General features: G+C 45.0%; 1 protein-coding gene and 1 long non-coding RNA gene across 2 annotated transcripts in view; both read left to right on the top strand.

Annotated features, from left to right (window-relative positions):
- The window catches only part of LOC143939947 (uncharacterized), a 12,617-nt gene extending 2,710 nt beyond the window's left edge, over positions 1–9,907 (top strand). The window contains exon 2 of the long non-coding RNA XR_013263763.1: positions 9,478–9,907. This is a non-coding gene — a long non-coding RNA (uncharacterized LOC143939947). The remainder of the gene's footprint in view (positions 1–9,477) is intronic.
- Positions 9,908–60,735: 50,828 nt separating this feature from the next.
- On the top strand, positions 60,736–129,116 carry LOC143940069 (olfactory receptor 10AG1-like). Its single transcript, XM_077461111.1, has 2 exons — positions 60,736–60,831; positions 128,169–129,116. Exons 1-2 carry the CDS (start codon positions 60,736–60,738, stop codon positions 129,114–129,116), a joined length of 1,044 nt encoding a protein of 347 aa, XP_077317237.1.
- Positions 129,117–144,179: the final 15,063 nt, after the last annotated feature.

Below are 144,179 nucleotides of genomic sequence, written 5' to 3'. Positions count from 1 at the left end.
GCAGATGATATTGAGCTAAAAATAACAATTCCATCAGATCTGGATGGGGAATGGGAACACTATATGTCTGTTTTTAGTTGACTGGATCGAATACCGGATGGCAGCGGGTGTCGGTGGACATGTGTCTACTGCTCCATAGAAGAGACTGGAGGATCCGATCAGGTCTGCCTGAAAAACGGACATGTGGGCCTGATTGGACAGACCATGTGAAAGGGGTCCTAACTGAACAAGCTGAAGATGGAAGCTGATTGGTTACTATGTGCAGCTGCACCAGATTCTGTACGCACCAGTTTTAGTAGGTCATCCCTACGGTGCGTTAACAACAAATACTGACAGAGATAAAAAAAAAAGCCATGGTTAATGTTTTTTGTAAACATATTTTGTGTTTTATCAATATTCAGCAGAGTAAAGCATAAATTGCTGAAGGTACAACAAATTAACAGACAGTACACCTGCCAGGGACAATTCCATATTCTGTATAGTATTAGGCAATGTATACAATCCTGCATAAAGCCCAGGGCCGGCGGCAGCATATAGGTGGTTTAGGCAGATGCCTTAGAGCACTGAGATGGGGGAGGGGGGGTTAATATCCCAATCCCCTGTCCCTGGGAAAGTGTAGAGTAGTTGATCACACATCTCAGCAAGGAATGGGCTACCAGCGGTGCTAGGTGGTTCCCCCCTCCCCTTTAAAAACAACCCCCCTCCTCCTTCTCCTGGGCCACCTTTGCTGTTTCTCCTGTGCTCTGTTCTGCTCCTTGTGAGGCTGCCCCTGGCTTCTCTAGTGGAGGACAGCAAGCATGTAGCGCTCTGTGCTGCAGCCCAGCCAGCAGAAGCTGGCTGACAAACTCACCATACTCCTGGTGACTGCTGTCATAGATAGACCTGTCCCTCACACACTGGACCCTTGCGGTTCATAGTGTGAACTAGGGATGAGCTTCGTGTTCGAGTCGAACATACGTTCGACTCGAACATCGGCTGTTCGCCCGTTCGGCGAATTCCAAACGTTATGGGCCGTTCGCGCCAAATTCGTGTGGCGCTCACGGCCCACAATGTACTGCGTCATCGCAGTGCATTGCTGGCTCATGATTGGCCAAGCATGCACTGTGACCCCGCATGCTTGGCCAATCACAGCGCCAGCAGCGAGGAGAGCCATGATTGGCCACAGGCAGGATGCCTGTGGCCAATCATAGCTCAGGCTGTGTAGTACACGCCCCACACTATATAAGTCTGAAGCAGTTAGTGGGTGTTCTGTGTACCTTCAACACAGTACACACCGATCGTTATCGGCCGATTTTCGATCTTGCTCTTCTGTAGTGGTTGTTGTCTGCTTGCCCTGACCGCAGTATACACTGCTATATTCACCTCACCTATATAGCTAGTGATCTATCTTTTATAATAGAGCTTGCAGTCAGTAGTGTTAGGAGCTTGTGTGTGCTGTCTGCGTGCTCTGTACCCAGTACACACCGCTATATCCACCTACATAGCTCTTCTCTATTTGAGCCCACTTGCCATCTGCAGGAGTTATTGGAAGTTGTGTGTGCCTCCAGCACAGCACAGTATACATCTGTATATACCCCTTTATCTCTGGTGTTCTATAATAAAGGCATCTGCAGGAGTTAGTGGGTTTTTTGTGCCTCCAGCAAAATATACACCTGTATCTACCCTTTATTGCTGTTCTCTAATAGAGCCATCTGCAGGGCTTAGTCGGTGTTGTGTGACTCCATTACAGTATACCCCTTTATCTCTGGTGTTCTATAATAAAGGCATCTGCAGGAGTTAGTGGGTGTTGTGTGCCTCCAGCACAATATACACTACCCAACTGCTGTTTTACCCAACTCCCTTCAGGCCATTACCATGTTTGGAAGGCCAGCAAGGAGAGGCAGACAGGCGCGAGCCGATAAAAGAGGGCAAGCAGGCTCTGTGTCTAGAGACAACAGTGCTGGTCGTGGACCAGGTGCATTGTCATCAGCACGTGGCCATGGGACACGCTTGTCCTTCTTTTCGGCAGCTGGACATGTTGAACCGCAACATGCCAACGACTTGGTAGAGTGGATGACCAAGCCCTCTTCATCCTCCTCATCCTCTCTCACCCAGTCTCAGGGTACTAGCAAAGTAGCTGCCAACGCATCGTCTTCCCTCCTCTCAATGTCATCATCAGTGACTCCTTCCCTAGACCCACCACGTCCTCCTGAGGAGTCTCCTGAACTCTTTGAGCACAGTGTTGGGTACATGCTCCAGGAGGATGCCCAGTGTTTTGTAGGCTCTGATGATGACACTCAGCTAGAGGAAGGCAGTAGCGTGAGCGCAGAGAGAGGGCATGCTCAAGAAGGACAGCAATCTGGCAGTCATGTTCCACAAGCTGCAGCATACTGCCAGGTTTGCTACAGCGATGAAGAGGGAGGGGATGATGAGGGCACTGACTCCACGTGGATGCCTGGTAGGAGAGAGGAGGAGGAGGAGGCACATGTCCAACGAGGCAGGATGCCCTCTGGGGGCCAGCTTAGGGGCAGCACACCGACTGAATCACACCGCAGAGCTCCGCCTGTGCAGGGCGCTGCCTCTGCGCGTTATTCTAAAAGTTCTTTGGTGTGGGCCTTTTTTGAGACGAGTGCATCAGATCGCACCGCTGCTATTTGCAACATATGTCTCAAGCGTATCTCGCGTGGCCAAAACATCAGCCGCTTGGGCACCACATGCTTGACCAGACATATGTTGACCTGCCATGCAGCTCGTTGGCAAGCGTACCTCAAAGACCCACACCAAAGAACAAAGCGGACCTCTCCTTGCTCCTCATCAGCTGGCATCTCCAACCCCACTAGACCTTCAGTCCTCTCTGAAACCTGCTCTGAGAGGAATGAAGGTGTAGAATTAGGTGTGTCACAGCCAAGTGCTTCTGGGCACTCTGCTAGCAGTACACCCACGTCCGATTATAGCAGGCAAATGTCCCTGCCCCAGCTGCTGGACCGGCGAAAGAAGTTCACTCCCAGCCATCCACATGCCCAGCGGTTGAATGCTAGCTTGGCTAAATTGCTAGCACTTCAACTGCTGCCTTTTCAGTTGGTAGACTCGGCCCCCTTCCATGAGTTTGTACAATGTGCGGTTCCCCAGTGGCAGGTCCCCAAACGCCACTTTTTCTCACGGAAGGCGATTCCGGCTCTCTACCGGCATGTGGAAGGCAATGTCCTTGCCTCGCTGGACAGGGCGGTCAGCGGTAAGGTGCATATTACCGCTGACTCATGGTCCAGCAGGCATGGACAGGGACGTTACCTGTCTTTCACCGGCCCATTGGGTCACTTTTCTGGCAGCTGGGAAGGATGCAGGACAAGGTGCAGTAGTGTTGGAGGTTGTTCCGCCACCACGCCTCCAAAATGCTAATATTGGTTGTGACACACCTCTCTCCTCCACCCCCTCCTCTTCTTCTTCCTCCATGGCCTCTTCTAGTGCTCTGTCCTCAGAACCAGCGGTGCTCCGTATGCGTTCCAGGGGCTACGCAAGTACACAGGCAAAACGATGCCATGCCGTGCTTGCGCTGGTTTGTTTGGGGGACAGGAGCCACACTGGGGTGGATGTTTTGTCAGTTCTGCAGGGGCAGGCCGAGAGGTGGTTGACGCCACGCCAGCTTAAGCCAGGAATGGTGGTTTGAGACAATGGCACAAAACTCCTCTCCGTCCTCCGACAGGGACAACTGACCCATGTGCCCTGTGTAGCTCACGTCCTTAACCTGGTGGTGCAGCGGTTCTTGGGCAGGTACCCCGGCTTACAGGATGTCCTGAAGCAGGCCAGGAAAGTCTGTGCGCATTTCCGTCGATCATTTAATGCCTGTGCTCGGCTGGATGAGCTCCAAAAGGAGTTGAACTTGCCCAAGAACCGCCTTATATGTGACATGCCCACCAGGTGGAACTCAACGTTGGCCATGCTGCAGCGGCTGCACACGCAGCAGAGGGCCATCAATGAGTACCTGTGCGACTACGGCACCAGGACAGGGTCAGGGGAGCTTGTTTTTTTCTCACCACGCCAGTAGGGCATGATCAGGGATGCATGCCCTGTCCTGTCACCGTTTGAGGAGGCCACAAGGATGGTGAGCAGTGACAGTGCATGCATCAGTGACACTGTACCTCTTGTCCACCTCTTGGAGCATACGCTGCATGGAATAATGGACAGGGCACTTGAGGCAGAACAGAGGCAGGAAGAGGAGGACTTCCTTGCCTCTCAAGGCCCCCTTTATCCAGACAGTGTTCCTGCTGTGCCACCCATCACACAGGAAGAGGATGAGGAGGAGGAAGAGGAGGAGGAGGATGATTGTGTCAGCATGGAGGTGGAGGCTGGCACTCAGCATCAGCAGCAGCAGCAGCAGTCTTGTAGGGATGATTTACAGTCCCAAGAAACACGTGGACTTGTACGTGGCTGGGAGGAGGTAGCTGCGGATCATGTTGTCCTTAGTGACCCAGAGGACTCCGGACCGAATGCCTCAGCTAACCTACGCTGCATGGCCTCCCTGATCCTGCAAAGCCTGCGGAAGGATCCTCGTATTCTTCGGATCAAGGAGAGGGACCATTACTGGCTGGCCACTCTCCTTGATCCACGGTACAAGGGTAAGGTTGCCGACCTTACCTTGCCATCGCAGAGGGAGCAGAGGATGAGACATCTCCGGGAGGCCTTGCAGAAAGGTCTGTGCAACGCGTTCCCAGAGACTGGGAGGTTACAAACTCCTGGTCCTGGACAAAAATTTTTGCTGAGGCATCGGTCAGAAGGGGCAGTGGAGAAGGTGGCCGTCTGACTGATGCTTTCAGACAGTTTTTTAGTCCGCAGCCCCAAGGTATGATCGGTTCCAGCAACCATCGCCAGCGTCTGATTTACATGGTGCAGGAATACCTAGGGGCAAGGTCAGACTTGGACACCTTTCCCACCGAAAATCCTCTGGCTTACTGGGTCTTGAGGATGGATCACTGGCCAGAGCTTGCACAGTATGCAATTGAGCTACTGGCCTGTCCTGCATCCAGCGTTCTTTCGGAATGCACCTGCTGGTGGCTTTGTTACCGATCACAGGGTGCGCCTGTCCACCGAATCAGTTGATCGACTGACCTTCATCAAGATGAATCAGTCTTGGATCGCCCACAGCTACCAAGCACCTGAAGCTGATGTAACCGAATAATTCTTTTTGAAATATCACATCCCTTCAAGACTGCCTATGCTGATGCTGAGTGACTGTCCTGTTATGTTGATTGTCTATACTCTTCCTCCTCCGCTGATATGTTGGAAGAACATTTCTGGCTCTGGGTGATGCCATCAGCCCAATTTTTCTGCCCCTGTTTAACAGGGGCGTTTAATTACAATTTTTGATGCAATGCTTTGCAGCAGGGCTAATTCCTGCAATAAAACAAGAGTATATGGGAGAGGTTGCAGTGTCGTGGCACCAGCACCAGTGCCTAAGGCCCAATTTTTCTGCCCCTGTTTAACAGGGGCGTTTAAGTACAATTTTTGATGCAATGCTTTGCAGCAGGGCTAATTCCTGCAATAAAACTAGAGTATATGGGAGAGGTTGCAGTGTGGTGGCACCAGCACCAGTGCCTAAGGCCCAATTTTTCTGCCCCTGTTTAACAGGGGCATTTAATTACAATTTTTGATGCAATGCTTTGCAGCAGGGCTAATTCCTGCAATAAAACTAGAGTGTATGGAAGAGGTTGCAGTGTTGTGGCACCAGCACCAGTGCCTAAGGCCCAATTTTTCTGCCCCTGTTTAACAGGGGCATTTAATTACAATTTTTGATGCAATGCTTTGCAGCAGGGTTAATTCCTGCAATAAAACAAGAGTATATGGGAGAGGTTGCAGTGTCGTGGCACCAGCACCAGTGCCTACGCCCCAATTTTTCTGCCCCTGTTTAACAGGGACTAGTAATTACAATTCTTGATATAATATTTGACAGGAGGGCCCGTTCCTGTGCCCACCCATAGTAACTGTGAGGACTTATAGTGTTGTGGCACCAGCACCACAACCACCAAAGGTCAATTTTTTTACCACTGTTCAACAATGGCATGTAATTACAATTCTTGATATAATCGTTCACAGCAGGGCACTCCAGCGCCCACCAAGAGTCACTTTGAGGGCTTACAATGTTGTGGCAAAACCAACACCTTGTTCCGCCATTTCTGCAGAGCATATAGGGCAGGCCCCTACTTTCAAACATCCAACTTACAAACATCTCCTACTTGCAAACGGAAGGAGACAACAGCAAGTGAGATGAAAAAAGATGGACGACAAAACAAATTATACAGGGGTGATAACCCTTCCCTATGTTTTCCAAAAAGCTTAAAAATAGTTTTTTTGACTGGAGCTACACTTTAAAAATGTACCAGTTGAAAATTACAAACAGATTCAACTTAACACAACAAACCTACACAGTCCCTGTCTTGTTTGCACCGCCTGTATACTGCTGTTCTGAGTATATAGGGCCTGGGGGCCACACGCATTTCCTTTTTTTAATATGGGTACTGGGTTCCCCTTAATATGCGTACAAGACCCAAAGGGGCTGGTAATGGGCAGGGAGGGCTACCCATGCCATTTTTCTCAATGATTTTCAACCATATTGCAGGAACCAGATATAACATTAAAACCGCAAGCAGTTTTAAATGGTGTTATTTCCGTTTAATGTCATTTTGTGCAGGGACTGTTCTAAACACGGGAAACACGTGGCACTTCACAGGCATACTACAGACACCCCCCAGGCACCATATTTAAAGGAATATTTCATTTTTTTTTCACTTTAATCGTCATTAAAATCAGTGCTCCCGCCAAAACGGCCATTTTTAAAGACATTTTAGGCATTGACCCATGTCCCCTGGGGCAGGAGCCAGGTCCCCAAACCCTTTTTAGGACAGTATCTTGCATATTAGCCGTTAAAATGAGCACTTTTAATTTCAAACGTTCGAGTCCCATAGACTTCAATGGGGTTCTAACGTTCGCACGAATTTGGGGTCCGTTCGAAAGTTCTGGTGCGAACCGAACCGGGGGGTGTTCGGCTCATCCCTAGTGTGAACCGAGGCTAAGTGTACCTCAGTGTCTGTGTAGTGATGACTATCACAGATCTGGAAGTGTCAGTGGTGACAGGAGACTGCACTGCATGATTAGAAATCTGAACTTCAGGATAGACTGCTCTAGGCTTCATTCACACTAGGTATAGTGGAAACGCACATTGACACGTTTTTACTTTTTTTTGCTTCACATGCATAGGGCAGCCCTTACGTATGAGCTGCCCTACGTTTGATAAACACACCAAAGAATCTCCCACACCTTTTTGGGTGGTGAGCTTTGTGCGTTTTGACACTCAACAACGCGTACATCTGCTAGCTGAATTTTTGATGCAATTAGGATTTATTGGCACCGCAAGCACAACATACATTTTTTTGCCACCTTCACCTGAGTAGACAAAAATCATTGCACCGGTCCTGATTGAGCCCTATATGAAATGTGGATTATGGCCTCTCCTGTATACTTACCAACTGTCCCAAATTTCCTGGGTCATTCCCGGGAATTAGACCATTTTCCTGGTTTTCGCAATTCCCAGGAAATGTCCAAGGAAATCCTTGTTTACCCGATTTTTTGCCGAAAATTTCTCCACCGGCCGCCATTTTCTTGAAGACTAGAACAAACAAGAAGTCGGGTGGCCACCAATTGAAATTGAGCTGCGGCACCTCCCGCCCTGCTGCCAGTCTGTCTGTGACCTGATGTGGGAAGGGGCGGGGGTGGGCGGTACCGCAGCTCAATTTCTATTGGCAGCCACCCGGCCGGCTCTGCCTATTTTGTTCCACTGACTCTGCCTGTTCGATCCGGTGTTCTGTAATGGCGGCAGAGAGAGTCTCCACTGCTGGGGGATACCTGATGAGAGGGGGGCTCCACCGGGGGATACCTGATGAGAGGGGGGCTCCACTGGGGGATACCTGATGAGAAGGGGCTCCACTGGGGGATACCTGATGAGAGGGGGGCTCCACTGGGTGATACCTGATGAGGGGGGCTCCACTGGGGGATACCTGATGAGAGGGGGGCTCCACTGGGGGATACCTGATGAGAGGGGGGCTTCATTGGGAGGTATCTGATGTAAGGGGGACTCCGCTGGGATTGCTTGGTGTAAAGAGGGACTCCGCTGGGGACATCTGATGTAAGGGGGACCCCGCTGGGAATACCTGATGTAAAGTTCGACTCTACTGGGGATACCTGGTTTTAGAGGGACTGCCTGGTGTAAAGAGGGACTCCACTGGGACTGCCTGATGTAAGGAGGGACTCCACTGGGAATGCCTGATGTAAGGAGGGACTCCGCTGGGGACGCCTGATGTAAGGAGGGATTCCGATGGGGACACCTGATGTAAGGAGGGACTCTACTGGGATTGCCTGATGTAAAGAGGGACTCTACTGGGATTGCCTGGTGTAAGGAGGGACTCCGCTGGGGACATCTGATGTAAGGGGGACTCTGCTGGGAATGCCTGATGTAAAGAGGGACTCTACTGGGGATACCTGGTGTAAGAGGGATTCTGTTGGGATTGCCTGGTGTATGGAGAGACTCTACTGGGATTGCCTGGTGTAAGGAGGGACTCTACTGGGATTGCCTGGTGTATGGAGGGACACCTGATAACAGGTGATGTGGCAAGTGGCATACTCGGGGCTTCCACTGATTTTACGTGATGGTGACTTTAACTATTTCTTTTTATATTACAATGTAATACTATAAATAATGTGCTTCAATCATCCTGTCACCATAACAACCATGGTGCCGAGATGATTGAAGTGCCAACAACAGGTGTTTGGAGTATCTTTATCTGCTGATTGTTAAACTTTCTGAAATACACATATTTCTATTGTGGTGTAGGATCTGGGCCTGCTGTCCCTCCATTCCTCTTTCTTTCTTTTGCTCTCTTTCTTTGTTTCTCCCCCCATCCCTAGTTTATCTCAGACTCTAACCACACCCCTTTGGGTCACGCCCTTTTAAGCCACGCACAATGGTTCCTTTAAACCATGCCTATTTTTGCTAAACGCGCCACATTTTTACCCCCCTCCATGTCAGATTAATGCCCCACCCCCTAATTATAAGACTCCACCCACATGCCAAAATGTGTCCCTATAACTTTTTTTACAATGTTGGCAACTATGCTCCTGCTGTGATCAAGATACAGCAGAGTTTAAATGTGTCTGCTCTCTCTCTCTCTCTCTCTCTCTCTATATGTTTTAAACTCTACATTTAATAAAACAAGGCAGTTGGGTCTCTGCATGTGCATGCAAGCAATGGTCATTTTCATGTTCAGAGCAGAACAATCTAAAATAATTGCTGGGTGTTTTTTATGTACTGTAAGTAACATACAACTTTTTTGAATGAGCAGAAGTTATCAAAATAGGCTTCACAAAAACATTGTGCTTGCTTTGCAAACTTCTGCACAGCTCATTTGTTCAAAGGCAATAATGTAACACAAATGTGATTTATCCATCTTGCAGATTATGGCAACAAGCAACCGTACTGTGGTATCAGAATTCTTGATTATTGGATTTTATAACCTTTATGGCTTCAAAATTCCAATTTTTATTCTACTGCTGATCCTTTTCTTTATTACATGCTTACAGAACTTCCTAATTATTCTGTTGGTGTCTACCAGTATTCATCTCCAAACCCCAATGTACTTTATACTCAGAAGCATGTCTATATGTGATTTTCTGTATGCTGCTATTTATATTCCAAAAATGCTACAGGACATTCTCTCTGAAAAGGCAAGCATCTCTGTCATTGGCTGCTTAATACAAATACATATACTTGGCATTGTGGGAAATGTGCTGTCTTTCCTCTATGCACTAATGTCCTATGATAGATACATAGCTATTGCTTTCCCACTGAGGTATTCTTACTTTATAAATAACAGATTGTGCCACATTCTGCTATTTGTATTCTGCCTGATATCATTTTCATGTATGTTAAGTATGTCTATATTGCAAGGGCAGTTGGAGTTCTGTGGTCCAAATATAATTGATCATTTTTATTGTGATTTCATCCCTGTTGCAGAACTTGCTTGCTCTAAAGCCACCCTGGTAAAATTGGTAGTTATCATTCTCAGCGGAGTAATTATTTTGCTGCCTTTAACTTTTGGTATAATATCCTATATTTTTATAATATATACAATAATCCGAATTCAGTCATCCTCTGGAAAAAAGAAAGCCTTTTCTACCTGTGCTTCCCACCTTCTTGTTTCTACAATTAGTTACAGCTCTTTGATCATCATATATGTGTTGCCCAATGGACCAAACTCTTTATACAGTAAAAAGCTCTCACTGGTTCATATTATAATGATTCCTTTGGTTATCCCTGCTATATACACTCTGAGAAATCAGGGATTCCACAAGGCTATGAAGGACAAAATAGTAGAAATTCAAAGATTCTTTTACACATAAAAAGTCTGAAACAATAACTCAAAAGTTCAGCATCAGCAAAACAGAACAAGGGCCTTCATATATAACCCGTGTTTTTTTCCGAAGAATGTTGGCTCAAACTTGTCTTGCTTACATACGGTCATACAAATGTTATCGGAAATGCCGAACGTCAAGAACGCAGTGACGTACGACTAGCCGAGAAAAATTAAGTTCAATAGCCAGTGCAGCTCTTCTGCTTGATTCCGAGCATGCGTAGGTTCTTATGCATCGTTCTTGTGTAAACACGCTCGGAATTTCTGAAAATTTGAGAACTTGCTCTCAAACATTTGTTGGCGGAAAGTCCGACAGCAAATGTTTGATGGCGCATACACAGGGTTGGAATTTCTGACAACAAGCTCACATCCAACATTTGTTTTCGGAAATTACGACCGTGTGTACACGGCATTAGAGCCATTGAAAATTGACCACTTGCCGACCAGCTGCCGCAGTTATACTGATTATATACAGTGGTGTGAAAAAGTGTTTGCCCCCTTCCTCATTTCCTGTTCCTTTGCATGTTTGTCACACTTAAGTGTTTCGGAACATCAAACCAATTTAAACAATAGTCAAGGACAACACAAGTAAACACAAAATGCAATTTGTAAATGAAGGTGTTTATTATTTAAGGTGAAAAAAAATCCAAACCATCATGGCCCTGTGTGAAAAAGTGATTGCCCCCTTTGTTAAAACATACTATAACTGTGGTTGTCCACACCTGAGTTCAATTTCTCTAGCCACACCCAGGCCTGATTATTGCCACACCTGTTCACAATCAAGGCATCACTTAAATAGGAGCTGCTTGACACAGTAAGGTCCACCAGAAGATCCTTAAAAGCTACACATCATGCCGAGACCCAAAGAAATTCAGGAACAATTGAGAAAGAAAGTAATTGAGATCTATCAGTCTGGAAAGGGTTATAAAGCCATTTCCAAAGCTTTGGGAATCCAGCGAACCACAGTGAGAGCCATTATCCACAAATGGCGAAGACATGGAACAGTGGTGAACCTTCCCAGGAGTGGCCGGCCGCCCAAAATTACCACAAGAGCGCAGCGATGACTCATCCAAGAGGTCACAAAAGACCCCACAACAACGTCCAAGGAACTGCAGGCCTCACTTGCCTCAGTTAAGGTCAGCGTTCATGCCTCCACCATCAGGAAAAGACTGGGCAAAAATGGCCTGCATGGCAGAGTTCCAAGGAGAAAACCACTGCTGAGCAAAAAGAACATCAAAGCCCGTCTCAATTTCTCCACAACACATCTTGATGATCCCCAAGACTTTTGGGACAACATTCTGTGGACCGATGAGACAAAAGTGGAACTCTTTGGAAGGTGTGTGTCCAAGTATATCTGGCGTAGAAGGAACACTGCATTTCATAAAAAGAACATTATACCAACAGTAAAATATGGTGGTGGTAGTGTGATGGTCTGGGGCTGTTTTGCTGCTTCAGGACCTGGAAGACTTGCCGTGATAAAAGGTACTATGAATTCTGCTGTCTACCAAGAGATCCTGAAGGAGAATGTCTGACCATCTGTTCGTGTACTCAAGCTGAAACGAACTTGGGTTCTGCAGCAGGACAATGATCCTAAGCACACCAGCAAGTCCACCACCAAATGGCTGAAGAAAAACAAAATGAAGACTTTGGAGTGGCCTAGCCAAAGTCCTGACCTGAATCCTATTGAGATGTTGTGGTATAACCTTAAAAAGGCCGTTCATGCTCGAAAACCCTCTAATGTAACTGAATTAGGACAATTCTGCAAAGATGAGTGGGCCAAAATTCCTCCAGGACGCTGTAAAAGCCTCATTGCACGTTATCGCAAGCGCTTGGTTGCAGTTGTTGCTGCTAGGGGTGGCCCAACCAGTTATTAGGTTTAGGGGGCAATCACTTTTTCACACAGGGCCATGATGGTTTGGATTTTTTCTCACCTTTAATAATAAACACCTTCATTTACAAATTGCATTTTGTGTTTACTTGTGTTGTCCTTGACTATTGTTTAAATTGGTTTTTATTTTCCGAAAAAACTTAAGTGTGACAAACATGCAAAGGAACAGGAAATGAGGAAGGGGCAAACACTTTTTCACACCACTGTATAAGTATAGTGATTCGTGCACAAGCTTCTGTGGGTGCCAGTGGGGAAGCCAATCAGCGGGTCCAGCAGACTCGAAGTCTGCCGACCACCCGTGATCGTTCCCCCTCAGAGACAGAATGGGGAGGGAAGATCTCACTTCTGACAGGGGATGACACAAAGATCTTGTCTTTCTCCTATGGAGGAAGCCATATCTCTGTGTTATCAGTTAGTAAACACACCCAGGGAACACAGTTAACCCCTTGATCACCCCTGACGTTAACCCCTTCCCTACCAGTGTCATTAGTACAATGCCAGTGCATATTTTTTGCACTGATCACTGTAATAATGTCACTGGTTCCCAAAAAGGTATCAGTTAGGTGTCCGATCTGTCCGCCACAATGTCACTAAAAATCACTAGTAAAAAATAAAAACAAAAAATAATAGAAATGCCATAAATCTATACCCTATTTGTAGCAGAATACATATTGGCCTAAACTGATGAAGAATTTCGATTTTTCTTTTCTTTTCTTTTCTTTTTTTTTTATTGGGTATGTTTTATAGCAGAAAATAAAAAATATATATTTTTTTCTAAATAGACGGTCTTTCTTTGTTTATAGCACAAAAAAATAAACCACAGAGGTGATTAAATATCACCAAAAGAAAGCTCAATTAATGGGAAAAAAAGGACATCAAAATTATTTGGGTACATCGTCGCATGGCTGCGCAATTGTCAGCTAAAGTAACGCGGCACTGTATTGCAAAAAATGGCCTGGTCATTAAAGTGATTGTAAAGGCTCATTTAAAAAAAAAAATAACAAACATGTTATACTTACCTCCTCTGTGCAGTTGGTTTTGCACAGAGCAGCCCAGACCTCTTTTCGGGCCCCTCTTTGCTGCTCCTAGAACCTCCCTCCTTTGACTGCTCTTCAGCCTGCTACAGGTGTCACCCAAGCTAAGTCAAAGCTCCATGTATCCATTCAGACAAGTAGCCCTGACATGGCCCCACCCCCTCTCTCCTCTGAGTGGCTGACTGACTTTGATTGACAGCAACGGGAGCCAATAGCACCTTGCTGTCTAAGCCAATCAGGAGGAGTGTACTGGATGGCTGAGGAGATTATGGACATCGCTGGAGAGAGAAGGAGCTCAGGTAGGTAATTAGGGGGTGCTGGGGGGGGGGGGGGCTGCTACACACAGACGTTTTTTTTATCTTAATACATAGAATGCATTAAGATAAAAAAAACCTTCTGCCTTTACAACTCCTTTAAGGGGTTAAAACCTTCCGGGACTTGAATTGGTTAAAGCATGCATAAAACGACTAGACGATCCTAATACTTTCAAGACTGCCTTGATACAGCAGCATAAGGATATTGATGTTGTATGTCTGTAAAGACATAATCTTCCTTTGAGGCTGGAGAAATACAGAGTACATTTCAAAAGAGGAAGGGGTTATATACGTTCCCAGCAACTAGCATCAGGTGGAGCTTGATTACTGGGATCTGCTGGGAGACACCCTTGGTGGCCATCAAAACTGTGCCATTTAGCTCTTTAAGCACACTGCCACCAGCAGGTGATCCAGGTCCTGATAGTCGCACCCTCTTTAACCAGTTCCCGATGTACGTCGTCAGAATGGCACGGGCAGGCATATTGGGGACAGGTAAGTCCAATCTTCAATGCCGCCCTGCCATCACGAGTGCGCCGCCGCCGGCGTGCTCGCGTGCCAGTCGGGACCCCCGTGAGTCCGGTCGCGGGTCCCGCGGACCCGCGATCGTCTCACGTGACGGCTGAATGGAGGAAATGCCGTGTAAACAGCATTTCCCCATTCTGCCTAGCAACTAGTGACGCTGATCTCTGCTCCATGTGATTGGAGCAGAGATCAGTGTTCACTAAATGAAAGCCCAGCCCCCACACAGTTAGTAACACACCCCTAGGAACACTTAACCCCTACACTGCCACCCACTGGTTAACCCCTTCACTGCCAGTGTCATTTACACAGGAATCACTGCATTTATATAGCAGTGATTACTGTATAACTGACAATGGTCCCAAAAATGTGTCAAAAATGTCCGATGTGTCTGCCACAATGTCGCAGTCACAATAAAAATCACTGATCGCCGCCATTACTAGTAAAAAAAGAATAATAAAAAATTATTAATAAAAATGCCATAAAACTATCCCTATTTTGTAAACACTATAACTTTTGCGCAAACCAATCAATAATTGCTTATTGCGATTTTTTTTACCAAACATATGTAGAAGAATACGTATCGGCCTAAACTGAGGGAAAAAAAATGTTTTTTTATATATTTTTGGGGGATATTTATTATGACAAAAAGTAAAAAATAATGCTTTTTTTTCAAAATTGTCCCTCTATTTTTGTTTATAGCGCAAAAAAAAAACAAAAAACGCTGGGGTGATCAAATATCACCAAAAGAAAGCTCTATTTGTGGGAAAAAAAGGACGTCAATTTTGTTTGGGAGCCACGTCACACGACCGCGCAATTGTCAGTTAAAGCGACGCAGTGCCGAATTGCAAAAAGTGGTCTGGTCTTTGACCAGCAAAATGGTCCGGTCTGTAAGTGGTTAAGCAGTAGCCTCTGGGCTTGAACATAATAGTCTGTTTCTTTTGCCCTGGATAAATCTAAAAGAAAAAAATCTCCCGTCTGAAGAATCTCCCAATTTCCTTAAGCAATAGTCCTTGAACCTGCAGCGTTTGAAAACTGGCTAGGTTCCCTACTGTTGGTGTCTGGAAGCTGACTGGGTGTCCTAACACCGGGGTCTCGGAGCTGGCTGAATGCCTGCAGGTCAGATCATTTAGAAGGTGCAGCACTGGAAATTGGCAATACCACGAGGCAACACATATCCCAATACTGAGATCCCATGGGCCATCTGAATGCTTAACATTGGAATCCTAAACCCATATAGGTGTCCTAATGCCAGTGAGGTCTTTCGTCACTGGACATTTCACATCTGAGTCACTACTCTGGTTACTTGAAACTAGGGATGAGCTTCGTGTTCGAGTCGAACATACGTTCGACTCGAACATCGGCTGTTCGCCCGTTCGGCGAATTCCGAATGTTATGGGCCGTTCGCGCCAAATTCGTGTAGCGCTCACGGCCCACAATGCACTGCATCATCGCAGTGCATTGCTGGCTCATGATTGGCCAAGCATGCACTGTGACTCCGCATGCTTGGCCAATCACAGCGCCAGCAGCAAGGAGAGCCATGATTGGCCACAGGCAGGATGCCTGTGGCCAATCATAGCTCAGGCTGTGTAGTACATGCCCCACACTATATAAGGCCGCCAGCGCGGCAGCCTAGTGTAGTGTGTTGGCATCTGAAGCAGTTAGTGGGTGTTCTGTGTACCTTCAACACAGTACACACCGATCGTTATCGGCCGATTTTCAATCTTGCTCTTCTGTAGTGGTTGTTGTCTGCTTGCCCTGACCGCAGTATACACCGCTATATTCACCTCACCTATATAGCTAGTGATCTATCTTTTATAATAGAGCTTGCAGTCAGTAGTGTTAGGAGCTTGTGCGTGCTGTCTGCGTATTCTGTACCCAGTACACACCGCTATATCCACCTACATAGCTCTTCTCTATTTGAGCCCACTTGCAATCTGCAGGAGTTATTGGAAGTTGTGTGTGCCTCCAGCACAGCACAGTATACATCTGTATATACCCCTTTATCTCTGGTGTTCTATAAAAAAGGCATCTGCAGGAGTTAGTGGGTTTTTTGTGCCTCCAGCACAATATACACCTGTATCTACCCTTTATTGCTGTTCTCTAATAGCGGCATCTGCAGAGCTTAGTGGGTGTTGTGTGACTCAATTACAGTATACCCCTTTATCTCTGGTGTTCTATAATAAAGGCATCTGCAGGAGTTAGTGGGTGTTGTGTGACTCCAGCACAATATACACCTGTATCTACCATTTATTGCTGTTCTCTAATAGAGCCATCTGCAGGGCTTAGTGGGTGTTGTGTGACTCCATTACACTGCTGTTTTACCCAACTCCCTTCAGGCCATTACCATGTCTGGAAGGCCAGCAAGGAGAGGCAGACAGGCGCGAGCCGATAAAAGAGGGCAAGCAGGCTCTGTGTCTAGAGACAACAGTGCTGGTCGTGGACGCGGTGCATTGTCATCAGCACATGGCCATGGGACACGCTTGTCCTTCTTTTCGGCAGCTGGACATGTTGAACCGCAACATGCCAACGACTTGGTAGAGTGGATGACCAAGCCCTCTTCATCCTCCTCATCCTCTCTCACCCAGTCTCAGGGTACTAGCAAAGTAGCTGCCAACGCATCGTCTTCCCTCCTCTCAATGTCATCATCAGTGACTCCTTCCCTAGACCCACCACGTCCTCCTGAGGAGTCTCCTGAACTCTTTGAGCACAGTGTTGGGTACATGCTTCAGGAGGATGCCCAGTGTTTTGTAGGCTCTGATGATGACACTCAGCTAGAGGAAGGCAGTAGTGTGAGCGCAGAGAGAGGGGATGCTCAAGTAGGACAGCAATCTGGCAGTCATGTTCCACAAGCTGCAGCATACTGCCAGGTTTGCTACAGCGATGAAGAGGGAGGGGATGATGAGGGCACTGACTCCACGTGGGTGCCTGGTAGGAGAGAGGAGGAGGAGGAGGCACATGTCCAACGAGGCAGGATGCCCTCCGGGGGCCAGCTTAGGGGCAGCACACCGACTGAATCACACCGCAGAGCTCCTCCTGTGCAGGGCGCTGCCTCTGCGCGTTATTCTAAAAGTTCTTTGGTGTGGGCCTTTTTTGAGACGAGTGCGTCAGATCGCACCGCTGCTATTTGCAACATATGTCTCAAGCGTATCTCGCGTGGCCAAAACATCAGCCGCTTGGGCACCACATGCTTGACCAGACATATGTTGACCTGCCATGCAGCTCGTTGGCAAGCGTACCTCAAAGACCCACACCAAAGAACAAAGCGGACCTCTCCTTGCTCCTCATCAGCTGGCATCTCCAACCCCACTAGACCTTTAGTCCTCTCTGAAACCTGCTCTGAGAGGAATGAAGGTGTAGAATTAGGTGTGTCACAGCCAAGTGCTTCCGGGCACTCTGCTAGCAGTACACCCACGTCCGATTATAGCAGGCAAATGTCCCTGCCCCAGCTGCTGGACCGGCGAAAGAAGTTCACTCCCAGCCATCCAAATGCCCAGCGGTTGAATGCTAGCTTGGATAAATTGCTAGCACTTCAACTGCTGCCTTTTCAGTTGGTAGACTCGGCCCCCTTCCGTGAGTTTGTACAATATGCGGTTCCTCAGTGGCAGGTCCCCAAACGCCACTTTTTCTCACGGAAGGCAATTCCGGCTCTCTACCGGCATGTGGAAGGCAATGTCCTTGCCTCGCTGGACAGGGCGGTCAGCGGTAAGGTGCATATTACCGCTGACTCATGGTCCAGCAGGCATGGACAGGGACGTTACCTGTCTTTCACCGGCCCATTGGGTCACTTTTCTGGCAGCTGGGAAGGATGCAGGACAAGGTGCAGTAGTGTTGGAGGTTGTTCCGCCACCACGCCTCCAAAATGCTAATATTGGTTGTGACACACCTCTCTCCTCCACCCCCTCCTCTTCTTCTTCCTCCATGGCCTCTTCTAGTGCTCTGTCCTCAGAACCAGCGGTGCTCCGTAGGCGTTCCAGGGGCTACGCAAGTACACAGGCAAAACGATGCCATGCCGTGCTTGCGCTGGTTTGTTTGGGGGACAGGAGCCACACTGGGGCGGATGTTTTGTCAGCTCTGCAGGGGCAGGCCGAGAGGCGATTGACGCCACGCCAGCTTAAGCCAGGAATGGTGGTTTGTGACAATGGCACCAACCTCCTCTCCGCCCTCCGACAGGGACAACTGACCCATGTGCCCTGTGTAGCTCACGTCCTTAACCTGGTGGTGCAGCGGTTCTTGGGCAGGTACCCCGGCTTACAGGATGTCCTGAAGCAGGCCAGGAAAGTCTGTGTGCATTTCCGCCGATCATTTAATGCCTGTGCTCGGCTGGCTGAGCTCCAAAAGGAGTTGAACCTGCCCAAGAACCACCTTATATGTGACATGCCCACCAGGTGGAACTCAACGTTGGCCATGCTGCAGCGGCTGCACACGCAGCAGAGGGCCATCAATGAGTACCTGTGCGACTACGGCACCAGGACAGGGTCAGGGGAGCTCGGTTTTTTCTCACCACGCCAGTGAGGCATGATCAGGGATGCATGCACTGTCCTGTCACCGTTTGAGGAGGCCACAAGGATGGTGAGCAGTGACAGTGCATGCATCAGTGACACTGTACCTCTTGTCCACCTCTTGGAGCATTCGCTGCGTGGAATAATGGACAGGGCACTTGAGGCAGAACAGAGGCAGGAAGAGGAGGACTTCCTTGCCTCTCAAGGCCCCCTTTATCCAGACAGTGTTCCTCCTGTGCCATCCATCACACAGGAAGAGGATGAGGAGGATGATTGTGTCAGCATGGAGGTGGAGGCTGGCACTCAGCATCAGCAGCAGCAGTCTTGTAGGGATGATTTACAGTCCCAAGAAACACGTGGACTTGTACGTGGCTGGGAGGAGGTACCTGCGGATCATGTTGTCCTTAGTGACCCAGAGGACTCCGGACCGAATGCCTCAGCTAACCTACGCTGCATGGCCTCCCTGATCCTGCAAAGCCTGTGGAAGGATCCTCGTATTCTTCGGATCAAGGAGAGGGACCATTACTGGCTGGCCACTCTCCTTGATCCACGGTACAAGGGTAAGGTTGCCGACCTTATCTTGCCATCTCAGAGGGAGCAGAGGATGAGACATCTCCGGGAGGCTTTGCAGAAAGGTCTGTGCAACGCGTTCCCAGAGACTGGGAGGTTACAAACTCCTGGTCCTGGACAACGTGTTGCTGAGGCATCGGTCAGAAGGAGCGGTGGAGAAGGTGGCCGTCTGACTGATGCTTTCAGACAATTTATTAGTCCACAGCCCCAAGGTATGATCGGTTCCAGCAACCATTGCCAGCGTCTGATTTACATGGTGCAGGAATACCTAGGGGCAAGGTCAGACTTGGACACCTTTCCCACCGAAAATCCTCTGGCTTACTGGGTCTTGAGGATGGATCACTGGCCAGAGCTTGCACAGTATGCAATTGAGCTACTGGCCTGTCCTGCATCCAGCGTTCTTTCGGAACGCACCTTCAGTGCTGATGGTGGCTTTGTTACCGATCACAGGGTGCGCCTGTCCACCGAATCAGTTGATCGACTGACCTTCATCAAGATGAATCAGTCTTGGATCACCCACAGCTACCAAGCACCAGAAGCTGATGTAACCGAATAATTTTTTTTGAAATATCACATCCCTTCAAGACTGCCTATGCTGATGCTGAGTGACTGTCCTGTTATGTTGATTGTCTATCCTCTTCCTCCTCCGCTGATATGTTGGAAGAACATTTCTGGTTCTGGGTGATGCCATCAGCCCAATTTTTCTGCCCCTGTTTAACAGGGGCGTTTAAGTACAATTTTTGATGCAATGCTTTGCAGCAGGGCTAATTCCTGCAATAAAACTAGAGTATATGGGAGAGGTTGCAGTGTGGTGGCACCAGCACCAGTGCCTAAGGCCCAATTTTTCTGCCCCTGTTTAACAGGGGCGTTTAAGTACAATTTTTGATGCAATGCTTTGCAGCAGGGCTAATTCCTGCAATAAAACTAGAGTATATGGGAGAGGTTGCAGTGTGGTGGCACCAGCACCAGTGCCTAAGGCCCAATTTTTCTGCCCCTGTTTAACAGGGGCGTTTAAGTACAATTTTTGATGCAATGCTTTGCAGCAGGGCTAATTCCTGCAATAAAACTAGAGTATATGGGAGAGGTTGCAGTGTGGTGGCACCAGCACCAGTGCCTAAGGCCCAATTTTTCTGCCCCTGTTTAACAGGGGCGTTTAAGTACAATTTTTGATGCAATGCTTTGCAGCAGGGCTAATTCCTGCAATAAAACTAGAGTATATGGGAGAGGTTGCAGTGTGGTGGCACCAGCACCAATGCCTAAGGCCCAATTTTTCTGCCCCTGTTTAACAGGGGCGTTTAAGTACAATTTTTGATGCAATGCTTTGCAGCAGGGCTAATTCCTGCAATAAAACTAGAGTATATGGGAGAGGTTGCAGTGTGGTGGCACCAGCACCAGTGCCTAAGGCCCAATTGTTCTGCCCCTGTTTAACAGGGGCGTTTAAGTACAATTTTTGATGCAATGCTTTGCAGCAGGGCTAATTCCTGCAATAAAACAAGAGTATATGGGAGAGGTTGCAGTGTGGTGGCACCAGCACCAGTGCCTAAGGCCCAATTTTTCTGCCCCTGTTTAACAGGGACATGTAATTACAATTCTTGATATAATATTTCACAGGAGGGCCCGTTCCTGTGCCCACCCAGAGTAACTGTGAGGACTTATAGTGTTGTGGCACCAGCACCACAACCACCAAAGGTCAATTTTTCTACCACTGTTCAACAATGGCATGTAATTACAATTCTTGATATAATCGTTCACAGCAGGGCGCTCCAGCGCCCAGCAAGAGTCACTTTGAGGGTTTACAATGTTGTGGCAAAACCAACACCTTGTTCCGCCATTTCTGCAGAGCATATAGGGCAGGCCCCTACTTTCAAACATCCAACTTACAAACATCTCCTACTTGCAAACGGAAGGAGACAACAGCAAGTGAGATGAAAAAAGATGTACGACAAAACAAATTATACAGGGGTGATAACCCTTCCCTATGTTTTCCAAAAAGCTTAAAAATAGTTTTTTTGACTGGAGCTACACTTTAAAAATTTACCAGTTGAAAATTACAAACAGATTCAACTTAACACAACAAACCTACACAGTCCCTGTCTTGTTTGCACCGCCTGTATACTGCTGTTCTGAGTATATAGGGCCTGGGGGCCACACGCATTTCCTTTTTTTAATATGGGTACAGGGTTCCCCTTGATATGCGTACAAGACCCAAAGGGGCTGGTAATGGGCAGGGAGGGCTACCCATGCCATTTTTCTCAATGGTTTTCAACCATATTGCAGGAACCAGATATAACATTAAAACCGCAAGCAGTTTTCAATGATGTTATTTCTGTTTAATGTCATTTTGTGCAGGGACTGTTCTAAACACGGGAAACACGTGGCACTTCACAGGCATACTACAGACACCCCCCAGGCACCATATTTAAAGGAATATTTCACTTTTTTTTCACTTTAATCGTCATTAAAATCAGTGCTCCTGCCAAAACGGCCATTTTTAAAAACATTTTAGGCATTGACCCATGTCCCCTGGGGCAGGAGCCAGGTCCCCAAACCCTTTTTAGGACAGTATCTTGCATATTAGCCGTTAAAATTAGCACTTTTAATTTCAAACGTTCGAGTCCCATAGACTTCAATGGGGTTCTAAAGTTCGTTCGAATTTGGGGTCCATTCGAAAGTTCTGGTGCGAACCGAACCGGGGGGTGTTCGGCTCATCCCTACTAGAAACCAATTTTCGATTTTAACACCCACACAGGTCTTTTCTAAGCACTGGTTACCCAACCCAGGTCCCCTAATGCACCTGGAGTTGCAGAGATTAAGCCTAGGTCAGAACAAAGTTCAACTAAAACTCTGCCCTTCCCCTGAAGACCTCTACTACTGGAGCTGTTTTAGCGAATGCAGTTATTGAATTCACAGTAAATGTCTGGACCACTAGGCTTTGACACAGCAGAAGCAAATGGCTGCAAAAGGAACTCAAACAAGAGGCGTGTAAGAACCTTGGACCGGACGGGTAATACAATACGCAACAAATGTGGAGACTCACATGTGTCATATTCTACAGCCTAACCCTAGTACCGGAGGCTGGCTGGGTAGCAGGCACCAGATCAGCGGTGGGAGAGTAGTGACAGTATTGAGAATTAGAGCAGAAAAAGTAGCAGTAGCATGGGATGATTTCTGAGGTGTTGCCAAGGGGAATTTAGGGGGAAGTACAGCTGTAGGAAGCAGGGTACTGATATAAATGAAGTAAGGAGTCCTTAGTAGCAGCTGTGGTTGCTAAGGTTAACGAAGGCAGAGATTCTTGGTGTCTAGAGGAAGAACTAAATTGGTGTGAATCAACTGAGACTGTGGATAGTATCTCTGACCATGCTTGGAGTAGGGGCTGAACATATTTCAGTTTGCATTTCCCTTGTCTGACTAGATATTGCACAGCAGTGATACAATCTAGCAGAGCCTTTTGTGAATAAGTGGAGTGGTGCTCAAGAAAGTAAGATTTGTCTGGAAATTCCTGTCCTTAATAATTGCTGAAGCTAAAAATAGAGTCAATCAAGCAATGATCCATGCCAAAACAGAGGCTATAACTCAAGATATTTTTTCTCCTACCTAAGATTACTTTTTCTTTTATCCACTTTCTCTCTTCTACTTTTTTCCCCCTATTCTCTCTCTCCTCTTTCAATTTACTATTTTATAGTTCTGGCAGCAGAACTTTTATTTCCTTAGTTATCATTATACCAATTGTACATAGTTCCAATATGTAGTATAAGATTTTAGATTATATAATTTTTTCATTTTTTTATTTTTATTTAAAAACTATACTCTTGATAATACCGTATGTATCGGTGTATAACACACACTTTTTTCCCCTTAAAATTAGGCGAAAATCGTGGGTGCATGTTATACGCCAGTCCCCCACCGTTCCTAAACTTCTCTGCCACTCTCATCGGCTTTCGGTATTTTCAGCCGTTCTCGGCTATTTTTGGGCATTCTCTGCTATATTCGGCCACACTCGGCCGTTCTCTGCAGCTTTCGGAAAGCTGAAAGCCGCTGAAAACGGCCGAGTGTGGCCAAAAATATGCGAGAGCGGCCGAAAATAGGCGAGAAGGGCCGAGTGCGACCGAAAATGCCCGAATGCCGAGATACACAGGATATCCGCTCTGTATCTCGGCGGCGCCATTTTTAAACAGCAAAGACACTGACAAGCCTGCAATGGAAGGCTGCAAACGACTGACAAGGCTGCAATGGAAGGCTGCAAACGACTGACAAGGCTGCAATGGAAGGCTGCAAATGACTGACAAGGCTGCAAATGCAAGGCTGCAAATGCAAGGCTGCAATGGAAGGCTGCAAATGACTGACAAGGCTGTAATGCAAGGCTGCAAATGACTGACAAGGCTGCAAATGCAAGGCTGCAAATGACTGACAAGGCTGTAATGCAAGGCTGCAAATGACTGACAAGGCTGCAAATGACTGAAAGGGCTGCAATGCAAAGCTGCAAATGACACGGATAAGGCTGCATTGATGGGCATTCAAATGTAAGTTTTTTTCCTTAACTGGTTGCTGACCGCCGGCTGTCAAATGACGGCCAGGCGACGCACCTATTGTGGCGGGAGGCCGTCATATGACGGCCTCCCGTTTAAACAGGGAATGCGCGCGATCGTGCGCGCGCATCCCTGTTTCTTCGGTGGCGGCGTGTCACGGAGACACCGCTCGCCACCGAAGGGGGTGAACAGCCATTCGTTATGGCTTATTACCACGTGATCGGCCGTGATGAAGTCACGGCCGATCACAGATGGTCACACCCCGAACGTGCACGGCGCATGCGCGCGATCGCGAGCGCGCTGCGCGTGCACGTCGGTGGCGGCGTGTTCCCCGGGAACACTGCTCGTCACCGACGCTGGTAAACAGCCATTGGCCGGCTGTTTACCCACGTGATCGGCTGTGATCCTTTCACAGCCGATCACAAAAATGTAAACAAACTGCGGTTACGGGATGTTACCGGGTTCTCCTCCTCACACACCGATCGTGTGTGAGGAGGAGATTGCGCTAACATCTCGTTACCGCATACAGTGTACACCAATCATACTGATTGCCCCCCCCTCAATAAAGAGGACCTGTCACCACCCCTCATAGTACCTGTCAATCACAGTCCATCAGAGTACCTGTCACAGTCCATCAGAGTATTTGAGTACCTGTCCCAGCCCATCAGAGTACCCGAGTACCTGTCCCAGTCCATCTGAGTACCCGTGTACCTGTCCCAGTCCATCAGAGTACCCGAGTACCTGTCCCAGTCCATCTGAGTACCCGAGTACCTGTCACAGCCCATCAGAGTACCCGAGTACCTGTCCCAGCCCATCAGAGTACCCGAGTACCTGTCACAGCCCATCTGAGTACCCGAGTACCTGTCACAGTTCATCTGAGTACCCGAGTACCTGTCACGGCACATCAGAGTACCCGAGTACCTGTCACGGCACATCAGAGTACCCGAGTACCTGTCACGGCACATCAGAGTACCCAAGTACCTGTCACGGCACATCAGAGTACCCGAGTACCTGTCACAGCCCATCTGAGTACCCGAGTACCTGTCACAGTTCATCTGAGTACCCGAGTACCTGTCACGGCACATCAGAGTACCCGAGTACCTGTCACGGCACATCAGAGTACCCGAGTACCTGTCACGGCACATCAGAGTACCCGAGTACCTGTCACGGCACATCAGGGTACCCGAGTACCTGTCACGGCACATCAGGGTACCCGAGTACCTGTCACGGCCCATCAGGGTACCCAAGTACCTGTCACGGCCCATCAGGGTACCCGAGTACCTGTCACAGTCCATTAGAGTACCTGTCACAGTCCATTAGAGTACCGAGTACCTGTCACAGTCCATCAGGGTACCCAAGTACCTGTCACAGTCCATCAGGGTACCCGAGTACCTGTCACAGTCCATTAGAGTACCGAGTACCTGTCACAGTCCATTAGAGTACCGAGTACCTGTCACAGTCCATCAGGGTACCCGAGTACCTGTCACAGTCCATTAGAGTACCGAGTACCTGTCACAGTCCATTAGAGTACCGAGTACCTGTCACAGTCCATCAGGGTACCCGAGTACCTGTCACAGCCCATCTGAGTACCCGAGTACCTGTTCCTGTCAATCTGTGTACCAGATTACCTGTCACAGTCCATCTGAGTACCCGAGTACCTGTCACAGTTCATCTGAGTACCCGAGTACCTGTCACAGTCCATATGAGTACCTGTCACCGCCCTTCAGAGTACCCAAATACCAGTCACCAAACCATCAGAGTACCTGTCACCAGGCCATCAGAGTACCTGAGTACTTGTCACCAGGCCATCAGAGTACCTGAGTACCTGTCACCAGGCCATCAGAGTACCCGAGTACCTGTCACCAGGCCATCCCATCAGAGTACCCGAGTGCCTGTCACCAGGCCATCAGAGTACCCGAGTACCTGTCACCAGGCCATCAGAGTACCCGAGTACCTGTCACCAGGCCATCAGAGTACTCGAGTACCTGTCACCAGGCCATCAGAGTACTCGAGGACCTGTCACCAGGCCATCAGAGTATCCGAGTACCTGTCACCAGGCCATCAGAGTACCCGAGTACCTGTCACCAGGCCATCAGAGTACCCGAGTGCCTGTCACCAGGCCATCAGAGTACCCGAGTACCTGTCACCAGGCCATCAGAGTACCCGAGTACCTGTCACCAGGCCATCAGAGTACTCGAGTACCTGTCACCAGGCCATCAGAGTATCCGAGTACCTGTCACCAGGCCATCAGAGTACCCGAGTACCTGTCACCAGGCCATCAGAGTACCCGAGTACCTGTCACCAGGCCATCAGAGTACCCGAGTACCTATCTCCAGCCCATCAGAGTACCCGAGTAACTATTTGCAGCCCATGTCTCATAGAATATACGTTGGGGTGTTTGCTTTACAAAATGGGGTCATTTTGTGGGTAATTTCACTGTCCTGGTGGTCCAGGACCTTCAAAAGTGTGATTGGTAGGAATGAAATGAGATGTGTCATTTATGCTCCTAGAACGCCTGAACGTACTACTTCAATGTTCGGCCTCTCTTTGTGGCCAGGCTGTGTAAAAGTCCTACACATGTGGTATCGCCATACTCGGGAGGAGTAGCAGAATGTATTTTGGGGTGTAATTTTTGCTATATACATGCTATGTGTTAGAAATATCTTATAAATTGACAATTTTGTGTAAAAAAAAAATGCGTTTAAATTTTTTTCCACATATTCCAAAAACTTCTGGAAAAAAATGAACCGTTCAAAAGACTCATTATGCCTCACAGATTATACGTTGGGGTGTTTGCTTTCCAAAATGGGGTAATTTTATGGGAAATTCCATCGTCCTGGTACTCCAGGGCCTTCAAAAGTGTAATAGGTGGTTGAGAAATGAGATGCGTAATTTTTGCTCGTAGAACGTCTGAAGGTACTACATCAATGTTAGTGCTCTGTATGTGGCCATGCTGTGTAAAAGTCTCACACACGTGGTATCGCCGTACTCGGGAAGAGTAGCAGAATGTATTTTGGGGTGTAATTTTTGCTATATACATGCTATGTGTTAGAAATATCTTATAAATTGACAATTTTGTGTAAAAAAAAAATGCGTTTTAATTTTTTTCCACATATTCCAAAAACTTCTGGAAAAAAATTAACCATTCAAAAGACTCATTATGCCTCACAGATTATACGTTGGGGTGTTTGCTTTCCAAAATGGGGTCATTTTATGGGAAATTCCATTGTCCTGGTACTTTAGGGACTTCAAAAGTGTAATAGGTGGTTGAGAAATGAGATACGTCATTTTTGCTCGTAGAACGTCTGAAGGTACTACATCAATGTTGGTGCTCTGTATGTGGCCAGGCTGTGTAAAAGTCTCACACATGTGGTATCGCCGTACTCGGGAAGAGTAGCAGAATGTATTTTGGGGTGTAATTTGTTGTATGCATATGCTGTGTGTGAGAAATAACCTGATAATATGACAATTTAGTAAAAAAAAAAAAAAAAAAAAATCTTCATTTTGCAAAGAATTGTGGGAAAAAATGACAACTTAAAAAAACTCACCATGCTACTTACTTAATACCTTGGGATGTCTACTTTGTAAAAAGGGGTCATTTGGGGGGTATTTGTACTTTCCTGACTTGTTAGTGTCTCAAGAAATGAGGTACACCTGATGTACTGAAGGCCTGATCAGAAGTGATCAATTTTCAGTGATTGGCACCATAGTTTGTAGACTCTATAACTTTCACAAAACCCAAATAATATACACTAATGTGGGTTATTTTTACCAAAGATAGGTAGCAGTATAAATTTTGGCCAAAATTTATGAAGAAAAATTACTAATTAGCAAAAATTTATGACAGAAACGAAGAAAAATGCATTTTTTTCACAAAATTTACGTTTTATTTTATTTATAGCACAAAAAATAAAAAACCCACTAGTGATTAAATACCACTAAAAGAAAGCTCTATTTGTGTGGAAAAAAGGACGCAAGTTTCATATGGATGCAGTGTTGGATGACTGAGTAATTGTCATTCAAACTGTGAGAGCGCTGAAAGCTGAAAATTGATCTGGTCAGGAAGGGAGTGTAACTGCACTGTACTGAGGTGGTTAAACTTCCCTCCTAAAAGTTTTTTTCTTTTAAATTCCCTCCTAAACTTGGGGTGCATGTTATATGCCAATAAATACGGTAATTAAGACCTTTTTATTCTTTTAATCTGAGGTCATCTTATATTAAACTGCTCTAACTTGGTTTTATCCCGTCTTATACAATGTATGACACAATCTTTTCAGTAGCTAGATCCATGTTAAAATTGTTTTAGTTAAACTACTGTTTAAATGCAAGTTTGATGCGGATCCGTGTTTATATTAATTATTAATTTGTATGCCCGGCTATTGTGCATCCATGTTAGATACCTGGAGGTGTGTGCATATTTGTTTTTCATTTAAGATTTATGGGATCTTGGATTATTTGAATACACATGTGTACATACTGATTCACACATGGCCATCGAGGGAAAATTTGGAATATTTGTGTAGCGCATATATTAATGTATGTAGGATTTATTGGAACCTATTTTTAAATGTTATGTTTTATATGTACTGTATGTTAATCTTGGAATGAGACCACGTGTTCTCTCCTTGTCACCGTCCAGGGACTGAGCGTTTTTATTATATTTTATTATATTTTTGATTGAACCTATATGTTGGTTGATATATGCTTCTAGTAGTTTAGACACAGCAGGAAGGAGCGTTGATATGCCTGATGTTGTCACCAGTTAGATTATTCTGGCAAGAGGGGTTAAGTATATGGACAATATAGTGTCCTTGTACCATAAGAAAATGGCAGACTGACATTCCAATGTATTAAACCACAGGAAAATGGCCGACGGGATTTCAATGTACTAAACTACAGGAAAATGGCCAACGAACCATTCAATGTGTTGAACCACAAGAAAATGTCCAATGGCTAAGTATTTAATAGACAGCACAACCGTCCAATAAGCATCCCCCTGATGAAGATACATCACTTCCATTGTATAAACACGCGTAGATGAGGGGACTGGACTTTGCAGAAGACAGCTGGTCTGTCAGAAGGAGTAGGAACACACACTCTCATCTGCAGCTTGAATTTTTTAAGGCATATTATAGTGCGGTGCACTGACGCGTCAGACCCATGAGGCAACATCATTGGCCTATTGAGCAGTTTGGGACCTTGCAACCTAACCTGGAATCCTTTAAGGTGATTTACAGTATCTCACAGTGGGTACACTCCTCACATTTTTGTGAATATTTTATTATACCTTTTCATTTGATAACACTGAAGAAATTACACTTTGCTACAATGTAAAGTAGTGAGTGTACAGCTTGTATAACAGTGTAAATTTGATGTCCCCCCAAAATGACTCAACACACAGACATTAATGTCTAAGCCGTTGGCAGCAAAAGTGAGTACATCTCTAAGTGAAAATGTCCAAATTGGGCCCAATTATCCATTTTTTCTCCCCGGTATCGTGTGATTCGTTAGTGTTACAAGGCCTCAGGTGTGAATGGGGAGCAAGTGTGTTAAATTTGGTGTTATCGCTCTCACTCTCTCAGACTGGTCACTGGAAGTTCAACATGGCACCTCATAGCAAAGAACCCTCTGAAGATCTGAAAGAATTGTTTCTCCACATAAAGATGGCCTAGGCCAGTGATGGCGAACCTTGGCACCCCAGATGTTTTGGAACTACATTTCCCATGATGCTTATCCACTCTACAGTGTAGTAGACCATCATGGTAAATGTAGTTCCAAAACATCTGGGGTGCCAAGGTTTGCCATCACTGGCCTAGGCTATAAGAAGATTACCAAGGCCCTGAAACTGAGCTGCAGCATGGTGACCATGACCATACAGTGGTTTAACATGACATGTTCTACTCAGAACATGAGTTTGACTCGAACTCGAAGCTCATCCCTAGTTTGGACATTAATGGTTGTGTGTTGAGTTATTTTGAGGGGACAGCAAATTGACACTGTTATACAAGCTGTACACTTGACTAGTGTATAACCTATGTGACCTCTTCCCCTTTTCCAATCTTTAACACTGCTACGCCCCTTACCTTTTAGATACCCCAGAAACTGAGACCACACCAATCTGGAGTAAAATATGGCCGTAGCAGCCAATTATCTTTATTATAAAATTATAAAATTATTCAAAATAATTAACATAAATAACATAAATAACATAAATTAACAAATCTAAACTCAAGTATTAAGGCACTTCCTCCCTTAAACTCCTCCCGTTGGTCTGTGCTGAGATAAACCCACCAAACCACCATCATAAAACTTCCGGCACTGCGGTACCCAACTCTAATAGACCTCAAGCTGACAAACTAGCTCAGAGGCCAAACACTGACCACAGTGCACCTAATACCAACTTCAGCTAAAACCACTGTTAGCTGTACACCACCGACGGGTACTATACCACCGATAGGTCCCGCACTCTTCGATCACTGAGGTAAATCCTTCATCCGCACAGACCAACAACATGCCGCTGCCACGACAACTCAACTGAAAAATAAAGCAAACATGTTACTAAAAACAACATCCCCCCCAAAGCTAAGGGAGGGAGGGTGGGAAGCTCGCTCCACTCTGCAGACTGAGGAGGGGAGGAGCCGCCCCCTCTGAACATTACTTCTGCTCCTCCCCTCCCAGTAAGATCATAGTACCGCCCTCTCCTGTCCTACGTCCCTGTTAACCCTGTCATGCCGCCCTGCGCTCATGCTGTGCTTTGTTATGCTCCAGGCTTTCTTGACTAGTGTATAACCTATGTGACTTCTTCCCCTTTTCCAATCTTTACCACTGCTACGCCCCTTACCTTTTAGATACCCCAGAAACTGAGACCACACCAATCTGGAGTAAAACATGGCCGTAGCAGCCAATTATCTTTATTATAAAATTATTTAAAATAATTAACATAAATAACATAAATTGACAAATCTAAACTCAAGTATTAAGGCACTTCCTCCCTTAAACTCCTCCCGTTGGTCTGTGCTAAGATAAACCCACCAAACCACCATCATAAAACTTCCGGCACTGCGGTACCCAACTCTAATAGACCTCAAGCTGACAAACTAGCTCAGAGGCCAAACACTGACCGCAGTGCACCTAATACCAACTTCAGCTAAAACCACTGTTAGCTGTACACCACCGACGGGTACTATACCACCGATAGGTCCCACATTTTTCGATCACTGGGGTCAATTCTTCATCCGCACAGACCAACAACATGCCACCGCACGCAAGGACAAAACCTTACCCTTGCGCGGCCTGCCACACCCTCAATGTTCGCTGAATCCCATCCTGAATACCCAGGGACCATAAATCCGTCCCTACATCATTCAGGTGCACCCCATCCCTCCTAAGGTAGCGCCAAGTGTCCACTTCCAACTCTAAATGCCTTACAGCCAACCCCCCATTCCTGACCACAAAACCACTAACCTCTTTATTGATCTTTTTCCTGGCCCTGTTAATTTTTTCAACGGACCTCGCGAACCTCCAGGACGTACGACCCACCATGTCCGACCACACAATAAGCATGCGTGGGAAGGCAAGGCGGAGCTGCCAAAAATCAAGCTTAATATCCTTCACCAAATCCAGCATAGTTTTTACACCCAAGTCGTTGCCTCCAACATGCAACACCAGCACATCTGGAGGCCCGTCCAAGCGTGCAAATCTATGCACTTCCGCCACCGCCCTGTCCCACAGCATGCCCGGCACACCCAGCCACCGTATAACTGCATCCTGTCTGGAAAACCCGAGTTGTCGGCCGTCCGGGCGAGCATCACCCCGTCTGGCCCCCCAACAAACATACGAGTGGCCAACTATCCACACCAACCCCTGTCGTCCGCCTGTAAGAAAAGAGAGAAGACAATACACCCCAACGTCAATAAGTAACACCATCCAGCATAACCACCCCAACAGTCCCCTCCGAAGTTAAACCAATAAAATCGGGCGGACATAAGACAGGAACCGCCGAGATTCCCATCGCCCAATGCGCTTTACCGCCGCTTCATCCAAACCCCACTTAACTGCTTCCGTCTCCGCCCTTATCCGGAAGGAATGTGAAGAAAATTTTTGATCCCCCAAACCCAACGCAACCAGGCACCGCTTAAAAATTGCCGTAAACTGAAACCTCGAAAGCGACCGTCCATCTTGATGCACCAAAAATGACCCACCCACAACCGGACGCACGCTCAAAAAACTGCGCACCAACCCAATAGGGCACAAGGGTGAACCGGGAAGTGCGAACACTTGTACCGTCTTACCCTTGCCCCGCTGATCCGTTTTTGACCGGCTCACCAAAATGGACAGCCGATCACTCTCACACACCACCTCATCCATTGCCAGACCCCCCTGTCGCTGCTGTGACGGGCTCACCAATTCGCTAACCCTAAAAGCCCCAAAAAACGCCAAAGCAAATGCTGCCCTAAACAGGGCCACCTCGTACCGCGAAGAAAAAATCCCAGAAAGCTGCATTAGCAACTTCCCTAAAAGTGTAAACGAAACAGGGCGCCTAGTATCCCTGCTAGGATGCGAGCGCCTATAACCCTTCATGGCCTGCCTCACCCAAAAATCCTTTGTCCAGTCAGGTAAACCCCGCAACTTGAACCAAAATGCCAGCCCAGCCAACTTTGTATTAAGCCCCGACACTGACACTCCCATTTCCAAATTCCTGGAAACAAAATAAAGCACCATTAAACTTAAGTCCTGCTCCTCCTGCCCCCCAGTAACCTGCTCCACGAGGGCGGCCCACTCCGCCCACACTTTACTATATGCTGACCACATAGTCTCGCTCACCGACCGCCTGATCCAACCGGCTACTCTTCCAAAGCAATCCTCCACAGCCATTCTGGGCAAGGGACCCCGCGTTCCTCCGCCCCTGGTGCCAACTCCCGAAACTTGTCCCACTGGAAGCGAGACAAAGCATCAGCGATAACGTTCTCCACCCCGTACAGCATAAAGAAACACGTTTAACTGTAAACAGCGCAACACGAGGTGCCTGAGCAACTTGACCACCAGAGGAGACGCCGCCGACACCTTGTTGAGCACTTGAACAACCCCCAGGTTGTCCCCATGAAACCGCACTTTCAGATTCCGACTGTTCTACCGCCAGCACCACCGGAAAAAGTTCCAGCAGCAACATGTTTTTGACCAGGCCAGCCGCCTTCCACGACTCCGGCCATGGCCCTGCGCTCCATTTTCCTTGGAAAAAGGCCCCAAAGCCAGCCGCCCATGCTGCGTCCGTGTACAGCTCCAGGTCAAAGTTGCTAACTGGGCCCGACATCCACAGCGCCCTGCCGTTGAAGTTAGCCAGGAACGCGTGCCAGGTCGCCAGATCCTCCCTATGTGCTTTCACCAGACGCACATAGTGCTTGGGCGAAGTGGCCCCCGCAGTGCTGGCCGACAGCCGTCGGCAAAACACCCTCCCCATAGGCAGTATGCGACTAAGCTGAACCTTGCGCAGCCCCAGCATCCCACGAATTTCATCCTGCAGCGCCTTCAGTTTGTCTTCCGGCAGCCTACATTCCATCTTCTCTGAATCCAAAACAATGCCCAAGAAACTCAACACCGTGCGTGGACCCTCCGTCTTGTCCGGCGCCAAGGGAACTCCGAACTTCTCGGCAACGTGTTCCAACATAGCCAACAACACTGCGCAAACTTCCGAAGCAGGCAGGCCCACGCAGAGGAAGTCGTCCAGGTAGTGTATCACTGAATTTAGTCCCGCGACGTCCCGCACAACCCACTCCAGAAAGGAACTAAATTTCTCGAACAGCGCACACGAAACGGAACAGCCCATAGGCAAGCACCGATCGACATAAAATTCCTCCTGCCACTTACAGCCTAGCAGTCGGAAGCTATCAGGATGCACGGGAAGCAGGCGGAAGGCCGATTCAATATCAGTCTTCGCCATCATTGCCCCTTTTCCATATTTCCTAACCCAAAAAACCGCCGCGTTCACCGATCCCCCTTTTGGATACGACAGATGATGAATTAGCCTGAATTTGTTGGGCTCCTTCTTGGGCACCACACCCAAAGGCGAGCCCACCAAATTCGGAATAGGCACCACTGAAAATGGGCCCCCCATGCGCCCCAATGACACCTCCTTTCGCAATTTTTCCGACACCACTCCTGCGTGTTGTAACGCCGACCGCAGATTGCGGGCCAAGGGGGGCGCTACACCCAACTGCGCCGGAATCCGAAAACCCTCTGCAAACCCCCGAGCCAGCAACTGCGCAGCCTCCCGATCCGGATATCTAGCGAGGAAAGGCGGCATCCTTCCAACTCTCACCGGCGTGGTCCCCTTTTCCGACAGCATCACCGGGCCTGCCCTTTCCTTGCTTAAATCAGCGGGACAAGGGATGTTCATGCTTGTACTAGCATGACCCTCCGAACTTGCAGGAGCCCTTGTTGTACTGCCAGCACACCCCTTTTTTTCTTGTGGCCGATTGTTCGGGGGTAGTGGACCCACCGGCCCCACCTTGAAAAAACTGGCTAGGCGACCGCGCTGAGGTCATAAGGCGCATCCATAAGCTGATGTCCTTATGACCCCATCTCAAGGACGGGCGAATAGCCCTCCCCTGACGAAATTGTTCGTCATAACGCAACCAAGACGTTCCCCCATAGACTCGATAGGCCTCTCCCACGGCGTCCAGGTAGCAGAAAAGGGCAGAACAGTGTTCCGGGTTCTTCTCCCCTATCACGCTAGCTAATATGGCAAACGCCTGCAGCCAATTCGCAAACGTCCGCGGGATGAGCCTATATCTCCTCTTCTCCTCATCCTCCTTCTTGTGGTCCTCCGGCCTTACCCTATCGAGATTAAACTTCTCCAATGGCAGGAGAGCGAAAATCTCCACGTATTCGCCCTTCCATATCTTCTCCTTAACTTCCGGCTTCAGATGGGCCCCCAGGGGCCCCTCGAAGCATACATAAACCTCACATTTCGCCGCATCCGCTAAGCGAACTAAGTCCTGCTTTTTTGCGGTTTCAGTGGTCACCCCCCCCCCCCCCCGGGCATCTTCTCCACCCCCTGATCAGCCACCGCCGCCACCGGGGCGGCAGGCGCCACCACCGCCATGCTCGCTGCATCCCCCGACCCCCCCGTCCCCTACAACCCCCGTGCCCGGGCCCACCCACGCCGCTACGGGGGAAAGACCCCCGCCCACACCCGGCTCAAACCGCTGGACCAGCTCCTTCAAACCCGCCAGGAACCCCCGCAAACCCGCGTCCCCCACCGCGCGGTCTGATACCAACGCTGGTGGATTAGCCGATGCGGCCCCCAATGGCCGCCCCTTTCGGACCCGCCCCACCCCCACATCACTCCCCACATCAACATTCAAAGCAGACAAATAATGCAAGGACTCACCGTGTTGCCTGGATGGAGCCCCACCAGCCGAAGGTCCCGAGTCCACCACCGCCGGAAGCTCCTGCTGCCCATCGTCCTCCGACTGCGACAGCTCCCCCTCCGAGCGACTTTCCGGCAGTTCCGCCTCGCTCGCCGACTGCCCTCCAGCGGATGCGTCACTGGATGCCGGGGATCCGCGGACCTTCCGTTTCCTCTGCAACGCACCAGATCCGCACGATGATTTCTTCACCACTTTTCCGGGACCCGCTCGCCCCTTCTCGCAGTGCCGTTCCAGACCACTGCCCAACGCCAGCACGACTCCACCATCAGCCTCCGCCCGGTGACCCCCGCAGGGGTCCCCTGCCGCTTGCCTGTCCCAGAGGGGCCACCTGCTGTCTGTCCCTGGAGCCCAGCAGCCATCCTCCCATGCGTTCCACTGGTAAGCCCCGCCCCCGCCACCTCCATGCCAGGAGCTGGGGCCCTGTGCTCATCCCGTGGCCTCCCGGCCCTCCCAGCACCAGTCCTGTCCTTGCTAGCATCCCCCACCGCCTTGCCACCGCCATGTGTCCGCTTCCTGGAGCCACCCCCCGCTAACGGCGCCGCCGTTCACTTCGCGGGCGGGCCCGAGGGGGGCCTGTAACCCCCGCCACGTGCGCCAACAGTCCCAGGGAGGGGGGAGAGAGGGGGGTCAGGTGAAAAGCGGTCCGGAGGCCACGAGCGCCGTCTCCCGGCCGGGTCGCACTGCCGCTGGGGTAGACTCACCCAGCGCCCCTGCCAGCCGTGTCTCCAGCCATCCAGGGCCCCTGGACGCTGATTCGGCCTTCAGCCTGACAAAAAGCTCCTCCACCGCCGCCATTGCTACCTAACCAACTCGCTCCACTCTGCAGACTGAGGAGGGGATTACTTCTGCTCCTCCCATCCCAGTAAGATCATAGTACCACCCTCTCCTGTCCTACGTCCCTGTTAACCCTGTCATGCCGCCCTGCGCTCATGCTGTGCTTTGTTATGCTCTGGGCTTTTTTGTAGCAAAGTGTAATTTCTTCAGTGTTGTCACATGAAAAGCTTTAATACAATATTTACACTCATTCACTTTTTTGAGATACTGTACAAGCGTGTATTGACCAAACTTGATTGTGAGGTCACAGGCACTGAGGGGAGGGGAGCACTTGAGTGAAATCACTACAAAAGATTGTTATTTTCACAGGCACCCATCAAATCACATTTACTATTTTTTAAGGACTTTATTATACCTTTTATGGTCAGATTGTCATGTACTTTATGCACTTGAGCACTTTATGGATCACTATTGTGTCATCATATATGTCTCTTTATATGTTATTATGTATATGTATATTTACAATATATGATATGGAAAGCCACATGTTAATATCGGTTTCTTATTCATTATCCCAGTCAATTATTGGTATTTTTTCACAGATATTATTCTAGTTATTTATTGGCATCTTTTTATAATTTTTGCTGCAGGTTCAGCGGATCATTAAGGGGATAGCACAGGACATCATTTATTTTATTTTACTTTTAGTTTATGTTGGAACTACAACTCAATATTATTACCATATATGTGATCTTTTCTTTTGCTGCCACCATATGTACTTATGTGTACTAATTGTTAAAATTCAATAAACAAATTTGACAAGAAAGTAAGATTTGTAATTTTCCAACACACACACACAAGAGACTCAATCTGAGATATATGTACTAAAAGGAGAAGAGAAATCATTATGGTGTTGAGGAATATCAGAAAGAACTAGCTCAGAACAAATTTCAATCAAAGGCTGTATTTCATTAAAGAGGAAGTACACTCCGATGGGTTTACTTCCTCTTTCATTCCCTGCAAAGGCAAAGCATAATGGACTACTATGCATCGCATAGTAGCCCATTATGTGTCACTTACCTGACACAGGAGCCAGCGAAGTCACCGCTGTCCCCTGTAGTCCGGCGCATCCATCTTCTCGGTGGGGTCTCGCAGCTCCGCCGCTGTCATTCGGCGAAGCCGCGATGACGTCACTCCCGCGCATGCGCACGGGAGCCGACACGCACGGCATCGCGCGGCATCTTAGTCATTGACGATGCCGTGCTCAGTGCCCCTGCACGCCGCTGTCTACGGCGCATGCGCCGTAGACAGCGGTGCCTGTCTTCGGGCAAATATCTCCTAAACTGTATAGGTTTAGGAGATATTTCTTGGACCTACAGGTAAGCCTTAATCTAGGCTTACCTGTAGGTCAAAGTGGTTTTCTAAGGGTTTACAACCACTTTAACCACCATTTTGGAAGAATTTACATGCAACGTTGTACCCAAACAAAATTGATGTAATTTTCCCATAGATAGAGCTTTCTTTTGGTAGTATTTGATCAGCTCTGCGTTTTTTTTTTTTGCACTATAAACAAAACAAAGCGACAAAAAACACTACTAGTAATGGCGGTGATCTGCGATTTTTATCAGGACTGCAACATTGAGGCGGACAGATCAGACACTTTTTAAAAAATCATTGACATTTATACAGCGATCAGTGCTATAAATAGCCACTGATTACTGTGCAAATGTCACTGGCAGGGAAGGGGTTAACACTAGGGGGCGATCAAGGGGTTAGATGTGTTCCCTAGGTAGGTTTTCTAACTGTGGGGGGATGGGACTGACTGGTGGAGGAGACCGATCGGTGCTCCTATAAAAGAACGTGGATTTGGGTGTGATCGCGGGTGCAGCTGATCTGGTCATTACTGGGCTTCAGTGTAATGTAAGGGATACCATGTGCAGGTGTCCAGAGGCAGCAGGGAAGAGGATGACCAGTTAAGTGTGGGTTTTACTTAAAGCGGTAGTAAACCCGCTGACTTTTTTTTTCTACACCTGTAAGGCACCGCATACTAGCTCATTATGAAATACTGACCTTAGAACGAGGCGTTGGCAGGTGATCTCGGTCTACACTGAGGGACCTGACATTTTCCCTCAGCGTGTCTTCCAGGTATCGCTGCTCTGGTGCTGCGAGTGGCTGGAGCCGTGATGTCACAACACCAGCACATGCGCGTGGGATACTTCTTTCCGGCAAGGTCGGGAATCTGCCGGAATTTCAGCCGAGAATCCAGAAGTGCATGCGCAGCTGAAGTCAGTGGCTCATTGCAAGGGGAATATCTCCTAAACCATACAGGTTTAGGAGATATTCTTTTTAATACAGCGAAGCACTAGTTTTTAATACACCGAAGCACTAATTCTTGCTATACACTGAAGCACTAGTGCAAATAAAGGGAGGGATTATATACCTGAAAGACACTTGTTGGTGGCCACTGGAACTGCACCCTTCACTTTGGGAACTACAGTTCCGCCAGCAGGTGATCCAGAGTGTGACCGCTTTATTAGCCAAAAAAACATTTTTTTTAATTTGAGATACAATTGGAGGATGTGCCAAAATATAAATTCAATTAAACAAATAAATAAAAAAATGATTACAGTCAATATGTATAAGTACACATTTAAAGTGGACCAGCATCAATTATTTAAATGGCTCATAGCTACAACACATTGTTTTAAATGTATCAAAGAAATAAAAAAATAAAATTAACTGATTTTATTGAACCAGAATTTAACCTAGATGTGGGTGAAAAGAAAGTATGATAGTTTATTCAAGCATTTTTTTCTATTTTCAGGTAAAGTGTATGGTATTTCACGGCACATTTACCCATATTTTAAACACTTAAAGGCCCTGCCTAAAGTACAGAAAAATATCTGTTGATCTGCTAGAAACTCACACAGCTTCTAAGTCCTCTTGTGGGCTGACAACGCTCAGCATTTTTGGGAACTAAGTGGTGTCAACCCTGGCCAGTTGCCTTTTGCTAAACTACTTAAACACACCCACTCTTCCATCATCAGAACACTAATCAATTTGTAGGCCCTAGCTAGCAACTAAGAGGTCTATTTAGAATCCTTAAAGTGTTACTAAGCCCACAACAGTAAAATCAGTCTGTATATGCATTAAAACATGCTTGTTATACTCACTGTGGAATCTAAGGGGTTAATCCTCTGTGTAAAAAAGTCTGTTTGATCCTGTCCTCTCTGATCCTCCCCTCTTTACACTGTCCCCTGATAATATGCTGATAAGTCTATGGAATCAGGCTGCACATGCTCAGTTTGGTGTGTATTGCTAAAAAAAATTTTTTTCCTTGGGAGAGTGCATGTGATCAGCACTGTCCAGACAGAGGGTCAGGGGTCTTGAAGTCTCATAGCACAGCCAGAAAACACCTCCTACAAGTTTTAACCAGTGTTTGGCTGGACACCAAAAGAAGTCATAAGACTGCTCTGCTAAAACGACGGTAAAGCGTTTCTAAAAATAGCGTTGCTTTACCGCTGATGCCCTAGGCGGCAGAGTGTGAAAGGGGTCTAAGAAAACATAGGAATTGTGCCCAGTTTTCTGAAATGATCAACAGGTATGTTTAATCAGAATTGCTGGATGATATAATTGACAATGGATTTACATTGAGATTTTTTTTTTTTTAAATAAAAGACTTACTTTTGTGAAATAGTATGATTACTAAGTTCCCCTCACTCATTCACACAGGGGAGGGACTTCCAGACTCTGATAATAGGGTTTAAGAGTTTGCTACATACAGAGTGCAGGTTTAAGGAGTACGCTAAATACAGAGAATAGAGTTTAGTAGTGCGTTACATACAGTGCAGTGTTGAAGAGTGTGCTACGTACAGAGTTCAGGGGTGAAGGGTGCGCCACATACAGACTGCAAGGTTGAAGAGTGCACTACATAAAGAGTGCATAGTTGAAGGATGTGCTATGTACAGAATCTAGGGTTGAGGGGTGATCTACATACAGACTGCAGGGTTGAGGGGTATGCTACTTAAGGAGTGCAGGGTTGAGGGGTGAGCTACGTACAGAATGCAGGGTTGAAGGGTTGCGCTATGTACAGAGTGTAGGGTTGAGGTGTGCGATACATAAAGAGCGCATAGTTGAAGGATGTGATACATACAAAGTGCAGGGTTGAGGGATGCACTATGTACAGAGTGCAGGGTTCAGGGTTGCACTCTGTGCAAAGTGTGGCATTGAGAGGTGTGCTATATGCAGAGTTGAGGGGTGCATTATGTGCAGGGTTGGAGGGTGCACTATGTACAGAGAGCAGTGTTCAGCAGTGTGCTATGTGCAGAGTTAAGGGGTGTGCTAAGTACAGAGAGCAGGGTTCAGCGGTGTGCTCTGTGCAGAGTTGAGGAGTGCATTATGTGCAGGGTTGAGGGGTGCACTATGTGCAGAGAGCAGGGTTCAGCGGTGTGCTATGTGCAGAGTTGAGAGGTGCGATATGTGCAGAGACCAGGGTTGAGGGGTGTGCTATGTGCAGGATTGAGTGGTGTGCTATGTGAAGAGTGCAGGATTGAGGGATGTGCTATATACAGAGTGCTGGTTTAAGGAATGCGCTAAAAATTAGAAACAAGAGCTTTGAAATAACAAAGCTCAACACTTTGAGGACACATGGGTGTAATCCATCTGGTCCAGGTGCTTTATTCACCTTTATTTTCTTTAGATATTTCTAGACCATATTAATTGTGCAACTAAAATCTCTGTTTTTAACACAAAATGTTAGCCAGTGTTTTTTTACCCCCCCTCAAAGCTAGTCGCAAAAGGCCCCTTAAAAAAATAAAATAAAAAAAAGGTGCTTTAAGTGCACTGAGTTTTGGTGCCAGGATGACGTAACATATTACGAAACACGTAGGGAGGAGCGACACGCTGACGTCACCTCATGGCTTGTGTTTGCGATCTGGGGAGGACGGGTTTGTGTTGGTGTGCGTCCGACCGGCGCACCCCACTTAAGTGTTCATTTTATATTTTTTACTGCAATAAATTGGAATTTTACACTATCTGGAGCCATTTTGTTTTTATGCATGAATGCCCACTTATGAGTGTTCACGGGAAAGCCATTTTCGGACCCAATTACAGCTGTCGTATACATTGGAGATTATTCAAAACGGCTGAGGAATGTGATGGTTGGAGAAGCTGCCACAACCTTGATGAGCTACTGTTGACCCTTTGGGGTCTGAAGGTTCTGGTAAAAAGCCATTTTACACATAGGTGGTGGTGGATTCTACACGGCTCACAACAAAAGATTTCTGGATGGACTTTTTTGCACATATTTATTTATATCATTTGTATTAGTCACGTTTATGGTCACAAGTGGTGTCTATATTTGATGTTGGATTTTTTAGAGAATTTGAGTATATATCAATAGTCACGTGCTTTGCTTTATAGATTTGGAGTAATCCATACCCATTGAGTATTAGGTTTTTATCATTGTGTTCAGGCCCCAGTTTTTTTGAGTCATTTCATTGGAGATTCATTTTTATTTATGATATTAATTTCCTTTGTCAATCAGCACTGTGGCTTGTTCAGAACCAGCACGGTTGGTTATGGGGAGGGTGGCCCCAATTGGTGAGGCTATTATATAATCATGGGCGTCCGCAGGTAGAGGCAAGGGGGGTCAAGTGCCCCCCCCTGGAATCAGGGATGAGATCTTAAATTCAACACAGTTCCATCCCTATCGGGGTGCGGGCAGCCCACACCCATGTGCAACCCGCCAGTGGGGTGACACCATCAAGGTTCTGCCAAGCCCCCTATCAGTGTAGCGTGGCTGCAAGCTCTTTTCCGTGCTCCGTCCAGCAGAGAACTCGGCAGCGGTGCTATCAGGTTTACCCCGGTCACCCCCTCCTTTCTCCTGTCAGGGATATGAGACGACGGCTCTCACCAGGTTCCTCGCCCAGCTTCCTGCCCGCTCTGTTCCTTCCCTATTGGCCATAACTGTTCCTGCCCGCTCTGTTCCTTCCCTATTGGCCATAACTGAGGGGCAATCAAAAGAGACTAGGAGAGGAGAGAATCATAGGACATGTAGTCCCAAAGATTGGTGGCCCCATTTTCCACAGGGAGGAGGATACAGCTTGATCGAGAGATTGAGAGACTGTAGCCTGGGAAAAAAGCTGAGGGAGATGGCGCTACAGGAAAAAGAACAAGGATTGTGCTGGGCAGAAGCCAGAGAGAGAGAGCAACGCTGCCCAGCGCCACCAGAGAGAGAACTACACTGCCCCATGCCACCAGAGAGAGTCATGCTGTCCAGCACCATCAGAGAGAGCCATGCTGCCCAGCACCACCAGAGAAAGAAAGACTGAGTCACTGCCAGGGTACATACATGCTACACTACTGACCAGAGTCGCCCCCGTGGCGCGTGAGCGATCTTCCAGGCGGAGGGATCACTGGTGTTGTTTCGCTGGGTCTGGTAAGAGGGCCTGTTGGCCATTATCCATTACCTATCCTAGGGATTGTACTAAGTCTGCAGTCTCTGACCATGATAATCTGATAATGACATCGTCGAAGAGGGGTGGTGCATGGGTGACCCTAATATTATGCCCCCCCTTGAAAAAAGTTCTGCGGACGCCCATGTATATAATATCACTTAACTACGAGTTAGCGCAGTTCTTTTAATTTTACAATTTTATACAAACGTTGTCATTTTGGTACAAAATAGAACTGCAGCTTTCATTCATTCTTATATCTTTTATGAGATCATTCTTAATTTATACTGTAGCACAGTTTCTTCCCCATTCTTTTCCACTAAAAGAGATAAGAGCAGAGCAGGACCACTGCCATTGCTGCTGACACTGACATGCAAGGAGGTAGGTGAGTGGAGCTGATCTTGTAAAACTTTGTTTGGGGAGGGTAGCTGGCAGCCTGTAAGGAGGAGGATTGTGTGCAGGGCATAAGAAGGGCACAAGAAAGGTGACAAAAATGGTCAGAAGAAACAGTGAGTGTATGGGGGAATTGGCCAAGTCCCCCGCAGATTACAGACATCTCTCAAGGCATCACTTCAAATTGATTCCATCACTTTCTTTAGATCATATCCCACCATGTACCTCCTTGCTGCATCACAGAAGAGGGCATGCTCACCTGTCCGGACCACACCTCCCCCATTACTATTCAACGTCTTTTATTTTCCACCCACTGTGTGGTACAATCTTCTTTATATATCCCATCAGCTATGTAGTGCAAGGGCCTGCCTGATTTAATACAATAGAATAGATTTTATAGGGGGGTCCTCTTATTCCATAGTTCTGGTAAATCTAAAGGAAATTGTACAGATATTGTACAATCAGATTGCATAGTGTATGGCCATCTTTTTACATATGAGGATAGAGAGAGCTGTCAGGCCCCATTTACATTTCCATGTAGCAAGAGCTTACGTTACCACATACATTTTTCATTTAGCCTGTTGATTTCAATGTGCTGCTCTATACATGGAAAAGTATCTCATGGGGCATTTTGCCATGTTGTAGTTTGTACTTTTTTACTGTGTGTTTTTCTGCATTTGTCACTTGTTTTTTCACATGGCAAAATGTGTATTTGCTTCTGTGTTTGGTGTGCTGTTAACAATCATTGACACCAAAATCCCAACTAGTTAATTTTTAGGTGCATAAATGTGGGCATACACTACACAATGTGATTGTACAATCTCCTTTAGATTTACCAAAACTACAGTATCTCACAAAAGTGAGTACACCCATCACATTTTTGTAAATATTTTATTATATCTTTTCATGTGGCAACACTGAAGAAATTACACTTTGCTACAATGTAAAGTAGGGAGTGTACCGCTAGTATAAGCCCCCGTACACACGGTCGGACATTCCGGCAACCAAATCCGTCGGATAAATTCCGACGGATTTAGTCCAGAAGTGGTCCGGAATTGGTGTTGCATACACACGGTCGGACTCAGTCGTCGGAATTTCCAGTTGCAAGAACGCAGTGATGTAAGCCGCATACGACGGGACTAGAAAAGGGAAGTTCAGCACCACGTCCGGCACCCTTTGGGCTCCTTCTGCTGATCTCGTGTTTATCGCGTGTTAGTAGAAGTTTGGTAAGAGACGATTCGCTCTTTTCAGATTTGTGCTTCAGATCATTACTGCTCTTCAGTTTGTGCTTTTTATTGTTGTTTATCGGTGCTTTCTGTTATCCGTTCTGACCAGCCGACCGTTTTAAGCCATGTTTCATGTACATACTCATCGTAGAGTTTGTGCTGTGCAGGGGCTTGGTGTTGGGCTTTTAGCTTTGACACAAGCCCAGTCCATGAACAGGGCGAGGAGGAGTTTGTGGACTAAGAATTGGTTGCGCCAGCGGGACCAGTTCTTGCACATGCCTTTGCTTCGTAAGATCCGGGAGAATAATCCTGATGATTTCAGGAATTATCTCCGGATGACGGACCCCGTTTTTCACCATCTGCTGGCTTTGCTTTCCCCTTATATCAGCAGGCAGGATACCTGCATGCGGCAAGCCATCATTCTGGAGCAGAGGCTCATCACCACGTTGCGCTTCTTGGTGACAGGGAGAAGCCTTCAGGACCTAAAGTTCTCCACAGGCATCTCCCCCTAGGCTCTGGGGATCATTATTCCAGAGACCTGTTCTGCCATCATTCAGGTCCTGCAGAAGGACTATATGAAGGTAAGTTTTCTCCTTTAACATCACATTCTATGTATTTAATGATTGCTTATGTATTGCATTTCTTTCCTCATTCCGTAATTACCATTTTTGCAATATGCTCTAATTGATATGCTGTGCCCCTTTGTCCTCATGCATGCTGAAAGTTTTTCAAGTTCCTTTTTTGTCCTTCATGGATATTTGCCTTCACTAACTTCCCCAGCATGCTCTTCTGGGCCCACAAACTTATAGTCTAGTCACTTAGCAATGTATTTTGTCAGCTCCATAGTATTGCTTTCTCCTAAACACCCCCTAAAATGTGTACAAATGTTATGTGTGTACTTACATTCATGCAGAGTGCCATTTTTTTTTTTACGCTTGGGCCAAACTCATTAGGAACTCCCCTCCCCCCAACTGCTAGATCAGCTGAAAGCAATCCTCTATCTGCTGACTTTGCCAAACCCAATACACACTATACCTACCTTTTTTCTGGTCAGATTTATAGACAAATTTACCAAAGCATATAGTGCAAGGGCCTGCTCAATACTTTCAAATGCTACACTTTCAAGTATTTTTTCTCCTATTATTATCTTGATAGGTAATAGCAGAATGTCAAAATGTGCTTCCATTTGTTCCTTTTTTTTGGTATCATGACACTCCTTACCTGTCCGGTGGGCTGCCAATAGTGTAAGTAAGGAGGGGCTAGCCAAAGTATCATACATTATTTCTGCATTCAGCTCTCAATGAAGTGGAGAGGGTTACCTGTCCAAAACATCCCCCACCTCATTTTTTGCAAGGGCCCATCAGATGGGGGGGATGGGGGGGGGTGATAACTCTGATAAGGGGACCTTATACTTTAGGTTTTAAATACTCATTTCCCAAAATGTTATACTGAGTTCATCCAAAAATGTTTGTGTCTAATCTGCTTGCAATGTTGATGTGCAAAATAATTTTTTTTTTTTCTTGTTTCACTCCACAGTTTCCTTCAACGCCACAGGAATGGCAGACTGTGGCCTCCCACTTTGTCAGCCGTTGGGACTTTCCTAATTGTGGAGGTGCAATTGATGGAAAACATGTCTGCATCGTCCCACCCCCCAACTCGGGGTCGTACTATTATAATTACAAGGGGTTTAATAGTAACGTGATGTTGGCGGTGGTGTCAGCGACCTATGACTTCCTTTATGTGGACGTGGGGCAAAATGGCCGGACGTCGGATGGTGGAGTGTTCGCACGGACGGAATTCTACTGGCGTCTCCAGAGTGGCAGTCTGGGCTTGCCACCTCCAGAGGAGAATCTGGAAAGACTCCCGTTCATTTTAGTCACGGATGAGGCGTTTTGCTCTGTCAAACCATCTGATACGGCCTTTCCCGATAAGGACCCTCACCCCAGATCAGAGGATGTTTAATTTCCAGCTGGCCAGAGCCAGAAGAGTCATGGAGAACACTTTCGGAATACTGGCCAACTGGTTCCACCTATTTTTGACGCCAATACACATGGCAGAATATAAACTAAATAACATTGTGCTTGCCTGCTGCGTTCTGCACAATGTTTTAAAAAAACATTCAGCTAACTATGTGGTCTCAGATGGCCCAGATGCAGACTTGCCAGAAAATGACAACCTCACAGCCCTTGAAGCTGATCGTCCTGGCTTGCCCCCCCCCCCCAAAAGTGCCCGCGAGGTCAGAACCAATACATGGAGTACTTTGTGGATAGGGGGGCCATTGATATGCCAGACAATGTCTGAGAGGCATTTTTTTTTATACATTTTTCTTTGAAACTACAATAGTCTTTGTTTTCATTTACTGCTTGGCTTTGTTTTAGGTGTCTCATAGGTATTTTTGCTGTTTTTTGGGCCTTTTTTAACAACAGTGCAAACCCAAGTTCTGAGCAAGATTAGGTGACAGTCTCTTCTTCAGATAATCTTATTATGTTGTGGGTCTGCTACACACACACCTTGTTTTTGTTGATAATGTATGTAGTGCATTACTGACAAAAATATTACTCATTTTCAGCACCATGGCAGAAATATGTGGGGTCATGAAAATGGCGTGATTGGGGAAATTTAAACATCACTGTGGGTGTTATTTACTAAAGGCACATCCACTATGCACTACAAGTGCACTGCAAAAGTGCACCTGAAACTGCACTTGGAGTGCAAAGTTGATTTGCCTTTAGTAAATAGCACCCATTGCCACAGAAAACAACAACTTTACTCCAAATACCGCTTTTGCGCATTGAAAAAGGAAGCCACACATTGTTGATAATTTCACTTTTTTTTTTTCAAAGCACATTCACATGTGCGTTTAGAAAAGGGTTTTACAACAAACCAACATATTTGATGTATAGAAAACATTATTTTGGGTAATATTTTTATAACTTGCCGTTTTTGTGTAAACAGGCATGTATCAAAGCATAACATACAGTACACAGGAACTTACAAATTTCAACTTTGAAAAGTGAAGACAATTTTAGACATGAGTATGTACAAACTGTGCTGATATTGCCTTCATCAGATTGGGTGTCACCCCTGGAAAAGCCAAATTTGGAAGATGCACACACATTGATAATACAAAAGTGGCCATTTTCCTCCTGATCCCATGCCTAATGTCAACATGTGCTATCTTCCATCATGGGGTATCAATGTACATGTTTTGGGGGTGCAACCCCTTCATCTCAGCCACTTTCCATAAAACACATACATTGATCCCCCATGATGGGAGATAGTACATGTTGACACACTGTGTACATCTTCCAAATTTGGCTTTTGGAAAAATTATAAAGTTTTTTGAAAAAAAAAAATATGCTAGCTAGTTTGGGGTGTTTCAGACTCTCCCCAAAACATCAATGATGTTCTTCATTTTCTGTTGAACATCATGTTTTTCTGTATATTTTCTAAATCGCGATTGCACCCCATTATCTCCCCAATGAGGATATGGGCACTTTCACTGGTAAAATGTGATTCTTCTTCCACATCACCTAAACAAATAAATAAACACACCATGTATTATAAATATGCAGACATACATTGATTAGCTTACCGGAAGCTGTGGTCTCCGACACTCACCTGTTGTGGTGACAATTTGTCCAACTTCAACAATCTCTCCTTCCTCCTCCTCCTCTGCTTCTGGTGTTGGAATTTCCCCTTCTTTGGGAGGTGTGGGGTCCCTGGTATCCTCAGAAGTCCCGAGTCTTCTCTCCCCTATGAGAATGTAAAAAAGGTAAACTTAGCACACAGAGGGCAGAAATAGGAATATGAAACATTGCTTGGAAGTGTGGTACAATTGTGTTTTTTGGAGTTCAAAGGTGAGAACATTATTTTGGACACTTTCTAAAGCTGGAATACTTACCTGCTGTGTGAACAAATGTACTGAAGTGTAAGTTGGGAAAGCATCATTTTGGGAGTGGGCTAACGAACTATGCTTATTACGAACGATTGAACCCATGAACTTGAAAGTGGCCATTTTAAACTGTACAACATTAAATCAAAGCACATGGAGCAGTATGCAAGCAATGATAATAATATGAACACACGACAACTACTTACTTTTTTGAAGAACTCGCTTGTTCCTTCTGTACTGATCATGCTCTCTCAGTTTAAGGTCTGACCAGCGTTTTCTCAGTTGATCCTTGGATCGTCGTACCCCAAAATTCTTCTGAAGACTCTTCACAACTTTAGTCATGATCTTGGCCTTTCTGATATTTGGGTTTGGGTAAGGTCCATACTTCCCATCATAGTCGTTCCTCTTCAATATGTCCACCATCTCCAACATCTCTCCAAAAGACATATATTTGAGGCCTTAAATCTTCTCCTCCAGGATCGTGACGTTTCAGGCTCCGGGCTTTCCTCGCCCTCCTCCTTGTTAGTGGGACTATGATTGCGCATCTGCTTTGTCTCCGCCATGTGCTCTCCCCACTGCGCCGAAAGAGAAGGGGCAGGGAATAGTCTAGAAAGAATGTCAGGGGCGAGCGGAGTTTCACGCATGCGCACTGTAGATAAAACGCGTGTGTCGTACATACGATCTGTGAGTAGAGGAAGGAGGAACTGAAACACCGATCGTTCAAACGAAGGTACAATTTTATTTGGTACATCAATAGCCTATACTGTTTCTAGATTGAGGCCTATATTGGCACAAGAATATAGAGAGTTTAGCCTGACATTATTAGGTTTTGTTTTGTGTTGTGTCTTGCGGACAAGATGGATCCCTTCAAGGAACCCCATTTTCTCGAGCTAATCATTGATATGCTCAGGGAGCTGCCCTGCCTGTGGCAGATGAACAACCCCCTTTCTAAGGACAGAAGAAAGAGGAAGGCAGCGCTGGAGAAAGTGCTTGGTTTGGTGAAGATCATGCTCCCCACAGCAGACATGACCTATGTGATGGCCAAAATTGGTGCCCTGAGGAGTACTTATCTCAGGGAGGACAAGAAGTTCCAGGATTCCCTGAGATCAGGAGATCCAGATGCCATTTATATCCCCAGGATATTGTACTATGAGAGGCTGCATGTTCTGGCAGACCAGAGGGAACCCAGGCCACCACTCTACTGTCTGCCTTCAAGGCTTCCTTCACCCTCAGCTGAGGCTTCCAACGTCCAACCTGGGCCTTCCAGGCAACAACATGTGGAGGGGCCCAGCTTGAGACAGGTATAGCATTGTTGAACATATTTCTTGTCATACATTTAATGATGTTAACTAGATGTTATTATTGATTAGTAAGTTGTGATTTAACAAAGTGGTTTACATCTCAATAGACAGTAGTGACCAAAAATGTTTGAGACAAGAATAAAAAATGCTGGGCTCAGAATGATAGTCTGTTCTATTTGGTAACATTCAATTTGCAACAGTCATGAGCACAAAATTGTGTGATTGATGACCAAAAAACTAAAACTATGTCCCATTTTCATACACAGGAAGACCTCAGCCGGGAGGAGGCTGTGGCAAGTGGCAGCCGGGAGATCCACCATCGCCCTCCTCCTCCTGTCACAACTATAGGAGCCGAGCCACAGCCTGGAAGGAAGCCTGGCGGGAAGTGCCTAAGGAAGACTAGAGAGTGATGGCCTGGGTTCAGTCTGGTCTGACAGAAGATGCAGCCTCTTGTAGGACCACAGCCTGGGGAGATAGATGGCATCTGCTCTTGCTGATCTCTTGGACTTCTGGACCAGACTGTTCTCCCTGAGATATCTACTCCTCAGGCCACCAATTTTGCATTTTCAAATTAGTTCATGTCTGCCCTGGTGGCCAAAGGCTTCACCAAATTGACCATTTTCTCCAACATTGCCTTCCTGTTTATTTGTTACTGACACCTAAATAAAGGTTTTTTTTGGTTGAAGAAATACTTGCGTATGTGTTTTACTTCAAAAAGGACAGTTTATTTGTGAGCAGGCAGGTACATTTCAAAAATACAAAGTCAAATGAATAACAAGGGGCACCAACACCAAACAACCTCCTGTAGATTAAAAAAGAAAAAAAAAAAATTAAAAAGAATAATGGTGTTGGGGTAATTTGACACACAAAACACAGCAAAAAAAATGCAAAGATGAGCAAACTGTCAAAAAAGGAGACGTTGATTAAAAAAACCAACCACAAAATTATAAATAAAAATAAAATAAAAAAAGATTTGGATATTCCAACGGAAACAGTCCGACGGAGCCCACATACGGTCGTATTATCTGATAACACGGTCCCATCGGACATTGTCCATCGGAATATCCAACTGTGTGTACAAGGGCTAACGGGTAAATTTGCTGTCCCCTCAAAATAACTCAACACACAGCCAGGGGCGGACTGACAACTCATGGGGCCCCCGGGCAATAGGAGATTATGGGGCCCCCAGGCAATCAGAGATTATGGGGCCACACAGTATACAATCACACAGTATACACATACATGTACACACAGTATACACAGACATGTTTCTATTGGCTGAGAGGGTACTAGAGAGGTGGGGCAGCCATAATCTCTGGATTTTTACATACTGTCCCTGGTTTTACTAAGGCTGGCCACCCTGATGGGGCCCCCTAGTGGCCCGAGGCCCTCTGGCAATGCCCGAGTGGCTGAATGGTTAGTCCGCCCCTGCACACACAGCCATTGGCAACAAACGTGAGTACACACCTAAGTGAAAATGTCCAAATTGGGCCCAATTAGCCATTTTCCCTCCCAGTGTCATGTGACCTGTTAGTATTACAAGGTCTCAGGTGTGAATGGGGAGCAGTTGTGTTAAATTTTCTGTTTATGTCTCTCACTCTCTCATATTGGTCACTGGAAGTTCAACATGGCACCTGATGGCTAGGGATGAGCTTGGTGTTCGCGCCAAATGCGTGTGGCACTCACGGCCCACAATGCACTGCACTATCGCACTACATTGCTGGCTAATGATTGGCCAAGCATGCACTGTGACCCCAGCGAGGAGAGCCATAATTGACCACAAGCATGACGACTGTGGCCAATTATAGCTCAGGGGGTTTAGTACACGCCCCACCCTATATAAGGCCGCCAGCGCAGCGGCCTTGTGTAGTGTGTTCCGGCGTGCAGGGAGAGAAGGATAGGCATGGACAGTGTGTTCTTTTCTCAGGCATCTGCAAGAGTTAAAGTGGGTGTTGTGTGCCTCCAGCACAGTATACACCTGTAGCTACCCTTTATTACTGGTGTTCTGTAATACAGGCATCTGCAGGAGTTAAAGTGGGTGTTGTGTGCCTCCAGCACAGTATACACCCGTATCTACCCTTTATTGTTGGTGTTCTCTAATACAGGCTTCTGCAGGCGTTAAAGTGGGTGTTGTGCGCCTCCAGCCCAGTATACACCTGTAGCTACCCTTTATTGCTGGTGTTCTCTAATACAGGCATCTGCAGCAGTTAAATTGGATGTTGTGTGCCTCCAGCACAATATACACCTGAAGCTACCCTTTATTACTGGTGTTGTGTAATACAGGCATCTGCAGCATTTACAGTGGGTGTTGTGTGCCTCCTGCACAGTATACACTACCCAATTGCTGGTTTTTCCATCTCCCTGCAGGCCATTACTATGTCTGGAAGGTCAACAAGGAGAGGCAGACAGTCACGAGCCAATAAAAGAGGGCAAGCATGCTCTGTGTCTAGAGACAACAGTGCTGGTCGTGGACGTGGTGCATCGTCATCAGCACGTGGCCATGGGACACGCTTGTCCTTATTTTCAGCAGCTGGACGTGTTAAGCCGCATCATGCCGAAGACTTGGTAGAGTGGATGAGCAAGCCCTCCTCATCCTCCTCATCCTCTCTCACCCAGGCGCAGGGTACTAGCAAAGCAGCTGCCAATGCGTCCTCTTCCCTCGTCTCAATGTCATCAGTCACTCCTTCCCTAGACCCAACATGTCCTCCTGAGGAGTCCCACAAACTGTTTGAGCACAGTGTTGGGTACATGCTCCAGGAGGATGCCCAATGTTTTGAAGGCTCTGATGATGATACCTAGCTAGAGGAAGGCAGTAGCGTGAGCGCAGAGAGAGGGGATGCTCAAGAAGGACAGCAATCTGGCAGGCATGTTCCACCAGCTGCAGCATACTGCCAGGTTTGCTCCAGTGATGAAGAGGGATGGGATGATGAGGTCACTGACTCCACGTGGGTGCCTGATAGGAGAGAGGAGGAGGAGGCACATCTCCAATGAGACAGCTTAGGGGCAGCACACCGACTGAATCAGACCGCAGAGCTCCGCCTGTGCAGGGTGTTGCCTCTGCGCGTTATTCCAAAAGTTCTTTGGTGTGGGCCATTTTTAAGACCAGTGCATCAGATCGCACCGCTGCTATTTGCAACATATGTCCCAAGTGTATCTCGCGTGGCCAAAATATCAACCGCTTGGGCACCACATGCTTGACCAGACATATGTTGACCTGCCATGCAGCTCGTTGGCAAGCGTACCTTAAAGACCCACACCAAAGAACAAAGCAGACCTCTCCTTGCTCCTCATCAGCTGGGATCTCCAATCCCACTAGACCTTCAGTCCTCTCTGAAACCTGCACTGAGAGGAATGAAGGTGTAGAATTAGGTGTGTCACAGCCAAGTACTTGCGGGCACTCTGCTAGCAGTACACCCACGTCCGATTGTAGCAGGCAAATTTCCCTGCCCCAGCTGCTGGACCGTAGAAAGAAGTTCACTCCCAGCCATCCACATGCTAGCTTGGCTAAATTACTAGCACTTCAACTGCTGCCTTTTCAGTTGGTAGACTCGGCCCCCTTCCATGAGTTTGTGCAATGTGCAGTTCCTCAGTGGCAGGTCCCCAAACGCCACTTTTTCTCATGGAAGGCGATTCCGGCTCTCTACCGGCATGTGGAAGGCAATGTCCATGCCTCGCTGGACAGGGCGGTCAGCGGTAAGGTGCATATTACCTCTGACTCAAGGTCCATTAGGCATGGACAGGGACGTTACCTATCTTTCACGGCCCATTGGGTCACTCTTCTGGCAGCTGGAAAGGATGCAGGACAAAGTGCAGTAGTGTTGGAGGTTGTTCCACCACTACGCCTCCAAAATGCTACTACTGGTTGTGACACACCTCTTTCCTCCACCCCCTCCTTTTCTTCTTCCTCCATTGGCTCTTCCAGTGCTTTGTCCTTGGAACCAGCGGTGCTCCGTAGGCGTTCAAGTGGCTACGCAAGTACGCAGGCAAAAAGATGTCATGCTGTGCTTGCGCTGGTTTGTTTAGGGGACAGGAGCCACACTGGGGCAGATATTTTGTCAGCTCTGCAGGGGCAGGCTGAGAGGTGGTTGACGCCACACCAGCTTAAGCCAGGAATGGTGGTTTGAGACAATGGCACCAACCTCCTCTCCGCCCTCCGAAAGGGACAACTGACCCATGTGCCCTGTGTAGCTCACGTCCTTAACCTGGTGGTGCAGCAGTTCTTGGGCAGGTACCTGGGCTTACAGGATGCTCTGAGGCAGGCCAGGAAAGTCTGTGAGCATTTCCGCCAATCATTTAATGCCAGTGCTCGGCTGGCTGAGCTCAAAAAGGAGTTGAACCTGCCCAAGAACCGCCTTATATATGACATGCCCACTAGGTGGAACTCAACGTTGGCCATGCTGCAGCGGCTGCACACGCAGCAGAGGGCCATCAATGAGCACCTGTGCGACTACGGCACCAGGACAGGGTCAGGAGAGCTCGTTATTTTTTCACCACGCCAGGGATGCATACACTGTCCTGTCACCATTTCAGGAGGCCACGAGGATGGTGAACAGTGACAGTGCATGCATCAGTGACACTGTACCTCTTGTCCACCTGTTGGAGCACACGCTGCGTGGAATAATGGACAGGGCTCTTGAGGCAGAACAAAGGTAGGAAGAGGAGGACTTCCTTGCCTCTCAATATAGTCTCTTTATCCAGACTATGTTGCTGCTGTTCCACCCATCACACAGGAAGAGGACGAGGAGGAGGAGGAGTCAGCATGGAGGTGGAGCCTGGCACTCAGCATCAGCAGCAGCATTCTTTTAGGGATGATTTATAGTCCCAAGAAACCCATGGACTTCTACGTGGCTGGGAGGAGGTGGCTGTGGATCATGTCATCCTTAGTGACCTAGAGGACTCCGGACTGAATGCCTCAGCTAACCTATGCTGCATGTCCTCCCTGATCCTGCAAAGCCTGTGGAAGGATCCTCGTATTCTTCGGATCAAGGAGAGGGACCATTACTGGCTGGCCACTCTCCTTGATCCATGGTACAAGAGTAAGGTTTGCGGATCTTATCTTGCCATCTCAGAGGGAGCAGAGGATGAGACATCTCCGGGAGGCCTTGCAGAAAGGTCTGTGCAATGCGTTCCCGGGGACTGGGAGGTTACAAACTCCTGGTCCTGGACAACGTGTTGCTGAGGCTTCGGTCAGTCACAAAAGGAGGAGTGGAGAAGGTGGCCTTCTGACCAATGCGTTCAGACAATTTATTAGTCCGCAGCCCCAAGGTATGATCGGTTCCAGCAACCATCGCCAGCGTCTGATTTACATGGTGCAGGAATACCTAGGGGCAAGGTCAGACTTGGACACCTTTCCTACCAAAAATCCTCTGGCTTACTGGGTCTTGAGGATGGATCACTGGCCAGAGCTTGCACAGTATGCAATTGAGCTACTGGCCTGTCCTGCATCCAGCGTTCTTTCAGAACGCACCTTCAGTGCTGCTGGAGGCTTTGTAACTGATCACAGGGTGCGCCTGTCCACCAACTCGGTTGATCTACCGACCTTCATAAAGATTAATCAGTCTCGGATCACCACCAGCTACCAAGCACCTGAAGCTGATGTAACCGAATAATTATTTTTGAAATGTCACATCCCTTCAAGACTGCCTATGCTGATGCTGAGAGACTGTCCTGTTATATTGACTGACTATCCTCTTCCTCCTCAATGATCCTGCTGATAGCTTGGAAGAACATTTTTGGTTCTGGGTGATGCCACCAGCCAAATTTTTCAGCCCCTGTTTAACAGGGGCGTGTAATTACAATTTTTGATGCAATGCTTTGCAGCAGGGCTCCTTCCTGCACTCCAACTAGAGTATATGGGAGAGGTTGCAGTGTCGTGGCACCAGCATCAGTGCCTAAGGCCCAATTTTTCAGCCCCTGTTTAACAGGGACATGTAATTACAATTTTTGATGCAATGCTTGGCAGCAGGGTTCATTCCTGCACTACAACTAGAGTATATGGGAGAGGTTGCAGTGTCGTGGCACCAGCGCCAGTGCCTAAGGCCCAATTTTTCAGTCCCCGTTTAACAGGGGCGTTTAATTACAATTTTTGATGCAATGCTTTGCAGCAGGGCTCATTCCTGCACTACAACTAGAGTATATGGGAGAGGTTGCAGTGTCGTGGCACCAGCACCAGTGCCTAAGGCCCAATTTTTCAGCCCCTGTTTAACAGGGGCATGTAATTACAATTCTTAATATAATATTTCACAGCAGGGCCCGTTCCTGTGCCCACCAAGAGTAACTGTGAGGACTTATAGTGTTGTGGCACCAGCACCAGCACCACAACCACCAAAGGCCCAATTTTTCTACCACTGTTCAACAATGGCATGTAATTACAATTCTTGATATAATCGTTCACAGCAGGGTGCTCCAGCGCCCAACAAAAGTCATTTTGAGGGCTTACAATGTTGTGGCAAAAACAAATCCTTGTTCCGACATTTCTGCAGAGCATATAGGGCAGGCCCCTACTTTTAAACATCCAACTTACAAACGTCTTCTATTTGCAAACTGAAGGAGACAACAGGAAGTGAGATGAAAAAAGACGGACGGCCAAAAAAATTATACAGGGGTGATAACCCTTCCCTATTTTTTCCAAAAAGCTTAAAAATTGATTTTTGACTAAAGCTACACTTTAAAAATGTACCAGTTCAAAATTACAAACAGATTCTACTTAACACAACAAACCTACACAGTCCCTGTCTTGTTTGCACTACCTTTATACTGCTGTTCTGAGTATATAGAGCCTGGGGGCCCCACACTGTTTCCTTTTTTAAATTTAGGTACGGGGTTCCCCTTACTATCTATACAAGGCCCAAAGGGGCTGGTAATGGGCAGGGAGGGCTACCGTGCCATTTTTTTCTCAATGATTTTCATCCGTATTGCCGGAACCAGACATGACATTAAAACCGCAAGCAGTTTTAAATGACTTTTTTTCCCTTAAATGTCATTTTGTGCAGAGACTGTTCTAAACACGGGAAACATGTGCCACTTCCCAGGCATACTATAGACGCCCCCAGGCACGATATTTAACCACTTGACCACTGAGCACTTAAACACCCTTAATAACCAGACCAATTTTCAGCTTTCGGTGCTCTCACATTTTGAATGACAATTACTCAGTCATGCAACACTGTACCCATATGAAATTTTTGTCCCTTTTTTCACACAAATAGAGCTTTCTTTTGGTGCTATTGAATCACGACTGGATTTTTTATTTTTGTGCTATAAAAGAAAAAGACCGAAAATTCTATAAAAAAAATTATTTTTCTTCGTTTCTGTTATAAAATTTAGCAGTTTAGTAATTTTTCTTCATAAATTTTGGCCAAAATTTATACCACTATATATCTTCGGTAAAAATAAGTACTAATTGGTGGATATTATTTGGTCTTTGTGAAAGTTATAGAGTCCACAAACTATGGTGCCAATACCTAAAAATTGATCACACCTGGTACTGACGGCCTATTTCAATTCTTTTTTTTTTTCTTTATGTGGTACCATTTTTTCTTTCAATAGTTTTTTATTAAGTGTTTGAAAGTAACAACAAGCAGAAAATGCAAACAAAATTCAAGTTACAGTAAATCACTTTTACAATACTCAAAGAGCTGAATAACAAGAACATAAAGAATTGGAGCGAGCAAGAAGAATTGTGTCTGACAATACATTCCTTGGAGCTGATGGATATGACAACTAGAATAAACAGTCGAAAATAAGAGAACGAGCACTGTAGTGCCAACGCGAGTGAGCTACAGTATTTCAGGGGTGACCGTCGGGGTATGAGCCCCGTCTAAAAGCGACCCCAACAGCAAAAAAGAAAAACAAGTAAACTAAAAGAAAAGAGTTACCCTGAGAAGATCAGGCAGAGGACAACAGTCCAAGTGCCCTCAGCTAGAAAGTGGGTGAGGGTGTAAGGGCAAGGCCCCCCCGCCGCCCCCAAAGGTCTCTCACTGCGGAAGGGAAGGTCCCGTCCCTCACTATCCCCATGCACCGCTGACTGCAGTAAAAATATTTAGGTAACCAATGCTAGTGTAAAAAGAACATATAAACAAAAAAAGCCTGGGTGTCAAGCTTACAATGGTCAAAGGAGTTCTTTAGCATCGAAGAGTAAACCTCCGTCCCCTGACAGCCGGGAGGAGGAGGACACAAACCGGGGAAGTAGGTAAAGAGAAATTAAAACATAAACGGTCAGATTCAGGAGCCTCAATACGGTATAAAAAAAAAGGAAATACAGGAAGAATAGGAGAGGAGGGGGGGAAGAAGAAGGACGGGGGGGGGGGGGAATTAGGGTCCAGACAGAGTGTAGATAAGGGATGTAGAGGGTAGTTCCATCCAGGTCCTCCAAAGTGAGCTATTAAGCGGGGAGTACTCCCGGGACTAGGGAGATGTGGCAATACTTCGCACATGGTACACAGATGCATTTTAAGATTCGGGTTTTGTCTAGGGTAATGCTGATTAGCTTTTCTTGTGCCATGATCCAGGAGATTTTATGCTTCACCGCTGCGATTGGGACAGAGGGCTTCTTCTAGTGGGTCGTAATAGTGATTTTGGTCCCCAGTAGAATGAAGAAGATTAAAGCCTCGGAGTGTTTGTCTATCCTCTCTATTTTGAGGTTAAGAAGAGCTATCTCCAGAGTTTGGGGGACCTGGACCGAAGTTACCTTACGTATCAAGTGGAAGACCTTATTCCACAAACACCGATTTTTTGGGCAGGACCACCAAACATGAAGCATGGAGCCCAGATGGTTACAGTTCCGAAAGCACAGCGGTGAAGCATTTGGGTAGAACTTGGCTAAGAGGGAGGGGACTCTATACCACCTGGTAAGTACCTTAAGGTTCGCTTCGATAAGTGAGATATTCAAAAGACGTTTAAAAGAGCGCTGGAAGCATGCAAACCATACATCTTGATCCTAGGAAATGTCCAGGTCTCTCTCCCAGGCTGAAGCCTAAGAGGGCTTAGAGGTCGCTGTGGCTAGGAAGGCATATATGACGGATATCCCGCCCCTTAGGTCCATGGCCTCCGAACACCAAGATTCATTGGGGGTGGAGCAATCTTATGGGGCCAAATTGAGCGGAGGAAGTGTAATAATTGAGAAAATCTATATCGTTCAGAAGGAGGCATTTGGAGTTTACTGGTGCAGTACGCCTCTGATATGGGGCCCGAAGGTGTGAAGAAATTCCCAATTCTAAGAAGGCCCTTGTTGAGCCACCAACTAAATGCTAGGATATTCATTCCCGGGGGAAAAGAGAAAAGAGGGATTGTGAAACAAATATGTAAGAGGACGGAGGGCGGAAACGAGGGCTGTCTGTTTGTGTAGTTGGTCGCACAGGCCTATTGAGTGGGAGAGAGTGGGGGCTAAGATTGAGGGCCTAAGTTTGGAGGGGGACCACATGATGTAATCGATCGTATGACGTGGAATGGCTTGTCTTTCAATTGCAACCCAGGTCTGGTTTTGAACCCTTAGAGTAGACATTTGTGCGAGTTGCGCCGCTTGGTAATACCACCAGAGGTTAGGCAGGGCTAGGCCACCTTGGAATTTTAATCTATATAAGATATGTTTCGAAACAGCGCCTGCCTTTGGGGTTCCAAACGAATTGGAGAATTTTGGTTGTCAGGGCCTGTAATTGGGATTTCCTAATCGGGATTGGGAGGGATCGAAATAGATAAAGAAGACGGGGAAGCAGGGTCATCTTGATTGCATTGATGCGGCCCAACCAGGAAATGTTCTGCTTATCCCAGCTCGTGAGGTCAGATGTAAGCTTCCGAAAGGCTGGAGGGTAGTTAGAGGCGTATAAGGTGTCTATTTTAGGGGAGATGTTAACCCCGAGGTATGGAAGAGATGATTGGCACCAAGAAAAGGGGAAATGGCTCCGTAAGCTATCAAGGCGTTCTGGAGAGACCATGATGTTAAGGGCCAGGGACTTCGAGGGATTCATGCACAGGCCCGAGACCTTGCCAAAGGTATCAAGCACAGATAAAATGTTAGGAGTCGAGATCAGGGGAGAGGTGACATATAGCAGTAAGTCGTCCGCAAACAGCGCACATTTGTGTTCCTGACCTCTGACCCTAACTCCCTTAATATCGGGGTGATCTCTAATGGTTATTGCCAGGGTCTCAATCGCTATGGCGAACAGGAGGGGGGAAAGGGGACAACCCTGTCTGGTGCCTTTTTCTATTATGAGGGGGTCAGAGAAGCATCCTTGGAGTCTGACTTGTGCAGAAGGGGTCGAATATAAGGATCGCAGTGATTGTAGAAAGTGTGGGCCAAAACCTCATCTCTGTAGTACATTAAACAGATAAGGCCAGGAGATGGTGTCAAAAGCTTTTTGTAGATCTATTGACAATAGGAAACCCTCTTGACGGGGTCCGCCATCCCAGCGGGAATTGAGGAGAGAAATCTACTGTTCTTAATTTGGTCAGGTCCTTGTCTCCCCGGGACAAAACCCACCTGGTCTTTGTGGATATACTGGGCTATAAAGGATGAGAGTCTGTTGGAGAGTATTTTCGTAAAAATTTTAAGGTCATTGTTGATAAGCGAGATGGGGCGGAAGTTAGAGACCAATGTGGGATCTTTGCCCGGTTTTTGTATCACTGAAATATATGCCAGGTTAAGGGCTTTGTCCAGTGGAGAGCCGGACCTGAGCGAGTTATAAAATTTGGCCATGAAAGGGGTAAGCATCGACACAAATTTTTTATAGTATCCAACTGAAAAGCCATCTGGATCGGGAGCTGAGTTCTGTTTTAGGTGTTTTATGACTCCCAGAACTTCCGCTTCAGAAATCGGGTCTTCCAGAAGATCCGAGTGATCCGAAGAGAGTTTTGGTAGAGGGACCGAGTCAAGGAAGTCGTCTAGTTGGGATATGGTAACAGGGTGGTCATTCTTATATAAGGAGCGGTAAAAATTATGAAATGTTTCCATAATGCTGTGTGGGTTATGAGACAGATCACCTGAGAGGGTACGAATTTTGGGGAAGGTGTGGACGCGTGGTCTGGGGGACAACTTTACTGCCAGTTTGGTTCCTATTTTCTCTTTTTGAGAGTAGAAGCGGGCCCCTGACCATCTAAGGTGTTTTTCTGCCACAGTGGTAAGAGCTAAGTTTAAGGAGGTTCGGGCCGATTCAAGGGAAAGCAGCGATGCACTAGTTGGGTCGCGTTTATGAGCTTTACTTAGGGAATGAAACTCCCTGGTGAGTTTATCTATCTCATTCCTCCTTCCCTTCTTAAGCTGGGAAGAAAGTTGGACAATATTACCCCTGACTACCACCTTGTGGGCTGCCCACAAGGATTCTGGGGATATTGAATCAGTGTTATTCAGTATGAAATATTCCTGGATGTCACGCTGTATGGATGCGCAGAGGGCCGGGTCACTTAAAAGTGCTTCATTCAGACGCCAGGTGAACCTGTGTCCCGACATGTATGATCATTTTATATAAACTATGACCATAGAATGGTCAGAGATGGGGGAGTCCCTAATTATAGCTTTGGACGTGGAAGGGATGTTGTGGGATTGGATGAAGATGTGGTCGATTCTGGTGTGGAGTTGGTGAGGGGCAGAAAAATGGGTGTAGTCTTTTGATCTAGGGTTCAGTTCTCTCCAGATGTCAACCAGACCCAGAGTATATAGCGAGGAGGCGATTTTAGTGCTCTGTCTCGGGGGTTTCCGAGATTGGGGAGTCCCCTTGGACGATTTGTCTAGGGATTGATCAAAGGGGAGGTTAGTATCCCCTCCCATTACAATTTTCCCCTCCAGCAGTGGGCTAAGAGTGGACAGCATGGAGGAAAAGAAGCTGGCCTGATTCTTGTTTGGGGCATAGTAGGAAATTAATGAATATACAGTGCCCTCTATAGAGCCCTTGACCAAGATATAGCTACCATCCCGATCACTAAATGTGAATTAGTGAGAGAAGCCCACGTTTTTAGCAAAGCATATTGCAACGCCCTTTGTCTTATTAACGGCATTGGAGAGGAAGAATTGGGGACAGTGTCCGGAGAGGAATGAGGGAATATAGGATTTCGGGAAATGAGTTTCCTGCAATAGCAGGACTTCTAAATGCTGGGAGTGATAAAGATGAAAGATTTTACGTCTTTTGAATGGCGAATTTAAACCCTGTACGTTTGTTGTGTGTAACAATCTTTAGATTTTTGGAGAGCTTGGAATCAGAGGCCATGGACCAGAGGTAGGGAGGTGTGCTGTGTGTAGGAGGTTCTTACCCCGATCTCCTGGGATGAGATGCTGCAGATGAACAACACTTCCACAGGGTTCCGAGGGCACAGGGGTCGATGAAGAGCTGGGTTTCTGGAGGACTCGGATGGAAAGGAAGGGGGAGAAAAAGCAAGGAGGGCAGAGAGCGAGGCACCTGAGAAGGAAAGACACAACATATTAATGACGAAGTGTAACATGTAAAAGTGCTTATTGTGTAAATGCAGCCTAACCAAGACCGAAGTCTTCCTACTGGGTGGGGAGGCTGCACCCCAACCCATACCAAATTTCCCAAAAAATGACCATAAAAAAGAAGGAAGAGCAAAAGCCCCAATAAGGTTTCCGAGTGGGGGAAAAATACCACTCTGACAGAGAGGAGGCGCAGAGCAGCCGCTCCGACCCATCCGCCATTAAAAATGACAGAGCTAGGAGGAAAATTGGGGGGGTAGAAGGGGAAGGGGGAGAAAAAAAAAAAAGGGGGAATAAAGGAAAACATAAAACCACCACGCCTTCTCTTCTTGTTCTTCTTCTTGTTCTTCTTCCTTGAGATGTTGACTCCATGCTCTCTCTGGCCGCAATGACAGGGACGTGGTGTGCGGCGACTTATATAGGGACATCACCGGGTGATGTCCCCGCCCGTTGTGATGTCACAGTCCCAGCGTCCCAGAGAACCAATTTTCTTTTGCCTCCCTCAGTATATATACAGATAATAGGGGTTATCACCTCTAAAGAGATAGATACACAGTATCTCCCAAAAGTGACTAGTGAGTAAACCCCTCACATTTTTGTAAATATTTTATTATAACTTTTCATGTGATAACACTGAAGAAATTACACTTTGCTACAATGTACAGTAGAGAGTGTACAGCTTGTATAACAGTGTAAATGTGATGTCCCCTCAAAATAACTCAACACACAGCTTTTAACGTCTAAACCGCTGGCAACAAAAGTGAGTACACCCCTAAGTGAAAATGTCCAAATTGGGCCCAAAGTGTCAAGATTTTGTGTGCCCACTATTATTTTGCAGCACAGCCTTAACCCTCTTGGGCATGGAGTTGGGGCACCATAGTCCTCTTCCACTCCTCCATGACAACATCACGGAACTGGTGGACGTTAGAGACCTTGAGCTCTTCCACCTTCCATTTGAGGATGCCCCACAGATGCTCAATAGGGTTTACATCTGGAGACATGCTTGGCCAGTCCATCACCTTTACCCTCAGTTTCTTTAGCAAGGCAGTGGTCATCTTGGAGTTGTGTTTGGGGTCGTTATCATGTTGGAATACTGCCCTGCAGCCCAGTCCCATGAAGGGTGGGTATCATGCTCTGCTTCAGTATGTCACAGTACATGTTGGAAATCATGCTTCCCTCAATAAGCTGTAGCTCCCCAGTGCTGGCTGCACTCATGCAGCACCAGACCATGACAATCCCACCACCATGCTTGACTGTAGGCAAGACACACTAGTCTTTATACTCCACAACTGGTTGCCGCCACACATGCTTGACACCATCTGAACCAAATAAACATATCTTGGCCTCATCAGACCACAGGACATGGTTCCAGTAAGCCATGTCCTTAGTTTGCTTGTCAACAGCAAACTTTGCAGGCTTTCTTGTGCATCATCTTTAGAAGAGGCTTCCTTCTGGGACAAGGGCCATACAGACCAATTTGATGCAGTGTGTGGTGCATCGTCTGAGCACTGACAGGCTGACATCCCACCCCTTCAACCTCTGCAGCAATGCTGGTAGCACTCATATGTCTATTCTCCAAAGACAATCTCTGGATATGACGCTGAGCACATGCACTCAACTTCTTTGGTCGACCATGGTGAGGCCTGTTCTGAGAGGAACCTGTCCTGTTAAACTGCTGCATGGTCTTGGCCACCATGCTGCAGCTCAGTTTCAGGGTTGTGGCACTAAGGTGGAAAAAAAACCTTTTTCTTATATGCTAGTGAACTGGCTACAGTGTTATCCCCCAAAATTAGGAGGAGAGACATAAATCAGTTTATTTTGGACAAAAGATAAAAAGGGAATCTCTTTATATCCGCACTAAAGATTATCTTGGTGGTGAATATAAAATAGGGTCATATTGTTTGTTTTGTGGCAATTTTCTTATAGCCTAGGCCATCTTTATGTAGAGCAACAATTCTTTTTTTCATATCCTCAGAGAGTTCTAGGCCATAAGGTGCCATGTTGAGAGAGTGAGAGCAATAACAACAAATTTAACACACCTGCTCCCCATTCACACCTATGACCTTGTGGACACTGGGAGGGAAAATGGCTAATTGGGCCCAATTTGGACATTTTCACTTAGGGGTGTACTCACTTTTGTTGCCAGTGATTTAGACATTAATGGCTGTGTTTTGAGTTATTTTGAGAGGACAGCAAATTTACACTGTCTTACAAGCAGCACACTCACCACTTTACATTGTAGCAAAGTGACATTTCTTCAGTGTTGTCACATGAAAAGATATAATAAAATATTCACAAAAATGTGAGGGGTGTACTCACTTTTGTGAGATACTGTAGAAAGACAACAGTAACTCAAATAACCACTCATTACAACCAAGGCATGCAGAATACCATCACTGAATGCACAACACATCGAACCTTGAAGCAGATGGGTTACAGCAGCAGGACACCACACCGGGTGCCACTCCTGTCAGCTAAGAACAGGAAACTGAGGCTCCAATTCACAAAGGCTCAAAATTGGACAACAGAAGATCAAAATAACTTTGCCTGGTCTGATGAGTCTCGACTTTAGCTGTGACATTCAGATGGTAGCTTCCGAATTTGGTGTAAACAACATGAAGGCATAGATCCATCCTGCCTTATATCAATGGTTCAGGCTGGTGGTGTAATGGAATGGGGGATATTTTCTTGGCACACTTTGGACCCTTAGTACAATTGAGCATTGTTTAAACGCGGCAGCCTACCTGAGTATTGTTGCTGAACATGTCCATTCCTTTATGACTACAGTGTACCCATCTCATCTTCTGATGGCTACTTCCAGCAAGATAATGCACCATGTCACAAAGATCAAATCATCTCACCACTGGTTTCTTGAACATGACAATGAGGTCACTGTACTCCAATGGCCTCCACAATCACCAGATCTCAATCCAATAGAACACCTTTTGGGATGTGGTGGAATGGGAGATTCTCATCATGGATGTGCAGCTGACGAATCTGCAGCAACTGTGTGATGCCATCATGCCTATATGGAGCAAAATCTCTGAGGAATGTTTCCAATACCGTGTAGAATCTATGCCACAAAGAACTGAGACAGTTCTGAAGGCAAAAGGGGGTCCAACCCCATACTAGCAAGGTGTACCTAATAAAGTGTCCAGTGAGTATATATGATATTATTCTTTGAGTATTTTTATTGTTTCATATTTTTCTACATATTCATTTAATATTCATTCACATTAAGTGTATTGTGATTACTGACACACACCTTTTTCATGCATAGTGTGACATTTGTTTGCAACTATATACGATATGGTTTGAGGATTTTATTTGTTTCACATTTTTGTACATTTCTTTTTAATGTTTATTTACAATCAGTGTATTGTGGTCACTGTTCTCAGTTATTTATTTATATGACATTTTAAGGAAGCGCACCTGTATGTGTATATCTGTTAAGAATTTGCAAGATACAAATCTAGACTTATGCCGCATACACACGATCGGAATTACCGATAGAAAGTTTTTCCGTCTGGAAAATTGAGAACATGCTATCAATTTTTTGGCTGGCGGAAATTCGGACAGCTAAATTCCGATGGAACATACACATGGTCTCATTTTCCGGTGAAAAGCTCTCATCGGTCTTTTTCTGGCCGGAATTCCGATCATGTGTATGTGGCATAAGACACTAGACAGACAACTGAGATGAATTTAATTTGTGTATTTTTTAATCTCTTGTTAATTAAAGCATGGCATAACTAATACTGTACAACAGTGGCAGTTTCTAAAAATAACAGTAATTATCTGTCCTGGGACATCTTCCACATAAATTGGATAAAAACAAGGTAAACAAATGAGAACAACAATATATAAAGCCAAAATACGTGCAAACATTTCTTGGGAAGCCAATGTGTGGCTAAGGAAGGAGATAATTACCATTACTTCTCATGAACGGTGTTCTGCACACTCACAAAGAAGTGTTTATCTGTACATTTGCAGAGTCACGGGTTCATCCTACTTCACCCTAGTCTGTGGTAAGTGAAGTCATTTTTAAAGTATGTCCTTGTTCACACAGACGTACTTAAGCCTACACCTGTGTGAGTGCTATGTTTTCCTGCACGAGGATGCAGGTGTTCCATTCATTCCTGTGCAGCTAGTCCTATTCATGTCAATTGGGACACAATGACTGCACAAAAAACACAGCTGATGTTCCCAATGTGACAGCTGTGTTTAGAGAGGGGGAGGATTTAGGCTGGATTCACACCTATGCAATTTTAGTGCTTTTTGCATTTTGCAGATTTGCACTACAGAACATGTTCCATAGGAAACCATGTTAAATGGACTGCAGTGCAAATCTGCAAAATGCAAAAAGCACTAAAAATGCATAGATGTGAGTCCAGCCTAAAACCACTGTCAGATTTTACTGCTTTGTAGGGCTTCATTAGGCTGGATTCAAACCTATGCACTTTTAGGCTGGATTCCCACCTATGCATTTTTAGTGCTTTTTTACATTTTGCAGATTTGCACTGCAGTCCATTTACCATAGTTTCATTTGGAACATGTTCTGTAGTGCAAATCTGCAAAATGCACTAAAAATGCATAGGTGTGAATCCAGCCTTAAGACCCATACACACGATAGGACTTTGTACAAACTTTCCCTTGGATTTTTGTACAAAGGGCGTCGGCCCTAAACTTGTATTGCATACACACAGCAGGACTTTTTCAGCCAACTTTCACCAAATCACATGGTTTTTCTGCTCTTTACTGCCACCTTTGGTCAACTTCTGTATTGTTGTCTGATCTTTTGCATTGGTTCTGAGCAAGCCTGTTTGTACTTTGTACAAAAGTCCTATGGTTTTCTGTACACACGATCAGACTTTGCTCCATCTGACTTTTGTTGCCAGAAAGTTTGTCCGTTCCCACAGCCAACAAAAGTCCGATGAAAACCAAAAAAGTTTGTCTGATGGAGCGTACACACGGTCGGATGTTGCTCCAAAACAGCTAATTTGCATGTTTGTTGTCAAAAAGTCTGATCGTGTGTATGGGCCTTTACAGAGATTTCTCCTCAATTTCTGTGAGACACAGGTTCTAGAATTCTAGAATGTAATTTAAGAAAGCATTTACTTCTGTAAATGTAAAAGAAAAAAGTGCAGCGTTAATATACAATAAGATTCAATGTGAATCGAACCAACACTGAAAGGACACGTAGGTGACAAGTATTGGATAAATGTGTACCAATATTAAAGTGCATATGTGCTAAACATAATATAAATGCAAAATCAATTGCTGGTGACAATAGTAATAAACATGGGCAAAAATCAAGACTCAGCTAAAGATGGAATGTTCTTTTGACATCAACAAATAAAGTTCATATGGGAAACTGAGCAAATGTGAAAAATAAAATTCAGATTTTAGGTACCTACCCCTACCCCTGGGTGGCAGACGCACAATCCCTGGTGATCGTGGAGCAGACGATTATCCATCACTGTCTTCATTGAACAGACTCTTTCTCTGATTTCTACATTTTATTTTTCACAATTGCTCAGCTTCCCATATGAACTTTATTTGTTGTTGAAGAACATTCCATCTTTAGCTGAGTCTTATGCCCCGTACACACCATCGGATTTTTGGACAACAAAACCGTGATTTTTTTCCAAAGGATGCTGGCTCAAACTTGTCTTGCATACACACAGTCACACAAATGTTGGCCAAAAATTCAGAACGTGAGAACATGGTGACGTACAAGACGTACGACGAGCCGAGAAAAAGGAAGTTCAATAGCCAGTGTGGCTCCTTCTGCTTTATTCAGAGCATGCGTGAACTTTTGTGCAACGGACTTGTGTACACACGATTGGACTTTCCAACAACAAGTTTTGTTGTCGGAAAATTTGAGAACCTGCTCTCAAACATTTGTGTGGGGAAATTTCGACTGCAAATGTTCAATGGAGCATACACACGCTTGGACTTTCCGACAACAAGCTCACACCGAACATTTCCCGTCGGAAAATCCGACTGTGTGTACGCAGCTTTATGGTTTATTGTTTTTTGCCCATGTTTATTTTGTAATGTCACTAGCAATTGATTTTGCATTTATGATATGTTTAGTACATAGACAATTTCATATTGGAACACATTTGTCCAAGACTTGTCACCTACATGTCCTTTCAATGTAAGTTTAATTCCCATTGATCCCATCTTATCGTATATTAGCGCTGCACTTTTTTCTTTTATTTTCACACAATTTTGTCACGTTGCAGTGTCAGCAGCTTTTTTTGTTGCATAGTAGCGCAGTAATTTTTTATTGATTTCCACTTCTGTATATGTTGCTGTTAGAAAGAGTCCCCTCACTTCCTGTCATGACCGTAAATGCTGTCAGGAATTCTAGTCCTTCCCCTCACTATCCAATATTTAAAAACAAAAAAAAACTTTTTGGGTATAGATACACTTTACTGTAATAAAATAAAACATTAGACAGAGCAGTATACACAGTCCATTTTGACAGGGGTTTCTTGGATGGCCCATTACCACCCTGTTTTTTATGCAGCTACCCACTAAAGCTTTTCATACACTTCTCAAAATTTGGCCTGTCCAGTAGGAACCAGAAGTATTTTGATTAGTGTGTTTCCCAGCTTGACAGATGTCAATTGTTTAATTAAGTTCTGCTGAAGGGACATGTTGGAGAGTTTTCCATCGAACAGCATCTGTAGCCAATCAGCTGCAACCACTTATCAGTGTATTCTGACAATGGTGGGTGTTGCTGTCAGAATACAATGTCCTGGTGGGGGACTAAACTAATAGTGTATGGCCAACTTGACGTATCCACTCACGCTCTTTGCCAGCCACCACCATACATAGTTCAGATCCGACTTCAGGTCGCCCCTAGTCGCCTTAAGTCACGATACATGTAAAAATCTATGTAAGTGAATGAGAGCCGTCTTAATGCACACTACTGAAGTTGCTCCAACTTCAGAAAAGGTTCCTGTACTACTTCAATCCGACTTGTAGGCGACCAGTACCCATTGATTTCAATGGAGGTCGCCTCCAAGTCGGATGTTCATCTATATGAAGGCGACTCTCACAGAATGATCAGCTCTCGAGAGGGAACTCCACGCCAAATTTATTAAAAAAAATTGCCGTGGGTTCCCCCTCCAAGAGCATTCCAGGCCCTTAGGTCTGGTATGGGTTTTAAGGGGAACCCCCTATGCCGAAAAAACAGAGTGGGGGTCCCCCCAGATCCATACCAGACCCTTATCCGAGCACGCTACCTGGCCGGCCAGGAAAAGGGGTGGGGACGAGTGAGCGCCCCCCGAGCCATACCAGGCCGCATGACCCCCCCCACCCCAAAGCACCTTGTCCCCATGTTGATGAGGACAAGGGCCTCTTCCCGACAACCCTTATCGGAATCCGCGAGCCCCCTTTAATAAAGGGGCCCCCGGATCCCGGCCCCCCACCCTAAGTGAATGAGTATGGGGTACAATGTACCCCTACCCATTCACCCTGGAGGGGGAACCCACGCCGTTTTTTTTTTTTTATTTGGTGTGGAGTTCCCCCTTGAGAGCTCATTCTCTGATTGGCCACGGCAAAAGTTGCTTGGCCTGGGGCGACTTAAAGTCGTGTTGTAAGTCGCCCCAAGTCGTGTTGATAAGTCGTGTCCAAGTTGCCTCCAAAAGTCATGTTGAAAGTCGTGTTGCCCCTGTGTGAACCGGCTCTTAGACCCCTTTCACAATGGGTTGTTTTGCAGATGATATTGAGCTAAAAATAGCAATTCCATCAGATCTGGATGGGGAATGGGAACACTATATGTCTGTTTTTGGTTTACTGGATCGAATACCGGATGGCAGCAGGTGTCTACTGACATGTGTCTACTGCTCCATAGAAGAGACCGGAGGATCCGATCAGGTCTGGCTGAAAAACGGACATGTGGGCCTGATTGGACAGACCATGTGAAAGGGGTCCTAACCGAACAAGCTGAAGATGGAAGCTGATTGGTTACCATGTGCAGCTCCACCAGATTCTGTACGCACCAGTTTTAGTAGGTCATCCCTACGGTGCTTTAACAACAAATACTGACAGAGATTAAAAAAAAGCCATGGTTAATGTTTTTTGTTAACATATTTTGTGTTTTATCAGTAGCTCTATAAATCAATATTCAGCAGAGTAAAGCATAAATTGCCGAAGGTACAACAAATAAACAGACAGTACACCAGCCAGAGACAATTCCATAATTCCATATTCTGTACAGTATTAGGCAGTGTATACAATTCTGCATCAAGCCCAGGGCCGGCGGCAGCATATAGGTGGTTTAGGCATCTGCCTTAGGGCACTGAGAAGGTGGGGGGGGGGGTCTTAATATCCCAGTTCCCTGTCCCTGGGAAAGTGTAGAGTAGTTGACCACACATCTCAGCAAGGAATGGGCTACCAGCGGTGCTAGGTGGTCCCCCCCTCCCCTATAAAAACAACCCCCCTCCTCCTTCTCCTGGGCCACCTCCACTGTTTCTCCTGTGCTCTGTTCTGTTCCTTGTGAGGCTGCCCCTGGCTTCTCTAGTGGAGGACAGCAAGCATGTAGCGCTCTGTGCTGCAGCCCAGCCAGCAGAAGCTGGCTGACAAACTCACCATACTCCTGGTGACTGCTGTCATAGATAGACCTGTCCCTCACACACTGGACCCTTGCGATTAATAGTGTGAACTGAGGCTAAGTGTACCTCAGTATCTGTGTAGTGATGACTATCACAGATCTGGAAGTGTCAGTGGTGACAGGAGACTGCACTGCATGATTAGAAATCTGAACTTCAGGATAGACTGCTCTAGGCTTCATTCACACTTGTTATAGTGGAAACGCACATTGACATGCCCTACGTTTGATAAACACACCAAAGGAGCTCCCACACCTTTTTGGGTGGTGAGCTTTGCACGTTTTGACACTCAACAAAGCGTACATCTGCTAGCTGAATTTTTGATGCAGTTAGGATTTACTGGCACCGCAGGCACAACATATATTTTTTTCAGTTTTTCATGTGTTTTCTGGAACGTTCTGGGGGTTAGCAAAATGCACCTTCATCTGAGTAGACAAAAATCCTTGCACTGGCCCTTTTCCTGGTTTTCGCACTTCCTAGGAAATGTCCCGGGAAATCCTTGTTTTCCCGATTTTTTGCCGATAATGTCTTCACCGGCCGCCATTTTATTGAAGACTAGAACAAACAAGAAGTCGGGTGGCCATCAATTGAAATTGAGCTGCGGCACCTCCCACCTTCAGCCCTGCTGCCAGTCTGTCTGTTACCTGATGTGGGGAGGGGCGGGGGGGTGGGCGGTACCGCAGCTCAATTTCTATTGGCAGCCACCCGGCCGGCTCCGCTTATTTTGTTCCACTGACTCTGCCTGTTCGATCCGGTTTTCTGTAATGGCGGCGGAGAGAGTCTCCGCTGCTGGGGGATACCTGATGAGAGGGGGGCTCCACCGGGGGATATCTGATGAGAGGGAGGCTCAACTGGAGGATACCTGATGAGAGGGGGCTCCACTGGGGGATACCCGATGAGAGGGGGGCTTCACTGGGGGATACCTGATGAGCAGGGCTTCACTGGGGGATACCTGATGAGAGGGGGGCTCCACTGGGGGATACCTGATGAGAGGGGGGCTTCACTGGGGGATACCTGATGAGAGGAGGGCTCCACTGGGGGGATACCTGATGAGAGGGGGGCTTCATTGGAAGGTACCTGATGTAAGGGGGACTCCGCTGGGATTGCCTGGTGTAAGGAGGGACTCGGCTGGGGACATCTGATGTAAGGGGGACTCCGTTGGAAATACCTGATGTAAAGTGAGACTCTACTGGGGATACCTGGTTTTAGAGGGACTCCGCTGGGGCTGCCTGATGAAAAGAGGGACTCCGTTGGGAATGCCTGATGTAAGGAGTGACTCCCCTGGAAATGCCTGAAGTAAGGAGGGACTCCGATGGGGACACCTGATGAAAGGAGGGACTCCACTGGGATTGCCTGGTGTAAGTGTAAGGAGGAACTCTACTGGGATTGCCTGGTGTAAGGAGGGACTCCACTGGGGACATCTGATGTAAGGGGGACTGCGCTGGGAATGCCTGATGTAAAGAGGGACTCTACTGGGGATACCTGGTGTAAGAGGAACTCCGCTGGGATTGCCTGGTGTATGGAGGGACTCCGCCGGGAATGCCTTATGCAAGGAGGGACTCTGCTGGGAATGCCTGATGTAAAGAGGGACTTTACTAGGATTGCCTGGTGTAAGGAAGGACTCTATTGGGATTGCCTGGTGTATGGAGGGACACCTGATAACAGGTGAAGTGGCAAGTGACACACTCGGGCTTCCACTGATTCTACATGATGGTGACTTTAACTATTTCTTTTTATATTACAATGTAATACTATAAATAATGTGCTTCAATCATCATGTCACCATAACAACAAGGTGTTTGGAATATCTTTATCTGCTGATTGTTAAACTTTCTGAAATACACATATTTCTATTGTGGTGTAGGATCTGGGCCTGCTGTCCCTCCATCCCTCTTTCTTTCTTTTTCTCTCTTTCTCCCTTTGTTTCTCCCCCCATCCCTCGTTCATCTCAGACTCTAACCACACTCCCGTAGAGTCACGCCTCTTTGAGCTGCGCCCAATAGTTAGTTTAAACCACGCCTATTTTCCGCTAAACGTGCCACATTTACACCCCCCTCCACGTCAAATGAATGCCCTATAATTTTTTTTACAATGTTGGCAACTATGCTCCTGCTGTGATCTCTCTCTCTCTCTCTCTCTCTCTCCTCTCTCTCTCTCTCTCTCTCTCTCTCTCTCTCATATATATATATATATATAAATATATATATATATATATATATATTTTTTTTTTTTTTAAACTCTGCATTTAATAAAACAAGGCAGTAGGGTCTCTGCATGTGCATGCAAGCAATGGTCATTTTCATGTTTAGAGCAGAACAATCTAAAATAATTGCTGGGTGTTTTTTATGTACTGTAAGTAACATACGACTTTCTTGAATGAGCAGAAGTTATCAAAATAGGCTTCACAAAAACATTGTGCTTGCTTTGCAAACTTCTGCACAGCTCATTTGTTCAAAGGCAATAATGTAACACAAATGTGATTTATCCATCTTGCAGATTATGGACACAAGCAACCGTACTGTGGTATCAGAATTCTTGATTATTGGATTTTATAACCTTTATGGCTTCAAAATTCAAATTTTTATTCTAATGCTGATCCTTTTCTTTATTACATGCTTACAGAACTTTCTAATTATTCTGTTGGTGTCTACCAGTATTCATCTCCAAACCCCAATGTACTTTATACTCAGAAGCATGTCTATATGTGATTTTCTGTATGCTGCTATTTCTATTCCAAAAATGCTACAGGACATTCTGTCTGAAAAGGCAAGCATCTCTGTCATTGGCTGCTTAATACAAATACATATACTTGGCTTTGTGGGAAATGTGCTGTCTTTCCTCTATGCACTAATGTCCTATGATAGATACATAGCTATTGCTTTCCCACTGAGGTATTCTTACTTTATAAATAACAGATTGTGCCACATTCTGCTATTTGTATTCTGCCTGATATCATTTTCATGTATGTTAAGTATGTCTATATTGCAAGGGCAGTTGGAGTTCTGTGGTCCAAATATAATTGATCATTTTTATTGTGATTTCATCCCTGTTGCAGAACTTGCTTGCTCTAAAGCCACCCTGGTAAAATTGGTAGTTATCATTCTCAGCGGAGTAATTATTTTGCTGCCTTTAACTTTTGGTATATTATCCTATATTTTTATAATATATACAATAATCCGAATTCAGTCATCCTCTGGAAAAAAGAAAGCCTTTTCTACCTGTGCTTCCCACCTTCTTGTTTCTACAATTAGTTACAGCTCTCTGATCATCATATATGTGTTGCCCAATGGACCAAACTCTTTATACAGTAAAAAGCTCTCACTGGTTCATGTGATAATGATTCCTTTGGTTATCCCTGCTATATACACTCTGAGAAATCAGGGATTCCACAAGGCTATGAAGGACAAAATAGTAGAAATTCAAAGATTCTTTTACACATAAAAAGTCTGAAACAATAACTCAAAAGTTCAGCATCAGCGGTACAGAACAAGGGCCTTCATATATAACCCGTGTTTTTTTCCGAAGGATGTTGGCTCAAACTTGTCTTGCTTACATACGGTCATACAAATGTTGGTGGAAATGCCCAACGTCAAGAACGCAGTGACGTACGACTAGCCGAGAAAAATTAAGTTCAATAGCCAGTGCGGCTCTTCTGCTTGATTCCGAGCATGCGTAGGCTCTTGTGCGTCGTTCTTGTGTACACACGCTCTGAATTTCTGAAAATTTGAGAACTTGCTCTCAAACATTTGTTGGCGGAAAGTCCGACAGCAAATGTTTGATGGTGCATACACAGGGTTGGAATTTCTGACAACAAGCTCACATACAACATTTGTTTTCGGAAATTACGACCGTGTGTACACGGCATTAGAGCCATTGAAAGTTGACCACTTGCCGACCAGCTGCCGCAGTTATACTGATTATATATAAGTATAGTGATTCGTGCACAAGCTTCTGTGGGTGCCAGTGGGGGAGCCAATCAGCGGGTCCAGCAGACTCGATGTCCGCCGACCACCCGTGATCGTTCCCCCTCAGAGACAGAATGGGGAGGGAAGATCTCACTTCTGACAGGGGATGACACAAAGATCTTGTCTTTCTGCTATGGAGGAAGCCATATCTCTGTGTTATCAGTTAGTAAACACACCCAGGGAACACAGTCAACCCCTTGATCACCCCTGACGTTAACCCCTTCCCTACCAGTGTCATTAGTACAATGCTAGTGCATATTTTTTGCACTGATCACTGTAATAATGTCACTGGTTCCCAAAAAGGTATCAGTTAGGTGTCCGATCTGTCCGCCACAATGTCTCTAAAAATCACTAGTAAAAAATAAAAACAAAAAATAATAGAAATGCCATAAATCTATCCCCTATTTGTAGCAGAATACATATTGGCCTAAACTGATGAAGAATTTCGATTTTTCTATCACCAAAAGAAAGATCAATTAATGGGAAAAAAAGGACATCAAAATTATTTGGGTACATCGTCGCATGGCTGCGCAATTGTCAGCTAAAGTAACGCGGCACCATATTGCAAAAAATGGCCTGGTCATTAAAGTGATTGTAAAGGCTCATTTAAAAAAAAAAATAACAAACATGTTATACTTACCTCCTCTGTGCAGTTGGTTTTGCACAGAGCAGCCCAGACCTGTTTTCGGGCCCCTCTTTGCTGCTCCTAGTACCTCCCTCCTTTGACTGCCCTTCAGCCAGCAGCTTGCTACAGGCGTCACAGAAGCTAAGTCAGAGCTCCATGTATCCATTCAGACAAGTAGCCCTGACATGGCCCCACCCCCTCTCTCCTCTGAGTGGCTGACTGACTTTGATTGACAGCAACGGGAGCCAATAGCACCTTGCTGTCTAAGCCAATCAGGAGGAGTGTACTGGATGGCTGAGGGGATTGTGGACATCGCTGGAGAGAGAAGGAGCTCAGGTAGGTAATTAGGGGGTGCTGGGGGGGGGGGCTGCTACACACAGACGTTTTTTTTATCTTAATACATAGAATGCATTAAGATAAAAAAACCTTCTGCCTTTACAACTCCTTTAAGGGGTTAAAACCTTCCGGGACTTGAATTGGTTAAAGCATGCATAAAACGACTAGACGATCCTAATACTTTCAAGACTGCCTTGATACAGCAGCATAAGGATATTGAGTACATTTCAAAAGAGGAAGGGGTTATATACGTTCCCAGCAACTAGCATCAGGTGGAGCTTGATTACTGGGATCTGCTGGGAGACACCCTTGGTGGCCATCAAAACTGTGCCATTTAGCTCTTGGAAGCACACTGCCACCAGCAGGTGATCCAGGTCCTGATAGTTGCACCCTCTTTAACCAGTTCCCGACCGGCGCACGCCGATGTACGTCGGCAGAATGGCATGGGCAGGCATATTGGCATACAGGTACGTCCAATCTTCAATGCCGCCCTGCCATCGGGACCCCCGTGAGTCCGGTCGCGGGTCCCGCGGACTCGATCGCCGTGGGAATACCCGCGATCGTCTCACGGGACGGCTGAATGCATTTCCCCATTCTGCCTAGCAACTAGTGACGCTGATCTCTGCTCCATGTGATTGGAGCAGAGATCAGTGTTCACTAAATGAAAGCCCAGCTCCCACGCAGTTAGTAACACACCCCTAGGAACACTTAACCCCTACACTGCCACCCACTGGTTAACCCCTTCACTGCCAGTGTCATTTACACAGGAATCACTGCATTTATATAGCAGTGATTACTGTATAACTGACAATGGTCCCAAAAATGTGTCAAAAATGTCCGATGTGTCCGCCGCAATGTCGCAGTCACAATAAAAATTGCTGATCGCCGCCATTACTAGTAAAAAAAAAAATAATAAAAAATTATTAATAAAAATGCCATAAAACTATCCCTATTTTGTAAACGCTATAACTTTTGCGCAAACCAATCAATAATCGCTTATTGCGATTTTTTTACCAAAAATATGTAGAAGAATACGTATCGGCCTAAACTGAGGGAAAAAAAATGTTTTTTTTTATATATTTTTGGGGGATATTTATTATGACAAAAAGTAAAAAATAATGCTTTTTTTCAAAATTGTCGCTCTATTTTTGTTTATAGCGCAAAAAAAAAAAAAAGAAAAAAAGGGGTGATCAAATATCACCAAAAAGAAAGCTCTATTTGTGGGAAAAAAAGGACGTCAATTTTGTTTGGGAGCCACGTCGCACGACCGCGCAATTGTCAGTTAAAGCGACGCAGTGCCGAATCGCAAAAAGTGGTCTGGTCTTTGACCAGCAAAATTGTCCGGTTTGTAAGTGGTTAAGCAGTAGCCTCTGGGCTTGAACATAATAGTCTGTTTCTTTTGCCCTGGATAAATCTAAATTAAAAAGATCTCCCATCATCAGTGTCTGAAGAATCTCCCAATTTCCTTAAGCAATAGTCCTTGAACCTGCAGCGTTTGAAAATTGGCTAGGTGCCCTACCGTTGGTGTCTGGAAGCTGACTGGGTGTCCTAACACCGGAGTCTCGGAGCTGGCTGAATGCCTGCAGGTCAGATCGTTTAGAAGGTGCAGCACTGGAAATTGGCAATATCACGAGGCAACACATATCCCAATACTGAGATCCCATGGGCCATCTGAATGCTTAACATTGGAATCCTAAACCCATATAGGTGTCCTGATGTCAGGGTGGTCTTTCGTCACTGGATATTTCACATCTGAGTCCCTACTCTGGTTACTAGAAACCAATTTTCGATTTTAACACCCACACAGGTCTTTCCCAAGCACTGGTTACCCAACCCAGGTCCCCTAATGCACCTGGAGTTGCAGAGATTAAGCCTAGGTCAGGACAAAGTTCAACTAGAACTCTGCCCTTCCCCTGAAGACCTCTACTACTGGAGCTGTTTTAGCGAATGCAGTTATTGAATTCACAGTGAATGTCTGGACCACTAGGCTTTGACACAGCAGAAGCAAATGGCTGCAAAAGGAACTCAAACAAGAGGCGTGTAAGAACCTTGGACCGGACGGGTAATACAATATGCAACAAATGTGGAGACTCACATGTGTCATATTCTACAGCCTAACCCTAGTACCAGAGGCTGGCTGGGTAGCAGGCACCAGATCAGCGGTGGGAGAGTAGTGACAGTATTGAGAATTAGAGCAGAAAAAGTAGCAGTAGCATGGGATGATTTCTGAGGTGTTGCCAAGGGGAATGTAGAGGGAAGTACAGCTATAGGAAGCAGGGTACTGATATAAATGAAGTAAGGAGTCCTTAGTAGCAGCTGTGGTTGCTAAGGTTAACAAAGGCAGAGATTCTTGGTGTCTAGAGGCAGAACTAAATTGGTGTGAATCAACTGAGACTGTGGATAGTATGGGCCATCTGACCATGCTTGGAGTAGGGGCTGAACATATTTCAGTTTGCATTTCCCTTGTCTGACTAGATATTGCACAGCAGTGATACAATCTAGCAGAGCCTTTTGTGAATAAGTGGAGTGGTGCTCAAGAAAGTAAGATTTGTCTGGAAATTCCTGTCCTTAATAATTGCTGAAACTAAAAATAGAGTCAATCAAGCAATGATCCATGCCAAAACAGAGGCTATAACTCAAGATATTTTTTCTCCTACCTAAGATTACTTTTTCTTTTATTCTCTTTCTCTCTTCTACTTTTTTCCCCCTATTCTCTCTCTCCTCTTTCAATTTACTATTTTATAGTTCTGGCAGCAGAACTTTTATTTCCTTAGTTATCATTATACCAATTGTACATAGTTCCAATATGTAGTATAAGATTTTTGATTACCGTATATACTCGAGTATAAGCCGAGATTTTCAGCCTCTTTTTTGAGGCTGAAAGTGCCCCCCTCGGCTTATACTCGAGTCATCGCTGTCTGCCCGCTCGATCAGCGTGTCGAGCAGACAGACAGCGGCCATTCTATTCAAAAGCCGCGCCTCCGGCTCCGCCTTCGCCTGTGATAGGCGGAACACTGAATTTCCCAGCAGCCTGTGTTCCGCCTATCACGGACATCGTATCATCCTCGTACTACGGACGAGGATGATACGACGTCTGTGATAGGCGGAACACAGGCTGCTGGGAAATTCAGTGTTCCGCCTATCACAGGCGAAGGCGGCGGCGCAGCTTTTGAACTTTACAATGGCCGCCGACGAAGAGGGCACGGGACGGAGGCAAGGGAAGGCACGGCACGGGACGGGACGGGACGGCGGCGGCAAGGCACGGCACGACACGGGACGGATGCAAGGAGGCAAGTCACGGCACGGGACGGAGGCAAGGAGGCAAGGCACGGGACGGAGGCTCGGGACAAAGGTAGGCTGGACACACACACACACACACACACACACACACACACACACACACACACACACACGGATGGAGACACACACAGGGATGGATGGATGGATGGATGGAGACACACACACACACAGGGATGGATGGATGGATGGATGGAGACACACACACACAGGGATGGATGGATGGATGGATGGAGACACACACACACAGGGATGGATGGATGGATGGACACACACACACACACAGGGATGGATGGACGGACACACAGGGATGGACGGACACACAGGGATGGACGGACACACAGGGATGGACGGACACACACACAGGGATGGACAGGCATGTCTCACCCTCGGCTTATACACGAGTCAATAAGTTTGCCAGTTTTTTTGGGGGTAAATTGGGGGCCTCGGCTTATATTCGGGTCGGCCTATACTCGAGTATATACGGTATATAATTATTTCTTTTTTTTTTTTTATTTAAAAACTATACTCTTGATAATACTATATGTATCGGTGTATAACACACACTTTTCCCCCCTTAAAATCAGGCGAAAATCGAGGGTGCATGTTATACGCCGATCCCCCACCTTTCCTAAACTTCTCTGCGACTCTCGGCAGCTTTCGGTATTTTCAGCCTTTCTCGGCTATTTTTTGCCGTTCTCTGCTATTTTCGGCCACACTCGGCCGTTCTCTGCAGCTTTTGGAAATCTGAAAGCTGCCGAGAACGGCCAAGTGTGGCCAAAAATAGGCGAGAGCGGGCGAAAATAGGCGAGAAGGGCCAAAAATGCCCGAAAGCCGCCGAGAACTACCGAGCGCCGCCGAGATACACAGAATATCCGCTCTGTATCTCGGCGGCGCCATTTTTAAACAGCAAAGACACTGGCAAGCCTGCAAATAACTGACAAGGCTGCAAATGACTGACAAGGCTGCAATGGAAGGCTGCAAATGACTGACAAGGCTGCAATGCAAGGCTGCAATGGAAGGCTGCAAATGACTGACACGGCTGCAATGGAAGGCTGCAAATGACTGACAAGGCTGCAATGCAAGGCTGCAAATGACTGACAAGGCTGCAATGCAAGGCTGCAAATGACTGACAAGGCTGCAATGCAAGGCTGCAATGGAAGGCTGCAAATGACTGACACGGCTGCAATGGAAGGCTGCAAATGACTGACAAGGCTGCAATGCAAGGCTGCAAATGACTGACAAGGCTGCAATGCAAGGCTGCAATGGAAGGCTGCAAATGACTGACACGGCTGCAATGGAAGGCTGCAAATGACTGACAAGGCTGCAATGCAAGGCTGCAAATGACTGACAAGGCTGCAATGCAAGGCTGCAAATGACTGACAAGGCTGCAATGCAAGGCTGCAATGGAAGGCTGCAAATGACTGACACGGCTGCAATGGAAGGCTGCAAATGACTGACAAGGCTGCAATGCAAGGCTGCAAATGACTGACAAGGCTGCAATGCAAGGCTGCAAATGACTGACAAGGCTGCAAATGACTGATAAGGCTGCAATGCAAAGCTGAAAATGACACGGATAAGGCTGCATTGATGGGCATTTAAATGTAAGTTTTTTTCCTTAAACTTCCCTCCTAAAAGTTTTTTTCTTTTAAATTCCCTCCTAAACTTGGGGTGCATGTTATATGCCAATAAATACGACAATTAAGACCTTTTTATTCTTTTAATCTGAGGTCTTCTTATATTAAACTGGTCTAAGTTGGTTTTATCCCATCTTATACAATGTATGACACAATCTTTTCAGTAGCTAGATCCATGTTAAAATAGATTTAGTTAAACAACTGTTTAAATGCAAGTTTGATGCGGATCCATGTTTATATTAATTATTAATTTGTATGCCTGGCTATTGTGCATCCATGTTAGATACCTGGAGGTGTGTGCATATTTGTTTTTCATTTAAGATTTATGGGATCTTGGATTATTTAAATACACATGTGTACATACTGATTCGCACATGGCCATCGAGGTAAAATTTGGAATACTTGTGTAGCGCATATATTAATGTATGTAGAATTTATTGGGACCTATTTTTAAATGTTATGTTTTATATGTTTTATATGTACTGTACTTGTCACCATCCAGGGACTGAGCGTTTTTATTAGTTTTTATTGTATTTTTGATTGAACCTATATGTTGGTTGATATATGCTTCTAGTAGTTTAGACACAGCAGGAAGGAGCGTTGATATGCCTGATGTTGTCACCAGTTAGATTATTCTGGCAAGAGGGGTTAAGTATATGGACAATATAGTGTCCTTGTACCATAAGAAAATGGCAGACTGACATTCCAATGTATTAAACCACAGGAAAATGGCCGACGGGATTTCAATGTATTAAACTACAGGAAAATGGCCAACGAACCATTCAATGTGTTGAACCACAAGAAAATGTCCAATGGCTAAGTATTTAATAGACAGCACCACCGTCCAATAAACATCCCCCTGATGAAGATACATCACTTCCATTGTATCGACATACGTAGATGAGGGGACTGAACTTTGCAGGAGACAGCTGGTCTGTCAGAAGGAGTAGGAGCACACGCTCTCATCTGCAGCTTGAAATTTTTAAGGCATATTATAGAGCGGTGCACTGACGCGTCAGACCCATGAGGCAACATCATTGGCCTATTGAGCAGTTTGGGACCTTGCAACCTAACCTGGAATCCTTTAAGGTGATTTACAGTATCTCACAGTGGGTACACTCCTCACATTTTTGTGAATATTTTATTATATCTTTTCATGTGATAACACTGAAGAAATTACACTTTGCTACAATGTAAAGTAGTGAGTGTACAGCTTGTATAACAGTGTAAATTTGATGTCCCCCAAAATGACTCAACACACAGACATTAATTTCTAAGCCGCTGGCAACAAAAGTTAGTACATCTCTAAGTGAAAATGTCCAAATTGGGCCCAATTATCCATTTTTCCTCCTCGGTATCATGTGATTTGTTAGTGTTACAAGGTCTGAGGTGTGAATGGGGAGCAGGTGTTAAATTTGGTGTTATCGCTCTCACTCTCTCAGACTGGTCACTGGAAGTTCAACATGGCACCTCATAGCAAAGAACCCTCTGAAGATCTGAAAGAATTGTTTCTCTACATAAAGATGGCCTAGGCTATAAGAAGATTACCAAGGCCCTGAAACTTAGCTGCAGCATGGTGACAATGACCATACGGCGGTTTAACATGACAGGTTCCACTCAGAACAGGCCTCCCCATGGTCGACCAAAGAAGTTGAGTGCACATGCTCAGTGTCATATCCAGAGGTTTTCTTTGGGAAATAGGCATATGAGTGCTACCAGCATTGCTGCAGAGGTTGAAGGGGTGGGGGGTCAGCCTGTCATTACTCATACGCTGACCATACGCTGCATACTGCATAAAATTGGTCTGCATGGCTGTCGCCCCAGAAGGAAGCCTCTTCTAAAGGTCATGCCCAAGAAAGCATGCATTTTTCTGAAGACAAGCAGACTAAGGACATGGATTACAGGAACCATGTCCTGTGGTCTGATGAGACCAAGATAAACTTATTTGGTTCAGATGGTGTCAAGCATGTGTGGCGGCAATCAGGTGAGGAGTACAAAAACAAGTGTGTCTTGCCTACAGTCAAGCATATTGGTGGTAGTGTCATGATATGGGGCTTCATGAGTGCTACCAGCACTGGGAAGCTACAGTTCATTGAGTGAAGCATGAATGCCAACATGTACTGTGACATACTGAAGCATGATCCCCTCCCTTCGGAGACTGGGCCGCAGGGCGGTATTCCAACATAACGACCCCAAACACACCTCCAAGATGACCACTGCCTTGCTAAAGAAGCTGAGTGTAAACATGATGGACTGGCCAAGCATGTCTTCAGACCTAAACCCTATTTAGCCCTGTGAGGCATCCTCAAACGGAAGGTGGAGGAGCGCAAGTTCTCTAACATCCACCAGCTCCGTGATGGCGTCATGGAGGAGTGGAAGAGGACTCCAGTGGCAACCTGTGAAGCTCTGGTGAACTCCATGCCCAAGAGGGTTAAGGCAGTGCTGGAAAATAATGGTGGTCACACAAAATATTGATACTTTGGGCCCAATTTGGACATTTTCGCTTAGGGATGTACTCACTTTTGTTGCCAGCGGTTTAGACTAAGGATGAGCCGAACACCCCCTGGTTCGGTTCGCACCAGAACCTGCGAACAGACCTAAACTACGTGTGAACTTTAGAACCCTATTAAAGTCTGTGGGACTTGAACGTTCAAAATCTAAAGTGCTAATTTTAAAGGCTAATATGCAAGTTATTGTTCTAAAAAGTGTTTGGGTGACACTTGGGTGGCCCCAGGGGACATGTATCAATGCAAAATCTTTTTTTTAAAACGCAAGTTTTTTCGGGAGCAGTGATTTTAATAATGCTTAAAGTGAAACAATAAAAGTGTAATATTCCTTTAAATTTCATACCTGGGGCACAAGGGGTGCACGTTCCCCGTGCTTAGAACTGTCCCTGCACAAAGTGTAATTTCTGCAGGAAAAAAAGGCATTTAAAATCACTCTGCTATAATGAATTGTCGGCTCCCCGTAATACAGAGAACAGTCGTTGAAAGTCATTGATAAAAAAAGAAAAAAGCGTGGAGTTCCCCCAAATTCAATTACCAGGGCCTTCAGGTCTGGTATGGATATTAAGGGGAACCCTGCATCAAATGTAAAAAATAATTACGTGGGGTTCCCTCCAACTATCCATAGCAGACCCTTCAGGTCTGGTATGGATTTTAAGGGAAACTCCACGGCAAATAAAAAAAAAAAATGGAGTGGAGTTCCCCCTAAAAATCCATACCAGACCCTTTATCTGAGCACGCAACCTGGCAGGCTGCAGGAAAAGAGGGGGGGGGGGGCGAGAGATTAAATTAAAGAAATATTACACTTTTATTGTTTCACTTTAAGCATTATTAAAATCACTGCTCCTGAAAAAACAGCCGTTTTAAAAACTTTTTAGGACAATAACTTGCATATTAGCCTTTAAAATTAGCACTTTAGATTTCTCCCATAGGCTTGTACAGGGTGTTCCGCGGTTTTTTCGAATTTTTCGCGAACACCCCAAATTGTTCACTGTTCGCTGAACAGGCAAACAGGCAATGTTCGAGTTGAATGTGAGTTTGACTCGAACTCGAAGCTCATTCCTAGTTTAGACATTAATGGCTGTGTGTTGAGTTATTTTGAGGGGAATGCAAATTTACACTGTTATACAAGTTGTACACTCATTACGTTACATTGTAGCAAAGTGTCATTTCTTCAGTGTTGTCACATTAAAAGCTTTAATACAATATTTACAAAAATGTGAGGAGTGTACTCACTTTTTTGAGATACTGTACAAGCGTGTATTGACCAAACTTGATTGTGAGGTCACAGGCACTGAGGGGAGGGGAGCACTTGAGTGATATCACTACAAAAGATTGTTATTTTCACAGGCACCCATCAAATCACATTTACAATTTGTAAGGACTTTATTATACCTTTTATGGTCAGATTGTCACGGACTTTATGCACTTGAACAGTTTATGGATCACTATTGTGTCATCATATATGTCTCTTTATATGTTATTATGTATATGTATATTTACAATATATGATGTGGAAAGCCACATTTTAATATCGGTTTCTTATTCATTATCCCAGTCAATTATTGGTATTTTTTCACAGATATTATTATAGTTATTTATTGGCATCTTTTTATCATTTTTGCTGCAGGTTCAGCGGATCATTAAGGGGACAGCACAGGACATCATTTATTTAAATTTTATTTTACTTTTAGTTTATGTTGGAACTACAACTCAATATTATTACCATATATGTGATCTTTTCTTTTGCTGCCACCATATGTACTTATGTATACTAATTGTTAAAATTCAATAAACAAATTTGACAAGAAAGTAAGATTTGTAATTTTCCAACACACACACAAGAGACTCAATCTGAGATATATGTACTAAAAGGAGAAGAGAAATCATCATGGTGTTGAGGAATATCAGAAAGAACTAGCTCAGAACAAATTTCAGTCAAAGGCTGTATTTCATTAACCACTATTCTGGAAGAATTTACCCCCTTCCTGACCATGGCATTTTTTGCACCACTTTAACTGACAATTGCATGGTCATGTACCCAAACAAAATTGATGTAATTTTCCCATAAATAGAGCTTTCTTTTGAGGGTATTTGATCAGCCTTGCGGTTTTTATTTTTTTGCGCTATAAACAAAAAAACGACAATTTTGAAAAAAAACAATATTTTTTACTTTTTGCTATAATAAATATTCAAATTTAAAAAAAAAAAAAAAAAAATTCCCTCAGTTTAGGTCAATATGTATTCTTCTACATATTTTGGGGAAAAAAAATCATAATAAGCTATATTGATTGGTTTGCGCAAAAGTTATTGTGCCTACAAAATGGGTTATTGATTTATGTTTTTTTTTCCACTAGTAATGGCAGTGATATCGGGATTGCAACATTGAGGCGGACAGATCGGACACTTTTAAAAAAATCATTGACATTTATACAGCGATCAATGCTATAAATAGCCACTGATTACTGTGTAAATGCCACAGGCAGGGAAGGGGTTAACACTAGGGGGCGATCAAGGGGTTAGATGTGTTCCCTAGGTATGTGTTCTCTAGGTATGTGTTCTAACTGTGGGGGGATGGGGCTGACCGGGGGAGGAGACCGATCGGTGTTCCTATATACTAGGAGCACACAATCTGTCTCGTCTCCCATAAAAGAACGTGGATTTGGGTGTGATCGTGGGTGCAGCTGATCTGGTCATTACTGGGCTTCAGTGTAATGTAAGGGATACCATGAGCAGGTGTCCAGAGGCAGCAGGGATGAGGATGACCAGTTTAGTGTGGGTTTTACTTTTTTTTTCTACACCTGTAAGGCAAAAGACATAATGAGCTAGTATGCACCGCATACTAGCTCATTATGAAATACTGACCTTAGAACGAGGCGTCGGCAGGTGATTTCGGTCTACACCGAGGGAGCTGACATTTTCCCTCAGCGTGTCTTCCGGGGATCGCTACTCTGGTGCTGGAGCCGTGATGTCGCCACACCAGCACATGCGCGTGGGATTCTTCTTTCCGGCAAGGTCGGGAATCTGCCAGAATTTCAGCCGAGAATTCAGAAGCGCATGCGCAGCTGAAGTCAGCGGCTCATTGCAAGGGGAATATCTCCTAAACCATACAGGTTTAGGAGATATTCTTTTTAGTTACAGGTAAGCTTATTATAGGCTCACCTGTATGTAAAAGTTAAAAAAATTACTATACTACCACTTTAAGAAACCAGAATCAGAGTATGATTAAAATAAGGTTTATTATGCACACAACACCTATCCAACACTAACAAACCAAAAATGAAAGCTAAATGTGACAGTAAAGCAAACCCAAACCAACAACCTAACTATAATACACTATATACAAATAGAGGGAAGCTGACATATACAGGGCATGAAAAAGGCTAAAACTGTGAATATTTGGAGCAGATATGGGGTAACAGAATTCAGGTAACTAGATGCACGGTAAAGGATAAGGCAGAGGCCAGGATAATCAGTAAGCAGGTATACTGTATGGCTAATAGGCAATACACTGAAGCACTAGTGCAAATAAAGGGAAGGATTATATACCTGAGAGACACTTGCTGGTGGCCACTGGAACTGCACCCTTCACTTTGGGAACTACAGTTCCACCAGCAGGTGATCCAGAGTGTGACCGCTTTATTAGCCCAACATTTTTTTTTTTTTTATTTGAGATACAATTGGAGGATGTGCCAAAATATAAATTCAATAAAAAAAATTAAAAAAAATGATTACAGTCAATATGTTTAAGTACACATTTAAAGTGGACCAGCATCAATTATTTAAATGGCTCATAGCTACAGCACATTGTTTTAAATGTATCGGAGAAAAAAAAAAAAAATACTGATTTTATTGAACCAGGATTTAACCTAGATGTGGGTGAAAACAAAGTATGATAGTTTATTCAAACATTTTTTTCTATTTTCAGGTAAAGTGTATGGTATTTCGCGGCACATTTACCCATATTTTTTTTCCCTGGGAGAGTGCATGTGATCAGCACTGTCCAGACAGAGGGTCAGGGGTCTTGCAGTCTCATAGCACAGCCAGAAAACATCTCCTACAAGTTTTAACCAGTGTTTGGCTGGACACCAAAAGAAGTCATAAGACTGCTCTAACTGCTGATGAGTAAAAGTATTTATCAGTTTATATTTCATAAAACAATTGCATTTCCATGTTCTGTGTATTGTGGGAGACCAGATATAGTGAATGCAGGGTCATGGGTTTAGTAACACTTTAAGACCCCCTTTCACACAGAGGGCATTTTGCAGACGCTATAGCGTTAAAAATAGCGCCTGCAAAATGCCCTAAAACAGCTGCTCAATGCACTCCAGTGTGTAAGCCCAAAGGCTTTCACACTGGAGCGGTGCGCTGGCAGGGCATCAGAAAAAGTCCTGCCAGTAGCTTCTCTGGAGCGGTGAAGGAGCAGTGAACTCACCGCTCCTCCACCGCTGCTCCCCATCCAAATCAATGGGGCAGCGCTGCGATACCACCGGCACAAGGCCGATCCGGGAGCATTTTGCGGGCAGATTTAACCCCCTTTTCAGCCACTAGCGGGGGTTAAAACTGCTCCGCTAGCAGCCGAATAGCGCTGCTAAAACGACGGTAAAGCCTTTCTAAAAATAGCGTTGCTTTACCGCTGATGCCCTAGGCGGCAGAGTGTGAAAGGGGTCTAAGAAAACATAGGAATTGTGCCCAGTTTTCTGAAATGATCAACAGGTATGTTTAATCAGAATTGCTGGATGATATGATTGACAATGGATTTACATTGAGATTTTTTTTTTAAAATAAAAGACTTATCAAAAAGTGTGTATTTTTATTTACTAATTGCATTCTTTTGTGAAATAGTATGATTACTATGTTCCCCTCACTCATTCACACAGGGGAGGGACTTCCAGACTCTAATAATAGGGTTTAAGATTTTGCTACATACAGAGTGCAGGTTTAAGGAGTACGCTAAATGCAGAGAATAGAGTTTAGTAGTGCGTTACATACAGTGCAGTGTTGAAAAGTGTGCTACGTACAGAGTTCAGGGGTGAAGGGTGTGCCACATACAGACTGCAAGGTTGAAGAGTGCACTAGATAAAGAGTGCATAGTTGAAGGGTGTGCTATGTACAGAATCTAGGGTTGAGGGGTGATCTACATACAGACTGCAGGGTTAAGGGGTGTATGCTACTTAAGGAGTGCAGGGTTGAGGGGTGAGCTACGTACAGAATGCAGAGTTGAAGGGTTGCACTATGTACAGAGTGCAGGGTTGACGTGTGCGATACATAAAGAGCGCATAGTTGAAGGATGTGATACATACAGAGTGCAGGGTTGAGGGATGCACTATGTACAGAGTGCAGGGTTCAGGGTTGCACAGTGCGGCATTGAGAGGTGTACTATATGCAGAGTTGAGGGGTGCATTATGTGCAGGGTTGGAGGGTGCACTATGTACAGAGAGCAGTGTTCAGCAGTGTGCTATGTGCAGAGTTGAGGGGTGCGTTATGTGCAGAGACCAGGGTTGAGGCTGCGCTACATAAAGAGTGCATATTTGAAGGATGCGCTATGTACAGGGTGCAGGGTTGAGAGATATGCTATGTGCAGAGTTGAGGGGTGTGCTAAGTACAGAGAGCAGGGTTCAGCGGTGTGCTATGTGCAGGGTTGAGGGGGGCGCTATGTGCAGAGAGCAGGGTTCAGCGGTGTGCTATGTGCAGAGTTGAGAGGTGCGATATGTGCAGAGACCAGGGTTGAGGGGTGTGCTATGTGCCGGATTGAGTGGTGCGCTATGTGAAGAGTGCAGGGTTGAGGGATGTGCTATGTACAGAGTGCTGGTTTAAGGAATGTGCTATGTACAGTGTGCAGGGTTAAGGGATGAGCTAAAAATTAGAAACAAGAGCTTTGAAATAACAAAGCTCAACACTTTGAGGACACATGGGTGTAATCCATCTGGTCCAGGTGCTTTATTCACCTTTATTTTCTTTAAATATTTCTAGACCATATCAATTGTGCAACTAAAATCTCTGTTTTTAACACAAAATGTTAGCCAGTGTTTTTTTTACCCCCCCCCCCCCCCCCCAAAGCTAGTCACAAAAGGCCCCTTAAAAAATAAAATAAAAAAAGAGTCCTTTAAGTGCACTGTGTTTGGGTGACAGGATGACGTAACATATTATGGAATGCGTAGGGAGGAGCGACACCCTGACGTCACCTCGTGGCTTGTGTTTGCGATCTGGGGAGGACGGGTTTGTGTTGGTGTGCGTCCGGCCGGCGCTCCCCACTTAAGGCCTACTGTTTTCTTCAAGTTTGTAAGTGTTCATTTTACATTTTTTACTGCAATAAATTGGGATTTTACACTATCTGGAGCCATTTTGTTTTTATACATGAATGCCCACCTATGTGTTTACGGGAAAGCCATTTTGGGACCCAATCACAGCTGGCGTATACATTGGAGATTATTCAAAATGGCTGAGGAATGTGATGGTTGGAGAAGCTGCCACAACCTTGATGAGCTACTGTTGACCCTTTGGGGTCTGAAGGTTCTGGTAAAAAGCCATTTTACACATAGGTGGTGGTGGATTCTACACGGCTCACAACAAAATATTTCTGGATGGATTTTTTTGCACATATTTATTTATATCATTTGTATTAGTCACGTTTATGGTCACAAGTGGTGTTTATATTTGATTTTGGATTTTTTAGAGAATTTGAGTATATATCAATAGTCACGTGCTTTGCTTTATAGATTTGGAGTAATCCATACCCATTGAGTATTAGGTTTTTATCATTGTGTTCAGTCCACAGTTTTTTTCATTAGAGATTCATTTTTATTTATGATATTAATTTTCTTTGTCAATCAGCACTGTGGCTTGTTCAGAACCAGCACGGTTGGTTAAGGGGAGGGTGGCCCCAATTGGTGAGGCTATTATATAATATCGGGGTGTTTTATGTGGCGCTAACTAAAATAACACTCAATGTGTACTAACCAAAACCATAAATATATAAATAAAAAAATCTATAATAAATTTATACAGTGTAAAAAAATGTGCAAAAAAGTAGCAAAAAATGTGCAAAGCAATAAAGTGCATGAAATATCAATATGACATAATAACAATAGTATAGTGCATCAAAAATACGATCAACAAGTCCATGCAATGGTGCAAAAAGTTGTGTCACATAACACGTGACTTTCTCAAAGGGTGCAAGGGTACCCTGATCCCATGCCTAATGTCAACATGTGCTATCTGCCATCATGGGGTATCAATGTACATGTTTTGGGGGTGCAAACCCTTCATCTCAGCCCCTTTCCACAAAACACGTACATTGATCCTCCATGATGGGAGATAGTACATGTTGACACACTGTGTGCATCTTCCAAATTTGGCTTTTTGAAAAATATAAAAGTTTTTTGAAAAAAAAAAATATGCTAGCTAGTTTGGGGTGTTTCAGACTCTCCCCAAAACATCAATGATGTTCTTCATTTTCTGTTGAACATCATTGATGTTTTTCTGTATATTTTCTAAATCGCGATTGCACCCCATTATCTCCCCAATGAGGCTCTGGGCACTTTCACTGGTAAAATGTGATTCTTCTTCCACATGACCACATCACCACATCACCTAAAAAAATAAATAAACACACCATGTATTATACATATGCAGACATACATTGATTAGCTTACCGGAAGCTGTGGTCTCCGACACTCACCTGCTGTGGTGACAATTTGTCCAACTTCAAGAACCTCTCCTTCCTCCTCCTCCTCTGATTCTGATGTTGGAATTTCCCCTTCTTTGGGAGGTGTGGGGTCCCTGGTGTCCTCAGACGTCCCGAGTCTTCTCTCCCTTATGAGAATGTAAAAAAGGAAAACTTAGCACACAGAGGGCAGAAATAGGAATATGAAACATTGCTTGGAAGTGTGGTACAATTGTGTTTTTTGGCGTTCAAAGGTGAGAACATTATTTTGGACACTTTCTAAAGCTGGAATACTTACCTGCAGTGTAAACAAATGTAGTGAAGTGTAAGTTGGGAAAACATCGTTTTGGGAGTGGGCTAACAAACTATGTTTATTACGAACGATTGAATCCATGAACTTGAAAGTGGCCATTTTAAACTACAACATTAAATCAAAGCACATGGAGCAGTATGCAAGCAATAATAATAATACTTTTTTGAAGAACTCGCTTGATCCTCCTGTACTAATCATGCTCCCTCAGTTTCAGGTCTGACCAGCGTTTTCTCAGTTGATCCTTGGATCGTCATACCCCAAAATTCTTCTAGAGACTCTTTACAACTTTAGTCATGATCTTGGCCTTTCTGATATTTGGGTTTGGGTAAGGTCCATACTTCCCATCATAGTCGTTCCTCTTCAATATGTCCACCATCTCCAACATCTCTCCAAAAGACATATTTGAGGCCTTAAATCTTCTCCTCCAGGACCGGGACGTTTCAGGCTCTGGGCTTTCCTCGCCCTCCTCCTTGTTAGTGGAACTATGATTGCGCACCTGCATGGTCTCCGCCATGTGCTCTCCCCACTGCGCTGAAAGAGAAGGGGCAGGGAATAGTCTAGAAAGAATGTCAGGGGCGGGCGGAGTTTCACGCATGCACACTGTAGATAAAACGCGTGTGTCGTACATACGATCTGTGAGTAGAGGAAGGAGGAACTGAAACACAGATCGTTCAAACGAAGGTACAATTTTAACTTGGTACATCACTAGCCTATACTGCTTCTAGATTGAGGCCTATATTGGCACAAGATTATAGAGAGTTTAGCCTGACAATATTACTTTTTGTCTTGTGTTGGGTCTTGCAGACAAGATGGATCCCTTCAAGGAACCCCATTTTCTCGAGCTAATCATTGATATGCTCAGGGAGCTGCCCTGCCTGTGGCAGATGAACAACCCCTTTTCTAAGGACCGAAGAAAGAGGAAGGCAGCGCTGGAGAAAGTGCTTGGTTTGGTGAAGATCATGCTCCCCATGGCAGACATGACCTATGTGATGGCCAAAATTGGTGCCCTGAGGAGTACTTATCTCAGGGAGCACAAGAAGTTCCAGGATTCCCTGAGATCAGGAGATCCAGATGCCATTTATATCCCCAGGATGTTATACAATGAGAGGCTGCATTTTCTGGCAGACCAGGGGGAACCCAGGCCACCACTCTACCGTCTTCCTTCAAGGCTTCCTTCACCCCCAGCTGAGGCTTCCAACGTCCAACCTGGGCCTTCCAGGCAACAACATCTGTCATTGTTTAACATATTTCTTGTCGTACATTTAATGATGTTAACTAGATGTTATTATTGATTAGTAAGTTGTGATTTAACAAAGTGGTTTACATCTCAATAGACAGTAGTGACCAAAAATGTTTGGGACAAGAATGAAAAATACTGGGCTTAGAATGATAGTCTGTTCTATTTGGTAACATTCAATTTGCAACAGTCATGAGCACAAAATTGTGTGATTGATGACCAAAAACTAAAACTATGTCCCATTTTCATACACAGGAAGACCTCAGCCGGGAGGAGGCTGTGGCAAGTGGCAGCCGGGAGATCCACCATCGCCCTCCTCCTCCTGTCACAACTATAGGAGCTGAGCCACAGCCTGGAAGGAAGCCTGGCGGGAAGGGCCTAAGGAAGACTAGAGAGTGATGGCCTGGGTTCAGTCTGGTCTGACAGAAGACACAGCCTCTTGTAGGACCACAGCCTGGGGACATAGATGGCATCTGCTCTTCCTGATCTCTTGGACTTCTGGACCAGACTGTTCTCCCTGAGATATGTACTCCTCAGTCTACCAATTTTGCATTTTCAAATTAGTTCATGTCTGCCCTGGGGGCCAAAGGCTTCACCAAATTGACCATTTTCTCCAGCGTTGCCTTCCTGTTTATTTGTTACTGACACCTAAATAAAGGTTTTTTTTTGGTTGAAGAAATACTTGCGTATGTGTTTTACTTCAAAAAGGACAGTTTATTTGTGAGCAGGCAGGTACATTTCAAAAATACAAAGTCAAATGAATAACAAGGGGCACCAACACCAAACAACCTCCTGTAGATTAAAAAAGAAAAACAATAATTAAAAAGATAATAATGGTGTTGGGGTAAGTTGACACACAAAACACACCAAAAAAAAATGCAAAGATGAGCAAACTGTCAAAAAAGGAGATGTTGATAAAAAAAAAAAAAAACAACCACAAAATTATAAATAAAAAAAAACAAAAAACAAGATTGGGATATTCCAACGGAAACAGTCCGATGGAGCCCACACACGGTCGGATTATCCGACAACACGGTCCTATCGGACATTGTCCATCGGAATATCCGACTGTGTGTACAAGGGCTAACAGGGTAAGTTTGCTGTCCCCTCAAAATAACTCAACATACAGCCAGGGGCAGACTGACAACTCATGGGGCCCCCGGGCAATAGGAGATTATGGGGCCCCCAGGCAATCAGGTATTATGGGGCCACACAGTATACAATTACACAGTTTACACATACATGTACACACAGTATACACAGACATGTTTCTATTGGCTGAGAAAGTACTGGAGAGGTCCCTGGTTTTACTAAGGCTGGCAACCCTGATGGGGCCCCCTAGTGGCCCGGGGCCCTCGGGCAAACACAGCCATTGGCAACAAACGTGAGTACACATCCAAGTGAAAATGTCCAAATTGGGCCCAATTAGCCATTTTCCCTCCCCAGTATCATGTGACCTGTTAGTATTACGAGGTCTCAGGTGTGAATGGAGAGCAGTTCTGTTAAATGTAGTGTTTATGGCTCTCACTCTCTCATATTGGTCACTGGAAGTTCAACATGGCACCTCATGGCTAGGGACGAGCTTGGTGTTCGAGTTGAATGCATGTCCGACTCGAACACTGGCTGTTCACCCGTTCGCGCCAAATTTGTGTGGCGCTCACGGCCCGCAATGCACTGCGCCATCGCAGTGCATTGCTGGCTCATGATTGGCCAACCATGCATTGTGACCCAGCATGCTTGGCCAATCACAGTGCCGGCAGCGAGGAGAGCCATAATTGACCACAAGCAGGATGACTGTGGCCAATTATAGCTCAGGGGGTTTAGTACACGCCCCACACTATATAAGGCCGCCAGCACAGCAGCCTTGTGTAGTGTGTTCCGGCGTGCAGGGAGAGAAGGACAGGCAGGGACAGTGTGTTCTTTTCTCAGGCATCTACAGGAGTTAAAGTGGGTGTTGTGTGCCTCCAGCACAGTATACACCTGTAGCTACCCTTTATTGCTGGTGTTATCTATTACAGGCATCTGCAGGAGTTAAAGTGGGTGTTGTGTGCCTCCAGCACAGTATACACCTGTAGCTACCCTTTATTGCTGGTGTTCTCTAATACAGGCATCTGCAGCATTTACAGTGGATGTTGTGTGCCTCCAGTACAATATACACCTGAAGCTACCCTTTATTACTGTTGTTCTGTAATACAGGCATCTGCAGGAGTTAAAGTGGGTGTTGTGTGCCTCCAGCACAGTATACACCTGTATCTACCCCTTATTGCTGGTGTTCTCGAATACAGGCATCTGCAGCATTTACAGTGGGTGTTGTGTGCCTCCGGTACAATATACACCTGAAGCTACCCTTTATTACTGTTGTTCTGTAATACAGGCATCTGCAGGAGTTAAAGTGGGTGCTGTGTGCCTCCAGCACAGTATACACCTGTAGCTACCCTTTATTACTGGTGTTCTCTAATACAGGCATCTGCAGGAGTTAAAGTGAGTGCTGTGTGCCTCCAGCACAGTATACACCTGTAGCTACCCTTTATTGCTGGTGTTCTCTAATACAGGCATCTTCAGGAGTTAAAGTGGGTGTTGTGTGCCTCCAGCACAGTATACACCTGAAGCTACCCTTTATTACTGGTGTTCTGTAATACAGGCATCTGCAGGAGTTAAAGTGGGTGTTGTGTGCCTCCAGTACAGTATACACCTGAAGCTACCCTTTATTGCTGGTGTTCTCTAATACAGGCATCTGCAGCAGTTAAATTGGATGTTGTGTGCCTCCAGCACAATATACACCTGAAGCTACCCTTTATTACTGGTGTTGTGTAATACAGGCATGTGCAGCATTTACAGTGGGTGTTGTGTTCCTCCTGCACAGTATACACTACCCAATTGCTGGTTTTCCCATCTCCCTGCAGGCCATTACTATGTCTGGAAAGCCAACAAGGAGAGGCAGACAGTCACGAGCCAATAAAAGAGGACAAGCATGCTCTGTGTCTAGAGACAACAGTGCTGGTCGTGGATGTGGTGCATCGTCATCAGCACGTCGCCATGGGACACGCTTGTCCTTATTTTCGGCAGCTGGACGTGTTGAGCCGCATCATGCTGAAGACTTGGTAGAGTGGATGACAAAGCCCTCCTCATCCTTTCTCACCCAGGCGCAGGGTACTAGCAAAGCAGCTGCCAACGCGTCCTCTTCCCTCGTCCCAATGTCATCAGTCACTCCTTCCCTAGACCCAACATGTCCTCCTGAGGAGTCCCACGAACTGTTTGAGCACAGTGTTGGGTACATGCTCCAGGAGGATGCCCAATGTTTTGAAGGCTCTGATGATGATGCCCAGCTAGAGGAAGGCAGTAACGTGAGCACAGAGAGAGGGGATGCTCAAGAAGGACAGCAATCTGGCAGTCATGTTCCACCAGCTGCAGCATACTGCCAGGTTTGCTCCAGTGATGAAGAGGGAGGGGATGATGAGGTCACTGACTCTACGTGGGTGCCTGATAGGAGAGAGGAGGAGGAGACACATCTCCAATGAGGCAGCTTAGGGGGCAGCACACTGACTAAATCAGACCGCAGAGCTCTGCGCGTTATTCCAAAAGTTCTTTGGCGTGGGCCTTTTTTAAGACCAGTGCATAAGATCGCACCGCTGCTATTTGCAACATATGTCCCAAGCGTATCTAGCATGGCCAAAACATCAGCCGCTTGGGCACCACATGCTTGACCAGACATATGTTGACCTGCCATGTAGCTCATTGGCAAGCATACCTTAAAGACCCACACCAAAGAACAAAGCAGACTTCTCCTTGCTCCTCATCAGCTGGGATCTCCAATCCCACTAGACCTTCAGTCCTCTCTGAAACCTGCACTGAGAGGAATGAAGGTGTAGAATTAGGTGTGTCACAGCCAAGTACTTGCGGGCACTCTGCTAGCAGTACACCCACGTCCGATTGTAGCAGGCAAATTTCCCTGCCCCAGCTGCTGGACCGTAGAAAGAAGTTCACTCCCAGCCATCCACATGCTAGCTTGGCTAAATTGCTAGCACTTCAACTGCTGCCTTTTCAGTTGGTGGACTCTGCCCCCTTCCGTGAGTTTGTGCAATGTGCAGTTCCTCAGTGGCAGGTCCCCAAACACCACTTTTTCTCACGGAAGGCGATTCCGGCTCTCTACTGGCATGTGGAAGGTAATGTCTATGCCTCGCTGGACAGGGCGGTCAGTGGTAAGGTGCATATTACTGCTGACTCATGGTCCAGCAGGCATGGACAGGGACGTTACCTATCTTTCACGGCCCATTGGGTCACTCTTCTGGCAGCTGGGAAGGATGCAGGACAAGGTGCAGTAGTGTTGGAGGTTGTTCCGCCACCACGCCTCCAAAATGCTACTACTGGTTGTGACACACCTCTTTCCTCCACCCCCTCCTCTTCTTCTTCCTCCATTGGCTCTTTCAGTGTTTTGTCCTCGGAACCAGCGGTGCTCCGTAGGCGATCAAGGGGCTACGCAAGTACGCAGGCAAAAAGATGACATGCTGTGCTTGCGCTGGTTTGTTTGGGGGACAGGAGCCACACTGGGGCAGATATTTTTTCAGCTCTTCAGGGGCAGGCTGAGAGGTGGTTGACGCAAAGCCAGCTTAAGCCAGGAATGGTGGTTTGCAACAATGGCACCGACCTCCTCTCTGCCCTCCGACAGGGACAACTGACCCATGTGCCCTGTGTGGCTCACGTCCTTAACCTGGTGATGCAGAAGTTCTTGGGCAGGTACCCGGGCTTACAGGATGCTCTGAGGCAGGCCAGGAAAGTCTGTGTGCATTTCCGCTGATCATTTAATGCCAGAGCTCGGCTGGCTGAGCTCAAAAAGGAGTTGAACCTGCCCAAGAACCGCCTTATATATGACATGCCCACCAGGTGGAACTCAACGTTGGCCATTCTGCAGCGGCTGCACACGTAGCAGAGGGCCATCAATGAGTACCTGTGCGACAACGGCACCAGGACATGGTCGGGGGAGCTCGTTATTTTTTCACCACGCCAGTGGGGCATGATCAGGGATGCATACACTGTCCTGTCACCATTTGAGGAGGCCACGAGGATGGTGAGCAGTGACAGTGCATGCATCAGTGACACTGTACCTCTTGTCCACCTGTTGGAGCATACGCTGCGTGGAATAATGGACAGGGCACTTGAGGCAGAACAGAGGCAGGAAGAGGAGGACTTCCTTGCCTCTCAAGGCGCCCTTTATCCCGACAGTGTTCCCGCTGTCCCACCCATCACACAGGAAGAGGACAAGGAGGAGGAGGAGGAGTCAGCATGGAGGTGGAGGCTGGCACTCAGCATCAGCAGCAGCATTCTTTTATTGATGATTTATAGTCCCAAGAAACCCATGGACTTTTACATGGCTGGGAGGAGGTGGCTGTGGATCATGTCGTCCTTAGTGACCCAGAGGACTCTGGACTGAATGCCTCAGCTAACCTACGCTGCATTGCCTCCCTGATCCTGCAAAGCCTGCGGAAGGATCCTCGTATTCTTCGGATCAAGGAGAGGGACCATACGCTGCGTGGAATAATGAACAGGGCACTGGAGGCAGAACAGAGGCAGGAAGAGGAGGACTTCCTTGCCTCTCAAGGCCCCCTTTATCCAGACAGTGTTCCTGCTGTGCCACCCATCACACAGGAAGAGGATGAGGAGGAGGAGGAGGAGGAGGAGGATGATTGTGTCAGCATGGAGGTGGAGGCTGGCACTCAGCATCAGCAGCAGCAGCAGTCTTGTAGGGATGATTTACAGTCCCAAGAATCCCATGGACTTGTATGTGGCTGGGAGGAGGTAGCTGCGGATCATGTTGTCCTTAGTGACCCAGAGGACTCCGGACCGAATGCCTCAGCTAACCTACGCTGCATTGCCTCCCTGATCCTGCAAAGCCTGCGGAAGGATCCTCGTATTCTTCGGATCAAGGAGAGGGACCATTACTGGCTGGCCACTCTCCTTAATCCACGGTACAAGGGTAAGGTTGCGGACCTTATCTTGCCGTCGCAGAGGGTGCCGAGGATGAGACATCTCTGGGAGGCCTTGCAGAAAGGTCTGTGCAATGCGTTCCCAGAGACTGGGAGGTTACAGACTCCTGGTCCTGGACAACGTGTTGCTGAGGCTTCAGTCAGTCACAGAAGGAGCAGTGGAGAAGGTGGTCTTCTGAGCAATTCGTTCAGACTATTTTTTAGTCCGCAGCCCCAAGGTATGATCGGTTCCAGCAACCATCGGCAACGTCTGATTTACATGGTGCAGGAATACCTAGGGGCAACGTTAGACTTGGACACCTTTCCCACCTTTCCCATTCCTGCACTCTAACTAGAGCATATGGGAGAGGTTGCAGTGTTGTGGCACCAGCATCAGTGCCTAAGGCCCAATTTTTCAGCCCCTGTTTAATAGGGGCATGTAATTAGAAATTTTGATGCAATGCTTTGCAGCAGGGCTCATTCCTGCACTCCAACTAGAGTATATGGGAGAGGTTGCAGTGTCGTGGCACCAGCACCAGTGCCTAAGGCCCAATTTTTCAACCCCTGTTTAACAGGGGCGTGTAATACAATTTTTGATACAATGCTTTGCAGCAGGGCTCATTCCTGCACCACAACTAGAGTATATGGGAGAGGTTGCAGTGTCGTGGCACTAGGACCAGTGCCTAAGGCCCAATTTTTCAGCCCCTGTTTAACAGGGGCATTTAATTAAAAATGTTGATGCAATGCTTTGCAGCAGGGCTCATTCCTGCACTACAACTAGAGTATATGGGAGAAATTGCAGTGTCGTGGCACCAGCACCAGTGCCTAAGGCCCAATTTTTCAGCCCCTGTTTAACAGGGGCGTTTAATTAAAATTTTTGATGCAATGCTTTGCAGCAGGGCTCATTCCTGCACTACAACTAGAGTATATGGGAGAGGTTGCAGTGTCGTGGCACCAGCACCAGTGCCTAAGGCCCAATTTTTCAGCCCCTGTTTAACAGGGGCATGTAATTACAATTCTTGATATAATATTTCACAGCAGGGCCCGTTCCTGTGCCCACCGATAGTAACTGTGAGGACTTATAGTGTTGTGGCACCAGCACCAGCACCACAACCACCAAAGGCCCAATTTTTCTACCACTGTTCAACAATGGCATGTAATTACAATTCTTGATATAATCGTTCATAGCAGGGCGCTCCAGCTCCCAACAAGAGCCACTTTGAGGGCTTACAGTGTTGTGACAACACCAACACCTTAGGCCCCCATTTCTGCAGCGCATATAGGGCAGTCCCCTACTTTTAAACATCCAACTTACAAACGTCTTCTATTTGCAAACTGAAGGAGACAACAGGAAGTGAGGTGAAAAAAGACGGACGGCCCAAAAAAATATAAAGGGGTGATAACCCTTCCCTTATGTTTTCCAAAAAGCTTAAAAATAGATTTTTTGACTGAAGCTACACCTTAAAAATGTACCACTTCAAAATTAAAAACAGATTCTACGCAACAAACCTACATAGTCCCTGTCTTGTTTGCACCGCCTGTATACTGCTGTTCTGAGTATATAGGGCCTGAGGGCCCCACGCCTTTCCTTTTTTTAAATTTAAGTACAGGGTTCCCCTTACTATCTGTACAAGACCCAAAGGAGCTGGTAATAGGCAGGGGGGGCCACCCATGCCCTTTTTTTCTCAATGATTTTCATCCGTATTGCCGGAACAAGACATGACATTAAAACCACAAGCAGTTTTGAATGACTTTTTTCCCTTAAATGTCATTTTGTGCAGGGACTGTTCTAAACACAGAAAACACTTGCCACTTCCCAGGCATACTATAGACGCCCCCAGGCACGATATTTAACCACTTGACCACTGGGCACTTAAACACCCTTAATAACCAGACCAATTTTCAGCTTTCGGTGCTCTCACATTTTGAATGACAATTACTCAGTCATGCAACACTGTACCCATATGAAACTTTTGTCCTTTTTTCACACAAATAGAGCTTTCTTATGGTGGTATTTAATCACTAGTGATGGACGAACGTTTCGCCCGGCGGTCGTTTCGCGGCGAATTTCCGACTTTCGCCGTCCGCGGGTTCGAACGCCTTTTTCCGTCGTTCGCCCCGGCGGACTTACGTGTTTAATGTATACAAGAACTTTAACCTTTCGTGACACGTTTATCATGTGTTACAGGACAACCAATTGAGACATGACAGCTCATGGACACTTGGACATTCCCCCTAACCTATAAATACACCCGATCCGGTGGCCATTTTACATTCTTTCTTCTGTCACTGTAGGGAAAGGATCCTGTGTGGAGTAGGGACAGAGAAAACGCTAGCTATTTGGTACACAAAAGTTCTTTTCAGGACTGGTATAGGTGTTAGGTCAGCAGCCTGAGTTTCTTTTGTCAGTTTAGATAAAGGGACAGAGCGCTGTATGCTGCTATTTTAGGGACAGCTCAGCCAGATTAGTCTTTCTTCATCATCATCATCATCATCATCATTAGCTGTTACTATCAGGTCCACAAAAGAGCTGTTCCAGCTAATCGTTCCAGCCTACTCTTTTTTGCCAATTTGTATAGGGACAGGCAGGAAGCAGTGTGTCAGGCAGTGAGGATAATTTTAAAGACTTGCTGTTACTATTAGTTCCACAAAGGTTCTTTTCAGGACTGGTATCAGTGGTACGGTAATAGGCTTGTACACGTATAATATTCTTTCTTCCAAATATAGAAAGAATATTATACTTGACTGCTGCCCTTCTGCTGCAGTCTGCTAATCATTCACAACTCACTTGTTCCACAAAGCTCTTTATCAGGACTGGTAACTTGGTCTGTCTAGGGTGCTACGGTACATAGGCTTGGGTGCGGTACAGTCTGCTGTTCTGTAAGGACCGCTATCGGTCCACAATACATAGGGTTGCCGTGCACTACTGCTGACCGCTGCCCTATACTGCAGCAGTCCTTCAGCGGTATAGGGACTGACGCACAGTCTGCTAAACACTAATACACAACCTGCTTGGTCCACAAAAGTTCTTATAAGGACTGGTAACTTGGTATAGGGTGCTACGGTACATAGGCCTGAGTGCGTTACAGTCTGCTGTTCTGTAAGGACCGCTATCGGTCCACAATACATAGGGTTGACGTGCACTACTGCTGACCGCTGCCCTATACTGCAGCAGTCCTTCAGCGGTATAGGGACTGACGCACAGTCTGCTAAACACTAACACACAACCTGCTTGGTCCACAAAAGTTCTTATAAGGACTGGTAACTTGGTATAGGGTGCTACGGTACATAGGCCTGAGTGCAGTACAGTCTGCTGTTCTGTAAGGACTGCTATCGGTCCACAATACATAGGGTTGCCGTGCACTACTGCTGACCGCTGCCCTATACTGCAGCAGTCCTTCAGCGGTATAGGGACTGACGCACAGTCTGCTAAACACTAATACACAACCTGCTTGGTCCACAAAAGTTCTTATAAGGACTGGTAACTTGGTATAGGGTGCTACGGTACATAGGCCTGAGTGCAGTACAGTCTGCTGTTCTGTAAGGACCGCTATCGGTCCACAATACATAGGGTTGCCGTGCACTACTGCTGACCGCTGCCCTATACTGCAGCAGTCCTTCATTGGTATAGGGACTGACGTACAGTCTGCTAATCACTAACACACAACCTGCTTGGTCCACAAAAGTTCTTATAAGGACTGGTAACTTGGTATAGGGTGCTACGGTACATAGGCCTGAGTGCGTTACAGTCTGCTGTTCTGTAAGGACCGCTATCGGTCCACAATACATAGGGTTGCCGTGCACTACTGCTGACCGCTGCCCTATACTGCAGCAGTCCTTCAGCGGTATAGGGACTGACGCACAGTCTGCTAAACACTAACACACAACCTGCTTGGTCCACAAAAGTTTTTATAAGGACTGGTAACTTGGTATAGGGTGCTACGGTACATAGGCCTGAGTGCAGTACAGTCTGCTGTTCTGTAAGGACCGCTATCGGTCCACAATACATAGGGTTGACGTGCACTACTGCTGACCGCTGCCCTATACTGCAGCAGTCCTTCAGCGGTATAGGGACTAAGAGTTTTGTCACAGGGTGATTTAAAAAATGACAGGCAGAGGAAGAGGCAGGCCCTTCCGCAGGGGTGGTAGGGGTAGGGCAGGAGCAACAGCCTTGAGCCAAAGTGGGAAGTTGCAGAAGGTGCGTTCAATTACTTTAAAGGACGCACCAGACTTGGTTGAGTGGCTCACTCAGCCTTATTCTTCTGCACCCTCCTCATCCTCTCGATCTGCACCCTCTTCTTCACTCTCTGCTATGTGCACCCCCAAAGACACTACCACCAACAACACCACCACCACCACATACCTTCCGCTTGAGTGCAAATGGGGGCCTTCATGCTCCAGTGTTTTAATAGGGACCCCCGTATAAAAAGCATGAGGGTCAAGGACCAGTACTGGGTGGCAACGTACTTAGATCCCCGGTACAAACACAAAATGGCGGAAATGTTACCGCCGTCGCAGAGGGCTGTCAGAATGCAGCACTTCCAGGCCTTGCTTCGAGAAATGCTGCATTCTGCTTTTGCGTGCGCTGGCAGAGGAGCAATTCCCACTCCCAGAGAAGGATTTGCGGGTACCAATCCAACAGCGCCTGCAAGAAGAGGCCGGTTTGAAGATGTGTTGGTGACTTCGGATATGAGGTCATTCTTTCAGCCGACCCATCGACAGGTGTCATCCGGATCCAGCATCAGGGAACGCCTAGACCGTCAGGTGTCCGACTACATTGGGTTAACGGCCGATGTGGACGCTCTGAGGAGTGATGAACCCCTAGACTACTGGGTGGGCAGGCTTGACCTCTGGCCAGAGCTTGCCCAATTTGCAATCGAACTGTTGGCTTGCCCCTCATCCAGTGTCCTGTCCGAAAGGACGTTCAGCGCAGCAGGGGGGATTGTGACCGATAAGCGTACTCGCCTAGCTCACGACAGTGTTAACTACCTCACATTTCTAAAAATGAATGAGGCATGGATCTCGGAGGAATTCAACACATGTGATCAGTAGACCATGTATATGTCTATAAACAATTTTTGGAATCAAGCACACAGACCTTCTTAATTCATTTGGCTCACTTCCCTGACCCAAAAAAGCACACCGTACTATATGCCCCTACCCTCCTCTTTGAAGAGGTTGAGCGGTGTCATATTTCTACTGGGGCTGCTTATTATGAGGGGTTCCCACCATCCCTGTGCTGTGCTGACTTCCTCCTGGGTGTTCTTATTATGAGGGGCTCCCACCATCCCTGTGCTGTGCTGACTTCCTCCTGGGGGTTCTTATTATGAGGGGATCACACCATCCCTGTGCTGTGCTGACTTCCTCCTGGGGCTGCTTACGGTGCTGCTGTCAGCGCTGTATGTCACGGAGCTGCTGTCAGCGCTGTATGTCACGGAGCTGCTGTCAGCGCTGTATGTCACGGAGCTGCTGTCAGCGCTGTATGTCACGGTGCTGCTGTCAGCGCTGTATGTCACGGAGCTGCTGTCAGCGCTGTATGTCACGGAGCTGCTGTCAGTGCTGTATGTCACGGAGCTGCTGTCAGCGCTGTATGTCACGGAGCTGCTGTCAGCGCTGTATGTCACGGAGCTGCTGTCAGCGCTGTATGTCACGGTGCTGCTGTCAGCGCTGTATGTCACGGAGCTGCTGTCAGCGCTGTATGTCACGGAGCTGCTGTCAGCGCTGTATGTCACGGAGCTGCTGTCAGCGCTGTATGTCACGGAGCTGCTGTCAGCGCTGTATGTCACGGAGCTGCTGTCAGCGCTGTATGTCACGGTGCTGCTGTCAGCGCTGTATGTCACGGTGCTGCTGTCAGCGCTGTATGTCACGGAGCTGCTGTCAGCGCTGTATGTCACGGAGCTGCTGTCAGTGCTGTATGTCACGGAGCTGCTGTCAGCGCTGTATGTCACGGAGCTGCTGTCAGCGCTGTATGTCACGGTGCTGCTGTCAGCGCTGTATGTCACGGAGCTGCTGTCAGCGCTGTATGTCACGGAGCTGCTGTCAGCGCTGTATGTCACGGAGCTGCTGTCAGCGCTGTATGTCACGGAGCTGCTGTCAGCGCTGTATGTCACGGAGCTGCTGTCAGCGCTGTATGTCACGGTGCTGATGTCAGTGCTCTGTATTACGGTGCTGCTGTCAGTGCTCTGTATCTCCTGCACCCTCTTGTTTGCCTACCCTGGTCCCTGACCTTCCCTCTCCTCCATTGCCTTCATTAGCTCCATAGTCCTGAATTGTCAGAACAATTTCCCAAATAAAAAAAAAATGCTTGTAGTTATCGATCCCAAATTCACCTCATACATGTATTATGCTATTGTCCAGGTGGTGGGACTACGTGCTACCCCCTAATAATTACCCCGTGGCCGCAAATTCGACCTAAAGGTTTGCGAAATTCGCCTCCCATTGAAGTCAATGGAGCCCGCGGCGAACGGTCGTTTTCGCGAACGTTTGTGTCCGTTCGCGTTTCGCGTTCGCGAAACGTCCCGTCGGAAGTTCGTCCATCACTATTAATCACTGCTGGGTTTTTTATTTTTTGTGCTATAAAAGAAAAAAAGACCGGAAATTCTGTAAAAAAATGAATTTTTCTTCATTTCTGTTATGAAATTTAGCAGATTAGTAATTTTTCTTCATACATTTTGGCCAAAATTTATACCAGTACATATCTTTGGTAAAAATAAGTACAAATTGGTGGATATTATTTGGTCTTTGTGAAAGTTATAGAGTCCACAAGCTATGGTGCCAATATCTGAAAATTTATCACACCTGAAGTACTGACAGCCTATTTCAATTCTTGAGACCCTAACATGCCCTAAAAGTACAAATACCCACGAAATTAACCCTTTTTGGAAAGAAGACATTCCAAGGTATTTAGTAAGAGGCATGATGAGTTTTTTGAAGTTGTCATCTTTTCCCACAATTCTTTGCAAAATCAAGATTTTTTTTACTTTTTTTTCCCACAAAATTGGCATATTATCAGTTTATTTCTCACACACAGCATATGCATACCACAAATTACACCTCAAAACACATTCTGCTTTTACTCCCGAGTATGGCGATACCACATGTGTGAGACTTTTACACAGTGTGGCCACATACAGAGGCCCAACATGCCCAACATGCAGGGAGCGCCATCAGGAGTTCTGGAGCACCCAGGACAATTCTGACTTTTCTCTCCTACATGTAAAAATCATCATTTATTTGCTAGAAAATTACATAGAACCCCAAAACATTATATACGTTTTTTTAGCAAAGACCCTAGAGAATACAATGGTGGTCGTTGCAAGTTTTTATCTCGCATGGTATTTGCGCAGCAATTTTTCAAACACATTTTTTGGGGAAAAAAACAGTTTTGTGCTTAAAAAAAAACATAACAGTAAAGTTAGCCCAATTTTTGCATAATGTGAAAGATTAAGTTATGCTGAGTAAATAACATGTCACTCTTCAAAATTGCACACGCCCGTGAAATGGTGCCAAATGTCGCTACTTAAAAATCCCCATAGGCGATGCTTTAATTTTTTTTTTACTGATTACATGTTTTGAGTTACAGAGGAGGTCTAGGGATAGAATTATTGCTCTCGCTCTAATGTTCGCAGCGATACCTCACATGTGTGGTTTGAACACCGTTTTCATATGTGGGCGGGACTTACGTATGCGTTCGATTCTGCATGTGAGCACATGGGGACAGGGGCACTTTAAAAAAAAACATTTTTTTCATTGTTCATTTTACTTTATTTATTTTGGTTTGATATTTTTTTCCCCAAAAATATTTTTTTTGATCACTTTTATTCCTATTACAAGGAATGTAAACATCCCTTGTAATAGGAATATGGCATGACATGTCCTCTCTACAGTGAGATATGGGGTCAATAAGACCCTGCATGTCACCTCTAGGCTGGGAAGCCTAAAATAAAATAAATAAATAAAAAAGGATTCTGGCTTTGATCGTATAGGCGAGTCGGTAGAAGCACCGGAGGGCGGGGGGGGGAGGGTGTCTATGGCTGGGTATTGCAGGGTATCACCGAGTATGGCTGAGTATTGCAGAGTATTGCAGAATATCTCCAAGTATGGCTGGGTATCTCCGAGTATGGCTGGGTATGGCAATTTATGGCAGAGTATTGGCAGGGTATTGCAGAGTATTGGCGGGTATTGAAGAGTATTGGCGGGTATTGCAGAGTATTGGCTGGTATTGCAGAGTATTGGCGGGTATTGCAGAGTATTGCAGAGTATTGGCGGGTATTGCAAAGTATTGGCTGGTATTGCAGAGTATTGGCGGGTATTGCATCGTATTGGCTGGTATTGCAGAGTATTGGCGGGTATTGCAGAGTATTGGCGGGTATTGCAGAGTATTGGCAGGTATTGCAGAGTATTGGCTGGTATTGCAGAGTATTGTCGGGTATTGTAGAGTATTGGCGGATATTGCAGAGTATTGGCTGGTATTGCAGAGTATTGACGGGTATTGCAGAGTATTGGCTGGCATTGCAGAGTATTGGCTGGTATTGCAAAGTATTGGCGGGTATTGCAGAGTATTGGCTGGTATTGCAGAGTATTGGCTGGGAATTTAGGGGTTAAATTCGGTGAGCAGCGATGTGGGCACTGCAGATGCAGCCCACAGCGCTGTTGACACTGATCTCTTCTCCCTCCGCTGTACCAATCGGTACAGAGAAGGGAGGGAGCGATCACGTGGTAAATGGCTGCGTAGAGCGGCTGTTTACCGTGATCCATGATGCGGCGGGTCCTGTGGACCCGGCGGTCACTGATGCTCTCGAGTGTGCCCCAGGGTGCGCGCGAGAGCGGAATTCTGGGAGGATGTCATATGACTGCCTCCCAGAGTTAAGAAACCGCCCTGTAGCCGTCATTCGGCTATGGGGCAGTTGTTAAGTGGTTAAAGGAATATTTCACTTTTTTTTTACTTTAATCGTCATTAAAATCAGTGCTCCCGAAAAAACTGCAGTTTTTAAAAAAAATTTTGCCATTGACCCATGTCCCCTGGGGCAGGAGCCGGATCCCCAAACCCTTTTTAGGACAATATCTTGCTTTTTAGCCATTAAAATTAGCACTTTTTATTTCAAATGTTCAAGTCCCATAGACTTCAATGGGGTTCTAAAGTTTGCACACATTTTCGGTCCGTTCAAAAGTTCTGGCGCAAACTGAACCAGGGGGTGTTCGGCTCATCCCTACTTATGGCAAATAACTCTCTGAGTATCTGGAAAAAATTATTGTTTCTCTACATAAAGATGGCCTAGGCTATAAAAAGATTGCCAAGACCCTGAAACTGAGCTGCAGCACAGTGGCCAAGACCATACAGAACAGGCCTTGCCATGGCCAACCAAAGAAGTTGATTGCACATGCTTAGCGTCATAACCAGAGGTTGTCTTTGGGAAATAGACGTATGAGTGCTGCCAGCATTGCTGCAGAGGTTAAAGGGGTGGTGGAGTCAGCCTCTCAGTGCTCAGACCATAGGCCTCACACTGCATCAAATTGGTCTGCATGGCTGTTGTCCCAGAAGGAAGCCTCTTAAAGTTGATGCACAAGAAAACAGTTTGCTGAAGACAAGCAGACTTAGGACATGGATTACTGGAACCATGTCCTGTTGACCGATGAGACCAAGATAAACTTATTTGGTTTCAGATGGTGTCAAGCATGTGTGGCGGCAACCAGGTGAGGAGTACAAAGACAAGTGTGTCTTGCCTACGGTCAAGCATGGTGGTGGGAGTGTCACAGTCTGGGGCTGCATGAGTGCTGCCAGCACTGAGTAGCTACAGGTTATTGAGGGAACCATGAATGCCAACATGTACTGTGACATACTGAAGCAGAGCATGATCCCCTCCCTTCAGAGACTGGGCCGCAGGGCAGTATTCCAACATGATAACGACCCCAAACACATCTCCAAGACCACTGCCTTGCTAAAGAAGCTGAGGGTAAAGGTGATGGACTGGCCAAGCATGTCTCCAGTCCTAAACTCTATTGAACATCTGTAGGGCATCCTCAAACAGAGGTTGGAGGAGCGCAAGGTCTCTAACATCCCCCAGCTCTGTGATGTCGTTATGGAGGAGTGGAAGAGGACTCCGATGGCCACCTGTGAAATTCTGGTGAACTCGATGCCCAAGAGGGTTAAGGCGGTGCTGGAAAATAATGGTGGCCACACAAAATATTGACACTTTGGGCCCAATTTGGTAATTTTCACTTAGGGATGTACTCACTTTTGTTGACGGTGATTTAAACATTAATGGCTGTATGTTGAGTTAATTTGAGGGGACAGCAAAGTTTCATTTATCCAAGCTGTACACTCACTACATTGTAGCAAAGTGTAATTTCTTCAGTGCTGTTACAAGAAAAAATAAAATAAAATATTTACAAAAATGTGAGGGGTGTACTCACTTTTGTGAGATACTGTATATGATAGGAGGACACACCTATCTATCCAATCACTAGACATGTGCAGAGTAAAATATTTCGTTTCGGAATTTCGTTTTCGTCCGAAAACTTAATTTATTTAGTTACTCCCGAAATTCGTTTTTATTTATTTAGTTTTTCGTTCAAAAATTGCATTCGTCCGAAAATCCACATGAATTACGGTCGAATCTGTCTTTGAAGGTTTATGGTGTCTGTCGAATTATAAAGAAGAATCGACGGAGCTAGTATATAGCATACTTTAGAACCCCTATTAAAGTCTATGGGACTCCAACGTTCAAAATCTAAAATGCTAATTTTAAAGACTAATTTGCAAGTTACTGTCCTAAAAAGTGTTTGGGGACCTGGGTCCTGCCCCAGGGGACATGTATCAATGCAAAAAAAAGTTTTAAAAACTGCTGTTTTTTCAGGAGCAGTGATTTTAATAATGATTAAAGTGAAACAATAAAAGTGTAATATTCCTTTAAATTTCGTAGTGGGGGGTTGTCTATAGTATGCCTGTGAAGGGGCGCATGTTTCTGGTGCTTAGAACTGTCCATGCACAAAGTGTCATTTATGCAGGAAAAAAAGTCCTTTAAAATCACTCGCAGCTATTATGAATTGTCGGCTCCGTAATACAGAGAACACTCATTGAAAGTCATTGATAAAAAAAAAAAAAAAGCGTGGGGGTCCCCCAAATTCAATTAACAGGCCCTTCAGGTCTGGTATGGATATTAAGGGGAACCCTGCCTCCTTAAAAAAAATTGAAGTGGGGTTCCCCCTAAAAATACATACCAGACCCTTTATCCGAGCACGCAACCTGGCAGGCCGCAGGAAAAGAGGGGGGACGAGAGAGCGGCCCCCCCTCCCTCCTGAACCGTACCAGGCCACATGCCCTCAACATTGGGAGGCTGCTTTGGGGGTCTGTGACCCCTCAAAGCACCTTGTCCCCATGTTGATGAGGACAAGGGCCTCATCCCCACAACCGTGGCCAGTGGTTGTGGGGGTCTGCGGGCGGGGTGGCTTATCAGAATCTGGAAGCCCCCTTTAACAAGGGGACCCCCAGATCCCGGCCCCCCCTGTTTGAAATGGTAAGGGGGTACAAAAGTACCCCTACCATTTCACAAAGAAAGTGTTAAAAATTGTTAAATAAGACAAACACACTTTTGAAAAATTCCTTTATTAAAAAAAAAAAAAAAAAAAAAAAAAATTCCAGCGGTGGTAATTCACTCTTGCTAGCCAGCGACGGACGGTCATCTCTCCAGCGATGGCTCATCTCATCCAGCGCAGCGAATCCATCCTTCTTCTGTCTCCACGGAGGAGACACTTCAGGGATTCCGGCGATCTGACGTTTCTTATATACGGAGGGTGGGGCCACCCGTCACCTGACCCCGCCCCCTCTGACGCAAGGGGAAACCTGGGGTTCCCTGTGACGTATGGGTGACCCCGCCCCCCTCTGATGTAACGGAAACCTGCCTGTGTTACATCAGAGGGGTGCGGGGTCACCCAAAGGAATATTACACTTTTATTGTTTCACTTTAGTCATTATTAAAATCACTGCTCCCGAAAAAACGGCCGTTTTTAAAACTTTTTTTTGCATTGATCCATGTCCCCTGGGGCAGGACCCGGGTCCCCAAACACTTTTAGGACAGTAACTTGCAGAATCTTTTCTCTCTGTCAAATCTTTTTTCTCTGTCGAATATTTTCTCTATATAATCTTGGACTAATAGAGGTAAGGTTAGGCACATTCGACCACAGGTTCTATAGACACAGATTATTGTCAGAGTCACGTCGAATCTCCTATTCTATATCGAACTGTTGTAACAATGAAAACGAAAATAAAGCATTTATTTATGTCGGATCTTTCGTTTTTCGGATTCTGTGCTTTCGTTATGTCAAAAGGAAAACGAAAATAGCTGAAATTCGGACGAAAATGCATTCGAACGAAAATGAATGCACATGTCTACCAATCACTCTGTATCCAATTAGGCAGGCCATTGCACTGAAGAAGAAGTTTTTCTTATACAACTAACACTGACAGGTAAGGGCTGTGTAGGATAAATAGAAATCTTTTTTTTTTTTTAAGGTCATTCTGAAAAAGTTCTATGTCCTGATGTTTAAGTTTGGGTTTGAGTTTATTACTCTGCTTATCTTTGTGTCATCGGCAAAAACTGAGACTGAACTAGTTATCTCATACGCTATATGATTTATAAATATATTGAATAAAATTGGTCCCATGACAGAACCTTGGGGGTAACCCACTCAGCAGTCTGAGTACGTGTTATTTATCACTACTCTTTGGACCCGTTCCTTTAACCAGTTGTTTATCCAAGCACAAACCCTATGGTCCATGTCTGCAGATCTCAGATTGTAAATTTAAGCAATTATGGGGGACTGTATCAAATGCTTTTGCAAAGTCCACATACATCACATCCCCAGGCCTCCCCCTGTCTACATGGCAGCTCACTTCCTTGTAGAATGTTAGCAGATTGGTCTGGCAGAAAGTCCTCTCATAAACCCATTCTGATTACCACTGATGATATTCTTCTCCTCATTAAAACTTTGGATATAGTCCCTAATCATCCCCTCCAATAATTTACCCACTATTGATGTTAGGCTGATTGGCCTGTAATTCCCAGGAATTTGTCTCTGCCCTTTTTTGAAAATTGGTACCACTTTGGCTTGTGTCCAATCAGCTGGTACCAATCCTTTCATTATGCTGTCCACAAAAAGGAATAATGGTCTGGCTATAACTTGACTGAGTTCTCTGAGGACTATTGGGTGTAAGCATCTGGTCCTGGTGATTTATTTGTGTTAAGTTTATTAAGCCTTTCATTGACTCCGGCCTCTGTTAGCCATGTCGGTATACCATGTGTTGTGTTACTAACACTACAGTTGCTGTCAGTAATCCCTTCTTTTTCCTGCATAAAAACTGTGGAGAAGAAGGCATTTAGTACAGTTGCCTTCTCCATGTCATCTGTAACCATCTTCCCATCCTTATCTTTTAAGTATGCAATGTGCTCTGATTTTGTCTTTTTACTGTTAACCACCTCAATACAGTGCAGTTACACCCCCTTCCTGACCAGACCAATTTTCAGCTTTCAGTGCTCTCACAGTTTGAATGACAATTACTCAGTCATGCAACACTGTATCCATATGAAACTTGCGTCCTTTTTTCCACACAAATAGAGCTTTCTTTTAGTGGTATTTAATCACTAGTGAGTTTTTTATTTTTTGTGCTATAAATAAAATAAAACGTAAATTTTGTGAACAAAATGCCTTTTTCTTTGTTTCTGTCATAAATTTTTGCTAATTCGGAATTTTTCTTCATACATTTTGGCCAAAATTTATACTGCTACATATCTTTGGTAAAAATAACCCACATTAGTGTATATTATTTGGTCTTTGTGAAAGTTATAGAGTCTACAAACTATGGTGCCAATCGCTAAAAATTGATCACATCTGATCAGGCCTTCAGTACATCAGGTGTATCTCATTTCTTGAGACACTAACAAGTCAGGAAAGTACAAATACCCCCCAAATAACCCCTTTTTACAAAGTAGACATTCCAAGGTATTAAGTAAGTAGCAAGGTGAGTTTTTTTGTAATTTTTTCCCACAATTCTTTGCAAAATTAAGATTTTTTTTTTTACAAAATTGTCATATTATGAGGTTATTTCTCACACACAGCATATGCATACAACAAATTACACCCCAAAATACATTCTGCTACTTTTTCCGAGTATGGCGATACCACATGTGTGAGACTTTTATACAGCCTGGCCACATACAGAGCACCAACATTGATGTAGTACCTTCAGACGTTCTACGAGCAAAAATGACGCATCTCATTTCTCAACCACCTATTACATTTTTGAAGGCCCTGGAGTACCAGGACAATGGAATTTCCCATAAAATTACCCCATTTTGGAAAGCAAACACCCCAACGTATAATCTGTGAGGCATAATGAGTCTTTTGAACGGTAATTTTTTTTCCAGAAGTTTTTGGAATATGTGGAAAAAAATTTAAACGCATTTTTTTTTTTACACAAAATTATAAATGTATAAGATATTTCTAACACATAGCATGTATATAGCAAAAATTACACCCCAAAACACATTCTTCTACTCCTCCCGAGTATGGCCATACCAAATGTGTAGGACTTTTACACAGCCTGGCCACATAGAGAGGTCGAACATTGAAGTAGTACGTTCAGGCATTCTAGGAGCATAAATGACACCTCATTTCATTCCTACCTATTACACTTTTGAAGGTCCTAGAGTACCAGGACAGTGGAATTACCCACAAAATGACCCCATTTTGGAAAGCAAACACCCCAACGTATATTCTATGAGACATGGCCTGCAAATAGGTACTCAGGTACTCTGATGGGCTGGAGATAGGTACTCGGGTACTCTGATGGACTGGTGACAGGTACTCGGGTACTCTGATGGCCTGGTGACAGGTACTCGGGTACTCTGATGGCCTGGTGACAGGTACACGGGTACTCTGAAGGGCGATGACAGGTACTCATATGGTCGGTGACAGGTACTTGGGTACTGAGATGAACTGTGACAGGTACTCAGGTACTCAGATGGACTGGGACAGGTACTCGGGTACTCAGATGGACTGGGACAGGTACTCGGGTACTCAGATGGGCTGTGACGGGTACTCGGGTACTCTGATGGGCTGTGACAGGTACCCGGGTACTCGGATGAACCGTGACAGGTACTCGGGTACTGTGACAGGTACTCAGGTACTCTGATGGGCCGTGACAGGTACTCGGGTACTCTGATGGGCCGTGACAGGTACTCGGGTACTCTGATGGGCCGTGGCAGGTACTCGGGTACTCTGATGGGCCGTGACAGGTACTCGGGCACTCTGATGGACCGTGACAGGTACTCGGGTACTCTGATGTGCCGTGACAGGTGATTGGTGTACACTAGGCGGTAACGAGATGTTACCGCAATCTCCTCCTCACACACGATCGGTGTGTGAGGAGAAGAACAACCCGGTAACATCTCGTTACCGCGGTTTGTTTACATTTTAGTGATCGGCTGTGAAAGGATCACAGCCGATCAGGTGGGTAAACAGCTGGCCAATGGCTGTTTACCAGCGTCGGTGATGAGCAGTGTTCCCGGGGAACACGCCGCCCCCGACGCGCACGTGCAGCTCGCTCACGATCGCGCGCATGCGCCGTGCACAGTCGGGGTGTGACCATCTGTGATCGGCCGGGACAAACTAATGGCTGTTCATCCCCTTCGGTGGCGAGCGGTGTCTCCGTGACACGCCGCCACCAAAGAAACAGGGATGCGCGCGCACGATCGCACGCATTCCCTGTTTAAATGGGAGGCTGTCATATGGCGGCCTCCCGCCACAATAGGTGCGCCGCCTGGGCGTCATTTGACTGCCGGCGGTCAGCAACCAGTTAATATCTCTAAAAAAAATTGGGTTTATTTTTACTCTTTTCTGCTACCCTGTTTCCCCAAAAATGAGACCTAGCGTGATTGTCGGTGGTGGCTGCAATATAAGCCCTCCAAATAAGCCCTAGTTAAAGTCCTTGTAGCTCTTATTTTCAGGGTAGGGCTTATTTTCGGGGAAACAGGGTAGGGATTATTTGGGGGGTAGGTCTTATATTGCAGCCATTACCGACAAATACGCTAGGTCTCTTTTTCGGGGAAACAGGGTGTCTCTCATAATCTTTTTTAGCGGCCTTGATTGCTTTTTCACATTTCTTATTGCATTTCTTGTAGTACGGGAATGCTGTAGGTGACCCATTCCCTTTTATATTTTTTAAAGGCTATACTTTTTTCCTTGATGAGCCTACTCACATTATGGTTTAGCCACCCAGGTTTACTTTTTGCTCTTCTATATTTATTGCCAAATTGAATGCACGGTTAGATACCTTTGTTTCATATGCTCCTAAAGCATTCCCATTTTTCTTCTGGATTCAATGAATTCAGAATTTGGTCCCAATTAATGTCATGGCCGTAGTTCAGGAGAATTGGCTCGTTTGAAAATTTTGTGTTTTTGTACTACCCATATGTCTCTTTTTCCTGTGACTTATGCTAAAATCGATCATCCTATGATTGCTAGATCCCAAGTTGTCTTGTATCTTCACATCTGAGATCAGACTTGGATCGTTTGTAATTAATAGATATAACAGGGCATTCTTTCTAGTTGGGAAATCCACCAATTGGAACATGCAGCTGTCCTGTAAAACGTTCATGAAATTAATGGCCTTTAATTTGTGAGCTGTTCCCTCTGCCCAGTCAATATCGGGGTAATTGAAGTCCCTCATAATTATTAAATTTCCCTTTTACCTTGCCATTTCTATCTGAGATAGCAATTCCAGCTTCTCCTCCTCCTTCATGTTGGGTGGCCTATAGCACTATTAGTTTCTCACTTCCTTCCCCTCTTTGAAGTTCTACCCACACCCATTCTACCCCCCCCCCCAGTCCCATACATAATGTTGCTCCTCTCTACCACCCTTAAATAATTTTTGACGTATAGACAGACCCCCCCCCCCGCTCTTCTACCTTCCTTGTCCTTTCGATACAAGGAATACCCCTGTATATTGGCCAGCCAATTGCCAATTGTGTGAGCTGTCAGACCAAGTTTCAGTTATTCCCACAAAGTCTAAGTCCACCTCGTGTAATAGCAGCAATTTTAATAGCAGTTATTTTGTAAGCTAGACTCCTAGCATTTGTGTATATGCCTCTTAGGCCGCGTACACACGGGCGGATTGTCTGCCCAACTTAGTCCGCTGAACCGTGTTTCAGCGGACAATCCGCTCGTGTGTGGGCTTCAGCTGACTTTTTCAGCGGACAGTCTGACGGACTAAGTCTTTCGGAATTTCCGTAATTTTGTCCGTCCAAACTTGGTTTCAGCGGACAGTCCGCTCGTGTGTAGGCAAGTTGGACGGACTAAGTATGGCGCATGCTCAGAAAGGATTTACACGGCCGAAGGTTGCATTGCAGTGTATTGGACATCGTTTTTCTAGTCCCGTCGTACGTGCTGTACACGTCATCGCGCAAGCTTTCAGCGGACTGTCTGTTCATCGTATGTGGTCAAGTCCGTTCATTCAAATGTTGGACGGACTGTCTGTCGGATTGTCTGACGAACTTAGTTGGGCAGACAATCCGCCCGTGTGTACGCGGCCTTAGTGTTGTATGAGTGCATAATATTTCCCCCTTTGTTTCTCCTGGCTATTTTTATGAATTTGAGTTGCCTGCTCCCTTACCCCGGGATTGGGTAAGTCCACTACAACAAAAGGCAGCACACAATGGAGGACATTTATCAATTTTGTTACACAGCAAAGCAACGTTAAACAGGAGCAGCAGGCAGATTGTATGACAGATTCATTACAAGATTATGACTGTTCTAAAGTAGCACTGCATAGAATGTGCATCTGGTTAAAATGAAAATCTATCTCATCTACAGTAATAAAAATGTTGCAGACCTTTGCAAATTTGTCACAGTTGGCCATCCAGGACTACAGGTCTCAAATACACAGAGAAAAAAAAACTGCATAAACAGCAAATCAGTCTGCAAAGAAGAATGCTGATTTGCATCAGATGTGTTGCGAATATGCGTGATAAATGTCTTTCAGTATATTTTTAGGGGAGGTAAGGTGCTGCCACATTTAAAATATTACAATTTACCTTTACATACACTTTACATTTACATTTACATATGCCATTTTTTTTACTATTTTAAACTAGTTACTGTACATCCATTGGGGGTTGATGTCAATCAACTAAATAAACATATTATTTTATATATCACCATAGCATAACAAAACAAATTCCTGTGGGACTTTTGACAATTAGCTTTGTAGCACAATATATATTTGTGTAGTTAATTAGTATAGTAATATATAAATTCAGTTCTAGTAATCTTTAGAATATTACATATATCTGTTCAGTTGCTGGCTTTGTGGTAAGTGAAATAGTCTTCATTTTACTGATAAATGGGCAGCAAAAACTCAAGAGAAGGAGAGAACGGTTGTGAAATTAAATATAAATTTGCAGAGGACTGTTCTACAAAAATTCTTCAACTAGAATTTAAAACGTAACTTTAGGCAAACAGTAAATGAACAATTGCTAGATATATATAGGAGCTGTTTTACCCGACATAGGCTTTGTATTTCTGTGCATAGAGTACTGAGATCTAAGGCATGTTTGATTTTCTTTTTATACAAGTCAATGAGAATATAAAACTGTAAGACTTGAATGAACTTATACAAAAGCTAGATGCACCTGAAAGCATGCCGAATGTGCCCATCTACTCTGGCAAACAACAGAGCAAGGCTAGTTGCATCATTTGCAACTGATTGCAAATTTTTCTACTAGTCAAGCAATATAGTTAGGTCATCTCCCTGCCCCCAGTGCCAAGGTATTATTGACAGGCTAATCATATTAAATATACAGGATAAGCACACCACATAACAAAAATGTTTTTTGCAATAATGTTGTATTAAACATATACGTGAAATTGTACAGTAGCTACGAAGATCCAAGTATGTCATGTTACATCAAGTATATTATAGCATAGGCATGCGCTCCACTGTTAATTCCAATCTTTAACCATAAAGAATTTACAGGAGATTCTTTAGTAAGGGGGTTCCTACATCCCTGAAATGTTGGGCTCTTCCTCTTTCTCTTCACCAGGTTCTGGCTCTGTTTTCCTTCTCATTATTCCACTTTGAGTATTGTATTTCTGTATGTATTTCTGGATGTTCCGAGGATGCTCACTTTATTTATGTCCATGCATGTCTTTTTTTAGTTATAGACTGGAATTAACTGTGACACAAATAACTATGCTGTGTTATGTTTGACGTGATACGACATACTTGGATATTTGTGCATATTGTATAATTGTGCTTATATGCTGAATACAACTTTATTGCAAAAACATTCTTGTTATGTGGTGTGCTTACTGTGTATATTTAATATGATCGTACTAGCAGACTGATACAATGTGGAGGAGTTTAAACACCCTAAAAAATAATTTATTGTTGGTTATAAAATAGTGTAGATGATAGTGGTGTCCAGACTTTATTTCTAATTACATCAAAGACAGCCTATACCAGCAAAAAGCGTAGACCTTATGATGTTTATAAAATGTTAAAGCGGGAGTTCCGCCGTTTTTTTAAATTTTATTTAAAAGCCAGCAGCTACAAATACTGCAGCTGCTGACTTTTAAAATAAGGACACTTACCCGCCCAGCGCGCCCGCGATGTCGGCACCCGAAGCCGATCTCTCGATCGTCTCTCGGGTGCTGCCGCTGCCATCTTGGGTATGGGAATCAGGAAGTGAAGCCTTGCGGCTTCATTTCCCGGTTCCCTACTGCGCATGCTCGAGTCGCGCTGCGCAATAAGGATGGTCCCCGCTGTCTCTGGGATCCATGTGTTTCCCAGCAGACAGCGGGGGACCTGCGGAAAGGGGCGTAAATATCCGTAGATTCTGCGGATATCTATGCCGGAAGTGGGTGCAGATACCTGTACTGTACAGATACCTACACCCCCTTCCCTCCGGAAAGGTGCCAATTGTGGCGCCGGAGGGGGGGAGGGTTCTAATGAGTGGAAGCTCCACTTTAGGGTGGAGCTCCGCTTTAACTCTGGAATTCACTTTTTTTTTTTTAACCCTGACCTTACTTTCCAGTCCAGCATCATCTAGTGTGTTATTGGACAGTAAGGGGCCATTCAAATGATTATGTTGTGGTAATGCCTGTTGGTGCAATACAATGCCATTTATTCTGACTGACACCCAAACATACCTTGCCAGCAGCATATGTTGCGGTGCAGTGCATGGCAACTAACATGCATGCTATCAAAAATGGCACACACATGCACTATATTGTCTAACGTATTGGGACCCCTGCCTTTTCACACATGAACTTTAATGCATCCCAGTCTTAGTCCATAGGGTTCAATATTCAACTCTTCTAGGAAGGCTGTCCACAAGATTTAGGAGTGTGTCTATGGAAATGTTTGACCATTCTTCCAGAAGTGCAGTTGTGAGGTTAGGCGCTGATGTTGAACGAAAAGGCCTGGCTCACAGTCTCTGCTCTAATTCATCCCAAAGGTCTTCTATCAAGTTAAGGTCAGGACTGGTCCAAATTATTTGGTAGAGGGGGAATTATGGTGTTGGGTTGTTTTTCATGGTTTGGGCTTGGCCCCATAGTTCCAGTGAAGGGAACTCTTAAGACGTCAGCATACAAAAACATTTTGGACAATTTCATGCTTCAAACTTTGTGGGAACAGTTTGAAGATGACCCCTTCCTGTTCCAACATCACTGCATATCAGTGCAGAAAGTAAGGTCCATAAAAACTTGGATGAGTGAGTTTGAGGTGGAGGAACTTGACTGGCCTGCACAGAGTCCTGACCTCCACGATAGAACACCTTTGGGATGAGTTAAAGGGGAGACTGCGAACCAGGCCTTCTTGTCCAACATCAGTGCCTGCCCTTTACAAATGTGCTTCTGGAAGAACGGTCAACATTCCCATAGACACACTCCTAAACCTTGTGGACAGCCTTCCCAGAAGAGTTGAAGCTGTTATAGCTGCAAAGGGTGTGCCAACTCAATATTGAACCCTAAAGACTAAGACTGGGATGCCCTTAAAGTTCACATGCATGTAAAGGCTGGCATCCCAATACTTTTGACAATATAGTATATATATACTTTCCTACCAGTTTATTAGGTACTCCTGTTCAATTTCTTGGTAACACAAATTGCTAATCAGCCAATCACATGGCAGCAACTCAATGTAGTTAGGCATCTAGATGTAGTGAAGGTGACTTGTTGCTGTTCAAACCGAGCATCAGAATGGGGAAGAAAGGGGATTTAAGTGACTTTGAATGTGGCATAGTTGTTGTTGCCAGATGGGCTGGTCTGAATATTTCAAAAACTTCTGATCTACTGGGATTTTCATGCTCAACCATCTCTAGGATTTACAGAGAATGGTCAGAAAAAAAAGAAAATATCCAGTGGGCAGCAGTTGTTTGGATGAAAATGTCTCGATGATGTCAGGGGTCAGAGGAGAATAAGCAGACAAGATGATAGAGTTTTGAGATGATAGAAAGGCAACAGTAGCTCAAATAATCACTTGTTACAACCAAGGTATGCAGAATACCATCTCTGAATGCACAACATATTGAACCTTGAAGTATATGCGCTACCGTGTCAGAAGACCCCATTGGTTGCCACTCCTCTCAGCTAAGAACAAGAAACTGAGGCTACAATTCACACAGCTTCACCAAAATTGGACAATAGAAGATTGGAAAAAGTTGCCTGGTCTGATGAGTCTTGATTTCAGCTGTGACATTCAGATGGTAGGGTGAGAATTTGACGTAAGCAACATGAAAGCATGGATCCTGCCTTGTGTCAACAGTTCAGGCTGGTCGTTTGTGTAATGATGTGGGTATTTTCTTGGCACACTTTGGTCCCCTTAGTACCAATTGAGCATCGGCCTACCTGAGCATTGTTGCTGACATCCATTTATGACTACATTGTACCCATCTCTGATGGCTACTTCCAGCAGGATAATGCACCATGTCACAAAGCTCAAATCATCTCAAACTGGTTTCTTGAACATGACAGTAAGTTCACTGTACTCCAATGGCCCCCACAGCCACCAGATCTCAATCCAATAGAGCACCTTTGAGATGTGGTGGAATGGGAGATTCACATTGACTGAGATATTTTATAGATAGGCAACTCCTATCCTCATATTGATTAGTGGTTCCAAATGAATAATAACTACTGCAGTAGGGAACAGTCACAGAAGATATTCTCAGCATCTTTCCAAATAACTGTTCTCCTTTATTATGAAGCATTTGAAGGTTTTTATACACACGAGTACGTAGGTATCACATTGATATTACTATTGTACATTTATGGTAACAAGGGGCGTTACATAGGCAGACTAATTCTAATCAGGACTCGAAAGAATGCAAAACATGTACTGAAAATATTAATAGTGCCGTGTGCACAGTGAGGGCATTGTGCAATACATATAAAATAGAATACAATTATATACAGAACTTGTGTACAGTATTCCTTATCTAAACAATAGAATAAGCAGCGCTAAATATAAATCCACACCAGTGAATTCAAAAGTATTAGACCCAGTCCAGTGAACATGAATTACTAAATGTTACTACACTGTGCAAACCCTGCCCCGAGCATACAGAAATAGAGAAAATTAATTAATAGTTTGTATCGAAATTACTTAACACAAATTATTATATAGTGCATGTCACCAGATAAATAGTGATAACAAATATATACGATCTGTTGAAAAAAATACCCTGTGACTAAATATTATTCAACACTAAAAATAAATAAACAAATAACGAGAATCAAATGAATTGTTTCAAGTTCTATCAAACAATGTCCACTTCCTAAAAACATTGTTACCAACACCACTGTGAAAGCTCCTGAGAACATAATATAATGTATCCCTGAAGCATTGATGGAATGGGGACACAGGTGATGCGCATGTGTGGTGATTATACACCGCCCATTGAGAGCAGTTTGGGGAAAATATAAGTCAGTTTGTCTTGCCTAGTGACCAGGTCCATGATTAAGTCAATTTTATGACGAAACATGTCAGATTTTGGCTACTAGGCGAATGAGAGAGATACATATAGGATGCTGAACATCCTACATTGATCCTTGTAAAGCGGCGGTACAGTTAAGGAGCGGTGAGAGACTATCCATCATTCCCGCATACCCTGGGTCCGCCGTGACCACCTATGCTTCAGTATGGGTTACTCAAGAGTGCTGTGAATTTTTATATTTGGCATGTTTATTCATCCTTTGATGTGAGTGCAATGTGAGAGTTTTTTATGTGTGATTAAAAAGTTTTATACTGTATCACGCTATGGAAGCAAATCTTTTCTTTGTTGCATGAGAGTATCTATGGGAACAGCCGTGACACCTATGGAAACATCCGTGGCGTCTATGAGAACAGCCATGGCACTAGCCCTGCATTCTGGAGTGGAAACTAGGATACCCCATTTAAACCCTGTAAAGGGGAAAAGCACATCCAGCCAAACACAAAAGTGTGAGGCATATACAGCGGGTGAGTGTAATCACATAAGGGGAGAGGAGTCACATCTAGAGCGGTGTGGTGGAGGAGTGTAGATGTAATCTGCTGTTTATTCAAGAGACACTGGTTAAATGTTTTTTTCACTATTCCATTATTTGGATTATGATCTGAAGATTCAACGTATTGACTATGATTTTACTGGGATACATTATATTATGTTCTCAGGAGCTTTCACAGTGGTGTTGGTAACAATGTTTTTAGGAAGTGGACATTGTTTGATAGAACTTGAAACAATTCATTTGATTCTCGTTATTTGTTTATTTATTTTTAGTGTTGAATAATATTTAGTCACAGGGTATTTTTTTCAACAGATCGTATATATTTGTTATCACTATTTATCTGGTGACATGCACTATATAATAATTTGTGTTAAGTAATTTCGATACAAACTATTAATTAATTTTCTCTATTTCTGTATGCTCGGGGCAGGGTTTGCACAGTGTAGTAACATTTAGTAATTCATGTTCACTGGACTGGGTCTAAAGTTTCTAATACTTTTGAATTCACTGGTGTGGATTTATATTTATCGCTGCTTATTCTATTGTTTAGATAAGGAATACGGTACACATTTTGGTTTTTTTAAAGTGGCGGCTTAGCTTAAAGTTTTTTGTTTAGCGCAGTGGTGATACACAATAGATGGGGGAAATAGTAAGTGTATCCTTGTTTTATATATACAGAACTTACAAATTTCCATTACAGCATCCTGGATGTGCAGCCGCCAAATCTGCAGAAACCCGACCAAATCTTGATCAATATGGACCAAATCTTTGAGGAATGTTTCCAAAACCTTGTTGAATCCATGCTATGCAGGATTAAAGCAGTTCTGAAGGCAAAAGGAGATCTAACTGAGTACTAGCAAGGTGTAACTAATAAAGTTCCCAGTGTGTGTGTGTATGTATATATATATATATATATATATATATATATATATATATATATATATATATATATATATATATATATATATATATATATATATATATATATATATATATATATATATATATATATATATATATATATATATTGGTGCAGATCGTTCCATTCATGCTGTTTTATCACAATGCATGTAAACTCACAGCATAATCTACATTAACATATGTGTGCTAAGCAGCACCACAATGGGGTGAATGTGCACTAAAGCAGTAGCAGTAGCATATGGATGAAGTCACTCCTCTACTTAAACTGCTCTTCCCCCTGTTACCAGGTTTCTTATCAGCATATATGTATGCAACACACATGATGGGCTCCTATTGCTTGCCCTCCCTCTCCCAGTCTCAGTGTTGCTGTGCATGTGACTACAGTAGGTCAATATCAAGGCAAATTCAGGTACTTACAATATTGAATAAAAAAAAAACAATGGAACAGTTTTTATCCTCTTAGTGCTAGGGCCTTCCAGCCCTTTAAGAGGTTTATGATGCCATGCTTAAGACCATGTGACCACTGTGATTGGCTGCCAAGAAGATCATGTGATCTGAAAACTTCCAATCTCTCCCTTCTTTTGGTTTGGCGATGGTAACTGTACCAGGACCATGCAGCATGTGCACTCTCAGCACAGGTGTATTGGCAACAATTCACGCAAATATGGGCCCCTCAGCGCTAAGGACCAGGCACAGAGAGGCCGCACATTTGCGTATGGCCGGCGCCAAAGGGTTAATGAAAGCACAGTTGTTTTATTGTTTTCTAATAAGAGTCCAGAGTTCAGATTTAGGAAAATCTTTTGCAGATTAGTAGGGTATTGTAACTGCACGTGATAACAAAAACTTGCCACCGCCCTCATCTATAGCTGGCTATCGCAGTAAGCGGCATTGGAAGGCTAAAATAGGTAACAACAATGTCTGGGGAATGCCCAGGAAAAAACCAAAGCCTACTTACCACCAGCTCGCAGACAACCAAATTGACCTGTCTAACAGTATGCGTTAAAAATGGGTTTAGTCCGCACACATTTGCGAACGCATGCGTGAGCCACAGAGCCACGTCACGGCACCCTGGTATCTGTGGTCCTAACTCTAAAATAAAAGTGTCCCCGCAGTGGAGGCACATGCATTCTAATGGAAAGATGAGGTCAGTTGTTTTTGTTTTTTAATAAGAGTCCAGAGTTCAGATTTAGTAAAATCTTTTGCAGATTAGTAGGGTATTGTAACTGCACTCCTGACAGTACTTTGGCCAGCTAGCAGCTGCTGTAGAGCTCAGGGGAATGACATGAACAAAAAACAAAGCAAATATGTTGTATATGTGGATGCGTACTAAACTGAGATTAAAGTTGAACTCCAGGGAAAGTAAAAATGCTCACTTGATATGGGGCTGCAAGGATTAAATGCTTGTTTAGGCCTAGGGGAACAAGAAAAGCAGTTTTAATTACCCAATCCCCTGCTTCATCAGGAGCCCTCCATTCTATAAGACCAATCTCTTTTTTCCCATATGCACCAGTGGTTGTAGGTCCTCTGACATCATGAAGACCAATGCGGGTCCATATTTTTGCACTGTACATGAGGATGCCAAAGGACAGTCCATTGTTAAAGCATAGGGGAGAGAAGGATCAAGTAAGTGAAGTTGCTTTTCCTGTCTGTTAACCACTTCCCGAGCGGCGCACAATGATATACGTCGGCAGAATGGCACAGGCAGGCAAATTGACGTACAGGTACCTCCATTTGAAATTGCCACCCTGCCATGACGTGCGTGCCGGCGGTGTGCCGCTCGGGACCCCTGTGAGTCCGGTCGCGGGTCCCGCAGACTCGATCGCTGCGGGGGATACCCGCGATCGCCTCATGGGGAGGCTGAATGAGGAGATGCGGAATAAAAACAGCATCTCCCTATTCTGCCTAGCAATAGGTTACACTGATCTCTGCTCCCTGTGATTGGAGCAGAGATCAGTGTTCACTAACACACAGCCCAGCCCTCCACAGTTAGTAACACTCCCCTAGGAACACTTAACTCCTACACTGCCACCCCCTGGTTAACCCCTTCACTGACAGTGTCATTTACACAGGAATGAGTGCATTTGTATAGCACTGATTGCTGTATAATGGTCCCAAAAATGTGTCAAAAATGTCCGATGTGTCCGCCATAATGTCGCAGTCACAATAAAAATCGCTGATCGCCGCCATTACTAGTAAAAAAAAAAATTAATAATAAAAATGCCATAAAACGATCCCCTATTTTGTAAACGCTATAAATTTTGCGCAAACCAATCAATAATCACTTATTGCGATTTTTTTTACCAAAAATATGTAGAAGAATATGTATCGGCCTAAACTGAGGAAAAAACTTTTTTTTATATATTTTTGGGGGATATTTATTATAGCAAAAAGTAAAAAATAATGTGTTTTTTTCAAAATTTACGCTTTTTTTTGTTTATAGCGCAAAAAATAAAAAACGCAGGGGTGATCAAATGCCACCAAAAGAAAGCTCTATTTGTGGGATAAAAAGTACATCAATTTTGATTGGGAGACACGTTGCACGACCGCGCAATTGTCAGTTAAAGCGACGAGGTGAATCGCAAAAAGTGGTCTGGTCTTAGGCCAGCAAAATGGTTCGGTCTGAAAGTGGTTAAATCTAAAGGAACATTTAACCCTTGCTGTGTGGGGTAAGCCCCACTGCAAGGGAAGACTTTGATTTTCCTTTAATTTGGCAATGATAATTCTGCATGACTCAAAATATCACAAAGCACTGGTGTGCCAGTGATACACTGCTGCTCTATGGCACAGAGATAACACAGAGATAACAAAACTTTGATGGAAGTAGCCATTTTCTCATTCACAATCTCAAGTTTCTTTTTCAATCAGTGAAGTTGAAACAATTAAAGAGCATTTCCAGCAAACACTGAAACCTAGCATTGACCTACCAATACTATCCAGCATACGGAAGGTATACTAACATCAGAGTATTTACTCAGTTTGCCTTAAAGTGGTTGAAAACCTCAGACATTAAATATGAACAAAGCATTTCCTTCTATAGTGGGAACTTGCCTCAATTAAGAGCACTAAATGTCACTTTTGTCTATTGCTTCGTTCATCTGCTAGCAGTATGAATCACTTCTGATATGTTTATCTGACACCAATAGAAAAAAAGGTGACAAGGGAGGGACCTCTAGCTGATTGACAGCCTCAGCTCTGTTTCTGTGTGCTTTGTGGAGGGGGGTGTCTCCCTTCACTCCAATCAGCTTTTAGAGCTCTCCTCACTGAGCTCTGCAGAGTGTAATTTGCGCTTTCGCCACTATTTTTCTGAACTCTCAAACAAGCTTTCAATTCATAACTTTTAACAGATGTAGAGAAAATAGGGCTGCAGATAGACAGGCACAACTTATGTAGGAGGATTTTGTCATCTCTGTGTATCACCTTAAGGATAGTAAGTTCACTGGGTATATGGATGGGTTAACAACTACATTAATCTATGTTCTTTGTAAGCCACTGTAACCACAGCGCATATTATCCACCTCACAGGGTCTATAGGAAGACAGCAAAAGTGGACCGTGTGCTGTGTAACTTTTCGCTCTACTTCCTGCATTGTCAATTACATTCTAATTTCTAAGGTCAATTCCAGTCTGATTGGCAGCTGTGAGGAATGCTCCCGTCCAAACATGTTAGCACTTTAGATGTCGCACTGCTGTTAGTGCTCAATAAAGATTTAAGAAGAAGCAATCGAGTTGCTGGCATTTCTTGCAGTCCTGGAGTATACCTTTGGACCCCTTTCACATGGGCCAGATTGGTTTTGCTCAGCGGGGGATCTGTCCACTGATCCCCTGCTGAGCTGAGCGGAGTGGCCAGGTGAGACAGCCCGCTCTGCTTCATGAGCAGTTTGATGAGCCATTTACACATGGCTGTTCATTTACACCCGACTTTTTAAACACTTTTTTTCTTTACATTTATTCCTACCACAAGGGAGCTATCAAGCCCCCTATGTGATAGCATAGGCAGATGACAGGTCCTCCTTATGGAAACATCTGGGGTCTATTTTGCCTGAATGTCTTACTTTTAAAGATTAAGTGCATCTTAATTATTATTTTTTTAATACCTAATTATCAGCATGCTTTTTTATTTTCATACAATTATGGCAAAAAGTTAGATCATCTTAGAATGTTAACTTTCCAAAAAGGAATCATTTTGAAGGTTTTTGTATGTGTTATCCACTTCAGCTCCGGAAGGTCTTACCCCCTCCATGACCAGGCCATTTTTGCTATTTAGCACTGCACTACTTTAATTGGTAATTTAATAATTGCGTGGTCATGCAATGCTGTACCCAAACTACATTTATATAATTTTTTTTTCCCTAAATAGAGCTGACTTTTAGTGTTATTTGCTCACCACTGAGATTTTTATTTTTTATTGTATAAATGAAAAAAGACCGGGTTAACATCTAGGGCAATCAAGGGGTTAAATGTGTTGCCTAACAATATGTAATGTGTGTAGTATGTGCTGCTTTTTACTAAAGATCTCTTTGTTTCTTACCCTTGCTTCGCATGGATAAGAAACAGAAAGATTGTTCCCTCTGTACACAAGGCTCTGGTCTGTAATTGGACATTGCCAATCAGCAGGTCTCCACCATGAATCAATGGCAAGGATCCGCTGACAGACTCCGGCTGTGTACAATGACAGCAGCTGTCAGTGGGGAGGCACACATACACACACCTTAAACCTACTGGTACGTCACTTTACCTGCACGGTGCACCCTTTCACAGTACATTGTGATTGTGTGGTCCACAAGTGGTCAAGTAGAAAGTAAGGCAAACTGTTTTTTTTTTTTTTGTAATATTTTGTGTTCTTTTCTTTATATAGTGGTTATTGCCACTGCAGTGTGCCGCTGATGGAAAACACCAGGTGCAACGGCACTCAGAAGAACGCCGCACCCATGGTGTATAGGGAATGACATTGATGCACAACGCAGCCGTATCCCAACCCTCCCAGAGAAACATGGGGGTGGGGAGGGGAGGAGATCCCACGGTGTGCATCGCAGCTCCCGGATATGAAGTGAGCTGATGGCTCAAGGATCCAATAAGTTCCAATCTTTACCCACTCTATCCAAACCTAAAAAATAAAGTTTTTTCTAGGCTTACACTGCAATATGTTGAAATATAAATATGTTATAGAATAGATAAGACTTTCTGGCCTATTAGTTAGGGTGTAATCAGATTAGATCAAAAAGTTCTCAAAATGCTGAGATGCATAAATGAAGTGCCTATTAAAAAATACTTACAAGCAAAACAAAAATAACTCTTATGCCCCATACACACGGTCGCTTTGTGCGTCAGAAATTCTCTACACACGATCGGAAAAAGTCAGATCATATTTTGTTGTCAGAAAATTTTAGATCCAGCTCTCAAACTTTTTCTGTCGTAAATTCCGACAGAAAAAGTCCGCTAGAGCCCACACGCGATCGGATTTTCCGACAACATAATCCGATCGGACTATTTCCATCTGAATTTCCGACCGTGTGTATGGGGCATTAGACTTGAGTTAGGGACCACACTTTTCAGAGGTGTCCCAACATGGCATTGTTGCATTCACATTTATTTGCAACAAAGAACTCTGTTTTTAAGGCAAATGTTTTGCCTAATACAAATTGTGATAGGATGAAGAATATTAATATGCAGTGTTTTGTACACTGGACACATGATCCTATATTGAAGTCTATTAGTTTTACTGAGTAAACATGAAATCTCTTATCACTTTATTTGGATAAAAAAAAAAAAAGATACATTAAAATCTTTTGAGATCATTTTTACATGAATGCATTATTTTCTACTGTAATTTATACTTCATCATAATTATAACATTGTTTTACAGATAATGCAAGCCAACAATTGCACAGCTGTGAATGAAATAGTGATTGTGGGATTTCAGAACCTACATCAATTCAGAATTCCATTTTTCTGTTTGTTACTGCTGACTTATTTTGTGACTTGTCTAGAAAATGCCCTGATCATCATATTGGTAGTCAGCAGCGTTAACCTGCAGACACCTAAATATGTCCTTTTAAGCCTGTTATCCTTGTGTGAAATTCTTTATGTTACAAATTTGGTACCAAAGATGCTCCATGACATCATAGTAGAAAGAGGAACCATTACTGTCTATGGATGTATTGCTCAGCTGAACATATTTGGAACATTAGGATCAGTGGAGTGCTTGCTCTTTGCACTGATGTCTTATGATAGATATGTTGCGATCTGTAGACCATTAAGATACTCTGCTCTCATAAACAACTGGCTTTGTGTTTATTTGGTTGTTGCCTTTTGGCTTATGTCCTTCATGCTTGTTCTGATAGTATCAATATTACTAGGAAGGCTACAATTCTGTGGTGTTAATAGCATTAATCATTTTTATTGTGACATTGGCCCCCTGTTGGCACTTTCATACCCAGACAATCAACTTACGATACTGATAATAACTCTCATTAGTGCATTATTAACCCTTTTACCATTTGTTCTGATTATTGTATCCTACACATGCATTCTTTATACGATCGTAAAAATACAGTCTTCAATAGGAAGACAGAAAGCCTTCTCCACTTGTAGTTCTCACCTTTTGGTGGTTACAATTTACTATGGAGCACTCACAGGTATCTACATTGTTCCAGCTGGGGCAAATTCAACTCAAATTAATAAAGGATTATCTTTTGTGTATTTTGTCGTAACTCCGATGATAAATCCAATTATTTATACTTTAAGAAACAAGGATATTCATAGCACCTTGAAGGCAAAGATTGTTAAATTAAAAAGGCATTTTAATTCATAAAAGTTATCACATGGAGGTTATTTGGTAAAATTTGGTTACTGTCCTACACAGTATAAAGTATAGATAAAGCTGATTTATTTTAATGTAATTAGATATTCTGAGGCAGTAGTGTTTTTTTGATTTGATACCCCAAATCTAAGACTACTTTTGATCCTAGATAAAAAGTGTTAATGTGTCTAACATTCTTGCATTCTAAAAGATGTGGTTGACAGTACAAATAAAGTGAACCTGACATGGCCTAAAAAATGTCTAAAGCAGTGGTGGTCAACTGATGCAGGGGGATTCAAATTCAGCTGCCAATATCACTAAAGGACTACACACAGTGCTCAAGTCCTGCGGGATCGCATGGGAACGGAGTTCCTGTACTTTTTCCACAACAGGAACTCAGTTCCCGTTAGCAGCATACTTTGAAGTATGCGAGCTCTGTGGCAAGTGCTACACCAGCAGCCGCCGACACAGCTTGCAATAGTAAGTGCCGCACACCAAGGGTGGACTGACCATTCAGGCATTGCCAGTAGGGGGCCCCATGACAGCTTCCTGTTCGATCTACCTGTCAATCACAGCTAGCTGACGGGTAGATCAGGTCCCTGCTGAGATTGTATTTAGTCACACCTCTTGTGATGTGCTCCTCCCCGCTGGCCCCTCCTGATTTTCTGTCTCATCTCCCCCCCCCCCCAGTCTCCTGCATACTTGCTCTGTGTGTCCCGCTGAATCCCCCCCTCCTCTATCTTCAGTGCCATATGATGAGAGAACCCAGAGGAGGAACACAGCTATTCTGCTCACAGGACATGCAGGGAGAGAGGTGAGCTGAGGGAGGAACATCAGTTTGGGGTGGTAAGCTGAGCACAATACCTGGCAAAGTTTAATGCCAGGAGGGAAGTTTATGTGGAAATATGTGAAGGGTTGGAATAATAGAGAGTGTGTGTTGGAGCCCTGCAGAGTTTGCAGCCCCCCCAAGCTAACATACATCTCCTAAGCAGGAACACATCACTATCTCCCCAAGCATTCTGTCCAGATAATGCGCAGTTCATTTATGGCTTTTCCGTTTAACCCTGTGTTATCCAAACTCTGTTCAATGAAAAGTGTAAACTCACCACATAAACATTCTATATACAAAATAACATTCCCCAATAAAGATCAGAACATGATGTTCACATTTGCATGGAAGCACAATTGAATGAATGCTGATTATTCAGAGAATTACTGTATTTCTGTTTATTGAGGATTGCTTTTTTTTTATGTACTAACAGTTAAGCCTCATATACGCAATACAAAAATTGTATGAAAAATACCACTTTTGAAGTGTTCATGCATATGAATGTATCATTTTTTTTTTTTTTTTGGTGGGGAGTGGATCTTGGGTGGGAGTTCCCACACTTTTTTCCCCCAGGACTTGACCCCTGAATACACATAATATTCACTGACTGTAATGTTGCAGGAAGCTGCCAAAGACTGTATGCTGCAGGAGATGGTCAAAGACTATGGGCATGTCAAGGACTGAAATATGCTTTAGGAGTTGTTGGAGACTGGGGACAGCCATAGACAGGAAAATCATTGGAAAAGATCAGAAGTAAAAAACAAACACATACAAAATGAGTGGAAAGCCCTGAAAATTAACAGCTTCCCGACCACCTCACGCAGTTATAATGTGGCAGAAGGGCATGTACAGGCAGATTAACCTACCTGTACATTGCCCTTTAAGAGGCAGCTTGCCCGCCCGCTGGGAGCTCCGTGACCGTGATCGCAGGTCCCGCGGACTCAATGTCCATGGGCATACCTGCGATCGTTTCACGGTGAGGAAGAATGTGGAGATGCTAATGTAACAAGCATTTCCCCATTCTGCCTAATGACACTGTCACTGATCAGCACTCCCTGTAATCGGGAGCATGATCAGTGACATGTCACACACAGCCCCTCCCCACAGTTAGAATCACACCCTAGGACACACTTAACCCCTACAGCGACCACCTAGTGGTTAACCCCTACACTGCCAGTGACATTTTCACAGTAATCAATGCAATTTTTTAGTATTGATTGCTGTATTATTGACAATGGTCCCAAAAATGTGTCAAAATTGTCCAATGTGTCCTCCATAATGTCACAGTCAGATAAAAAAAATTGATGATCACCGCCATTACTAGTAAAAAAAAAAAAAAAAAAAAAAATCAATAAAAATGCCATAAAACTATCCCCTATTTTGTAGACAATACCAATCAATGAACACTCATTGCTATTTTTTTTACCAGAAATATGTAGAAGAATATGTATCGGCCTAAACGGAGGAAAGAAAACTTTTTTTTATATATTTTTGGGGGATATTTATTATAGAAAAAAGTAAAAAATAATGGGTTTTTTTTTCAAAATTGTTGCTATTTTTTTGTTTATAGCGCAAAAAATAAAAACCACAGAGGTGATCAAATACCACTCTATATGTGGGAAAAAAAGGACGTCAATTTTGTTTGGGAGCCACACCGCACGACGTGGCAATTGTCAGTTGAAGCGACGCAGTGCCGAATCGCAAAAAATGCTCTGGTCAGGAAGGGGGTAAATTCTTCCGGGGCTGAAGTGGTTAAGGGAATTCCTTGAGGACCCCCAGGCCCAGGTCACCAGAACTAGTATCTCTATTGTAAGATTTCCCCTATATTACTTTTCTAGGGACAACCCAAAATTGAATTGAAAATTGAAAAATGGGAGTTTCTTTTACTTTCACTTTCAATTATAATGGTAAACAGGGCAAATAGAAGGGTGAATCTTCCTAATGGGGGGCACAGACAGCAATAAAACTGCCAGGGGTTCTAATCCCTTTCCACTCTATCCAAAACTGAAAAAAAAAGTTTTGCATTTAGTTATATTTTAAGTACTAGAACTCTAAAAATATATACAGTTGTGCTCATAAGTTTACATACCCTGGAAAAATATATGATTTCTTGGCCAATTTTCAGAGAATATGAATGATAACACAAAAACATTTCTTTCACTCATGGTTAATGTTTGGCTGAAGCCATGTATTATTAATCAACTGTGTTTACTCTTTTTAAATCATAATGGCGACAGAAACGATCCAAATGACCCTGATCAAAAGTTTACATACCTTGGTGATTTTGGCCTAACAACATGCACATAAGTTGACACAAAGGGGTTTGAATGCCTATTAACCACTTAAGGACCGCAGCATGCCAATGTACATCATCACAATGGCATGTACAGGCACAAGCATGTACATGTGCTTGCCTTCCAGCGGGTGGGGGGTCCAATCGGACCCCCTCCCGCTGGATGCGGCGGTCCTTTACGCTTCAGGAGCGATCCGGGACGAGGGGATGGCCGTTGGTTTCTGGCCATCCCCTCTCGATTGCTCCTGGCGAATGAGAAGCCTTCTCCCACTGTGTATAGTAAACACAGGCAGGGAGGAAGTGATGTCATTCTCCTCGGGGCGGTCTTATTGACCGGACTACGAGGAGAAGACAGAAAGTAAGTGTGCACCAACACTACACTGACATGTAGGCACACACAGGCACACAAACCCCCCGATCGCCCCCCGATCCCCCCCACCCCCCCCCCCCCCCCCAGTCACAGTGTCACTGATTGCAGTAATCATTTATTTACTGATCACTGCATTCAGTGTCAGTTGTAAAAGTAAAAACTGTCAGGGCAGTTAGTGTTAGGTCCAGGGTAGCCCCCTACCACCCCCAATAAAGGTTTAACCCCCTAATTGCCCCTAGAGTTAACCCTTTCACCACCTTTTGCCAGTGTCACTAAGCGATCGTTTTTCTGATCGCTGCATTAGTGCCGCTAGTGTCGTTAGGTAGCTAGTTATTTTTTTAGGTTCACCGCCAGGTTTTTATAGCGCTAGGTACCCCCATATACTACCCAATAATGGTTTTAACCCCCTGATTGCCCCTAGTTAACCCTTTCACCCCCTTTTGCCGGTGTCACTAAGCGATCATTTTTCTGATCGCTGCATTAGTGCCGCTAGTGTCGTTAGGTAGCTAGTTATTTTTTTAGGTTCACCGCCAGGTTTTTATAGCGCTAGGTACCCCCATATACTACCCAATAACGGTTTTAACCCCCTGATTGCCCCTAGTTAACCCTTTCACCCCCTTTTGCCAGTATCACTAAGCAATCGTTTTTCTGATCGCTGCATTAGTGTCACTGATGCCGCTAGGTAGCTAGTTATTTTTTTAGGTTCACCGCCAGGTTTTTATAGCGCTAGGTACCCCGATATACTACCCAATAATGGTTTTAACCCCCTGATTGTCCCTAGTTAACCCTTTCACCTCTTTTGCCAGTGTCACTAAGCAATCATTTTTCTGATCGCTGCATTAGTGTCACTAGTGTCGCTAGGTAGCTAGTTATTTTTTTTAGTTTACCGCCAGGTTTTTATAGCGCTAGGTACCCTATATACTACCCAATAATGGTTTTAACCCCCTGATTGCCCCTAGTTAACCCTTTCACCAGCGATCACAGTATAAGTGTCACTGGTGACGCTGATTAGCCAATTAGTTATTTAGGTTCCCCGTCAGGTTTTTATATAGCGCCAGGGACCCCCATATACTACCTAATAAAAAAATTAAACCCCCTGATTGCCCCTAGTTAACCCTTTCACCAGTGATCACCGTATAAGTGTTACGGGTGACTCTTGTTAGTTTGCTTTTTATAGCATCAGGGCACCCACCATTTATTACCCAATAAAGGTTTAACCCCCTGATCACCCGGCGGGTGATATCAATTAGGTTTTAGGGTCAGGGTCTGCGTCGCCACAGGCCAGTACCGCTAACACCCACGCGCAAAGCATAAACCTCCCGTAGTGGTATAGAATCTGAACAAATCAATATCTGATCTGATCAGATCTATACTAGCGTCCCCAGCAGTTTAGGGTTCCAAAAAAATGCATTGTTAGCAGGATCAGCCCAGATACCTGCTAGCACCTGCGTTTTGCCCCCCGCCCAGCCCACCCAAGTGCAGTATCGATCGATCACTGTCACTTACAAAACACTAAACACATAACTGCTGCGATCGCAGAGTCAGGCCTGATCCCTGCAATAGCTAACAGTTTTTTTGGTAGCGTTTTATATTTAAATCCGGAAGGCAGTGCTTGGTTTTCGGGGTCCCGTACGTGGCTAGGCTCCCAAAAAGTCCCCCACGTGTGGTATCCCAGAAGCAGCAGAATTTATTTTGGGGTGTAATTTGACTTATGCCCATAGCATGTGTGAGCAATATATCATTTAGTGACAACTTTGTGCAAAAAAAAAAAATTTTTAATATTCCTGCAATTTGTGGCAAAATATAAAATATTTCATGGACTCAACATGCCTCTCAGTAAATAGCTTGGGGTGTCTACTTTCCAAAATGGGGTAATTTGGGGGGATTTTGTGCTATTTTGGCATTTTATGGCCTTCGAAACTGTGATAGGTAGTGAGGAGTGAAATCAAAAATTTGCACCCTTAGAAACCCTGAAGGAAGTGATTGGTTTTCGGGTGCCGTACGCAGCTAGACTCCCAAAAAGTCCCACATATGTGGTATCCTCGTACTCAGGAGAAGCAGCAAAATATATTTTGGGGTGCAATTCCACATATAACTATGGCATGTGTGAGCAATATATCATTTAGTGACAACTTTTTGTAAACTTTTTACTTTTTCATTATTCAATCACTTGGAACAAAAAAAATATTCAATGGGCTCAACATGCCCCTCAGCAATTTCCTTGGGGTGTCTACTTTCCAAAATGGGGTCATTTGGGGGGGTTTGTACTGCCCTGCCATTTTAGCACCTCAAGAAATGAGATAGGCAGTCGTAAATTAAAAGCTATGTAAATTCCAGAAAATGTACTCTAGTTTGTGGCTGAATAAATTTTGTCCTAAATGTATGACTAAAATTGAGTTTATTCAATTTTTCTTATAACAAAAAGTAGAAAATATATTTTTTTCTCAAAATTTTCGGTCTTTTTCCATTTATATCGCAAAAAAATAAAAATCGCAGAGGCAATCAAATACCATCAAAAGAAAGCTCTATTTGTGGGAAGAAAAGGATGCAAATTTCGTTTGGGTACAACATTGCATGACCGCGCAATTACCAGTTAAAGCAGTGCAGTGCGAAATTGTAAAAAGACCTCTGGTCCTTAGGCTGAAAATTGGTCCGGGGCTGAAGTGGTTAACCACTACAATACAGGGCACTTTCGCCCCCTTCCTTCCCAGCCCAATTTTCAGCTTTCATCGCTCTAGCGCTTTCAGTGACAATTGCGCGGTCATGCTACACTGTACCCAAATGAAATTTTTATCATTTTGTTCACACAAATAGAGCTTTATTTTGGTGGTATTTATTCACGACTCCGTTTTTTATTTTTTGCGATATAAGCGCAAAAAAGCGGAAATTTGGAAAAAAAACAATATTTTCTTTTTTCTATTTTAAAAGAAATCCAATAAAATCAAATTTTGTCATAAATTTAAGCCAAAATGTATTCTGCTACATGTTTTTGGTAAAAAAAATTCCGTTAAGTGTATAATAATTGGTTTGTGTGATCACGGACATATGTACGCAAATGATCATGTACATATGTGTGCAGGTGATCACGTACATATGTGTGCACATAATCATTGGGACAAGTGATTTTAGTGGGACATATGTGGGGGACATGTTTTTATTATTAGGGACATGTGTTTTTATTTTTTGGGGACATGTATGTTTTGGGGACATGTGTGTTATGGGGACATATGTGGGGACTGTGTTTACACTGTGTGGTGTGTTGTGTGTTTACACTAGACTGAAGATCAGTGAGTAAAAAGCTGTAAAAAACAGCTCATACTCACTGATCATCAGCCGGCTGCAGCAATCTGCTCTCCTCTCCTCAGCGATGACTTCTGTGTGAGGAGAGGAGGAGCCGATTGCCTAGCAACCGGGTGTTTGTTTACATCACATGACGGCCGTGATTGGACACGGCCGTCATGTGATCAGGAGGGCCAATCACAGAGCCCTCCTGCCGATCTGAGATGCGCCGTGTCCCGGTGACACGGGCGCATCGGGATCGCGCCGCTGCGCGGGCACGCGCGATCCCGCTCCTCCTGATGGACGTTCCTGAACGTCCTATCAGGAGTAGACGGCTCCCACCCGGCCGTATATGTGCATTGGCCGGGTGGGAAGTGGTTAAAGGTAACCATCCTCAGCTGTAATCTGTCTGCTTGTAATTAGTGTGTGTGTGTGTATAAAAGGTCAATGAGTTTCTGGACTCCTGACAGATCCTTGCATCTTTCATCCAGTGCTGCACTGACGTTTCTGGATTCTGAGTCATGGGGAAAGCAAAACAATTGTCAAAGGATCTGCAGGAAAAGGTAGTTGAACTGTATAAAACAGGAAATTGATATAAAAAAATATCCAAGGAATTGTGAATGCCAATCAGCAGTTTTCAAATTCTAATCAAGAAGTGGAAAATGAGGGGTTCTGTTGAAACCAAACCATGGTCAGGTAGACCAACTAAAATTTCAGCCATAACTGCCAGGAAAATTTTTGTGGATGCAAAGAAAAACCCACAAAAAACTTCAGGTGAAATACAGGACCCTTTGAACACATGTGGTGTGGCTGTTTCAAGATGCACAATAAGGAGGCACTTGAAGAAAGATTGGCTGCATGGTCGAGTCGCCAGAAGAAAGCCATTACTATGCAAATGCCACAAAGTATCCAGCTTACGATACGCCAAACAGCACAGAGACAAGCCTCAAACCTTCTGGCACAAAGTTGCACATTTGGTGTGATGAGACCAAAATTGAGCTTTTTGGCCACAACCGTAAACACTACATTTGGAGAGGAGTCAACAAGGCCTATGATGAAAAGTACACCATTCCTACTGTGAAACACGGAGGTGGATCACTGATGTTTTGGGGACATATGAACTACAAAGGCAAAGGAAATTTGGTCAAAATTTATGGCAAGATGAATGCAGTAGGTTATCAAAAAATACTGGAGGAACATTTGCATTCATCAGCCAGGAAGATATGCTGGGATGTACATTGAAATTCCAACATGACAATGATCCAAAAAACAAGGCCAAGTTGACCTGTCATTGGCTACAGGAGAATAAAGTGAAGGTTCTGGAGTGGTCATTTCAGTCTCCTGACCTCAATATCATTGAGCCACTCTGGGGAGATCTCAAATGTGCAGTTCATGCCAGACAGCCCAAGAATTTACAGGAACTGGGGGCTTTTTGCCAAGAAGAATGGAAAGTTTTACCATCTAAGAAGATAAAAAGCCTCATCCACAAATACCACAAAAGACTTCAAGCTGTCATTGTTAAACGGGGCAATATACAGTATTAAGAACTGGGGTATGTAAACTTTTGATCAGGGTCATTTGGGTAGTTTCTGTTGTGATTATTATTTAAAAAGAGTAAACACAGTTGATTGATAATAAATGGCTTCAGCCAAACACCAACCATGAGTGAAAGAAAAGTTTTTGTGTTATCATTCATATTCTCTGAAAAATGTCCCAGGGTATGTAAACTTATGAGCACAACTGTATTTCTTTCACTTTTCTGAGTAAACACCTAGGTAAGGAAAACACATACCACTGCCAGCAGGAGCTAAACTGTGTTCTTTCATTTATCTGCCATATTTTCGCTTACCTATTAGCAGGGCCTTGTGTGTTTTCCAGTACTAGTAGGCATGTGTCCTGCATTCTACACTATTAAACAGGGAGGTCTTAGGGTGGTATTCTTGCAGTTTTGTACATTCACCTGCTGCCTATTTTTATTGTCAGCTGCAGTGCAGAATGTCTTTTCACCCCCCCCCCCCCCCCATAAAGGTAATTAAAATATAGATATTTTAGATAGGAATGAAGTTTGGATTCACCACTACCATGGGTTTGCAGTTAATCCTGTAAGTCTAAATTCTTAGTACCAGCAATTTACAAATGCACACAGCATCATTTTTTTTTTTAGAAATAATACATTCTGCGGCCTTTAAACTATGGTCAGCAGGGTTTCAAAGGTCAGTAAGATTTTGGATAAGCCACTATAAAAAGTAGGCACAGAAACCCCAATATCAGTGTATTAAAAATCTGTTGGAGGGAAAGGATAGGGAAAGCTAACATACTACATAGGGAGAAATTAGGGTCAATTACCCCTTTCACTGCTTTTTTTTTGTTCTTGTTTTTGGGGGCTTTTTGTTTTTAGTTTTAGTTTGTGGTTGATTTTAGGGAAGCTGTCATGCCTAGCCCTAGCGTTGATGGTCAGGAACTATAGCTGGCTCTATGTTCTTCCCCAATAGCAGCCCCCTTTCCCATAAGGCAAGTAGACCTACCAGTAGTTCAGAGAGTAGTCCAAAGTCCAATCCGAGGTCAGTAACAAGGCAATCTAAACTAGCTGGCTGGGTGGGGATCAGGCAAAAGGTAAAATTCAAGGCACAGGAACAAGGCAGGCAAACAGGGAGCTTGAAGCACATGTTACAAAACCTATCACAAGCATGACACTAAGGGCTTGGAAGGCTTAAAACAGGTTTGGTCTTCACCCAGAGGCTGTGCCTATATCAATCACCCTGCAGGTGGTCAATCAGAAAGGGAGAGTGCAGCTCAGCCAAAATCAGGGTCCTGGAGTAAATGTCAAGGAACAGGAGCGTTTACACACTCAAGATGGCAGCAGTCACATTTGGCTGCTGTCCTGTTCATAGCCAATTGCATTTATTTTTTGTATTTGTTTGCTGTCAGACTATAGGCCTGATCTGCTGCTGGTCAATTCCAGAGATGAGGCAAACGCAAAAAAATTGCAGATCCATATTGGAGACAATAGTCAGACATATAGCACAGTAGATGGAGCATATGTAAGCAGCTTGATTGGGCAGTAAAGTAATTGATTTGACTGCAGTAGTGATGGGCTGAACAACCCCTGGTTCCGACCCAAGCCGTGAACTCTACTTCCAGCCCAGGCCCATTCAGACATTTTGGAAACTATTGGACTTTTTGGACAACAGTTATTCACTTCTTTTCAACATAGGTTTTTGGTATTATTCTGGCACTATTATTAATACAAATTTTTATGATTGAGTCAGTTGTATGATTCTCAGTCTAGTTATTTGCTATCATATATGTTTTTTCAGCGCAGCTAATTTTTTTCCTATTCAGACACCCCTCTCCTACATGTAAAAATCATATTTTTTTTGCTAGAAAATGACTTATAACCCCCAAATATTATATATTTATATTATTTAGCAGTGATTCAGCACTGCGTCACTTTAACTGACAATTGCTTCGGTCGTGCAACATGGCTCCCAAACAAAATTGACGTTCTTTTTCCCCCCACAAATAGAGATTTCTTTTGGTGGCATTTGATCACCTTTGCAGTTTTTATTTTTTGTGCTATAAACAAAAAAAGAGCAACAATTTTGAAAAAAACGCAATATTTTTTACTTTTTGCTATAATAAATATACCCCAAAAATATATAAAAAAAATTGTTTTCCTCACTTTAGGTCGATACATATTCTTCTGCATATTTGGCTTCTTTGCAAATGCGTGCGGAACAAAAACCCCTGTTTTTAACGTTCTGTTAGATGGGTTAATTTGGTTGTCTGCGAGTTGGTGGTAAGTAGGCTTGGGTTTTTCCTGGGTATTCCCCAGGCCTTGTTGTTATCTGATAAAGGCCGCGTACACACGGGCGGATTGTCTGCCCAACTTAGTCCGCTGAACCGTGTTTCAGCGGACAATCCGCTCGTGTGTGGGCTTCAGCAGACTTTTTCAGCAGACAGTCTGACGGGCTTTGTCTTTCGGAATTTCCGTAATTTTGTCCGTCCAAACTTGGTTTTGTCCGTCCAAACTTGGTTTCAGCGGACAGTCCGCTCGTGTGTAGGCAAGTTGGACGGACTAAGTATGGCGCATGCTCAGAAAGGATTTACACGGCCAAAGGTTGCATTGCAGTGTATTGGACGTCGTTTTTCTAGTCCCGTCGTACGTGCTGTACACGTCATCGTGCAAGTTTTCAGCGGACTGTCTGTTCATCATGTGTGGTCAAGTCCGTTCATTCAAAATTTGGACGGACTGTCTGTCGGATTGTCTGACGAACTTAGTTGGGCAGACAATCCGCCCGTGTGTACGCGGCCTTAGTCTTCCAATGCCGCTTACTGCTATAGGCAGCTATAGATGAGGGCGGTGGCGAGTTTTTACATATCGTATTTGTATTGGTCCAGCAATGCACCAACACCTGTGCAGCCATTGTGATACATGCTGGGTGTTTGGTGTGCTGCATGTACCTTTAAGAAGGGGTGGGCTCCCCTTCAGTCCACCTGACCTCATCTATCCATTAGAATGCATGTGCCTCCACTGTGGGGACACTCATATTTTAGTGTTAGGAACACAGATACCAGGGTGCCTTGACAAGGCTCTGTGGCTTAAGCATGCGTTTGCAAATGCGTGCGGACTAAACCCCTGTTTTTAACTTACCGTTAGACAGGTTAATTTGGTTGTCTGGTGGTAAGTAGGCTTGGGTTTTTCCTAGGCATTCCCTGGGCCTTGTTGTTATCTGATTTAGCCTTCCAATGCCGCTTACTGCTATAGCCAGTTATAGATGAGGGCGGTGGCTAGTTTTTTCAATAACTTGCATATAAGCCTTCAAAATAGGTGGGTACCATAGACTTTAATAGGGTTCTCAGTTTGGGTCCAAACGTTTTCAATGTTTGAGAGTTCTGGCGTGAACCAAAATGGGGGTTGTTTAGACCAACTCTAGTGGCTCATGCTGTGCTCACATAATTCATCAGACTCTTCCATGAAGAGTTGGTGTGGTAATGGCAGGTGAAGCTATGGATGAGGGAGCAGGATAGGATGCTTTGGCAGCTGTGGTGTGCTGTGCTAGTCTGCACAAATGCAACAGAGGTGGAAAGTGAGGAAGGTTTGTTTAGCCACTTCATCAACTCTTTCACATGCTCTGGCTTGTATAGTCTGCCCACGCCTGAGAAAAAAAACAGAAATGGAAATGTGCTTTCCCTGTAGATGGTGCACCATGTCCATGATCAGCTCTTTGGCTGTGAAGACAAAGACTGCTTCCTGTAGGACTACCACACATGATGCTGATAATGTGGAGCTTATTCCATACTTTTATTTGCAGCTATTGGACAAGCTATATGGGGGAGGGACATGGTGTTTATATGCATTGTAAACTGTGGTGCTTTGAGGGATTAACAGCACCTTAATGATTTGTAGTGCTCTACTGCAAACAAACAGCAGCTGTTTTGGTAATACCAAAAGATTCAGGCTGCTGTTGCTGCTACTATAAAAAAAGTCCCTAAATATAAAACCCATATGAAATAAAGCTCAAATACAAAAGAAAGTCAAATAAGAAAAAAACATTTATCCAAAACACTACAAGCAAATAAACCCCCTTTTTAACTAGTTGCTGACCGCCGGCCGTCAAATGACGGCCAGGCGGCGCAGCTATTGTGGCGGGAGGCCGTCATATGACGGCCTCCCATTTAAACAGGGATGCGCGCGATCGTGCGCGCGCATCCCTGTTTCTTCGGTGGCGGCGTGTCACGGAGACACCGCTCGCCACCGAAGGGGGTGAACAGCCATTCATTATGGCTGTTTACCACGTGATCGGCCGTGATGAAGTCACGGCCGATCACAGATGGTCACACCCCCTACGTGCACGGCGCATGCGCGCGATCGCGAGCGCGCTGCGCGTGCACGTCGGTGGCGGCGTGTTCCCCGGGAACACTGCTCGTCACCGACACTGGTAAACAGCCATTGGCTGGCTGTTTACCCACGTGATCGGCTGTGATCCTTTCACAGCCGATCACTAAAATGTAAACAAACCGCGGTAACGGGATGTTACCGGGTTCTCCTCCTCACACACCGATCGTGTGTGAGGAGGAGATTGCGGTAACATCTCGTTACCGCATACAGTGTACACCAAACATACTGATTGCCCCCCCCCCCCAATAAAGAGGACCTGTCACCACCCCTCATAGTACTTGTCAATCACAGTCCATCAGAGTACCTGTCACAGTCCATCAGAGTATTTGAGTACCTGTCCCAGCCCATCAGAGTACCCGAGTACCTGTCCCAGCCCATCAGAGTACCCGAGTACCTGTCCCAGCCCATCAGAGTACCCGAGTACCTGTCCCAGCCCATCAGAGTACCCGAGTACCTGTCCCAGCCCATCTGAGTACCCGAGTACCTGTCCCAGCCCATCTGAGTACCCGAGTACCTGTCACGGCACATCAGAGTACCCGAGTACCTGTCACGGCACATCAGAGTACCCGAGTACTTGTCACGGCACATCAGAGTACCCGAGTACCTGTCACGGCCCATCAGGGTACCCGAGTACCTGTCACGGCCCATCAGGATACCCGAGTACCTGTCACGGCCCATCAGGGTACCCGAGTACCTGTCACAGTCCATTAGAGTACCGAGTACCTGCCACAGTCCATTAGAGTACCGAGTACCTGTCACAGTCCATTAGAGTACCGAGTACCTGTCACAGTCCATTAGAGTACCGAGTACCTGTCACAGTCCATTAGAGTACCGAGTACCTGTCACAGCCCATCTGAGTACCCGAGTACCTGTCACAGTTCATCTGAGTACCTGTCACCGCCCTTCAGAGTACCCAAATACCAGTCACCAAACCATCAGAGTACCTGTCACCAGGCCATCAGAGTACCTGAGTACTTGTCACCAGGCCATCAGAGTACCCGAGTACCTGTCACCAGGCCATCAGAGTACCCGAGTACCTGTCACCAGGCCATCAGAGTACCCGAGTACCTGTCACCAGGCCATCAGAGTACCCGAGTACCTGTCACCAGGCCATCAGAGTACCCGAGTACCTGTCACCAGGCCATCAGAGTACCCGAGTACCTGTCACCAGGCCATCAGAGTACCCGAGTACCTGTCACCAGGCAATCAGAGTACCCGAGTACCTGTTCCAGTCCATCTGAGTACCCGAGTACCTGTCACAGTCCACCTGAGTACCCGAGTACCTATCTCCAGCCCATCAGAGTACCCGAGTACCTATTTGCAGCCCATGTCTCATAGAATATACGTTGGGGTGTTTACTTTCCAAAATGGGGTCATTTTGTGGGTAATTTCACTGTCCTGGTGGTCCAGGACCTTCAAAAGTGTGATGGGTAGGAATGAAATAAGATGTGTCATTTATGCTCCTAGAACGCCTGAACGTACTACTTCAATGTTTGGCCCATCTATGTGGCCAGGCTGTGTAAAAGTCCTACACATGTGGTATCTCCATACTCGGGAGGAGTAGCAGAATGTATTTTGGGGTGTAATTTTTGCTATATACATGCTATGTGTTAGAAATATCTTATAAATTGACAATTTTGTGTAAAAAAAAATGCGTTTTAATTTTTTTCCACATATTCCAAAAACTTCTGGAAAAAAATGAACCGTTCAAAAGACTCATTATGCCTCACAGATTATACGTTGGGGTGTTTGCTTTCCAAAATGGGGTAATTTTATGGGAAATTCCATTGTGCTGATACTCCAGGGCCTTCAAAAGTGTAATAGGTGGTTGAGAAATGAGATGCGTAATTTTTGCTCATAGAACGTCTGAAGGTACTACATCAATGTTAGTGCTCTGTATGTGGCCAGGCTGTGTAAAAGTCTCACACATGTGGTATCGCCGTACTCGGGAAGAGTAGCAGAATGTATTTTGGGGGGTAATTTGTTGTATACATATGCTGTGTGTGAGAAATAACCTGATAATATGACAATTTAGTAAAAAAAAATAAAAAAAATAAAAAATCTTCATTTTGCAAAGAATTGTGGGAAAAAATTACAACTTAAAAAAACTCACCATGCTACTTACTTAATACCTTGGGATGTCTACTTTGTAAAAAGGGGTCATTTGGGGGGTATTTGTACTTTCCTGACTAGTTAGAGTCTCAAGAAATGAGATACACCTGATGTACTGAAGGCCTGATCAGAAGTGATGAATTTTCAGTGATTGGCACCATAGATTGTAGACTCTATAACTTTCACAAAGACCAAATAATATATACTAATGTGGGTTATTTTTACCAAAGATATGTAGCAGTATAAATTTTGGCCAAAATTTATGAAGAAAAATTACTAATTAGCAAAAA

This window comes from Lithobates pipiens, unplaced genomic scaffold, assembly GCF_037356315.1.
Source record: "Lithobates pipiens isolate NorthernLeopardFrog02 unplaced genomic scaffold, aLitPip1_a1.2 Scaffold_3, whole genome shotgun sequence".
Classification (NCBI taxonomy): domain Eukaryota; kingdom Metazoa; phylum Chordata; class Amphibia; order Anura; family Ranidae; genus Lithobates; species Lithobates pipiens.
This window is presented reverse-complemented; position numbering and strand designations above follow the sequence as displayed.

Coding starts and splice junctions, on each gene's coding strand:
- LOC143940069 (XM_077461111.1), top strand. CDS start 60,736: ATGGTCAGAGATGGGGGAGTCCCTAATTATAGCTTTGGACGTGGAAGG. Junction 60,832..128,168: donor TCGATTCTGGTGTGGAGTTG/GTGAGGGGCAGA, acceptor ATTGTTTTACAG/ATAATGCAAGCCAACAATTG.